The 136,116-nt window shown below is 41.6% G+C and overlaps 2 protein-coding genes across 3 annotated transcripts; both read left to right on the top strand.

Annotated features, from left to right (window-relative positions):
- Positions 1-16,754: 16,754 nt before the first annotated feature.
- edc4 (enhancer of mRNA decapping 4) lies at positions 16,755-80,943 on the top strand. 2 transcript variants are annotated; one of them, XM_033036246.1, is made up of 29 exons: positions 16,755-16,930; positions 24,013-24,169; positions 24,477-24,585; positions 25,981-26,080; positions 28,147-28,333; positions 30,649-30,793; positions 31,333-31,437; positions 33,595-33,704; positions 36,102-36,185; positions 38,645-38,740; positions 40,790-40,889; positions 42,850-43,030; positions 48,520-48,583; positions 49,851-49,942; positions 50,771-50,967; positions 52,530-52,618; positions 55,400-55,553; positions 56,139-56,596; positions 57,722-57,823; positions 58,230-58,382; positions 60,782-60,815; positions 62,377-62,563; positions 64,999-65,154; positions 67,441-67,556; positions 69,236-69,401; positions 71,041-71,227; positions 73,234-73,453; positions 77,932-78,095; positions 79,765-80,943. In XM_033036246.1, the coding sequence occupies exons 1-29, from the start codon at positions 16,837-16,839 to the stop codon at positions 79,952-79,954; spliced, it is 4,197 nt and encodes a 1,398-aa protein (XP_032892137.1). In that variant the 5' UTR covers positions 16,755-16,836; the 3' UTR covers positions 79,955-80,943. The 2 variants fall into 2 exon arrangements, with proteins under 2 accessions (XP_032892137.1, XP_032892138.1); XM_033036247.1 differs by having other exon boundaries at positions 16,774-16,930; positions 57,728-57,823.
- Positions 80,944-87,157: 6,214 nt separating this feature from the next.
- On the top strand, positions 87,158-109,763 carry nrn1l (neuritin 1 like). The gene is made up of 3 exons (XM_033036245.1): positions 87,158-87,483; positions 105,050-105,200; positions 108,214-109,763. The coding sequence occupies exons 1-3, from the start codon at positions 87,429-87,431 to the stop codon at positions 108,491-108,493; spliced, it is 486 nt and encodes a 161-aa protein (XP_032892136.1). The 5' UTR covers positions 87,158-87,428; the 3' UTR covers positions 108,494-109,763.
- The last annotated feature ends 26,353 nt before the right edge of the window (positions 109,764-136,116 follow it).

The raw sequence follows: 136,116 nt of genomic DNA, 5'->3' as shown, positions 1-136,116 counted from the left end.
GGGGCTGCGGCATCACACTCAAATTAACCACCGCCCAAACACACAGGTTTATAAAAAATAATTAGGTGACTGAAACCTTTTTGCAATCTGAATTGTAAAGTGGTGTCTATTGCTGTCAACAAAATACATTTGTGATGCACCAGGTTCCTAAAATGGCCTCTGCACACTATGTATTTAAATTTTCACTTGTGAGGGAGCAACTGAGAGGAGGAGCAGCAGCAAGGGAGATTTAAAAAAGCAGCCATTAGTGCGAGGAGGTTTAGTTTCACTTGAACGCAAGCAGCTGAAAGGAGAAGCAGTGCAGGAAATTTACAAAGCAGCTATTAGTGTTCTGGAGTCACTACTCCTAGTGGTGTATAAAAGGAAGGAAGGCACAAGCGAAGTGAGAGAGTGTGTTGTGCTCAAAGTGCTGTGTTTAAGATAATAATAATAATAAATTTTATTTATGGGCGCCTTTCAAGAGTCTCAAGGACACCTTACAAAAATTTAGCAGGTAGAGGAAAAACATGTAAGGGGAATTAAATAAATAGTAGAGACATGACTAGTACATAAAGTAAAGACAGAATACAATTCAAAACACAATATGAGGCAATTAATGCACAGATGAAAAGGGAGGGGGACGTGGGGCTAAGGATAGGCAGAGGTGAAGAGGTGGGTCTTGAGGCGGGACTGGAAGATGGTGAGGGACACGGAATTGCGGATCAGTTGGGGGAGGGAGTTCCAGAGCATGGGAGCTGCCCTGGAGAAGGCTCTGTCCCCAAAACTGCAGAGGTTGGAATTGTGGATGGAGAGGAGACCAGCTGATGTGGATCTGAGGGACCGTGAGGGTTGGTAGGGGGAGAGGAGGTCAGTGAGATATGGGGGGGCCAGATGGTGGAGGGCTTTGTAGGTGAGGATCAGGATTTTGTCGGTGATCCGGTGGGAGATGGGAAGCCAGTGAAGTTGTTTGAGGACTGCAGTGATGTGATGCCAGGATTTGGTGTGGGTGATGAGTCGGGCGGCTGCGTTCTGGACCAGTTGGAGTCGGTTGATGTAGGTGGAGCTGATGCCAAGGAGAAGTGAGTTGCAATAGTCCAGTCGGGAGGAGATGAAGGCATGGATGAGTCTTTCAGCAGCGGGAGGTGTGAGAGAGGGTTTGAGTTTGGCGATGTTGCGGAGATGAAAGAAGGAGGTTGTGCTCCAAGTGCTGAGGCTTCGGCCACGAGGTTTAGCGGAGGATGAAAGTAAGATATGGTAAGGGTTTTTTTTTAAATAACTCCTCCTCAGACATACTGAAGGACAGACATCAGTTTGGGAAATGGTATGCTCCTCCTGCAGGACTTGATGTCCCAGAGGGTTATATAAGCCTGTGAGAAGTGTGAGCAGCCATCGCTCCTGACTGACTAAGGGAACTGGAGCTTCAACTGGACAAGATCAGGATCGTCCTGGAAAATTAGTCCATCATAGATAGGAGTTATGAAGTGGTCACATCTAAGGTACAGGCAGAAAATACAGTGCATTCAGAAAGTATTCAGACCCCTTCACTTTTTTCACATTTTGTTACGTTACAGCCTTATTTTAAAATTGATTAAATTCATTTTTTTCATCATCAATCTACACACAATAGCCCATAATAAAAAAGCGGAAACAGGTGTTTAGAAATGTTTGCAAAATAATTAAAAATAAATAACTGAAATATCACATTTACATAAGTATTCAGACCCTTTACTCAGTACTTTGTTGAGGCACCTTTGGCAGTGATTGCAGCCTCAAGTCTTGGGTATGACACTACAAGTTTGGGACACCTGTAATTGAGTAATTTCTCTCATTCTTCTCGGCAGATCCTCTCAAGCTCTGTCAGGTTGGATGGGAAGCATTGATGCACAGCTATTTTCAGGTCCCTCCAGAGCTATTCGATCGGGTTCAAGTCTGGGCTCTGGCGGGGCCACTTAAGGACATTCACAGACTTGTCACAAAGCCACTCCTGCGTTGTCTTGGCTGTGAGCTTTGGGTCGTTGTGCTGTTGGAAGGTGAACCTCTGCCCCAGTCTGAGGCCCTGAACCCTCTGGAGCAGGTTTTCATCAAGAATCTTTCTGTACTTTGCTCCGTTCATCTTTCCCTCGATCCTGACTAGTCTCCCAGTTCCTGCCACTGAAAAACATTCCCACAGCATGATGCCACCACCATGCTTCACCGTAGGTATGGTATTGGCCAGGTGTTGAGCGGTGCCTGGTTTCCTCCAGATGTGACACTTGGCATTCAGGCCAAAGAGTTCAATCTTGGTTTCATCAGGCCAGGGAATCTTGTTTATGTGCCTTTTGCCAAACTCCAAGCGGGCTGTCATGTGTCCTTTACCGAGGAGTGGCTTCCGTCTGGCCACTACAATAAAGGCCTGATTGGTGGAGTGCTGCAGTTATAGTTGTCCTTCTGGAAGTTTCTCCCATCTCCACAGAGGAACTCTGGAGCTCTGTCAGAGTGACCATCGGGTTCTTGGTCACCTCCCTGACCAAGGCACTTCTCCCCTGATTGCTCAGTTTGGCCGGGCGGCCAGCTCTATGAAGAGTCCTGGTGGTTTCAACGTTCTTCTATTTAAGAATGACGGAGGCCACTGTGCTCTTCGGGACCTGCAATGCTGCAGAAATAGTTTCATACCCTTCCCCAGATCTGTGTCTCAACACAATCCTGTCTCGGAGGTCTACAGACAATTCCTTCATCTTCATGGCTTGGTTTTTGCTCTGACATGCACTGTCAACTGTGGGACCTTATATAGCCAGGCATGTGCCTTTCCAAATCATGTACAATCAATTTAATTTACCACTTGTGGACTCCAATCAAGTTGTAGAAACATCTCAAGGATAATCAATGGAAACAGGATGCACCGAAGCTCAATTTTGAGAGTCACAGTAAAGGGTCTGAATACTTACGTAAATGTGATATTTCAGTTATTTATTTTTAATTATTTTGCAAAAATTTCTAAACACCTGTTTTCGCTTTTATATTATGAGGTGTGTGTAGATTGATGATTTAAAAAATGACTCATCAATTTTAGAATAAGGCTGTAATGTAACAAAATGTGGAAAAAGTGAAGGGGTCTGAATACTTTCTGAATGCACTGTAGATGGGTGATCATCAGGTAAGGGAGTAGGCGATGAGTGCAGGAATCCCCTGTGCACATCACCTTCGAAAGGGTCCTTTTCACAATGGCAGGCAGTGACTAGTGGGGTACCGCAAGGCTCAGTGCTGGGACCCCAGCTATTTACAATATATATTAATGATCTGGATGAGGGAATTGAAGGCAATATCTCCAAGTTTGCGGATGACACTAAGCTGGGGGGCAGTGTTAGCTGTGAGGAGGATGCTAGGAGACTGCAAGGTGACTTGGATAGGCTGGGTGAGTGGGCAAATGTTTGGCAGATGCAGTATAATGTGGATAAATGTGAGGTTATCCATTTTGGTGGCAAAAACAGGAAAGCAGACTATTATCTAAATGGTGGCCGACTAGGAAAAGGGGAGATGCAGCGAGACCTGGGTGTCATGGTACACCAGTCATTGAAAGTGGGCATGCAGGTGCAGCAGGCAGTGAAGAAAGCGAATGGTATGTTAGCTTTCATAGCAAAAGGATTTGAGTATAGGAGCAGGGAGGTTCTACTGCAGTTGTACAGGGTCTTGGTGAGACCACACCTGGAGTATTGCGTACAGTTTTGGTCTCCAAATCTGAGGAAGGACATTATTGCCATAGAGGGAGTGCAGAGAAGGTTCACCAGACTGATTCCTGGGATGTCAGGACTGTCTTATGAAGAAAGACTGGATAGACTTGGTTTATACTCTCTAGAATTTAGGAGATTGAGAGGGGATCTTATAGAAACTTACAAAATTCTTAAGGGGTTGGACAGGCTAGATGCAGGAAGATTGCTCCCGATGTTGGGGAAGTCCAGGACAAGGGGTCACAGCTTAAGGATAAGGGGGAAATCCTTTAAAACCGAGATGAGAAGAACTTTTTTCACACAGAGAGTGGTGAATCTCTGGAACTCCCTGCCACAGAGGGTAGTCGAGGCCAGTTCATTGGCTATATTTAAGAGGGAGTTAGATGTGGCCCTTGTGGCTAAGGGGATCAGAGGGTATGGAGAGAAGGCAGGTACGGGATACTGAGTTGGATGATCAGCCATGATCATATTGAATGGCGGTGCAGGCTCGAAGGGCCGAATGGCCTACTCCTGCACCTAATTTCTATGTTTCTATGAAAGTACCCTTTTGGATACAGTTTGGGCAGAACGACATTTCAGAGGAGAACAGCAGCAACAGCCAGGTAGACCTGGCTCCGAGGCACAGCGGGGTAAAATGAAGTCGAACAGGGCTACAATGATAGATTTTTTAATTAGTGTGATAGATGGAGATTCTGTAGCAGCACACAGGACTCCAGGAGGGTGTGTTGCTTCCCTGGTGCCAGACTCCCAGAATGAATCGGACGACTACAGAACATTTTCCAGGGGAAAGGTGAGCAGTTAGAAGTTGTTGTGCTCATTGGTACAAATGACATGGGTAGGAAATGGGATGTGGACCTGCAGTGTGAATATTGGGAGTCAGGCAAAAAGATTTGGTCAGCAGAGTGGCATAGCTGGTACAGCTGCTGCCTCACAGCACCAGAGACCTAGGTTTCATTCTTAACTCTGGTACTGTCTGTGTGTGGTTTATATGTTCTCCCTGTAACTGGGTGATCCGGTTTCCACCCAATCCCAAAGATGCAGGTGAATTGGCCTCTGTAAATTGTCCCTAGTCTGTAGGGAGTGGATGCGAAAGTGGGGTAAGATGGAACTAGTGTGAACAGGTGATTGAAGTTAGATCTGGACTCGGTGAGCTGAACAGCCTGTTTACATATCTGTATCTTTAAATTGAAAAGCAGGACCTCGGGGGTAGAATAGTTAATGTGCGGGGATTGCTGGTCGGTGCGGACTCGGCCCTGTTTCCACGCTGTATCTCTAAACTAATCAGAATACTCCTGGTCCCACGTGATAATGAGGGTAGGAATAGGAAGATAGGACAAGTGAATGCTTGGCTGAGGAGTTGGTGCAAGGGGCAAGGATTCAGATTTTTGTACCTTGAGTATCTTCTGGGGCAGATGTGACGTACAAGGTGGGTGGGTTGGATTGGTACGCTCCTAAAAATGGAGGGGACCAATATCTTGGGGTGGGGGGGGGGGGGGGGGGGGGGGTGATTTGCTTCTCAGGATGGTTTAAGCTAGATTGGCATGGGTCAGGTAGAGAGAAAATGCTGGAGTAACTCAGCGGGTGAGGCAGCATTTCTGGAGAGAAGGAATGGGTGACGTTTTGGGTCGGGTCAGGTTCCAATGCAGTAGTGAGGCTAGAAGTCTGCACACAAAAACAATGACCATAGACAGAATAAGTAGGAGCACAAAGAGCAAGGAAAGATGGTTGATTTAAATTGCATTTGTTTCACTGCTCCAGGCCTGACAAATATGCATGTTCCTGTTAGAGTGAGGGGCAAGGCAGGTAGAAGTAAGGAACCCTGGTGAACATGGGAAATTGAGGCATGAGTCACATATAGGTAGTTGGGATGAAGGGTATCCCTGGAGGGGAATAAGAGATTTAGGAACATACCCAAGGAAATGAGGAGAGCAAAAAGGGGGCATGAGATAGCTCTGGCAGATTGCATTTTTCTTAATTTTATCTGCTAAATCTATCTCATGCCCCTGAGAGACTTTGTTTGTACATAAGGGGGGAAAAGGGTAACGAGTGAAATTTGAGTTGCCATCATCATCGATGTGTGGAGCTGCAGAAGATAGGCAAGATCCTCTGAATATTCCTAGGTAAAACAAAAATGCTGGAGAAACTCTGCGGGTGAGGCAGCATCTATGGAGCGAAGGAATAGGTGAAGTTTCGGGTCGAGACCCTTCAGACTGATGTGGGGGGGAGGGGGCAGGAAGAAGAAGAGGAGGAAGAAGAAGGCCTTCTTTCCGCCCCCCCCCCCCCCCCACCCAACCACATCAGTCTGAAGAAAGGTCTCGACCCAAAATGTCACCTATTTCTTCACTCCATAGATGCTGCCTCACCCGCTGAGTTTCCCCTGCATTTTTGTCTACCTTCGATTTTTCCAGCATCTGCTGTTCTTTCTTAAACAACTCTGAATATTCCTCCTCTGTTTGCACTGTGAAGAAAGAAACAAATATGAGGGAATGTGGGATAATTGATCTTGATGTCTTGATGATGGTCGGTATTATAGTTGAAGAGGTGCTGGACATCCTACAATATATGTAGGTAATATCCAAGATCTGTAGGAAGCAAGACAATTAATTACAGGAGTCCTGGCTGAGATATATGAATCATTGTTGGACAAGTGTGAAGTGCTGGGTTTACATTACTTACATATTGGAATGGTATGCTTCCTTGTGTAAAAGTGAAAACATGGCTCTATATTTAATTATAACAATTAAGGTGACCCCTATCTGACTTTCACAAGTAATTCAGATTTCACTCCCACCATAAGTATACTGCTCAGCAAATATGCATTAATAATTGCATAAACATGCTTGTGAAAATGCTGAAAAGTTTGGCATTAAGGATTGGCACCTTCAAGCTTGTTCAACAAATATTACATTTGGAGCTTTTTTCAGAAGTAGGGTAGATTGAATTATTATAACTGAGTTCTGGGAGATTGACTCAGCTGAATTATATGTTCAACTAATCAACTGCTAAACTATGGGTTTACATTTGTAATCTTTGTGTCAGCGGAACAATTTGTGGTATGTAGCAAGATAAAAATACTGCAGATTTATTTAGTAAATACATTCCTGGGATTTTACTCTGAACTGGAAAGTGGTTCCACCATATAAGTCATGTCTGAACTACTGTGAGCCAAATTGGAGATGCAGGGAACTGCAGATGCTGGAATCCTGCTCAAAACACAAACTGCTAGAGTAACTCAGCGGGTCAGGTAGCATCTGTGTAGAAAATGGACGGGAGACTTTTCAGACTTACTGATAGTCTGAAGAGGGATGCCAACTCGAAACGTCTCCTATCCATTCGCTCTACAGATGCTGCCTGACTCACCCAGTTACTCCAGCACTTTGTAATTTGAGTCAGTTGAATTGCTTTTTCATAATATATAGTAGAGCTTGTACTCCATAACCCTCAATTAATGAGAAAACTTGCTACATTCCTCTACTAATATAGTAATAAAAGCATATAGCATGGAAAAACTGGGCCTTTGACCTCCTGAATCTGCGTTGACCATCAACAACCCAATTACACAACTCTTACGTTAATCCATATTGCCACAAACTCCTACCTACCCTTTCCCCTTCCTCGCCACTTTTACCATTCACTCGCAGACTTGGAGCAATTTACATACCAATCTGTATGTTTGGGATGCAAGGGGAAACCCATACGATAACGGGAGAGCATGCATTTTACCTCATTCCAGTTTCCACTTGTCTTTTTTCTATTTGCAGGACAATGCCTAGTGGATGTTAACGTAATGCAATTAACACCAAAGATCATTGAGCAGAGAAGAGCAAAATGGCGGATGTTCCGCTCTGTTGCCTACCACAGTGCATGAGATTTTGCAAGAGTGGTCTATCTTGCTCTGCTCTATGATCAGCCTTCGGGTGCATGTGATGAATAACATTGACTTTGATCTTTGATTAAGACAGATTCTCTTATTGATTTGCATTTCTTGTCTAATTACTGACCTCCCCATCATCTAAGGCATCTCGAAGAAGTGCTGTCTCAAAAAGGCAGCCAACATCATCGACCCACACCACTCTGGCCATGCTCTCAATTCACTCCTGCCATCAGGAATAAGGTATCGAAGTCTGAAAACTAACATACAGGTTCAGGAACAGCTTCTTTCTTCCCAACAATCAGCAGGCTCTTGAACACTACGAACACACAACTAAACTACGACCTGCCAGGGGACCACGACCTGCACGATGGACTTTGGGCTTTGTTTTGCTTTTGCACTATATTGGGTTTTTGTATTTTTTTTGTCTGTTTATTTAGGTATTGGGTACTGTGCTGTCGCAAAGGAAGACTTTAATTGCTGTGGGTACACAAAAATGCTGGAGAAACTCAGCGGGTGCAGCAGCATCTATGGAGCGAAGGAAATAGGCGACGTTTCGGGCCGAAACCCTTCTTCAGACAAAGTATGCCTACTTTGAAGAAGTTCTCCTCCTCAACTCCACTTTAATTGCTGTGGTCTGGTACATATGACAGAACACTCCAGACTAATTATTTTCTCATAGTTATTTTAAGTGAGAAGTCGGGCCTCGTCTTTTACTGGTAGTCCTATTACATGCATTCATTTTTTAAATACATTTTTTTTTGATGGGTCAATTGACTTTATGGATCAGGAAAATTAAGGATTTTATTTCCTGAGCCCATCGTAAACTGAATGAGCAACTGAAAGTGTGGTCCACAAATCCGTGTTTGCAATTTTCACAAGCATGGAATTAGAAAAGACTGCTAAGGTTCCTCATGGTTGATGTCATCCACTTTAATAAACAAGTGGCAGCTATAGCAGTGCAGATGAGTCTTTGTGCATTGACGAGGTTGCCAACAAAGCTTATTCATGGCGAACAACTAATTAGATTAGGCATTGGCTGGTAAATGTCCATAGTCTGGACCTTGGCACGGCTCAAAGTTTATAAAGGAGGAGGGTGTAAAGGAAGTTTTGAAAAACAAAAGCTTTTTGAGAGTCGTGAATATGCTAACAAGTGACTAATAAATTGACAAGATGTTATTGACTAGCAAACCTAATATGCTCGTAAATTTCTTGATGGTCCATGGCATCACTTCTTGATGATTTTGTATTTTACCAAATACAGGAATTTCATCACTCCAATACTAGCTTAATGGTTATGCCATGTGATGTGGGTGTCCATTTAGCTCAAGGGGCATTTAGGCATTTGGAATGGAACTCTCTCAAACATTTTGTAAATGGACTCCTCCAACTGAGCTACCATCTGCCACATTCTGTCAAAGTGCCTCGCTGCCTACCTTTATGGTTTGTGCTCTCTTCAAGTTTGAGATCTTCACCAGGAGGTCACTTTTCAAAAACAGCTTGAGTATTGTTTCATTGGTTAGGGAGCGTAAAACATTATTTTTGGATACAAGAATTCCAGAGGTTCTAAGCAGATGGGTGTGACACAATTTGTTTCAATGGGTTCTCTGGGTGAACTAAATACAATTACATTATGTGATGTATCTGTTTGGGCACAGACTGTGCAAAACCTCCAGGGCAGTTCTGTAGTCCACCATAAGTTACATCTATCATCTTTCACATCCTGATTTTAAACTCTGTCCCAACTGGAAATTCAAGGTTGTTTTCTTCTGGTTCAAGTAAATAGAATTTACAACCCAGCTCTGCATCCTGCTGGTCTATATGATCGATTATGAATTGCTTCCTAAATCAGGGCGCAAGTTTGTTAACTAAACGAGATTGACCAGAAGTGGCATATTCTTTAGAATACCATGGCCATGATCCAACCTCAATTGCACAGAAGGAAGGTGAGTAAAAAGTGGAGAGGGATAAATTGGTGGTTTCTTCAATTTTGTTCTGCCTATCTTGTTCTCATTTTGTCAGATTTATTAGTGCCCAACTTCCTTACTAATCCATATTAATCTGGTTGATGGAATGGGAGATTGAATATTTCATATAGAGCATCTGGACTTTGTTTTTCCTATCTTTTCTCACTAGATGGCAGACTGAGGACGATATTTCTTATTTCCTTCCTCCTGAAATCTCTTTAAATTGTTTCTCACAATGATCATATTGCATAAAAAAGTAGACCATGATGGGATAAATTAAACCAAAACACTGGATATGTTACAAATCACAAATAGAACTGACCTAGATTAGTCAAAAGCAGGTCTTTGGTTTGTACCAGTAAGGTACAGTAAAATTAATCTAAACTTCCCAATTAATGAATGATCTGCAGTCTTAATACCTGCAGTCTTAATTTATGATACAATTGTTTGTTATTTCAACTGGGTCTTTATTCCATAGAGCGTAGGAGGATGAGGGGTGATCTTATAGAGGTATACAAAAACATGAGAGGAATAGATTGGGTAGGTCCCTTGCCTAAGTAGGGGAATCGAGGACCAGAGGACATACGTTCAGGGTGAGGGGGAAAAGATTTAATAGGAATCCGAGGGGTAACTTTTTCACACAAAGGGTGGTGGGAGTATAGGACAAGCTGCCAGAGGAGGTAGTTGAGGCTGGGACTATCCCATTGTTTAAGAAACAGTTGGACAGGTACATGGATAGTACACAAAAATGCTGGAGAAACTCAGCGGGTGCAGCAGCATCTATGGAGCGAAGGAGATAGGTAACGTTTTGGGCCGAAACCCTTCTTCAGACATGGACAGGACAGGTTTGGAGGGATATGGACCAATCGCAGGCAAGTGGGACGAGTGAAGCTGGGACATTGTTGGCCGGTGTGGGCAAGTTGGGCCGAAGGGCCTGTTTCTACACTCGTCCCACTTGTAGTCAGTTTGTATTCGGTAATTGAAATTTTAACTATATCGAAGACACTCGTTTTATGAACAATTTGAAGATGCTAAAGGGCATTGATAAATTATACCAGGTGCGGTTTTAACCATGCTAATATAAAATGATCAATTCAGTTCTTATAACAAAGAAAGGCCTGGATACTCACCACTAATATCTCACACCATTCCAGCACAAACAACTTTATTTTCAACATTTTTCTGAGATTAATTTTTGATCAAATTTCAGAGTTTGAACAAACAATTTTCTCATCAACGGGTGGCAGTGCGGATCGGTAACATCTCCTCCTTCCTGACCATCAACACTGGTGCACCTTAAGGCTGTGTGTTCGCCCTCTGCTCAACTCTCTTTAGAACCCTGACTGTGTGGCTAAGCACTGCTGCAATGGCAGCTATAAATTCACCGCTGACACCATTATGGTTGGCTGAATCACGGGTGGTGAGGATTGATGGTGCTGCAACAACGCAATCTCGCTCAACGTCAACAATAATAGAAGTAATTGTTGACTTCAGAAAAGGAAAGTTCGGTAACTGCTCCAGTTTTAATTGGTCATTTAGCGAGGGAGTGAGCAGCTTCGAATTCCTGGATGTTAACACCTCAGATGACGTGTCATGGGCCCAGAACACAGACAAAATCATGAAGCAGGCACGGCAACATCTCTACTTAGAAATGTAATAAGATTTGGCAAATCTCTGAATGCTCTTAATAAATGTCTACAGATGTAATGTGGAAAGCATCTTAAAGAGAAACTTCTAAATTTGTAAAATTCTAAAATTGTAGTCAATTTTAATAGTTGTCAATTTTAAATGACCAGGCCCTCAACTTGTATCTATGTCTTCTTGTTGAGACTGCCCCCAAGAGTGGAAATGCTGCATATTTAGCCAGTTGTTGATTTTAAATACAATCAACTCTCATGCTTCCAATTCCAAGTTTTCAAGACTAATGCACCAGTTGATAGCTTTGCTGTTTTAAAAGGACACATAGCATCTTTGGCTTTATTGTTAGAAGTGGAGAATAAAGGAAGATAGAGAACCTGTTGAATTTATGTAATGGCTATTGCAAACTTTTGCATTCTAAATCAACTCTCGGCCAAATAAATACTTTATAATTGTATTCACTGCTATAAAACCAGCAGATGATTAGTGTAGTGACTATAAATAACAATGTGAAAACAGTTAGGTTTACTTAAACTTTTCCAAACTACTGATTACGTTTTACCTAAGGTAAAAATGCTGGAGAAACTCAGCGGGTGAGGCAGCATCTATGGAGAGAAGGAACAGGTGACGTTTCGGGTCGAGACCCTTCTTCAGACTAGTGTTTGTTTTCAGTTATGGGCTTCAGCGGTGCAGAATGGTTACTGTCCCCTACATTATGATATTGACTTTAAAGTATCGTAAAGCACCTAGTATCCTGAATTTTGGAAAAGCTTGATCAAACGGAATGCAGAGGGTGAGATAGTTAAAACTCAGAACAGTTTCAGATGAAGGATAAATAAACATTTCCAGTGGCAGATACATATAACTGCAGCTGCTGAAATCTTGGAGCAAAACACAAAGTAGTATCTGTTCAGTTTAGTTTATTGTCACGTGTGCTGAGGTACAGTGAAAAGCTTTTGTTGCATGCTATCCAGTCAGCAGAAAAACAATACCTGATTACAATTGAGCCATTTACAGTGTATAGATACATAAGAGAATAATGTTTAGTTCAAGGCAAAGCTACAATGTCTGATCAAGGATAGTTTGAGGGTCACTAAAGAGGTAGATGGTAGTTCTGTTGGCCAGTTGTGGTAGAATGATTCGGTTGCCTGATAGCATCTGGGAAGAAACTGTCGCTGAATCTGGAGGTGTGTGTTTTCACACTTCTATATATTTTGCCTGATGGGAGAGGGGAGAAGAGGGAGTGGCAAATGTGCGACTCATCTTTGATTATGCTGACGGCCTTGCTGAGGCAACATGAGGTATAAATGGAGTCAATAGAAGGGAGGTTTGTTTGTGTGATGGTTTGTGCTGCGTCCACAATTTGCTGCAATTTCTTGCGGTCTTGGATGGAGCTGTTCCCAAACCATGCTGTGATGTATCCTGATAAAATGCTTTCTATGGTGCATCTGTAGAAGTTGGTGAGAGTTGTGGGGGACATTCCAAACTTCCAAAGCCTTCTAAGGAAGTAGAGGCGATAGTGTGCTGTCTTGATCGTTGCTTGAAGTTTGTAGCCTCATTTTGCTTTGGACAAAGCAATTGGACAAGATCATTGGACAAAGTCAGCATGGATTTACAAAAGTTAAATCATGTCTGACGAATCTTATAGAATTTTTCGAGGATGTAACTAGTAGCGTGGTTAGGGGAGAACCAGTGGATGTGGTGTATCTGGACTTCCAGAAGGCTTTCGACAAGGTCCCACATAAGAGATTAGTTTACAAACTTAAAGCACACGGCATTGGGGGTTCAGTATTGATGTGGATAGAGAACTGGCTGGCAAACAGGAAGCAAAGAGTAGGAGTAAACGGGTCCTTTTCACAATGGAAGGCAGTGACTAGTGGGGTACCGCAAGGCTCAGTGCTGGGACCCCAGCTATTTACAATATATATTAATGATCTGGATGAGGGAATTGAAGGCAATATCTCCAAGTTTGCGGATGACACTAAGCTGGGGGGCAGTGTTAGCTGTGAGGAGGATGCTAGGAGACTGCAAGGTGAGTTGGATAGGCTGGGTGAGTGGGCAAATGTTTGGCAGATGCAGTATAATGTGGATAAATGTGAGGTTATCCATTTTGGTGGCAAAAACAGGAAAGCAGACTATTATCTAAATGGTGGCCGACTAGGAAAAGGGGAGATGCAGCGAGACCTGGGTGTCATGGTACACCAGTCATTGAAAGTGGGCATGCAGGTGCAGCAGGCAGTGAAGAAAGCGAATGGTATGTTAGCTTTCATAGCAAAAGGATTTGAGTATAGGAGCAGGGAGGTTCTACTGCAGTTGTACAGGGTCTTGGTGAGACCACACCTGGAGTATTGCGTACAGTTTTGGTCTCCAAATCTGAGGAAGGACATTATTGCCATAGAGGGAGTGCAGAGAAGGTTCACCAGACTGATTCCTGGGATGTCAGGACTGTCTTATGAAGAAAGACTGGATAGACTTGGTTTATACTCTCTAGAATTTAGGAGATTGAGAGGGGATCTTATAGAAACTTACAAAATTCTTAAGGGGTTGGACAGGCTAGATGCAGGAAGATTGCTCCCGATGTTGGGGAAGTCCAGGACAAGGGGTCACAGCTTAAGGATAAGGGGGAAATCCTTTAAAACCGAGATGAGAAGAACTTTTTTCACACAGAGAGTGGTGAATCTCTGGAACTCCCTGCCACAGAGGGTAGTCGAGGCCAGTTCATTGGCTATATTTAAGAGGGAGTTAGATGTGGCCCTTGTGGCTAAGGGGATCAGAGGGTATGGAGAGAAGGCAGGTACGGGATACTGAGTTGGATGATCAGCCATGATCATATTGAATGGCGGTGCAGGCTCGAAGGGCCGAATGGCCTACTCCTGCACCTAATTTCTATGTTTCTATGTATTTCATTCACATGTTTAAATTGTAATGTTTTATTATTAATGTTTAATGTTTTATGTGTCATTCTTAATTGTTACTGTATGTTGTGTTGTTACTTGTGAGCGGAGCACCAAGGCAAATTCCTTGTATGTGTACATACTTGGCCAATAAACTTATTCATTCATTCAATATGGGAGGTCCAAGAGAAGTTGTTGGTGATACTGACTCTACTTCAGCACCGTCAATGCAAACTGGGGTATATGTACTGCTTCGCTTCCTGAAGTCGATCACTATCTCCTCTGTCTTGCTGACATTGAAAGGTTGTCTCGACACCAGGTCACGATGTTCTCGATCTCCTTGTTATACTCTGTCTCATTATTTGATGGTGGTGTCATCTGCAAATTTGAATATTGAATTAGATTTGTACAAGGCTGCACAGTCGTGGGTGTACAAGGAGTAAAGAAGGGAGCTGAGAACTGGAGTCAAGGCAAAGTCAAGGGTATTTCATGTTGTAGTACTGACAACGAAACAATGAAATTCTTACCGGCAGCAACATAACTGACCTGTAGCCACAGTACTCAAATAACATAATAAACAAAACAATCAATAAATAGAAAAACCCCAGTGAGGTGCTGTTCATCCAATTTGCGTTGGACCTCATTCTGACAGTGGAGGAGGCCCAAGACAGAAAGGTCAATATGGGAAGGGGAGTTAAAGTGTTTAGCAAACGGGAGATCGTTTAGGCCAGGTACACTGAGCGGATTTGTTCAGCAAAACAATCGCCGAGCCTGTGCTTGGTCTTGGTCTCACTGATATATAGGAGTTCACACCTGAAATTGATGAGATTGGAGGAGATGTAAGTGAGCCTCTGCGACATCTGAAAGGACTGCAGAGGTCTTTGGACAGAGTCGAGGGAGGAGGTATAAAGGCAGGTGTTGCATCTCCTGCGGTTGCAGTGGAATGTACCTGGGGAGGGGGTGGTTTGAGTGGGAAGGGATGAGTTACCTAGGGAGTTGTGGAGGGAACGGTCTCTACGAAAAGCGGAAATGGGGGGACGTGGGAAGATGTGGGTGGTGGTGGGATCTCGTTGGAGGATTATGTGCTGTACGCAATGGCTGATGGAGTGAAAGGTGAGGACTTTCCCTAAGAGTGGAACTCTATCCCTGTTGCGACTGGGGAGGAGGGGGAACGAGTGGAGCACCAAGGAGACTTGAGTGAGGTGATGAGGCCATCTCAGATATCCTGGTATGGAACATCTCATCTTGGGAGCAGATCAAGAGTCAAAAGAGTGTTTTATTGTCAAATGTCCCAGATAGAACAATGAAATTCTTACTTGCAGCAGCACAACAGAATATGTAACCATATGTAAACCATGTAATAACTGAGGAAAAAAAGTTGTGTGTGTATATATCAGCGCATCAGCGCCTCTGCTTCCAGAGAAGTTTACGCAGAGTCAGTATGTCGAGGACTCTCTCGAACTTCTACAGGTGCACAGTAGAGTGCATGCTGACCGATTGCATCGTGGCTTGGTTCGGCAACTTGTGCGCCCAGGAGCGGAAAAGACTGCAAAAAGTTGTAAACACTTGTAAACATCATCGGCTCTGACCTCCCTACCATCGGGGGGATCTACCAAGTCGCTGCTTCAAAAAGGCTGGCAGCATCATCAAGGACCCACACCATCCTGGCCACACACTCATCTCTCCGCTGCCTTCAGGTAGAAGGTACAGGAGTCTGAAATCTGCAACAACCAGGTTCAGGAATAGCTCTTCCCCACAGCCATCAGACTATTAAACTCAACTCAAACAAAATCTGAACTTTAATTAGCCTACTGCACTTTATATGCTTATTTATGTGTGTGTGCATATATATATATATATATTCAATGGTATATGGACACACTGATCTGTTCTGTTTTTTTTGTGCCTTCCACCAATGATGAATGCTGTGGTGGATGTTTGTGTTAAATTTTTAGTGTGTTTGTGTGTTCTTTATCATTGTACCGCTGCTGGCAAATTCATTTCACTTGCACTTTATGTGCAATGTGACGAATAAAACCGTATTGTATTGTATTACTTATGCCTGCAATATTCTGTTGTGCTGAAGCAAAGCATGAATTTCATTGTCCTATCTGGGACACATGACAATAAACTTTCTTGAATCTTGAATCTCTTATATATATATATATATATATATTTACATAAACACACATATACATATACACACATACGTGCACATATATGTGTACATGCACATGGTGGCGCAGCGGCAGAGTTGTTGCCTTACAGCACCAGAGAATCCGGATTCGATTCCGACTCCGTGTGCTGTCTGTACAGAGTTTGTATGTTCTCCCTGTGACCTGCGTGGGTTTTCTCCGAATCCTCCCACACTCCAAAGACGTGCAGGTTTGTCCGTTAATTGGCTTGTATAAATGTGAAATTGCCCCTCGTGTGTCAGGGGATCTGTGGTCAGTGCGCCGACGGGCCTGGTTCCGTGCTGTGTCTCGAAATTAAACTTAAAAACAACCAATAATAGTGCAAAAGACGCGGAGGAATTTGGGGGAGAGTGTTTGCAGGAGCAAAGACTTGTTGAGTGTTGCCTCCGCCGTGTTGCGCTGGGTTACCGGGCGGGGGAAGGAAGGGTGCGGAGTGCACCGGAAGGGACGCTTTTCCCGGTGGCGCTGCCGGCGGTTCCGCTATAGGATCTTTGGTTCCGAGGGGGCGGTTGCCGCTGCTGCGCACGCGCGCACACACGCTGTGGTTGTCGAGCCGCCGTTGCCGCCGTTGCTGCCGCCGCCGCCGCCATGGCTTCCCCGCCGCCAACCTCCGCTTCCAAGATGGACATCCAGAACGCCACGCAGCACCTTCGCGACATGCTCAAGCTGGACCGGGTGTCCGGTAAGCTTGGGCTCAGTGCCGTCGCCGTCGGCTGGGGAGGAGAAGCGGTGGTTGTGCCGGGTCCCACGGGGAGGGGAGGGGAGGGGAGGGGGCAGCGCTGACATTAACCCGGAGCCCGGGCCTCGGCTTGCGGGAGCTGCAGCTGCCCCGCCCGGGCTCGCCCTACACCCAGTCGCCGTCGCGGGCTCTAGCTGTTGTGGCGGGAACGGGGCGCCAACTGATGCTCGGCTCCGAGTGCGTCCGCCCTGACCCCTGGGCTGATAGCCGCCGCCTCATTCATTGTGGATTGAGCCTTCGATATAATTTAATGGAATATTTATCTCTTTGGGCTACTGATTGCTGTCCCACTTTGCTGATTTTGGGTAATAAGCAATTGTGCTCAAATCACCAATCCTTTCCTGGAATAGTATTACTGTGTTGTAGCAATCGACATAGTACATTTTTAATATTCAGTGTATTGATATTTGATGTTCAAAACATATTCAAATCAACACGTTGTCAATCCTGTTCATTGTAATGTTGGCAAATTTGTTGCTGACGCGTTAGTTTGGTTACGTTGTTTGGACCAGATTATCATAAATTATTTGAACGAGGGTGACATTTTTCTTTACACTCAATCTTGAATCAACCTGGCCCGTTCAAACTTTTCAAAGATGGTACTTTTGCAGGGCATGTTGGTTATAATATGGCAATGTTAATAATAATAAGTAAGTTGATTGCCCATTGTGGATTTCAGTATAGGAGTAAAGAGGTTGAGGATTTCAGTATCGGAGTAAAGAGGTTCTTCTGCAGTTGTATTATTTATGTGTGTGTGTGTGTGTGTGTGTATAGGGCTCTGGTGAGACCACATCTGGAGTATTGTGTATAGTTTTGGTCTCCTAATTTGAGGAAGGATATCCTTGTGATTGAGGCAGTGCAGCGTAGGTTCACGAGATTGATCCCTGGGATGGCGGGACTGTCATATGAGGAAAGATTGAAAAGACTAGGCTTGTATTCACTGGAGTTTAGAAGGATGATGGGGTATCTTATAGAAACACATAAAATTATAAAAGGACTGGACAAGCTAGATGCAGGAAAAATGTTCCCAATGTTGGGTGAGTCCAGAACCAGGGGCCACAGTCTTAGAATAAAGGGGAGGTTATTTAAGACTGAGGTGAGAAAAAACTTTTTCACCCAGAGAGTTGTGAATTTATGGAATTCCCTGCCGTGGAGGCCAAGTCACTGGATGCATTTAAGAGAGAGTTAGATAGAGCTCTATGGGCTAGTGGAGTCAAGGGATATGGGGAGAAGGCAGGCACGGGTTATTGATAGGGGACGATCAGCCATTATCACAATAATGGCTCGAAGGGCCAAATGGCCTCCTCCTGCACCTATTTTCTATGTTTATGTATTCTCACTGTGTACCCTCATGTTTGTCTGAAGTTGATTTTCCTAAAATTGGTTGTAACCAAGGGTTACAAATTTACAATTTTTGAATGTGTTTCATGTTTCACACTGAAGAAAAAAAACTTCTCAAGAGTAGTTGTATAAGCAATTGATTTTCATTAGATTTGCTTTACCATTCATCAAGAAAACAAATAATTTTTTAATATTTTGTTTCACTTTCCATCCTTATTACATCTTTTGATGCTCATGTTATCTGGAAATCTGTTTAAAATGAAACTGATGATTGAGTCTCCATAGCCTTCTAGGTTAGAGAATTTCCAAACTTACACCATCCTCAGAATGAAGAAACATTTTTCCTAATTTCAGTCCTGAATCGCATTACTAATTCTAAAACCGTATTCCCTGGTCCCATGCTCCTCAGCCAGGGGAAATAGCCGTCCTACAACTGGCCTGTCAGATCTTTTAACATTTTTGCTGTGTTGACTAGATGTCCAAACTCCAGAGAATGCAGTTCTCGCCTACTCAGGCCCTGATAGGGCAACCTGCCATGCTTGGAACCATTTGAGAGAATCTTTGTATACCCCATCAATCCTATTTTAGATAAGGTGACCATTATACACTATACTGCAGATGTGGACCCACCTAAGTGCTATATAATTATAATAAGATTTTCTTAGTCCTGACCCACTGAACTACTCTAACATTTTGAGCCTTTTTTGTAAACCAGCATCTGCTGTTGCTTGTATCCACATAATCATTTGCCTTTCTCTTTACCCGCTGTACCTGCTGGCCATCAGTAACTTATTACAAGCACACCCTGCTCGCTGAACTTCAACAATACCCGATTTTAAAGGTTATTTGATTTTCTGTTTTGTGCACCAAAGTAGATAATTTTGTATTTTTACTTATTGTGGTCGGTACAGTTGCCCAGACGATAGAGATGCTGTTTCATCGCACCAGCGCCTTTGATACTCTTCACAACTATGCTAATATTTGTGTCATCTGCAAACTTACAAATCAGCCACATACATTTTTATTCAAATTGTTTGTATCTATTACAAACAAAGAAATTCCACGGTGAAAGAAATTCTCAATTCCACTCTAATTTTTTCTACTTGTTACTTTAAATCAGTGCCCACTAGTTATTGAAGGTAGACAAATGTGCTGGAGAAACTCAGCGGGTGCAGCAGCATCTATGGAGCGAAGGAAATGGGCAACGTTACGGGCCGAAACCCTTCTTCAGACTACCCCGCTACCCCACTAGTTATTGACTCCTTTACAAAGGAAAATGATCCTATTTGCTCATCTTTTTGCCTTTCAATCCTGTATGCCCTGATTAGTTCTCCCCTCTTTTCCAGAGCAAACGATCCCAGCCAGTTCACTTTTCCTTCTATCGAGGAAATTGTACAGATCCAGCAATATCTGTGCAAATCTACTTAAACTCGCTCCATTAGCAACTACTCTTTTAGATGTGACCAGAACTTTATGTTTTACTCAAGCTGTCGTTTAGCTTTTGTGCTGTTCAATGTATCCCATTGATCTATAAATTAATCCGCCCACCTGTGTCATGGCTTCTTGTGCTTTTGTGTCAACCCACCATTGTCTCTTGTGTTAAACTATTTTGAGCTCTAGTTTACATTTATTGATGCCTCAAAATAAAATATTAAACCGACATCTTAAATCGAACAACTGCACACATCCAGATGTTACATTGAGACCTCACAAAATATTACATTGAAAACTGCAGATGTAAATTATGCACAGCTTGTTTGTATTAGACTAATTTCCACTTTACACATATAAGCCATGCAATCATGTAGCTGGCTCTGATTTTGCTTGGTTTGCTTGGACAATGGTTTTGCTCAGATAAACCATTTAGTAGATAATTTCAGATTTTATAACCAAACAGGAACAGATCCAGTATTCTGACATTCAAAGACTGTTTATCATGAATCAACTAACCAAGCAGAATGACAAACCTGTGCACACATTATTGTTTATTCTGAGCATTAAAATCGAGCAGTAACTTCATCAACATGGTGCTAATATATCCCTTTGGTTTGAATTTCATACTCCTGATCTTTTATCCGTTTCAACTTTGTGGTATGCTGCATTTTTGGCTACGACCCTACGAATGCTCAAAATGCAAATACATGACATGCAATACAAATATTAAAAAATATTCACAACTTCCAAATAAATTGTAGAAAGAAACAAGTGACGGTGAAATTTATGCTTGATTGTAGTTAGATGTATCTCACCTCGTGCTCCATAAACTCAGATCATGAAAAAGCACCGTCACTTTATAAATAGGGCCGGTACTCATGCTGAGTTGGATAAGCGACATTAGCATATTCTGAGGACGAGGAAGAAGAAAACAAACAGGTTGTTTTGTATCTTCTGCAAAAATAGTTTTGCACTCTGCATTTCCATTGTTAATTTAGACTGTTGGTTACCAATTTATTTGTGGATTGAAAAGTGTTGAAATATTTAGCAAGTCGGGCAGCATCTATGGATAGAGAAAGAGTTAACATTCCTTTCTCATTGCAGTCGTCCCAAGTAAAGTCCTGACCATACAGGAAAGATCCGATCGGGAGGGCCCCTCGCATTGTTTTGTCAAGCATGGTGTGAGCTTGTCATTGAGTTCTGGCTATGAGGCATTTTGTCAGATGTTTTTACAATCTGCACAGAGAATCACTCCACAAGATCCAGAGTGTTTGCAGGGCTTTCTGTGCTGATCACTATTTCTGCAAGAACTTTTCTTTGATGTATAGATACTGCAGCAATGTCCAAATGACTGGGATATTGCTTAGCAAAGTGGTCAGGCCAACCCTTTGCAACACTGGGGACAGGTTGAACCCCAGCAGCTAGTAACTCTTGGCACCTGTGTACTTTGGCTCCAAGCACAGCCCGATGCAGCCACACATGAAGGTGGCCATCAGGAGGAGAGCGATATTAGGTTAGCTTTTACTCCCCATTTTCCAGGCACATGCATCGTGAACCTTGTGCAACCAGCCCATTCTAGGCATTAATCCAGTAAATCTTCTCCAAGTGGCTTCCAACTCATTTTTAAAAATAAGGAAACCAACACCATATGCAGTACTGCAGATATGGACTAGCCATGTAACTGAAGAATGAGCTCCCAAGTTTAGTATTCAACATCCAGCAATAAATCATATTCTGATAGCTTTTCCAATTACTTGCTGTTTTTGCATAATCGCTTTTGTGAATAATACATTAGGACAACAGATCTCTCTGTACCTTAGAACTCCACATTTCAACACTATATGGATGATAAGCTTTTTAAAACAAAATCATGTCAGATAATTTCACATTTTCCAATTCTATACTCCATTTACTATGCACTGACATCTCTTTGTTGTCACCTTCTGTCCTCTTCACAGTTCACCTTGCACCTGTGTGCCATCAACAAATGTAGCAATAATATATTCAGTGCCTTTATTCAGTTCCATTATTTAAAGTGTAGGAAAAAGACCCCACCATCTATCCAACTTGTCCATTAGAAAAATATCAATTTATGTCTTCAGATTCCTGCTAGCCACCCAATCATCAGGGGGATTCACTTTTTGCAATAACTTTGAGGCCACATCTTATCAGATGCCTTCTAGAAATCCAAGTACAGTTAATCCACCGTTTCTCATTAATCCATAGTACATTACCCTCAAAGAACTCCAATAAACTGGAGTTTATTCTAATCAGGCTTCATGATTAGAAGTGCAGCCCTATGTGGGCACAAGCTTAGCTTGTTTTTTTTGTGGAATACGTGGATCTATTTTTGTTTCAGTTTTATTCCGTCATCCTCACCAATCTCCTTTTCTGATTTATCAAAGATATTATTGGTGTTTCTTCCTGCGCTCAAACAGAACTCAAACTTTCTTTATTTTTGCAGCCAATTCACACACTGCTATCACCTTTCACATTGACTCCTTCCTTCCCGGATCTCCGTTTCAGAGGACAGTCCAGTGATAAACCTTTGCTCTTCAACCTCTTCCCTTCCTACAATCTTAGAATTGTGTAGGTATTTCTAATAAATTCCTGATCCAGATTCACTGTGCCCTTTGCTGAATGGCATGTGGTAGGCTTTGATCACTGAATGGTGAATATTTGTTGTTTCATTTTTTTATTTTCTTCACTTATATAATGGTATCTCTGGTTCGAGATGATAAATGTCAAACCCTTTGATCATCACATCTTAATATCTAAAATAGTTTTAATAGCGACATGAACAACCACTTTAGTTTGAAAGCTTTGCTCTGTTCTTTGATCACATCTTAATCAAATCTGTATTTTTTCCCCAATCCCTTTTGTTAGTATTTACGGCCAAAAGACAACTGACTGCTGTAGCTTTCCTGTCTGCTTTAGATGTCTTGAGAATATTAGAAGTTCTAGTATAGCACATCCGCCATCTCTCCCAGAACAACAACCAAATCTGCTCCTTTCTCCCTTTCTGGTAAACATTCGATGAACAAATGGCAAATCTTTCCATGTTCATCTTAATTCTCTGATTAAACATTATTATAGAATCTCGGCTATCTGGCTACACACTATACCTTTTCATCAGTATATTTTTTACCTTAGTAGTTCACTTGGCTCGCCTTTTATACATTTTAGCTCCAGAGAATTAGAATATTTTTTGTCACAATGCTCACATTTGCACTTTCAAATTCAAATGCTGCCAGCTTTGGAAAATCTGATGTGGGATGCCTTATTGGTAACACGTTCTAATGTGTTTCCTACCAGAGGAAATCAATGGTGGGTTCTAGAGAATATTAATAAGGACTTGCAAGTAAGAATGTTGAAAAAGGGTGAAAAATGATTCAAATAAACTAGGAGACAGAGCAAATGCAAAATATAGCAGATACGGGAGTAATCAGAAACATCTGCCTATCTTGCTTGTTTTCCCTCTCGCTCACCCGCTTAGCTTTTGTCTTTGTCCATTCTCTCCGTTTATTTCCCTGCTCATGAACTTTTTTGGTGGTTGTTCATTGCTCATTTTTCTCCTTGTTTCCTTTTCCATAGCTACTGACATCCTCATTCTTGATTTCATAATCACCATAAATACCTTCAAATTACCTACCTTTGAGCCCTCTGTAAAAGTACACCTGTGATTAAATATGCCTTTGTTAACTTTTCTTAAGATTATCTTTAATTTGATAATATATAGATTGTCTAAGATGCAAGATTCCATATTCCAAAAAATACTGAATTCGTTTTTTTGTTACTCTTATCTTGAGTTAAATGTAATAACAATAATATTAATACACTTTAATTTCATTGTAAATACATACAACAAAATTTCAGGCACACTGCCCGAGCGTAGCTCCAACGTAACAGATAAATAATAACGACAATGGAAACCACAAATACGGAAAGAAAAATAACAAGTCAAGTCAGAATGTGCAATATTTCACAGTATAGTGTTGTGGCAGTACAATATATTGGCTATAGGGGCTGTGTGTTCAGTTCAGAGTGGTGATGACCTTGGGGTAGAAACTGTTCGTTAATCTTGTGGTGTGTGATTTGATGGACCTGTAACGCTTTCCTGAGGGCAGAAGGGCAAACAAGTGATGTGTGGGATGAGATGAGTAACCTTCTTGATTAAATCAGATTTATTTTAATTTGCTCTTTTTCATGCTTTGAGATTTCTTAATTATGTTTCTACTTCTGCTTGCCAGAGTCGACAGTTGATGGCCAAAAGAAAACAACGTCCTACAATGGAGAACTGAATGGGTTGTTGGTACCTGATCCCATTGCAGCTGGAGATGGACCTGTTCTCAGAGAGTCAAACCATGCAAATGTTCACAGGCTGAAGCTACAAGAAAATCAAGAGATGTAAGATGCTGTACTATTTATACATTTTAGGTTGATGTCACGAAAATGCAATTTCCTATTGGAAAATATGATATATTTTCATCATTACTATCCTTGCCTTCTCATCAAAAATAGAAGGGACGTTCAACACATCATCTGTTATTAACCTCTTGGTTACCATGATCTTCTTATGTGGGTTTGCGTTTTGTTGCTTTTCAATTTCCTGTTGAAGAATGAAAGAGTTTGTGGACAAAAATGAAAATCTGTTCTCTAGTCTTAAGAATACCAGGCTCCTCCTCTAATGGTGTGATTGTCTATCTTTTTCCAGATACCTGTCTGGTGATGACAGCTCAAATTGTGTTATATCTGCCAAAGAAGTGGAAATTGTAGCGAGCAATGACTCCAGTGTCAGCAATAAGGCTAGGGGTAGCAACAAGGTAATGCTGACTTTTCTGAAAGAACATTGAATGTTATCTGTTATTTTTATGCATGCAATTTACACATGGATCTTAAACACAATTAAGATTTCTAAAGAATTATTACATTATGGGCATTATTCTTTTGAGTTTGGGAACAAAAATCCTTGAATAAATAAGGTTATGCTGCTTATTGATTGGTTTTAATGCAGTAAACAATTACAGTTTGCTTCCACCCAGCATGTAGATATGATCTTCAATGAGAAATTACAATTGATTCCTATAATATATCTTGTCAATTAAAACCATATGGCTGTTTTTGCACTATACAGTCTGGCGTCTATATAATAACTAATAATTGCTGACTAGAAAGATTTATGGTAAAAAGTTAAATATTTATCTTGAAGTCAGATGTCATTCATGGAAAAAGGATGAGTCATAATATTTCAGGTGGATAACATTTCATTAGGACTGGGTAAAGTTGTCGCATTAATAGTGATTATCTGACTGAGTACAAATAAGCCATTTTCCATTACTAGATTCTCCGACATGAGATATAGCAGGTGCTGAACAGGCCAATTAAAATGCTTGGTCACAATGGAAATGCAATTAAATCAAACTATTTGCACAAGTATTACATATCTACTCTTCACTGCATTTTGGTTCTTTATTATCATCTACGTAATATCTGCTGTGTTTTCCTTTGGCTCTGATCAATTTCTCTAAATCTGGTTTGATTTTATTTTTAGGGCAACTATTTGGCCAAAGTAAAATATGTAAATTAGGATTTGTGTTAATCACTTAAAAATGTAAAGCTTCGTGTTCTTTTAATGGAATATTTTTGACATTATTGGCGTAACAATATCAAGATATGTATGAGGGGAATAGATCAGGCAAATGCACAGAGTCTTTTACCCAGGGTAGGGGAATCAAAAACAAAAGGTAGCTGTTTAAGGTAATAAGGGCAAGATATAACATGAGCCTGTGGGGGGTGGGGGGGGGGGCAACTTTTTCACTCAGGGTGGTGGATACATGAAACAAGCTGCTAGAGGAGTCAGGTACTGTAACTGCATTTAAAATACACTTGGCCAGGTACAGGGTAGGATACGTTGTATCATGTAAAGCGGGCAGATGGGACCAGCTTAGAAAGGGCATCTTGATTGGCGTGGTGGGCAAGTTTGGCTGAAGGGCCTGTATCTGCGCTGGATGACTTGTGTCTCTAAATATGTACACTTTTCATTTTTTTTATGCAGGACTGGACAGTGTTAGTTTATCTCAGTTGTAAACCTGTCAGTCTGAGTGTCAATGATAGGAAAAATAAGACTGTCAAAATAGTGAGCTGGAAAGATAAGATAGTGATATAAGAGGTTGACGTGCTTTTATTCCAGAAAATTAACCAGTGTATTATTCTCTCAGGTAAAAATACAACCTGTTGCAAAATATGAATGGGAGCAGAAATATTACTATGGCAACCTTATTGCAGTGTCTAATCGGTATTTGGCTTATACCATTCGAGGTGAGCATCCTTTATAATTACACATTAGCTTTCTTACATACAGTGCCCTCCATAATTTTTGGGATAATGACCCATCATTTATTTATTTGTCTCTGTACTCCACAATTTGAGATTTGTAATAGAAAAAAAAATCACATGTGGTTAAAGTGCACATTGTCAGATTTTAATAAAGGGCATTTTTATACATTTTGGTTTCACCATGTAGAAATTACAGCAGTGTTTATACATAATCCCCCCCCCATTTCAGGGCATCATAATGTTTGGGGCACAGCAATGTCATGTAAATGAAAGTAGTCATGTTTAGTATTTTGTTGCATATCGTTTGCATGCAATGTCTGCTTGAAAATTGCGATTCATGGACATGACCAGTTGCTGAGTCTTTGGTGATGCTCTGCCAGGCCTGTATTGCAGCCATCTTTATCTTATGCTTGTTTTGGGGGCTAGTCCCCATTCAGTTTTCTCTTCAGCATATAAAAGGCATGCTCAATTGGGTTCAGATCGGTTGATTGACTTGGCCACTCAAGAATTGAGCATTTTTTTAGCTTTGAAAAACTGCTTTGCTTTAGCCGTATGTTTGTGATCATTGTCTTGCTGTAGAATGAATTGCCGGCCAATGAGCTTTGAGTCATTTGTTTGAACTTAAGCAGATGGGATGTGCCTATATACTTCAGAATTCATTATGCTACTACCATCAGCATTTATATCATCAATGACGATAAGTGAGCCAGTACCTTCAGCAGCCATACATGCCCAGGCCATAACACCCCCACCACCGTGTTTCACAGATGAGGTGGTATGCTTTGGATCTTGGGCAGTTCCTTCTCTCCTCCATACTTTGCTCTTGCCATCACGCTGATATAAGTTAATCTTCGTCTCATCTGTCCACAAGACCTTTTTTCCAGAACTGTGGTTGTTCTTTTAAGGTTTCTTGGCAAACTAACATGGCCATCCTATTTTTGCAGTTAACCAGTGGTTTGCATCTAGCAGTGTAGTCTTTGTATTTCTGTTCATTTAGTCTTTTGCGGGCAGTGGTCATTGACAAATCCACACTTGATCACCTCTGATCTGTCGGACAGGTGTTTGGGGATTTTTCTTTATTATAGAGAGAATTCTTCAGTCGTCAGCTGTGGAGGTCTTCCTTGGTCTGCCAGTCCTTTTGCTCACCAGTGCTCTCTTTCTTCTTAATTATGTTCCAAACAGTTGATTATGGTAAGCCTAAGGTTTGGCTGATGTCTCTTAACAGTTTTATTCTTGTTTCTCAGTCTCATAATGGCTTCTTTGACTTTCATTGGCACAATTTCGGTCCTCATGAGCAGTAAAAGTTTCCAAAGGTGATGGAAAGACTGGAGGAAAGACTAGATGCTGAGAGCTGTGTCCCAAACTTTATGGTGCCCTGAAAAATGGGGGTTCTCTGTATAAACACTGCTGTATTTTTTACATGGTGAAACCAAAATGTATAAAAATGGCATTTATTAAAATCTGACAATGTGCACTTTAACCAACAAAGGCAAATAAATAAATGATGGGTCTTTGTCCCAAACATTATGGAGGGCACTGCATGAATCCTACAGAATCCTAAAGAACTGTATTCCTTCTGAAACATTTAAGAGTTTATTAACTAAAACCTGCTTCCTGCAATAACAAATACATGCCCCAAGAAATTTGTTTCAGAAATCTATTTGAAAATTGAATATCGCTGCATCATAACCCGCAAATCATTGATGTAGGTTAGAGTTCACGTCATTGGGCAACCTCTTCATTTTTTAAAGAAGTCGGTGATGGGTTAATTTAATGATCTTTGTAATTTGCAAAAATGTGCATTGACGTAAATGTTGTCAATTGAGAATTGGAATGACATTACGATTTATCCAAAAAGTTAGGTAAATTAGCTTCTAGTTTGTTGGATTTATGCACATACACGTAGTTATTTAAAATGTTTGCTTTAAATAATTTAACTCAATGCCTTTCTTAGTTTTATTACAAACTACAGCTTTTAAAATTCGTAGATATTTGATGGATATTCACTTAAATGGAACCTAATACCTTTCTTCTTTTTCTCCTTAAAGGGGTTAGTAGTGTTGGCATGGTACGGGTATTGAGTATTGGTACGGCCGAGCGAACTTTACTCAAGGGATTTACTGGTGGTGTTGCCGATTTGGGTTTTGCACACCTCAACTCCAACCAGCTAGCATGTGTTGATGAGGCAGGCAACCTATTTGTCTGGCAACTGAATGATGAAAATGGGAAAATACAGTATCCTTTTGATTTAAAGCATTCATTTTAAAAACTTTCTTAAGAACATTATTGCTGTCATTACTTGCAAGGTTTTATACCTCCAAGGAAATCCCACGTGAACAGTTCCCACTGAGACCAATGAGCTGAAGTGGAAAACTCTTATATTTTTCCCATCCCTAGCCTCTTGATGCACAAATATTTCCATGCCACTATAGCCATCTGAGTTTGGGGCAATCAACTTAATATTAGATATGCATTAACCTGTTTCTCTCTTGCTCTATGTAAACCTGTCAAGTTGTGTAGCACAGTGATACAAGAGACTGAAGATGCTGGAATTTTGTAGCAATAAAAGGAGAGCAGCAGGGGGAACTCAAGGGTCAGGCAGCTTTTTTGTGGAGGGAAATGGTCAGTCAACATTTTGGGTTGAGACAGAACAGTAATAGACTTCCTCTGTGCCTTGCCTTTCAGTGCACCAGCCTCCCACATCCAAAACATAATTCTCTGATATTTCTGGCACTTTCAGTGGGATCCCATTACTAATCATGTCTTCCCGTCCCCTTAGCTTTCCGCAGTGAACTTTATCTCTACCATTGCTTGGTTTGCTCATCCTTCCCTGCCTACCTTCTCCATTCCCAGGCACTTTCCCCAGAAACGACAAGAGATGTAACGCCTGTCCCTATACTACCTCTCTAACTTCCATCCAGGGACTTCAGCAGTCCTTCCAGGTGAGACAGAGAGAGGATTACTTGCACCTCCTCCAACCTCATCTAATTGCATTCAGTGCTGTCAATGTGTCTTCCTCGACTTTGGCGAGACCAATTGTAGTCAAGGTTCACCACATTTCACCAAACACTTCTGCTGGAGCTCCCATTTGCAAGCAATTCTAATTCCCCATTCCATTCTCACACTAACTTGTCTGTTCTTTCGCCACCTCCAATGGAATGCCACTACTGGCAACATCTTTCCATCTCCACGCCTTTCTGCTTTCCGCGGAGACCTTTCCCTCCACAACTCCCTAATCAACTCGTCCCTTCCCACCCAAACTACTCCTTTCCCAGGTGCTTTCCCCAGCAACTGCAGCAGATGCAACACCTGTTCCTTTACCTCCCCCCTCGACTCTATTGGACAAGCTAGATGCAGGAAACATGTTGCCGATGTTGAGGGAGGCCAGAACCAGGGGTCACAGTTTAAGAATAAGGGTTGGCCATTTAGGACTGAGATGAGGGGAAAACATGTCGTCCAGGGAATTATGAATCTGAAATTCTCTGCCAATTCACTGGATGTTTTCAAGAAAGAGTTTGATTTAGCTTTTCGGGCTAAAGGAATCGAGGGTTATGGGGAAAAAGCCGGAACGGGATACTGATTTTGGACGATCAGCCATGATCATATTGAATGGCGGTGCTGGCTCGATGGGCCGAATGGCTTACTCCTGTACCTCTTTTCTATGTTTCGTGGCCTCTTCCTCTGTAAGAATGAGGCCACACAAACTGGAAGAAAGCACTTCATATTCTGCTTGAGTAGCCCACAACCCAACCCATGAACATCGAATACTCTAATTTCATGTAACCACTCTGTCCACATCATCTACCTTGCTGCACCCCTCCCCGCTCCCCATGTGGCAAGAAAAGCCATTACAGGCGAATTTTGGCACAATTGACAAAAGAGAATCAACCAACTGTATTGCCCTGCTAAACAACCAATGAGTGGTTTTGTATAGCGTCAGAATTGTCAACAATATAATAGGCTAGTCAAAGAGAATGAGTGGTGATAATTGGCATATTTTAAGGTCAATCACCACAATCATGAGGGATAGCATGGCAAGATAATAGTAAAACAGAAAATGCTAGTGATGCAGAACTGATCTGGCAGTATATGTAGAATTAGAAACACTTAGTTTCACATCATTGACCTTCATTGCAGCTAGAAATAAGTGAGATAACAATTTTTGAGAGAGAGAGAGAGTGAAACAAATTGGCTGATACAAATAAAGGAACGTTAGCAAAAAGTTACGGCTTCTAATTTCTCCAAAGGGCTGTAATACTACACACTGAATACATTATTCTTCAACCTTTAACAATTCATGTTTAGCCTGGTGACATTTTCAGAAGGATAAATGTACCAAAGGATGGATGCTGGCTCATTGAGCCGATAAATCATTACACAATGGAACACAAATGTGTCATGAGTTTCCAATGACAAGGCGCACTTATAAAATTCTGGCCCACGTTTTCAACGCCTATGACATGAATTTAAGGAAATAATTTATTTAATTACTATGAACTATTCTGTTAAATAGTCCTGTGATTAAGATTATTCCTATACTAAATGTTCAGGGAAAAAATTGTAGTGCACATAAAGAGACCCAATGGAACACCTTTAAATGCAAACAGGAGAATCATCTGGTGCCCCTATATTCCAGAGGAAAATGAAGAAAATGATGAAGGAAGCCAAACACTTGCTGTTTTACATGAAGATAGGGTAAGATGGATGGGAATATTTTAAAATCTGTAACAGTTCATCAAAATACACATGCCTGTTTATGCTCACAGGTAATGTGTAGTTTGGATTGTAAATAATAATCCTGTTAAAATGTCGGATTTGCTTTCTTGATTGTCTGTTTTGTTTAAACTTTGGTATTTTAGACTTTATCTGTTTACCAAGGAAGAACGTGAGGCTTCCTGATAATATAACAAATAGGATACACTATTTCTCATTGTTCTGCCTTTCTCTTTGCTTGGCATCTTATTCATTTATTCCATGAGTCACTAGGAAATCATTTATTATTGCTGGAGAGAAGGAATGGGTGACGTTTCAGTGAAGAAGGGTCTTGACCCAAAATGTCACCCATTCCTTCTCTCCAGAGATGCTGCCTGTCCCACTGAGCATTTTGTGTCTACCTTCGATTTAAACCTGCATCTGCAGTTCTTTCCTACACAGATTATTATTGCTGCTTGATGAGTAGATGCATTCTTGTTTCTTTGAGGTTTTAAATATTTTATACTTATGACTTGATGCAGGCTGAGGTCTGGGATCTGGATATTCTAAGAAGCAGCAATAATACCTGGCCTGTTGAGGCCACAGACATGAAGGAAGGCTTTATCATTGTGAAGGGGCACACGGCGGTAAGTAGAAAATTAAATGAAAGTAACAAACAATAATTTGAACCTGTGTGCAACTATTTATTCCGCATTCAAATGTTTCAAACAATATTAACTGCAAAAGTAAAATCAGCATTAATTAAAAGCACTGAAATAAAACCATAAGTATTTTAATTAGAATCATCAATTCTATATATTTTAAAAAATCAACTCTGCCTCATATTTTCTTATTAATGCTTTTCTATTCACATGAACACGAGAAAATGGGGTGCAGAGAGTTTGTTTATTTTTAAATGTATAGAGTTGGTTATTCTAATTTAAATGTTTATTATGTTATTTTAGTGCTTTTAATTAATGATTTTACTTTTGGGGTTAATCTTTGTTTGAAAGATGATAAAACTTACCCTGCAAAGTTTCAGGAAATGTCTCTGAATGTTGTTTATAAATATCACTGGATATATGATCAACAATAGGTCTAGCTTGACAGACATTTGGAATAGATATCAAACTGCATTTATACAATTAATTTAGTAACATTCAAGCAGTTTAAAACTCCAAAGACACTTCAGACACAAAAGCTTGTAAAAATAAACTTTTAAAGAGTACTTTAAGAGAGTGGATGAAGTTTGGAACGAGAACCTAGTAATAACTCCAGTAAAATTCTGTGATCTAACATGCAATATTCCCTTGGTGGACATTTCATATTAAATTCCCGTGGTTCAGAACTTGCCTGGTTCTTTCTCGAGTGGGTTACTTGGTGGCATATCAAACATAAGTGGGGGAATTCCACTCCAAAAGAGACAATCATTTCTCATATTTTTTCCTGAGGGAATTGACTTTTTCTTACGTAGTTCCTTGTGATCGAGGATAACTTGCTTCCAACTCTGAGGAGTACAGGATTACTGCATGAATTTATTTCATGTGGCGTGGCTGTTGCACAAAAACTACCACATCAGCTTGAGCGGGACACCAGGAATGATTTTCAATTTTTTCCTGAGGACCATACCCTAGAATCATTTATGACATTTTTGCATCTCATCTTAAAAGTCATACTGCTAACACTATGGCACTCCTTCTGTCCTCCACCGGAAGAGACGCATTTTCAATGCAAGAGGTTGCTGCCTTTCAAGACATTAAACGGGATTTGTTTGCCATCTGCGTCCCTGGTGCTAAAGAACACTTGCACTGGTCACATTTATCACCTGGCTAAAAAACTGCCATTTTAACTGCATTAAAAGTTAGGGGAAAGTGTTGTGAGGAAAATCAGCTGTCAAGTTACATATATTGCAGCGACAACACTTGGAACGTGCTTTAATGGCTGAATAACACATTTTATTTGTGCCATTTCCTTAAAGTTCGGGTCAAGCGTGCACTCTCTGATAACAAATTTTTATTTTAAGTAAAAAGACCAAACAACACAGAAAGTACACAAAATTGCTGGAGGAACTCAGCGGGTGCAGCAGCATCTATGTACTGGTCACATTTGCTGCTGCACCCGCTGAGTTCCTCCAGCAATTTTGTGTACCTTCGATATTCCAGCATCTGCAGTTCCCTTTTGAACAAACAACACAGAAATTTGGGCATGCTTTTTCCAGGTCCAAATAGTTTTGAAAATGGCAATTTCTGGAATTATATACTTTTTTCTGCTTACTCTGATTAGCAACATTGTTTCTTATCCAACGATTGTACTGGTGGATTCTGATTATCTATATTGAATCTGGGCTGTCTTTGAGGACCCAATTTTCATAAATAACCTGGTACTATGGCTTATGCATGAATGATTAATTGTGCTATTTGAAGTCTTGGATTTAATATGGTAGAGGTAATGTTTGCTTTTTGTTATTGATATTTGCCCGGAAAGCAAGAATTAAAGATGATAATTGTCTAGTTTTCTTTCTTGCAGTACTTCAAAAATCTTTTCACCCTCCTTATTATCACCGTTTGTTCATGAACTCCTGAGTTTTATATGGTTGCTGTCTTTTTTTAAATTGCACATGTCTTAAGCAGAATTGATTACAGACAGAATGGTGATTTTAATAAAGATCAGGTTGATTGGCTTATCATGCAGTTTAATTGTGTGTCAATTGTTCAAAAGGATATAAAAGCTTCAGAGTATACAAAGATTTGAAGTGAATGTAATCAGGGTGTTCAACTTTTTCTACTTGGTCTATTTATTTCCAGAGGATCAGTGAAGGTGCATTATCGCCAGATGGAACAGTCCTTGCAACTGCAAGTCATGATGGATATGTAAAGTTTTGGCAGATCTACATAGAGGGGCAAGATCAGCCAAGGTACAGATATATATATATATAACCTTGTTTAAAACTGACAATCAGATTGCTTATTCAGATTGTGTGCTTGTCTTAATAAAAATCCAGGGCAAATGCAAAATTTAAAATCTAAATAAAGTTGTACTAAAGGTTGTCCAACCATAGAAAGTGACATCACAGGTGGAGGAGGAGAATTTTGGTAGGCTGGCCTACTTCAGTCAGGGTATCGCGTTTGGAAATTGGGTTGTTATATTGCAATTGTAAAAGGTGTTGGTGAAGCCATACACGGAGTGTTGTGTTCTGTTTTGGTCACCCTGCTATAGAAATGATGCTATTAAGCTGGAAAGAGTGCAGAAAGGATTTATGAAGATGTTGCCAGGACTTGAGGGATTGAGTTAAAGGGAGATGTAGCGCAGCCAAAATCTTTACTCCTTGCAGTACAAGTGACTGGTGGGTAATCATATAAACATCTATCAGCTCATCTATTTCCTCCCCTCCCTTGGGAATCAAGAAGTGGAGGGCAGAGGTTTAAGGTGAGAGAGTGAGGATTTAATAAGAACCAGCTAGTTAATGCAAATATGCCCATCCCCGCACCTCTCTTGGAATATTTTTTCAGTGTAAAGTACTTTTGTTCCCATGGCTCTTTCAATACTTTGTAATTAAGTTCTGTTTCAGAATGTGGTTTCTGAGTTTACAACATTTTATAAACATTAACTTTATTAAATGTTTTTAAAAAATAGAAAAAGGGGGGGGGGAACCTCAGCCGATTAGGCAGCATCAGCAGATTTAGGTTTCTTCCCAGCTGTTAGCAGGCAACTGAATCATCCTACCACAAACAGAGAGCAGTGCTGAACTGCTATCTACCTCTTTAATGTCCCTCGAACTATCCTTGACTGGACTTTGCACTAAATGTCATTCCCTTATCATGTGTCTATCTATACATTGTAATTGGATTGATTGTAATCATGTTTAAGAAAGAACTGCAGATGCTGGAAAAATCAAAAGTAGACAAAAATGCTGGGGAAACTCAGCGGGTGAGGCAGCATCTATGGAGAGAAGGAATAGGCGATGTTTAGGGTCAAGACGCTTCTTCATTGACTTTCTGCTGACTGGTTAGCATGCAACAACAATCTTTTCACTGTAATTCGGTACACGTGACAATAAACTAAACTGAATCTGCAAAAAGAGAATTATTGAAGGTTTTGGGTCTATAGTCAGAACCAGAAAAGGCAGACAAGCTACCTGACCCACTAAGTTACTCCAGCACTTTGTGTTTTGTTCAAGAGAAAGATTTAAATCTGTTTTCAGTGGGAAAAGAGGTCAGTGGGATGCAGTGGGAAATTTACTGATTATAGTGAATATCCGTGATGTGGGGAGTGAGGGTTGAAATGGCTTAACGGTGGCTGATACCAACAGTTCGAGTTTCTTGATCTGTGTGAAGATAAAATTCTGAGACATGCTCAGCAGATAGGACTTGTGCGAGTTGGATAAGAGACAAAAATAACCAAATTGATCCTTTGGCATACTTGAGAAATAGAGAAAAGGTTAGTCTAGGTGGCAGCAAAAGGCGGGAAGGACGATGGGTAGAACACAGAATTTCTCTGATAGGGTGAAGTCATGTGGCAGGTAGTTTCAGATTAAACTGGTACGGCAGGGTAATTTATTGCCAATGTGTTTCTTACGTTTCCACTTACTGGTGTGATGAAATTCATTTCTGGTATATATTTGAAATCGTAGATCAATAAGAATTGTCCTTTTAATTGCAGGCAATTCTGCTACAGAGCGATAGTCTGTTCCTAAGAAACCTTGCGTCATAGAAAATGATGTCAAAAACAATCGTGTCAATAGGAAAATTTGCGTTGGGGCTAGAGCGTTTCAGGCTCACTATAACAATGTTATTTTTATTGCAGGATTTTCAAATATATATCTTTTAAATCGCTATATGTTTAATTTTGTTGCTCAAACTAAAAATACCTAAAGGCTGCATGTTATGCAGTTTAATAAAGGTTCATTGCACAAGCGGTTGCTTGTCAATTACAATGGCTTCCCACCGTGAAGCTAGCAGCTGTGTTCTTAAGAGGCAATGTTATCTGATTATGACAATATGCAGGTTTTTCTTCCAACACTTTTTTCCCCCAAGACAAGTATTTTTTTCTGCTTGGCAATTTCCATAGCAACTTTTAATTTGTTCTCCAGTTCCCAATTGTAATTGTGTTATAACTAATTCAGCGTGTATAGCGTTAGTGTTCCATAATTCCCCAAGCGCATTATATCCAGTTTGTGCTATGGAGACTTGAGTTGTAGCAGAACTACTTCTGTACTTATTATCCAATTATATGATAACGAATAAAGCTTTGATATCTGATATGTGTTTGTTCTCTAATGCGCTTCCTAATTATTTTCTGTGGGGCTTTTCAGGTGTCTTCATGAATGGCAGCCCCATGATGGTAGACCATTATCATGCCTTCTCTTTTGTGACAATCACATAAAGCAGGATCCAGAGTAAGTTTGTACTTGAGTATTGTATCCATTAGTGCTTGCGTCTATTTGATGGGCACTTTTCCGTGCCTTGTACTTGCTTGAGTATATGGAAATATTCTGCATGAACCTATAATTTTATTTTGAAGATGGGTAGATGCTTAAAGATTAATCTTGCAAACCCACTGTGCTTTGAGGTGACAAATGACAAATTGCAAAGCAGTTCCTTTTGTTTTTGCTTGTACTCAGACCTGCTTTGAAATGACAGAGGGTCAAATATTCTTGACTGCCTATTTCAACTATCCTCCCATGCCCCAGCACTTTGCAGGATAGAAATGCGGCATGATTTTTGTGAATCAAAGGACGCGTTAAGTGTCTGTGGAAGATTTTGGATACAGTATTGCAAAGTTATTTTGGGATTCTTTTATTTTCTCTTCTCATTTCCCATTTCTAGGTCTTGGACCATGAAGTTCTTTGACACAGTCCGTTAAACCCTCGTCTTGGCCTAAGTGATCTCCTGGTTGCCAAACACTTTAACTCCCCTTCCTATTCCCATATTGATCTTTCTGTCTTGGGCCTCCTCCACTGTCAGAGTGAGGCCAAATGCAAATTAGAGGAAACACCTCATATTTCACTTGGGCAGATTTTTCTAACTTCAAGTAACCCTGGCATTCCCCCCTCTCGCTGTCCATCCCCCACCCTAGTCGTTGCTCTAGTTTCACTGTCGTCCTGGTGAGTTTCATTCACTGTGTAATCATCTGCCCCACAGCCAACAATGGACCATCCTCTACCTTTCCCTGATCATCGTTGCTTTTTACATATTTAATTTGTTTGTTTTATGTGCCGTCTATATCTCTCGTTTCCCTTTCTCCCGAGTCTCAGTCTGAAGAAGGGTCTCTACCCAAAATATCACCTATTCCTTTTCTCCAGAGATGCTGCCTGACCCGCTGAATTAATCCAGCTTTTTGTGTCTACCTTAGGTAGTGTTGGAAAGCAGGTGAAGTGTGTTCCTGCATTACCCCGCTTCCCTGCAACCCTCCACTGGAGAAGAGTGTGGCATTTGCACAGCTCACTCCTTTGGTAATGTGGATGAGATTGGGAGTTGCAATGAGGGGAATCCAGGGTATGGACATGGGTTCTTTCATTCAGTGTGGGAGCTCCACTGAATTATTATTGAAACAAATGTCAAATCAGTTTGTATTTCTTTACATCAAAAAAAAAAGATTAAGCAAGAACTACAGAAGAGGACAATAAATATTCTGCTTTGGAGTAGTTTCTAATTAAATATTTGCAAGATTTTTAAGAACAAACATTGCTTGCAATTTAGAATTGCAATGAAAACTGCAACAAATAAGAAATTCATTATTCCACTGTCCGCACATATTACAACTAAACACTCTTGTATAATGAAGGTTGAGCTACAAAAATTAGGAAATGTTTGTGGGAAGTGATGAAGGAAGAATGTTTTTTAAAAGTAAGCCCAGATTTGTAGTGAAAAGTGAAGGAATCATTTAGGCTTCCCTGAAATGGTCTGTATTAGATAATGTACTAATTAGACTAATATCCAGGTTCCATGATTCTTTTTTTCATGTGATATTTAGTAAGGGCTTATGAATTAAGTTGGGATAGGCTGAAATCTTCAGTATGATTCTTCAGTATGATTGTATGGAGGGTGTTATTTAAAATTTCCATACTCTATTTGCTTCTGGAAGGCCATGTTCCATTTTTTTTCCTCCGGTGCTATCTGAAATGGCAACATATAATGTGAGAAATATATACTGAGTTGGATGATCAGCCATGATCATATTGAAAGGCGCTGCAGGCTCGAAGGGCCGAATGGCCTACTCCTGCGTCTATTGACTATGAGAATAACTGGCAGGTGAGAAAGAAAGAGCAGAACTGATACAATAAACATTGATGTTCACAGGTGAAAATCTTTGGACGAAGAACTATGTTAAGTTGGTGCCTTAAGCAGTTTTGGGATTTTCTTTCTCCCTCCTCAAAGTATTACATTTATTTTGTTACATGGTTACTCCAAAGCAAACCTAAGAATGTATTTATTTAAAAAAAATAAAAACAGAACATCAAGCTATTTGAAAAATGAATAGTTGGGTGCTGATTCCTCCAAAATATTCCAAATGGAATTTAAACTGGAGGTGGACCATTTTGTTGTACCATTTCTACTTTCCTACTAAGATTAAGAAGTCTGCGGGATAGTTTGTTTTGATGTAAAACGGAATGAAAAGACTAAGAATAGATTACTACTTAACCTCTTGATTAAAACTTTTTTTTAAAAGTCACATTGCAGACAAATTGGTTTGCTCCAAATTGCTTTGTTGCTGCAAAGTGTTTTGATCTGTTTTTGGGTCGGAAAAGGCACTATATTTCCAGATCTACTTTTCACTTTATTTATGATGGTGACATCTAATTCTGGTTTGGTCTCCTGCAAATGACTTTGTTATTTCCCTTAATCTGTTCTACAGAGTCCCTTTCTGGCGTTTCTTGATCACTGGAGCAGATCAGAATAGGGAGCTGAAGATGTGGTGTACAGTGTCATGGACTTGTTTACAAACCATCAGGTACAAATTAAAATAGAACAGTTGAAAGGCTGCTAATATGTTAATCATCAGTGTCCAGTCCAAATTGTTAATGCTGACATGACCCGATTGCTAAATTAAGAAATTTGTGAATACATCGTATCTTAAATGTCATGAAGTTTTTATTTGATTTGATAAAAGTATTTCTTGGATGCAGTTTAATAAGATGCTGTAACCAAAATGGTGAACGTTTCCAGTTTAAGCTAGGATGTTATTGTCAAAGCACTGGAATGCTGTAATTGTCAGTGTCATGAAACATTGATGATCAGACTTGCTTTGTATTCAGGATTGTTTCTCATTGCACTTTTTGATCCTGCTTCAAGATTCTGGGGAGAGGGGGGGGAGGCCTGCTGCCACGTGCTGCAGTTGCTGGTTTAAACCAGAGATGCTGCCCGTCCCGCTGAGTTACTCCAGCATTTGTGTCTGTCTTTGGTTTAAACCAGCATCTGCAGTTTCTTCATACACAGTAGATAGGAATTCAGTTAACTTTTGTAGCTTTGCCAGCGCCAAAACGTGGTATTGCCTAGGTGAGATCGACTACATAATTTTACCGGGTTTTATGACAAACAAATAATTTCACTGTACATAGTAGGCACATGTGACAATAAAGTATCTTTGAATTGCTAGTTTTTAATTTTTCAGTTTAGAAATTAGGACAGATGGTCAGGCATATGGGTTGCTTTCCTCTACTAGCAAAGATGTGGAATATAAGGTTATCCTGAAGCCCTGAAATGCGAGTTTGAAATGCTGAAAAGTGGGATCAGGCTGGGTAACATATTTTCAACTTAAATGATGTGATGTGCCAAATGACCTTTTATTTATTTTTTTATAGTTCTAAGGGAAATTCTGTGGACCAGATTGTTTAATAAAAAATATGTTGCTGCATTCTACGTCAACAATAATACCTGGATGCGTTTCTTAATTTTTGTTTTGGAAAAATTTAACTCGTAACATAGAAACATAGAAAAAAGAAGGCCTTTCGAGCCAGCACCAGCTTTCAATATGATCATGGCTGATCACCCAAAATCAGTACCCCGTTCCTGCTTTCTCCCCATATCCCTTGATTCAGTTTGCTCTAAGAGCTATATCTAACTCTCTCTTGAATACATCCAGTGAATTCACCTCCACTGCCTTCCGTGGCAGAGATTTCCACAGATTCACAACCCTCTGGGTAAAAAGGTTTTTCCTCATCTCAGTCTTAAATACCCCTTATTCTTAAACTGTGACCCCCTGGTTCTGGAATTTCCCAACATCGGGAACATTTTTCCTGCCTCTAGTGTCCAATCCCGTAAGAATTTTATATGTTTCTATAAGATATCCTCTCATCCTTCTAAATTCCAGTGAATGTAAGCCCAGCCGCTATGAAGGTCAACATGCCATTTGCTTTCTTCACTGCCTGCTGTACCTGCATGCTTACTTTCAGTAACTGATGTACAAGGACACCCAGGTCTCATAGCACCTCCCTTTTGCTAATCTGACACCATTCAGATAATCCGCCTTCTTGTTCTTGCCACCAAAGTGGATAACCTCACATTTATCCACATTATACTGCATCTGCCCACTCACCCAACCTATCCAAGTCACCCTGCAGCCTCAAAGCATCCTCTCGCAGCTCACACGGCCACCCAGCCTTGTGTCATCTGCAAACTTGGAGATTTTACATTTAATAACAATATAACATATAACTATATAACAATAAATAAGCCAGGCTTTCTCCCCTTTATGAACAGTGTCCAATGTGTTATCAACAAATCTCACCTTGGCATTAATGGTCGCAGGTTATATCACACATTCCTAAATTTCCACTTGATCTTTTGACCCCCCCCCAACCCTGGTTAGTTGTTAATACAATGCACAGTTTTATCACTCTTTCTGTTTAAAATTAGTCTTGAAGTATATTTTCCTCACTCTTTTTTCCTTTAAGTTGATATCTTTATGACAATTTGGGAAAACATGCAACCAAATTATGTAATAATTGATGAAAAATTGGATCACATTGACATTTTCTTCATTTTTTCTTTTATGCTTTAGGTTTATGCCTGACTCTTTCAATACCAATGTGCAGCCAAGTCTGAAAGCCAGCTTGGATCTGTCTGCAGAATACTTAATCCTCAGTGATGTACAGAGAAAAGTGAGTTTCTACAGACCTCTTGTAATGACTGCATGAATCCCATTGCAATAAACTTTAATAACAGTTATTCACGCTCAATTTAAGATATAGGACATTCAAGCAAATATGCATTTTTCATTGTCAAACCATATTTGACCTTGTTCTCACTGATCCTCCAAAATAGAGGATGGCAGTCTTCATGGAATCAAACGTGTATTGGATAAAAGATGTAAATAAACACATCTGACTTGGCACATTAATTACATGGATAATGTACTGCCTTGGTGCCTTACACAGCTGAATAAAGGAACAAATTTACCTCAGCATTCCCGAGGCTTTTTTAAAAATAAAAATCTATTTTAAATGTTTTTGAATTGCCTCGGCTTTATTGTTTTAACATTAAATGGGTTTTTTTAATGTTTCTATTTTTAACAGGTCCCATGTGAGTGCAAGTGCTTAGAGATGCCAGGGAAACTATCAGACATTCAAAACAGTTAGCCTGGAACCTTGCAGTTCAGAGTCATGGAGTCATACAGAGTGGAAACATAACCTTAGGCCCAACTTGCTCAAGCCGACCGACATGTCCCCATCTACACCACACTAGTCCCACCTGCCTGCATTTGGCTAATTTCCCTCTAAATCCATCCTATCCATGTACCTGTCCAAATGTCTTTTAAACTTTGTGATAGTACCTGCCTGAACTACCACCTCCGGCAGTTTTTTTTTTTTTAAAGTTGCCCCACGGTTTCCTATTAAATCTTCCCCCCTATATCTAAATAATGCTCCATGGATCACGGTTGGAGGACAGTAATCCCAGACGCACTGGTATTTTTCTGCTCACCTTGATGTTTAAAAGAGGAAATGTGGTTTTCTCTCCAAACCTCCAACTAAAGCCAGCTGCTTCTGAAAGCAAATTCGGCTTTTTTGCTTGAAATTCCCCAAAAAATATGAATCTGACCAGATTTATGATTATGGTAATGACCATTTTATGGCGATGTCTGGCAAATTCATCAAGATGTCTTGCATTAGTAGGTTAACACTACCTTTTGGCACATACGAGGAATGCTGATCCCTCTCTTTCATTCCAATCTCCTGCTCATGGGTTGCCAGCCCACATCGAATCTGGTAGTACATATTCTGAATAAACCTCATGAACCCGAGTTATGCCACAAACCATACTTTTATATATCACTAAAAATCTTCCACCTACATATTGTTTTTCTCTATCTTGCCTCTATTACACTGCTGTTGAAATACAGGAATATCCAGTCTTTCCCTTGTTCATTTATTTAAAAGATGTAATCGAGGAAATTATAGGCCAGTGAACTGCTGTTCTATGATGTTTTCCTCATTGATTTCCAAAGAATTTCCTGTTTCGATTTGTCTTGATATATATTTCACCAATATGCTGTTTATTAGCAAATCCAACTCTCATTGTCCATTGTTGGTTTCTGTTAGATCAATTAGTCTCCCACAGTAACAACATCTAAATTATTTACAAACCCCCCTTGAAGCTTTGATCCCTTGTAACATCTAAAACCTTAACAACTGTGCTTGCTGGAATGAGCCCTCAGTCCTTCCAATATAATCCTCCATTTTGTCTGAATAATGTCCCGACCTGAGACATTGTCTCTTTCCTTCACAGATGCTGTTGAGCTCCTCCAGCACTTTGTGTTATGGTCACGATTCCAACAACTGCTGTTTTTATAATCACTCTGCAGCCCTCCTTTGTATTTGTTTCTTTGGCACTCTCTATAAAACTATTTGCCTTTTTAAAAACTTGCTTTTTGTTTCCAGTTAAACTATTCGTATTTGTTGTTGCTCCTCTATTTCTGAGCTCCTAGAATGTTTTTTGACGTTAAACTATTTTGGATCCAAATGGATGTTAATGAGTACAGGTTTCCTTAATATATTTTTGATATACTAAGTTCCTTATGCCATGCTGTTCAACTTGTATTCAATTGTTATTTAACTGCTGTAGGTGTTGTACGTGATGGAGCTACATCAGAACCAGGATGATGGCAAAGCCCACTTTGTCTCCATATCCGAGTTTTTGCTTACCCACCCAGTGCTCAGTTTCGGCATTCAGGACGTCAGCAGATGTCGGCCCAGGCACACAGAGGTTCTACCCGCTGAGGAAGACAGTGAAACTTTAAGTACAGGTCAGCCAACAATTAATGGCATATTGTACAATGTATTTTCTTTTTGAGTAATGTTTTGTTTAGTTTAGAGATACAGTGCGGTAACAGGCCCTTCGGCCCACCGAGTCCGCGCCGACTAGCGATCCCCGAACACTAACACTATTCTATATGCTTGGGACGATGCTTGCAACTTTACCAAGCCAATTAACCTACAAACCTGTACATGTTTGGAGTGTGGGAGGAGCTCCCAGAAAAGCCCCACGCAGGTCACCGGGAGAACGTACAAACTCTGTACAGACTGCACCCATAGTTAGGATCAAACCCGGGTCTCTGGCGCTTTAAGGCAGCAACTCTACCGCTGCACCACCATGTTGCCCCCAAATGTGTTATCAGTAATATCAAAAAAACAGCTGATGGTTGGATTGGGATGTATTTCAGCTTCAAATTTTTGATCAGTCTAAATTTTACTCTTCAATGTGTACAAATCTTTTCCTGAAAAGGCTGCCACCTTGATGTTTGAATGTGCTTAGAAAATCATACCACAGTATTAATGAATCAGTGGTTCTCACCAAAGTTGTGAAATTACTAAAATCTACTGAATGAAAAATAATTTTATTCATGTAAATGCCACTCAAAAGATATAGAGAAATTGGCGACTGACAAGTTGAAGAAGATGAAGGGTCGTGTTGAATGGCAAAGCAGGTTTCAGAGAGTCTATTTGTTTGTATTTGTTTTTGTTATGTCAAAGTGGATGCATGATCAGAAACGCTTTAGTAAAATCTTCCTTGGCCATTTTTGAATGTTTGCAAGTTCTGAGCACTGCTATCTACTGCTGCTGCCATTCACCCATCATTGTAGATTTTATAAAATTGACCTTTTCTATTAAAAAATAAAATCTGTGATATTATAGTTTGGGACTTCAGTGATTTTCTTTTACATACATAGAAACATTGAAAATAGGTGCAGGAGTAGGCCATTCGGCCCTTCGAGCCTGCACCGCCATTCAATATGATCATGGCTGATCATCCAACTCAGTATCCTGTACCTGCCTTCTCTCCATACCCCCTGATCCCTTTAGCCACAAGGGCCACATCTAACTCCCTCTTAAATATAGCCAATGAACTGGCCTCAACTACCTTCTGCGGGAGAGAATTCCACAGATTCACCACTCTCTGTGTGAAAAAAGTTTTCCACATCTCGGTCCTAAAAGATTTCCCCTTTATCCTTAAACTGTGACCCCTTGTTCTGGACTTCCCCAACATCGGGAACAATCTTCCTGCATCTAGCCTGTCCAACCCCTTAAGAATTTTGTACGTTTCTATAAGATCCCCCCTCAATCTTCTAAATTCTAGCGAGTACAAACCGAGTCTATCCAGTCTTTCTTCATATGAAAGTCCTGACATCCCAGGAATCAGTCTGGTGAACCTTCGCTGTACTCCCTCTATGGCAAGAATGTCTTTCCTCAGATTAGGAGACCAAAACTGTACGCAATACTCCAGGTGTGGTCTCACCAAGACCCTGTACAACTGCAGTAGGACCTCCCTGCTCCTATACTCAAATCCTTTTGCTATGAATGCTAACATACCATTCGCCTTCTTCACTGCCTGCTGCACCTGCATGCCTACTTTTAATGACTGGTGTACCATGACACCCAGGTCTCGTTGCATCTCCCCCTTTCCTAATCGGCCACCATTCAGATGATAATCTACTTACCTGTTTTTGCCACCAAAGTGGATAACCTCACATTTATCCACATTATACTGCATCTGCCATGCATTTGCCCACTCACCCAGCCTATCCAAGTCACCTTGCAGCCTCCTAGCATCCTCCTCACAGCTAACACTGCCCCCCAGCTTCGTGTCATCCGCAAACGTGGAGATGTTGCATTCAATTCCCTCGTCCAAATCATTAATATATATCGTAAATAGCTGGGGTCCCAGAACTGAGCCTTGTGGTACCCCACTAGTCACTGCCTGCCATTGTGAAAAGGACCCGTTTACTCCTACTCTTTGCTTCCTGTCTGCCAGCCAATTCTCTATCCACATCAATACTGAACCCCCAATACCGTATGCTTTAAGTTTGTATACTAATCTCTTATGTGGGACCTTGTCGAAAGCCTTCTGAAAGTCCAGATATAACACATCCACTGGTTCTCCCTTATCCACTCTACTAGTTACATCCTCGAAAAATTCTATAAGATTCGTCAGACATGATTTACCCTTCATAAATCCATGCTGACTTTGTCCAATGATTTCACCACTTTCCAAATGTGCTGCTATCCCATCTTTAATAACTGATTCTAGCAGCTTCCCCACTACCGACGTTAGACTAACTGGTCTAATTCCCCGTTTTCTCTCCCTCCCTTTTTAAAAAGTGGTGTTACATTAGCTACCCTCCAATCCTCAGGAACTATTCCAGAATCTAAAGAGTTTTGAAAAATTATCACTAATGCATCCACTATTTCTGGGGCTACTTCCTTAAGTACTCTAGGATGCAGCCTATCTGGCCCTGGGAATTTATCGGCCTTTAATCCATTCAATTTACCTAACACCACTTCCCGGCTAACCTGGATTTCACTCAGTTCCTCCATCTTATTTGACCCCCGGCCCCCTGCTATTTCCGGCAGATTATTTATGTCTTCCTTAGTGAAGACAGAACCAAAGTAGTTATTCAATTGGTCTGCCATGTCCTTGTTCCCCATGATCAATTCACCCGTTTCTGACTGCAAGGGACCTACATTTGTTTTAACTAATCTTTTTCTCTTCACATATCTATAAAAGCTTTTGCAGTCAGTTTTTATGTTCCCTGCCAGTTTTCTTTCATAATCTATTTTCCCCTTTCCTAATTAAGCCCTTTGTCCTCCTCTGCTGGTCTCTGAATTTCTCCCAGTCCTCTGGTAGGCTGCTTTTTCTGGCTAATTTGTACGCTTCATCTTTTGCTTTGATACTATCCCTGATTTCCCTTGTTATCCACGGATGCACTACCTTCCCTGATTTATTTTTTTGCCAAACTGGGATGAACAATTGTTGTAGTTCATCCATGCAGTCTTTAAATGCCTTCCATTGCATATCCACCGTCAACCCATTAAGAATCAATCGCCAATCTATCTTAGCCAATTCACGTCTCATACCCTCAAAGTTACCTTTCTTTAAGTTCAGGACCCTTGTTTCTGAATTAACGATGTCACTCTCCATCCTAATGAAGAACTCAACCATATTATGGTCACTCTTGCCCAAGGGGCCACGCACAACAAGACTGCTAACTAACCCTTCCTCATTACTCAATACCCAGTCTAGAATAGCCTGCTCTCTCGTTGGTTCCTCTACATGTTGGTTTAGAAAACTATCCCGCATACATTCCAAGAAATCCTCTTCCTCAGCACCCTTGCCAATTTGATTCACCCAATCTATATGTAGATTGAAGTCACCCATTATAACTGTTTTACCTTTGTTGCATGCATTTCTAATTTCCTGTTTGATGCCATCCCCAACTCCACTACTACTGTTAGGTGGCCTGTACACAACTCCCACTAGCGTTTTCTGCCCCTTAGTGTTTCGCAGCTCTACCCATATCGATTCCACATCCTCAAAGCTAATGTCCTTCCTTTCTATTGCGTTAATCTGCTCTCTAACCAGCAACGCTACCCCACCTCCTTTCCCTTTCTGTCTATCCCTCCTGAATATTGAATATCCCTGGATGTTGAGCTCCCAGCCTTGGTCACCCTGGAGCCATGTCTCCGTGATCCCAACTATATCATAGTCGTTTATAGCTATCTGCACATTCAACTCATCCACCTTATTACGAATGTTCCTTGCATTGAGACACAAAGCCTTCAGGCTTGTTTTTACAACACTCTTACCCCTTATAGTATTATGCTGAAAAGTGGCCCTCTTTGATTTTTGCCCTGGATTTGCCGGCCTGCCACTTTTACTTTTCACCTTGCTACCTATTGCTTCTACCCTCATTTTACACCCCTCTGTCTCTACGCTCACACATTTAAGAAACCCTTTCCCTTTAACTCCATCCTCCACTATCCCATTCGACACCCCACCCCCCTTATTCAGTTTAAAACCACCCGTGTAGCAGTGGCAAACCTGCCTGCCAGAATGCTGGTCCCACACCTGTTAAGATGCAATCCGTCCCTTTTGTACAGTTCCCCCTTACCCCAAAACAGATCCCAGTGATCTAAGAATCTAAATCCCTGCCCCGTGCACCAGTTCCTCAGCCACACGTTCAGGTCCCGTATCTCCCTGTTCCTGCTCTCGCCAGCACGAGGAACTGGAAGCAAACCGGAGATAACAACCCTGGAGGTCCTGCTTTTCAGCATTTTTCCGAGCTCTCTAAAGTCACGCTGCAGGATATTCATCCCCTTCTTTCCGACATCGTTTGTGCCGACATGCACTACCACTTTCCGGATGTTCACCTTCGCCCTTGAGGATTTTCTGCACTCTGTCCGTGACATCCTGGATCCTGGCACCAGGAAGGCAGCACACCATCCTCGCATCCCGTCTGTTGCCACAGAAACCCCTGTCCGTACCTTTCACAATGGAGTCTCCCACTACAATGGCGTTGCCTGCCTTGGGCCTTTTTGGTTCTGGCTCAACAGCCCTATTCGCATCGCAAGCCAGTCCGCCGCTCAGTGTAAACACGTCTTCTGTCCCGACAGCTTCTATGTGGGTGAACCTGTTCACAAGAGGTACAACACCCGGGGACGTTGGCATTCCATGCTTCCCTCCCTTTCTCACTGTCTCCCACCTTCTCTCTTCCAGTACCTTAGGTGTAACAATCGTACTGTAGGACTTGTCAAGGAACGACTCCGTTTCTCGGACGAACCGGAGGTCATCCACTTGCTTCTCCAGTTCCCCAACACGGCCCTTCAGGAGCTCTACCTGGATGCACTTCTCGCATTTGTAGCAGCCAGAGGCACCAGCGGTGTCCTTGACCTCCCACATACTGCAAGCATCGCACTGAATCAGCTTGCCTGACATCTCCTTCTTTCGTCTCTATCTCTCAAGCGTATTGCATGGTCTCCTCTCCTCAGCCTCCTCGCCGAAGACTCTCGAGCCAAAGACTCACACTTTTCTCACAGGGCACTTCCCTCGCAAGGCCGCTCACTCACTGCCGCTCGCTAAGAGCCGTCTTGCTTAAATTGACTGATAAATTGCCTGATTTACCAATTTACAAACCTCAGTTTACAAATTCCTCAGTTTTCAACTGGTTTACGTGTCTGATACATTACAGATTTTTTCTCTCTACTGACCTGGCTTTTTTAATATTAGTTTATCTGAGTTTTGCTTCACTTCTGTTTGATGTATTTATTTGCCAAAGCAATAACTATGGTATATGGGCAAATAATGCCTCGAGCATTGATTTTTTTCCAAATTTAAAATCTGGTTTTAAAGATAAAGCATTTGAACAAAGTGCATGTAGCGGGTGGTCTTAATGTGAGGAAAATGTATGAAAAGGACATGTTCTTCATGTGTTCTTTTTTTTTTTTTTTGGCTTGGCAGAAGGAAATCCTGGCCCTGTTGAAACTTCAGTCGTACAGATAAAATTGTACTGTGTACACACCAAGTAAGTGACAAAGTCAAGGTTTCTCTAAATGTATCGCTGAAATTTGGAGATAATCACAAAACTGGAAGCCTATTCCATTGTCTCATACACTTTTTTAAATGATTTGCAACCCTGTACAAAGTCTCTTTATTTTTCTGTTCTGTAGTGGTTGATCACTCATGACTAGGAAAGTACGTTTCTACTTACTGTTGTCCCTGTTCTTGTAATCCAAATTGCCCCACAATCATTTGAAAGTAGCATCAATTTTTTCAATAGTGCCAGTTTTTCTTTGTGCCATGGGATTTTTTTCCCCTAGTACGTAAGAATATAAATTAGGTGCATTATCTTTTTATAATGGCCGGGTGCCATGTTTCAGAGTAGAAGTAGATTCACTTATCTAGATCTGATTGAATCCAGAGATAATTTCCACTATCAAGGCATTTTTTTGTTGTTTTTTTTTTAAACTGTTATAATATAAACATATCACCTTTCAATTAAGAATTCCCAATTCTAAATAATTGGGAAGTGGTATTCTGACAATTTGGTGGAATGGATGTCCGATTTAAATATGATGACAATGAGATGTGTTTGATTAGTGATCGTGTTGAAAAGTATTTGGCCAAAAGGGAAATGTGAACTCTTGAAAGATCGTTACTTGATCTTTTTTTTTAATTGAGGTTCCTATTTGCCATTATCGTTTCTAGACTTGTTTTATTCACTGTGCCAGTATTAAATATCTTTTACTTCTGTAATGAATTGCATTGAATGAAATTAACCAAAAAATGAGGTGATCAAGTGGTTTTGCATGCTCAGTTCCTTTTAAAATTAATATTTTAGTTTTAGGTAGTATTTTGAATGCTTTAGAAGCTTTGTGGTAATGTTTCAAAATACTTAATATACATGGATAGGACAGGTTTGGAGGGATATGGACAAAACGTAGGCAGGTGGGACTAGTGTAGCTGGGACATGTTGGCCGGTGTGGGCAAGTTGGGCTGAAGTGCCTGTTTCCACACTAGCACTCTATGACATGTCAGGGTGGGCAGAGACAAACACGTTTGGATTGAAGACGATATCAGAATATTCCATTTGCTGGAGATGCAGTTTTGGATTTTACTTCGTCTCACATTTGTCAGTTCCATTGTTGTACAAGGTGTGAAGTATGCCGAGAGGACAACTTTAATTATTATAATTTTGTTGCAAATCTCATTAGGAGACATTAGATGCTGATGGCGGGTTTACAAATTGTTTCACTGCCTGTCACATGTTCTGACCATTTTTTTGGTTTCAGAACACTTCAAGATGTGCAAATTTATTTCCAACCACATCAGAATGCAGAAGAATCTATGATACTGCCCTCTGCTATTTCCAATGAAGATTTCAGTAAGTTATACGTTGACCTGTCACTTGTCATTCCATCAGGACATTTATAAAAATTCACTGGCAAATTATTTCTTTTGCACTTCATTTTAATATTTGAAGTCTGGAAATCTGAGGAGTGCAAGCATGTCCAACATCTGAATGAAATGACTGACATTGCACTGTTTAAAATATTTGAGTTAAAGTTATGTTGTGTATTCTGTTCTCAATGTTGAAAAATATAAGGTGCACCTTTAAGCTGCTTCTTAGTATTTTTTTGGCACCTGGTTCTAAGTTACTAGGGCTAACAATTCTTAGTATAATCTTTATTTGATAAAACAAATGTAAATATTCAATTATTTGTGCAGAACGTCAAGATTAAAAATTTACTGAATCAGATAAAATAAAAATGAAATTGGAAGCTGTTGTGCATATGGTACTTGTAATACAGCAGTATTGACACTTCATTTAAGATTATTGGGCTGGTTTCTTAATATCTGATGAAAGATATAATTTTCATTTTAGCCTTGTGCTTGAACATACTCATTCTTTATCTACATGGTTTGTTCGCTGTTGAATTCAATGTCTTGTGTGCAGTAAAAATGAATATAATATGCTGAAACTTAGCATATCATCATGTAATTTATTTGGTGAGATACAAGGCATCCCTTTCATTACCAGTGATGAAATGCTGTACTATGATTTCAATCATTAATTATTAAGGATCAAAGTTGTGGATTCAAATCCTAGCACTTAACCGTCCAATAAAGTGGTTAATATTTTCTCTCTCGGGGCAGTCCTATTGTTTTCAGTATGAAAATAATTTTTCATTATTTTTTACTTGTTTTGTAGCATTTCCAGACCATCTAACTGATGTGAGCATTGAAGGTGCATCATCTGATAAAGGCTCTGGTCGAGGTTCTCAACATGATCTGCGACGTATAGTTGATCTTCCAGCACCTGCAGATTTTCTTTCTGTTGCCAATGATGTGAAACCAAAGTTAATGACTCCAGATGCCTTCATGACTCCTAGCGCTTCGTTGCAACAAGTGAGATTAATGTTTGTTCCTACAATTTGATTATAATTTTAATGGTCAAATTTTGCTTTTTGTTAATGAAGTATATCTGTTCAGGAATTTGACACCTTGTCTTCTGCCTTGTGCTGCACTACTGTCAACCATGGATGCAACATAGAGGTCTTACACCACTATGTGAGTGGCCCTCAAGTAGTGGTTTATGTTGTATCCATGGCTGTCAGTAACAAAGCAGAGGACAAGGTGTCAAAATAATCAATGTATCTTGACCTCCAACACCAGAGGCCTATATACATGGTTGCTCTTGTATAAACTCATGAATTCCTGGACCATTCATTCCAAATAAATTTTGAACAAGACTTGTGAACTTGGAAAGTATCAGGTATAGAGTTGAGGCAAACAAACTGGAGAACTGATTTTAAATTAGATCTTTAGCAAATTCTTATTTTGGTTGGATTTACTGGGTCTCAGAGCTGGAAGAATTGTAAGCTAAGGTAGACACAAAATGTTGGAGTAATTCTGAAGAAGGGTCTCGACACGAAACATCATCCATTTCTTCTCTCCAGAGATGCTGCCTGTCCCGCTGAGTTACTCCAGCATTTTGTGTCTACCTTCAATTTAAACCAGCGTCTGCAGTTCCTTCCTACACAGAATTGTAAGCTAATCCAGTCCTCACTTTGAGAGCCGCTGGCAGATTCCAACATCTTCAGCCTCTAGTGTAGGGGTCGGCAACCTTGTTCTGCATAGGGGCCGGGTGGCATGTCTGTGAGCGGGTGGCGGGCGACATCTACCACGTGTTCACATAGATCCCGCCCCGGATGGCAGGCATCAAATCATGTGTTGACATAGATCCCGCCCCTTCGAGGACGCCACCCGGAACACAGGCCCCTAGTTATGGGCGCTCACGAACATGGCGTACCTATGGTCCATTGCCTTGGCTCTGTCCTGAAGGAGGTGGCTCAAATACTCAGTCACTCACTCATTCCCGGCCTATTGACAACCCCGATCCAGACAGTGAAGCCCAGACACAGAAGGTGCGCGGCTGTGCGGCGGCTTTGTGCAGGATGCGGTACAGCCAGAGCTCGGCCGCTCGCCGGCTCCGCAATTGCGGCCGCTAGCACAAGCCTCCTTGAGTCACCGCACCTGGGCGCCTCGGGCCCTGGAGGTACCGGAGGAGAAGGGTGTCGGCGGGCCGGATGACTACGGGGAAAAAAAACTGCAGGCCGGGTGATTTTGGATCACGTGCCGCATTCGGCATGGGGGCCGTAGGTTGCCGAACCCTGCTCTTGTGCTTCCTTTTGATGACCAAGTTACTGCGGATAAAGTTATTCCTGTGTGCTGAAATATTTTTCATTTGAAATAATTCCTCGGGCGTCAGCTGCTACCAGTCAGACTTTCTAGTGTGCTTTTAATTGATCTGTGTTGGATTTTGTTGTCATGAACTCTGTCTCTGACGTGCAAAATGTAAATATTGTTTTAATGGCAAAGGTATACCAACCAATTAATTACAAATGTTTTCATTTAGTGACTTCCCATGGCATTTCTTGCTGATATACCAAATGTTTTAATATTGACAGATTTCTGTGTCACCAGGAAGTAGCGTAAGCACTTTGACTGCAGTGACTGGTTTGAGTACAAGTTCTGCTAATGAGACAGGAGCATCAAGGTAGGTGATTTTCATTAGCAGCACAAATATATCGGTATAATTTCAAATATCATTTGAGCACTAGGATTTCAACAATTAATTATAAAAAATATTAATTTCAACAATTTTAATTATAAAATGTTAACATGATTAAAGGTTGAACTGGTCTTTTCTGGCCTCTCACCTTTCTATTTCTTGCTCACCATTAAATGTTATGTTGGACAAGTCATAAAAGTCATATTGGACAAATAGACCATGCTTGACATCATGCCAAAATGTGGGCAGAAAATACTAAAAACTATTTTGGATGTGGTGGCAATTTAGGAAGCGCTTTTTGATTATGTGAATAAGTAAATTGGGCAATGTTTCAAGTTGCATGGACCAGCACAGACTTTATCCTTAACCATTAGTAGATATCTGATAAGAATATGCAAATAAAACCGTAATTAGCCCTTATTTTAGAGTGCCTTTTGGGAAATGATTTATTATAGTCGGAAGGGCTAGTCCATAGCATATGTTGTTTAGTTTATTGTTTGGTTTATTATTGTCATGTTTAAATCTTTTTTCTTGCGTGCCATCCAGTCATAGAAGAGACTATGCATGATTGCAATCAAGCTGCCCTTTGTGTACATGCAGGATAAAGAGTAACATTTAGTGCAAGATAAAGTCCTAGTAAAGATAGTTCAAAGATCTCCAATGAGATAGATGGGGGGGTTCAGGACCACACTCTAGCTGTTGAGAGGATGGTTCAGTTATGTTTCTGGTTTGCGTTATTTCCAACGAGGCAAAACAGCTTGAAGATATTAAAGTTGTTCTAAGCAGTCATGACATTTTTGGAAAGACCATCTATGCGTGGCTAATGGCGGCAATTTTTTTTTTCTCATCCTAATTATTTGGAAATGTTCATTATAGTAGTTCTTTTCAGTGACTTTCTGAATAATTGCAGGTCTCAGGAGTCAATCATGAATTTTAAGACTGGAATTTAAAAAATCAAGAGAGACAAGGGTGTTTAATTGTTATGTGTCCTGGCAATATGGTGTCCTGACAACAGAACAATTACATCTGCAGAACAATTACATTTTTGCTTTAACAGGCTCATAATGCAATAACACTGATAAATTGCCTCAGTACCTGTGATGGACCAGACAATGTCTACCACACTCTATACATAGTCTCGCTATTTTCCTGGGAGTTTGAATTTCCGAACCAGGTTATGATGCAACTAGTTCGTATGCACTTGTACAAGTTCAATAAAGTATTCGTTGACATGCCGAATCTACTCAATCTTCCAAAGAATTAGAAGCGTTATGAGCTTTCTTTGTGATTGCATTGATGTGCTGGGCCCACGACAGATCTTCAGAGATATGTCCAGGAATTGGAATCTATTGACTCTCTCCACTGCCGTCCCATCAATGAAGCCAAGTTTGTGGATCCCTGGCTGGGAAATTCTGGAGCAAAAGATGGCAGCTTGACCAGTGGTTCCAGCATTTCCCTGAGGATGTTTGAGTAGTTTCTGATTGCTGCAGAAGAATGCAACTTTATTTCTACACTTGCCACAAATTAATTAATTGAAATGACTTTTAACTAAGATCTGAACTTGTGACTTCTGGATTTCTGCTTGATTATGATAACTACTGTACACCCATATTCCATGACTCCTGCCGTAGATGGTAAAAGTATTGTTCCCTTGACAAACCATACAGATGAGGGTCTGCTTCTGTTTTTGCCTTTTGATTGAGAAAATAAATGTACGTTAAAATTCCCACCCAGCTGCCTACTGTGCTCTTGCTTCAATAAGTACTGCCTCTGTGATACTTAACACATATGAGTACAATTTTATCAATTGAAGGAGGCACAGTAAACATTGAGTCTCAAGGGCTATCTTAACTCTGAACTGATGCTGCAAGGCTTAGGTATTTGGTCGTCCTACTCAGTTTGGTGCCAGGGCCTTTACTGTATAACGTATATTTTATTTTATTGTGCTTTCCTAATTGCCCTTTAAGTAGTTAGTCCACTGTAATTTTGAATTGCTGGAGTCCTGGTGGTGGTACTGTCATAATGTTGTTGGATAGTGCATTTAGATCCAGCAGTGTTCAAGGAATGGCGATATATTTTCAAGTCCAAATAGTCTGAATTAGATAACCTGCATTTGGGGATCCTTGTCCTCACCAGAGGTCATGGGTTTTGGAGGTGTTGTTTTGACTTAATTTGTAAATTGAAAATCTTGTTTGAAGAGAATGAAGGCGGTGGTTCATGCAGAGGACTGCAGATTAATATTTGTTCAGCTTCATGAACTTGTGTAAGCCATATACTCTAGTAATCAATACAGGCCGCTGATGCAAAAGCTTTGACATTTCAAAAATAATGTTATGGTTAATTTAAAAACAAAATAATTTTTGTATTCATGGATCATACAAGCTCATGAAGTTAATGCATATGGTGGTTTAAGAATTTAAAATCATAGGGAAATATGATTTATCTTTTGATTTTCGTATGGCTAGACTTTGCAGATGCTCAATATTTCTAGATGTTTTCATAAGCTAATGAGTGCTTATTGATAATATTTTTGCTTCTGCATGATTTATATGACTTACTTGAATAGCTTTTGTACTGATTGTTTATGAATGTGAAACCTGAGAAAATCTGAAAAATACAGCATCTATTACATATCAGTATCGTTGAAACATCATTAGTTGTGCATGATATTAATTTGAAATTTAGGGTTGCGGATTATTTTAAAGATTGATGGAATTGCTTCTCAGAATCTAATGCTTTGTTGCCTTGTGCAATTTCTTTCTTTAGACCTGCGGAAGATTTGTGCCTAAGTCCAAAGGTGACATTAGAGAATGTGTCTCTCAGTGGTAACACAGGCAACAGTGTCCAAGCTAGTCCCAGAAGCAATTCTGTACAGCTTATCCCAGGACTTTCTGACCAGCTTCCTTCAAAACCTCTTCAGGTACGTACATTAGAAAAGGAGCGATCTTTAAAACCTTGGTGTTGATTTTCCGTTATAAAGGTAACTTATACCATTTGGATAATGGGCAGAATATTTGTGAAACACAACTTGAGACAACAATGAAAGGATCTAATAATTTAAATCAACCGCATTTTCCCGTCTAATTTTCATGTCCTTACTACATTACTCCTCTTGTGCTTTCTAAGTTAAAGGCTTAATGTGCATGTTACTAATTTTATGAGCAAGACATGCTCTTTTTAAAAAAAGTTCACAAAGTGCTGGAGTAACTCAGCAGGTCAGGCAGCAGCTGACTGATGACCTGATTTACTCTAGCACTTTTGTGCCTTTTTAAATTATTTTATGGATAGATATAAATTCTATTGAACATCTACTTTATGGTGATATCAAGTTTACATTTTGTTTTTCCAGTATTGGTGGAATTGGTCTGTGTGTACTTCATACAGTATAATTAATTCAGATCAAATTTTCAGTTGATATTCAAGTGTAATATTATTATGAATTTAGATATGATGAGTTGAATTGCTCCCTCTATTATGATTCTAACTTGGTTTGCTTTTCTATTAGGTTCCTGGTGCTAACTCGTTACTACCTTTGGAGCTTCAGCCTGTGGATCCCCTTTGTGTGCCTCAAAGTTCACCAACACGGGAACGTTCCCCTGATGTGATCTCGTCTGCATCCACAGCAATGTCTCAGGACATTCCAGAAATAGCCTCAGAGACCCTTCAGCGTGCATTTGCAGGTTCTGTTTTACCCAGTGACGTTTTGGAGTCTAACCATCACATGGATAGCATGGTCTCTGCAGCTTCAGCCCTGCATCTGTTATCTCCAAGAAGTAGGCCTAACTCAGAACATAGTCATCACTCATTAGATATGCCTCAGAAGGAAGTGGAACGGCTGAGCACTCCATCATTATTGGAATCTGTCTTGTCTCAGGATAACGCAGCAGGGGACAATGTCGCCAGCCAACCTTGGCCAGCAGCACCCGACATTACTCGCGAAACTCGTAACAGTATCAACGAGAGGTACTGTCAGAAATGTTATAATATATCTCAGTAAATCCTTTCATATGTTGGCTATTTGTTTAAAAAGATAATTCCACCTACTGTGTCAGGTCATTATATTTGCTCCTTGCCTTTTGCATACTTCCTTGCACATTAATTTGTCTGTGATATACAACATTCCTTGGAAGAAAAGCTTTGAAAGCAGTAGGCACTCAGGTGGTTGTGATGGTGAACGGCCCCAACCTGGTCTTGCTATGATTTAGTTCATTAGCTGGGTGATCTCTTGTACGCCACTTGTTTTCTCCACAAACTTTTGCCTTCAATCCCCTGGCCCCTCAACTCTACAGCGGGGTGGGTTTTTTTGGGCAATATTGACCAGTATAGAAATTTTGAAAGCCGAAGATGCATTTTATTTTAATGTTAGTTGATGCGTAAAATCTTATCTACCTCAGTAAATTCTACTTTTGCTTTGCTGTTTCCTTCAAATGTAATAATCTTGGCAATATTTTATTTTATCCTGGATTGAAAGCAGGTAAACCGGCTTTGTCCTGCTTCTTCCTCTCTTCCTGCTTCCTCTCTTCCCCCCCCCCCCCCCCCCCCCCCCCCCCCCCCCCCACAATCAATCTGAAGACTGGTCCCAACCCAAAACATCACCTGTCAATGTTCTCCACAGATACTGTGATAGGATGTGGAAGTCATTAGTTTCTGGATAAAGGGGTGGCTTCTTTCACTAAATTCATTGGTATCTTCCTGCAATTATTTTAGTTTCAACATTATTTCTCAAGTGGCAAGTGAAAGTTTTCAAATCTTAATTCAAATCATTTCAGAAGAGTAATCTAACTTTGGATTTCAGATCAAATGACCGATTATCATCTACAATATAAGGAAAGATGTTTTAAATTCTTCAATGTCAAGAACAATTTCATATCCTTTGTAGTCAGTATAATAAATAAATTAGACTTTATAATCCAAATATACAGTTCTGATTAATGTTATTTAACTGAAACGACCTACATGTTATTTCCAAGATTTTAGCAGGGCTATCTTCCAGGAATTGTTTGAGTGGATTCAAACTGATGCCTCTGGATGACATTCATGCATATATCTATCTTTCCAAACGTTTTATATCAATCTTTTATTTTTAAGCTCCAGAGAGGACATGCAAGAGAAACACAAGAATTCCACCTTCCATCGGCATCCATACCAACTACACCAGCATGACAGTCAGGATGCCAGTGCTGAACAGAGGTAATGCAGAGTTCCAAGCAGCTAGATGAGTAAAAATCTCTACTTCATAATAAGAATTGGCTCGAATCCAGTTTTGCTCATTCGTCATTTCAGTTTAAATGTGTGTTAGCAAGATAAAATTGGAGCAAAGAAATGCTTGACTAGGAAAACAAACAGGTAAGTATAAAGGAGTGATAGTGAAATGGGTTTTCTAACTAAGGTTTACCATAATGGTGAAATTGTGATAGGAACTCTGGCAAATTATATCAACTGCGTACTAAGATGTCTCATGGAAACTTTCTGTCTGCTGGTTGTCATTACAGAATGAAATTGGCTATTAAATAAATAAGCTATTAAAACGAACTGCCCTCATTTTTAAGAGAATAAAATATTCTGAAAGTATATTCCTTTTGTTTTGTTCATATAGTGATCATGATGAAGAAGTTGCAAGTCTTGCTTCCACAACATGTAGCTTTGGTTCAAAGTCTGCTTCGCATCGACTTCCAGTTAAAGACTGGAAATCAAAAATATCTCCACGATCCTCTCCCAAATTGAAGAGAAAAAGCAAAAAGGAAGATGGGTATAAATCTTTTATTTACTTATTTACAATGCCAGTGTAAGGAACACATTTTGCAACTTGTTGGTGCATGTAATATGATTATATATTGGTTTGAACTGGTTTATCTTTTAATTATTTTAAAATAATTTGGATTACTATATCCAAAATCAGAATATAGTCAGTCTCGGTGCGTTGTTGAATGGTAAAGGGTGTCTGAATTAAAACACTTTCCACGTCCAAATACAAGTAATTTAGTGGACAATAAGTAGTTAAAAACTATCAAAGTATTATAAAGGCTATTACTTAGACAGGATGTCATTTTTAACTACTCATTTTGTGGACAATTGTCTGGCAATTTTTATCAATGAAGGCAAGATAGTTTGCTTTTAAGTTAAACGCTATGCTTTCTGCCTTCCACAATTTATTGTTTCTTCAAAGGAAGATGATTTTCTTTTTATGAATGTCGGATGTTCTTGTCTGATGGGGGCGAGGGCTTTTGGATGAATTCTGTGTCTTATCTTGGCAATTGTTTTGTTTAAGTTTGAACTCTGTTTTTAACATTCCGAGCATGTTTTCATCTCGTGTAGGAGAGCTCTTTATCTAGTTGTAAAACTATGATGTCAATTTAATGTTAATGCTTGATTTAAAAAAAAAAAAATCTTGCATTCAAGTTAGGGGGGGAAACATAATTTGTTTGACATTTGATTTAATAATAATAATAATGGATGGGATTTATATAGCGCCTTTCTAATACTCAAGGCGCTTTACATCGCAGAATTTAGTTTAGTTAGTGGAAGTCTACACCTATCTACAAATTATTCAAAGTTAATTACTTCAGATTTGATCAAGTTTTTTTTACATTTACATATTTTAGATATTGAATTATATAGATTAGTATGGAAGTATTATGAAGCACAGTTGCAATAGTTTTTTGGAGGAAGATTTCCCCTGAAAATGGTGTCACGGGTGGATGGGGTGGTCAAAGAGGGTTCTGGTACTTTGGACGCCTTCAGTCAGGGTATTGAGTGTAGAAGTTGGGATGTTATGTTACAATTGTACGCGGGTGCATTTGGAGTATAGTGTTCTGTTTTGGTCACCCTGCTATAGGAAGGATGCCATTAAACTGGAAAGAGGGTTGATATATTATACAAGGGTGTTGCCAGGACTTGAGGGCCTGAGTTATAGGGAGAGGTTGGGCAGGCGAGGAGTTTATTCTTTGGAGTGCAGGAGACAGAGGGGTGACCTTGTAGAGGTGTATACAATAATTAGGGGAATAGAATGCATTGAGTCTTTTATCCAGAGTAGAGGAATCAGGAACCAGAGGACATCGGTTTCAGGTGAGAGGGTAAAGATTTAATAGGAACCCCAGGGGCAACTTTTTCACACACACGATGGTGGGTAAATAGAACCAACTTCCAGAGGAGGTGGTAGAGGCAGATACTATAACAACTTTTAAAAGACATTCAGGCAGTTACATGGATAGGAAAGGTTTAGGGAAACGGGTCAAACACAGGTAGGTATCAAAGGTATTTTATTGATCACATTCACATACACCTAGGTGTAGTGAAGTGAAATGCTTCTTGCCATGGAACTCATGTAGATGGGGCATCTTGGTCGTCATGGGCAAGTTGGGCCAAAGAGCCTGGTTTCGCGCTGCATGACTCACTGACTCTAAATGCTAAATCTTCAACTGGTCGTAATTCATTGTGAAATTTTGAAGTGGTGTGAACTGTGACTAAGCCAAAAAATACAGCCTCTCAAAAAAGTATTTAAGTTCAACATTGATTCATTGTACTGCGGACTTTTAAAACATTTTTTAATTTAATTTAGCAAAATTTGGAAATGTGATACAAAGTAAATTTGATTACTCTCATGATGCAGTTGAATTACGTAAATCAAATAGCTCTTGTGTTTAGAGAACTAAATTAATCTTAAATATGGATAAGATACAGAACTGATTTCAGTGTCCTTAATGGGCCTGTCCCACATAGGCGAATTTTTAGGCGACTGCCAGTGACTAGGACAATGGAATTCACCGAAGTCAGCACCGGCACCAACCTACGTTAACCTGGCGACAACCTACGTTAACCTGGCGACAACCTACGATAGCACCTACGACAACTCAAAGTGTCGCCACCAGTCACCGGAAATTTTTCAACAAATTATCGCCTGTAGTCACCTAAAAAACCACCTAAGTCGGACAGGCCCATAAATTAGAGAAAGTCGGCCATTGTTCCCTTTTCTGATAACTATCCACTAAAACTCACTCTTGTGCAGCTGTTGATTAATATGATTATCTCTGCTGTTTACAGTTTGGTGCATATTGCCTACCTTTGTAGACTGCTATTTTTTAATGTATAGTTACAGCTTTAAATTTTAAATGTGATTTTTAAAATTTATTTTTTTCCCCTTTTGTTCAGGGAGGCCACACAATCCCCACGGTCAGAACAACAGGTTGGTACTTGCAAATTATTTTCAACCATTTTAAATGATGGGGGGGGGGCGGGAAAAAGAAAGGAAGAGGCAGAGACAGTATGCTGTGGGAGAGCTGGGAATAGGAGGGGAAGGAGGGAGAAAGCAAGGACTACCTGAAATTGGAGAAGCCAATGTTCATACCGCTGGGGTGTAAACTAGCCAAATGAAATATGAGGTGCTGTTCCTCCAATCTGCGGTGGGCCTCACTCCGGCCATGGAGGAGGCCCTGGACAGAAAGGTCGGATTCGGACTGGGAGGGGGAGTTGAAGTGCTGAGCCACCGGGAGATCAGGATGGTTATTGCGAACTAAGTGGAGGTGTTGTGTGAAGCTATCACCAAGGTGCCCGCCCACGGCGACTGAGGTTGCATTAGGTTGACAGGGCTCACCACGGGGAGGTCGACAACATGAGCCCCGGAATTCACTTAAAATAAATAAACCAATAATTAAAAATAATGTAAATGGGGAATTGTGTGATTAAAATAACTGCATTTGTACAAAGAGGTAAACAGTTTGGTCTGTATTTTGCAAAAACCTGGCAATTTTCTTTTACATCTGTTTGGTCCATACCTATTTTCACAAGGATAGCAGAGAATGTAGAAGTTAACTAAATTCCGTTTTGTGCTGCTTGACCATTCACCTGTTACTTTTTAGTCATATATAAAGGTCTGAAATGTTTAAATGCTATTCTTTTATTTCCACTCATGGCTGGGTGTTACAGAATATTCAGTTATAAGATTTCAGAGTGAGTGAATTTGTGAAGTTAAATCCATGGGGAAAATAATAAAAAAAATGTAGTTCTTTTGAAGAGATTATGCCTCAAATTGATGCTTTCATTAATATTGCCATTTTTCCACAATGCATAGTTTCTGTGTCGTACTCTCAAGAGTACCACAAGACCAAAGTGAAAATAAGCATAAACTACTAAATACGTACATAAGAATCTGACCAAACAGAAATTTGAAATCAAATTTTGATCTATATTATCAGATGCAGATTTTCCTCTCACAGAATTAGAAATTGGCCATTAGGGATTACATGGTAATGTCAAAGATCTAATGTCTATTAATGATTGTCTCAATATTGTGTTGATCTTGTGATTAATTTGCAACGTTTGTAAAAATCGGTAAAGGTCAGGGGAGAATGGCTTCTGACCTTTCTGCAAAATATAGGCATGCGTTGTGTTTCTTTCTTCTTATTGATTTACATTTACTTTTAAATACCTGGCCAATTTAATATGAATTGAATGTAATTTTGAAATGACTCTTGTAAGCGGAGACCCGCTGATTGCTCTATTGCTGGTCTTCAAAGATTAGTTTCTCATAGAGCATTGAAGGAGCAAAGCCATCATTCTTGGTCTGGTCCCTTTCTCCCCCACCATCCCCAAAAGCCCCATAAAGCCGAAAAACAGTTGTTCCCTCTGTGCAAAATAATTGCATTCATGTCAGAAGTTGAGAACCTCGGATCATTGCATGTAATTTAATCCGTGTCTAAATTCAACTTTATTAAAACATCCTTAAAAGATGAATTTTATTCCCCTAGCAACAGTTCAACACAAACCAACAGGAAGAGTTGCTGTGTCTAATACGCAGTCAACAGAGGGAGCTCTGTGAATTGAGACAGAATCAGTTGGAACTTGTGCAGAGGCTCACTGATCACATGGATGCAGTACAGGGCTCGATCATGGGTCACGTCGAGCGAATTATGGTCACACAGCAAGAACATGAGCGTATCCTTTTATTCTATTGGGTGGTAACCGTATACCATGTTCAGCTTAATGGAGATGCATATTATCTGCTTAGAAGCACGAAACTACGGAAAGGAAATATAACTGGTATTCTATGTATTGATGTGTACAATGAGGTGAGTATCTATTTTAAGATGTTCGAACTCCTCCCATCCGGCAGACATTACAAGGCCTTCTACGCCCGCACCTCCACTCAGGAACAGCTTAATCCCCAGAGCTATAGCTGCTCTGAACCGGCCCTGCTGAGTGCCCCCCACCCCCATGAACTGTCTCCCTCGGATGGTCACGTCGCACAGACACATTTGCACTTTAGACTGTTTTGACTGTTTTACTGTTCTTTTTATAAATCATGTTTCTCGGGGTATCTAAATCTAAATTTTATTAGGTTAAGTTTTGACATCGGATGGAAGCTGCATACCAAATCTCGTTGCACATAAGTGTAATGATAATAAAAGATATTATTATTATTATAAAAATACTTTCTCTGATTAAATGGTTCTGTCCATTATGTAATATATTGGTTGTAGTAGAAAACTGGAACCTCACAATATGATTGACTACATTATGAAGTTCAACTGGATTTAATCTTAACAGCACGATTCCTATAACTGTTTAAAGGTTCATAATCGCTAGACACTCTTAAACAGTAGCGCATCAGAGGAAGACTTACAAGCAGGACACAAAGTGCTGGAGTAACAGCAGGTCAGGCAGCGCCTCTGGAGAATATGGATAGGTGACGTTTCAGGTCGGGAATCTTTATCAGTTGGTTGAAATCAAAAGTGAATCGAAAAAATATGAAGGTGAGGCCTGGAGTGGATACATATTCCTTGGACATGGCAGGACAGTTTTATTCGACAAAATGATCTTCAGGTTTAATAATAAGAGGTATAGAGAACGCAAAACATGAAAGCTATAGTTAGTAAAACACTTCAGGACTTTGGATGTCGATTTTGTTCAATTTGGGCACCATATTTTCCAAATAATGGCTGGATCTTGAAGTAGTAGTTGCACAGCAAGTTCACTAAATTGTTTCCAGGAAGGATGGACTTCAGTAATGTAGAGAAACGGGGAAAACAAGGTGTTTTACTTGAAGCTGAGGAAGTTATCGGTAACTATTATTTTTAAATTCAAGAGATTTAGATGTAATGATGTTTAAGATGAATGGTTTTGATGGAATAAAGGAGGCAACGTTTTTATTCTAGACTAGGATTGGAAGAACCAGAGGCACGTCTTGATTTCAGTGCTAAGGAGAAGTGCATATACATAGCAATGTGTAGGTACATTTTGCTGGCCACATGATTTGCAGGGAACCTTTGGAGAGGTGAACAGATAAGATCTTGACAGAAGGACATGCAAGGCATATTGTTTTGAACTTTCATATGGGAGGGGAATGCGAGGTGCACGGGGAAAAAAAAAAATTCAAAACATCCTTGAAATGTAAAATCCACACCGACCACTGGGAACCTTTGCCAAATGGCCAGCTCATAATGGAGAAGGAATGTTTTAGATAGAATTGAGAGTCCCTTATCAGTGTGTCAGGAACGCAGTAGCCTGTGTAAGTGTGGTAGAAGTGCGCCACCCCACAAAACATGCATCTCCTTGAGTCCCCGCCACCCCCCATCAGTCTGAAGAAGGGTTTTGGCCCGAAACGTTGCCTATTTCCTTCGCTCCATAGATGCTGCTGCACCCGCTGAGTTTCTCCAGCATTTTTGTGTACCATCTCCTTGACCATCTGCAGGGAAGCTGTGGTTCCCATATTGGGCTCAGTAGCCATCTCAGAACCCACAAAACCAGAGTGCAAGCGGATCATCTGTAATTCAAGGGACTGCCTATGAGAAGAGGAGACATTATGTGCAAATCACATTATTGATGTGCATGAGATCAATTTTGGTAGTTCAGAAATGGTCTGGTGAATGGAACATTAGTGTTCAGGAACTAGAATAAAAATAACAGATTCCAAATCATTTTCTGGATTGTTTTAATATGTTTTTTGAGCAGCACAGCCGGATGCCTCTTTTGATATCATCCTCAGCTATAGTCTTATGAATCCTATGAGCATTACTGTGTTTGATGTCTTTGATCTTACTTAATTATTTGAGATGTTTTGAGATCTTTTGTGAATTTCCTTTTCTCATATGTCACCTTCCTCACCTTTCTCTGTCTCTTCACTTTGCATCTTTAATACCCTGATGGCATTTAGGTGCTGCTTTTTATGTATTGATTGCTGCTATTTTGTACATTGAGCGACAGATTTGTATCCCTTTTTCCAGTTTGATTAAAAATATTTGTTTGCTGAATGACATGTACCTGATAAGCTGTAAAATATATGTAGTGATAGAAAAACGCAAAATTACTGGTTTTCTTCATTCACAATCCATGTGATCTTTAAAAATTTGCCTTAACATTTAAACCATTAGAGAGGCGAACAGACAGGGTCTTGGCAGAAGGACATGAAAGAAATGGGCAGTTTCAGGAACAGTTGTCTAATCAACTATCTCAGACTTTAGCCAATTCTATCAGTAATCGTATAGAAAAGACTGTTCGGGATGAGATGAAGAAAAGCCTACCACAATGTAAGTACACACTGAAAACTGCTTTGCTGAACCTTAAAGTAGTAGAGAGTTTAGTCACATTTTTAATAAGCATTTTGTAATTCAACAAGAGCAAAATAAAGTAGATGCTGAAATCAGAAAATGGTTCACAGCAAGGACAGAGTGAGAAAGAGTCAATGGACAAAATCTGCTGGCAGATGCTGCCAATTGTGTGTTAAACTGTCAGCATGTATTCCAGTAAATATCCTGATGTCTGAATCTTCTGGTGAAATGTTAGTCTCAAACAGCTTTGTGCTGGAGTTTGCTGCCTACACACAAATATTGATCTTTGGAACCCAGCTTTAGAGCATTAATTTGCTGCGGTTTTCCACTAGGTACTTCAGAATTTTTTTATAATCACTTTTTTAATACAACTAATTGAGTTCATCCATGATTATATTGAAAGGCAAGTGAGTGTTGAAGGGGCAAGTGGCCCTCTCCTGCTCCTATTGTCTAGTATTCTCGGGAGATAAATTAATAATTTAAATTTATTTTTGTAATGTAAAGTGCATTGATTTTGGTTTTCCATTAGAATTTGTGGGTCTTCAACTAACAGGAGTTGTTAGAATCAAGGATCTTGTTTGTAATGTCACCAATTCAGGAAAAAGAGTAGAAGAAATGTTTTCATCCAGAAGTTTTGGAATTCTCTAGCCATGGAGATTCAGTGCTGAATGTATTTAAGAATTAATGTTCTTCCTTTAGATATGAATAACACCTGAGTTAATGCAGGAAAATACCTCTGAGTTAAAAGATCTAATTGAATAGCAAGGGTCAAATTGCCGACTTGCACTTTACTTCCAATAGGACATCCTATTGATTGTAGATTTATACATTTGCCACTCACTCACTGCTCTTGCAGGTACAATTGAATTTGAAAATATTTTATCAGGACACTGCCAATGGTCTTAATTCACTTAGACTTTGACTAAATTATTTTATCCAGTAACTCTGTATTTCTTCATTTTCTGTTATTTAATTACTTCAGTTACAGAATAGTTGGGGTTTTCACTTGGTGTAAGTATATCCAACCCGCTGGGTTACTACAGCATCTTGTGTCTATCTTGGTGGTGTTAACCATCATCTGCAGTTCCTTCCTACACATAAGAAATACAGTCACTGGATGAATAATTTAGTCAAAGTTTAATGGCCACTATTGCTGAGGCTTTTTCTGAATCACTTAATTTAATTAATTTTAAACTACTTGATTTTATTCTCTTAATTTTGTATATTTTCTGCTCATGATACATAGTAGATTTTTCAATCCAGATTAACAGTATGTCTTCCCTCGCAAGGGTCTGAATTCCATCCCTCACCAGCAGAGCTCCCCCCCCCCTCCTCTGCCCACCTGCCTGCCCTTTCTATAGAATGTACAACCCTGAATATTGTTCCCATGCCGATCCTCCTGCAGCCACGTCTCAGTAATCTCCACAATGTCATATCTACCAACCTCTAACTGAGCCTCAAGCTCGTCTACTTTACTTCTTATACTTCGCACATTCATATACAATATTTTTAATTCCTTACGCATCTATCCTTTCAGATCGATCCCTATTACACTTAGCCATACTCTCCTATCCCTTTGTGAGCTTTCTTTCCTGTTAATTCTGGGGTCATTAACTATCCTTTTAGTCCCTTTCCCTTTAACTCCGTCCTTGACTATCCCATTTGACACACCCCCCCCTCCCTATTTAGTTTAAAACCACCTGTGTAGCAGTGGCAAACCTGCCTGCCAGAATGCTGGTCCCCCACCTGTTAAGGTGCAATCTGTCCCTTTTGTACAGTTCCCCCTTACTCCAAAACAGATCCCAGTGGTCTAAGAATCTAAATCCCTGCCCCCTGCATTAGTTCCTCAGCCACACATTCAGGTCCTGTATCTCCCTGTTCCTGCTCTCGCCAGCACAAGGAACTGGAAGGAAACCGGAGATAACCACCCTGGAGGTCCTGCTTTTCAGCACTTTTCCGAGCTCTCTAAAGTCACGCTTCAGAATATTCATCTCCTTCTTTCCGACATCATTTGTGCCAACATGCACTACCACTTCCGGCTGTTCACCTTCGCCCTTGAGGATTTTCTACACTCTGTCCGTGACATCCTGGATCCTGGCACCAGGGAGGCAGCAAACCATCCTCGAATCCCGTCTGTTGCCGCAGAAACCCTGTTCGTACCTCTCACAATGGAGTCTCCAACTACGAACTACATTGGCCTCTTTGGTTTTGGCTCATTTCTTCATATTCATTAACTCACAATACTTCTTCTTTTTTTTTTTAAAGCTATTTCCAAATGTTTGGAGCCTGTATCTGGTCAGTTGAATAATCAGATTGCGACCAAACTTGCAGCAATTGAAGGAGTATTAAAAGAAAATGTAACAAAAATGGTAAAATCTAAGGTAAGAATTTTAAACATCTAAACGGTAAAATGTTCTCAATATCCAACAGCCTTATAAAATGACAGAGATATTAAATAATTAAGCTAGATTTTTTAATAATATAATCTATTCCTGCAATTTTATATATTTTGCATCCATGTCATTTTCCATGTTGTGTCCATTACATTTGCTTCACTTTTCATTGGGATTTCCTTTCCAATGTTGAGTTACCTCCTCTAATTAGGCTGTCTAGATCATTGACTTTTCCATGCTTGTTGTCAATGTTACCCAGTATTAGGGCTCTTCTTACAATGCACACACCAATTGTGTTGTTTCCCCTCTGGAAACTACTTGCTATGCGATGATTCATCTTCTCTGCAGCAACTGTTTCACTGGGAGCATCTGGCCTGCCTCTGAATGGTCAGAGCTCTTCAATGAAAACAGGTAGGTTCAAACCTTCAGTCAGTATAGGATTAGGATGAGAAGGGGCTAAGTGTTGGAGTAACTGTCGGTCAGACAGCATTTCTGGAGCACATGGATTGTGGACATTTTGGATTGGGACCCTTCTTCAGGTCTGAAGAAGGGCTCCTACCTGAAACATCAACTATCCATGTTCTCCAGAGATGCTGCTGCCCCACTGAGTAACTCCAGCCCTTTGTCTACTTTTGTAAGCCAATGCCTGCAGTTCCTTGTTTCTAGGATTTGAATGGTTTCCAATCAGAAGCTACATTCCTATGTTCAACTACATGAACTGTTTGTTTATCCCTACCTAGTCCATGCCACATTTGTGGGGTTGAGTCCATCTTCATTGGCAGCAGCTTTTCCGGTTTTGCAACTCCAGCTATACTAGTTACAACAATATTTTAGATGACCATTTCTGCACATGAACGGAATTATAAAACACAAACAATCTAATCCATGGAGTTCGATGCTTACATTGTATGTTGAGACATTCCTAATGGACTTAGTTAAAAATTGTATGGTCCAAACCATTTTTTGGGGCCAATGTTTCCCTTTATTATTTTAATTTTTTTAAACTGGTTTTAAAGTCTAAATTGTTTCAATTTTATGTTACTTATGTCGGCACGTTCGAAAGACATGCAGGTTTGTAGGTTAATTAGCTTCTGTAAATTTTCCCTAGTGTGTAGGATAGAACTGGTGAATGGGATGATTGTTGGTCGGCACAGACTCGGTGGGCTGATGGGCCCCTTTCCACGCTGTATCTCTAAACTAAATTAAATGTCATCCATGCAAAATTATTGATGTAAGAAGTTATGCCAGTGGTAGACCTTCACTTTAATTATCTGAATGAAGTTCACATTATATCTATCCCGGTTTTTTTAAAGTCCTTAATGTATAATATGAATGTGAGCTGGAACTTAGCCATTGGTTCTTGCGTTTGTGTTTGGGGGAAAGAGGAGAGAGGTAGTGGGACACGTATAGTTGTGCGTGATGCCTAGAGTGACTTGATTAAGTTAATATTACCTCAGAGGTGACTTCCGTCAATGGAAGAATGAATTGTAGGATTGAACACCCACATTTTCATGTGTTGAAACAATATGCTGGAGCCCATCCATACAGCTTTAGAAAGCTGCCTACACAATTTCCTTATTTCAAATTTTACTTGGATTTTTTGTTCCCCCGTTTGAAAGGGAAGACCTCTTTGGTTAACTGTTTCCTTTTCCAACTTATGCTTGCAGAACACTACAGAGAGCATTGGAAGAGCTGCAGCTGATGCCTTGCAAGGCCCAATACAAACTACTTACAGGGAAGCATTCCAGAGCATAGTTGTACCAGTGTTTGAAAAAGCATGCCAGTCAATGTTCCAGCAAATAAATGACAGCTTCAAACAGGGAACTCAAGAATGTAGGTGATACTTTATTCCTTAATAGTCTTTATATTCATAGTGTCAAAACTTAACATATTTAAGAAAAACCTCTGATACTCGGGTAACTAGATTTAAGTTTTTTTTATGTACTGAGGTGCACTGAAGTGTTATTTTGCATGCTATCCATACAGATCAGATATAGCATACAATCACTTCAAACTCAAGTACAATAGATAGAGCAAAGGAGAAGTTACAGAGTACACAATGTTGTTCTCGGTGTCGAGGCACATCTGTTCCTTAGACAAAGTTCAATGTCCTCAATGGGGTAGAGGTGAATCGAACAGCACCCTAGCTTATAGAACGACCTTTCGAAAGCTGATAACGGAGGAGAAGAAGCTGTTCCCGAGTCTGGTGGTGCAGGATTTCAACATTCTGTACCTCTGCTGGATGGGAGCAGGGAGAAGGAATAACCGGGGTGGGACAAGTCATGCTAGCTGTTTTCCGAGGCATTGTGAAGCATAGAATGAGTCGGTGGTGGGATTTGTGTGAAGGACTGAGTTGCATCCATAATTCTCTGCAAATGTCTTGCAGTCTTAGGCAGAGCTGTTCCCAAACCAAGCTTTAATGCAGCTTTCAGTCTACTTTCTATGGTGCATCTGTGGAAGTTTGTAAGAGTTACTGAAGCCATGCCGAATTGTCTCTGTCTCTGTAGGAAGTAGAGGCATTGGTGTGCCATCCTAGCTGTCACATCAATGTGGTTGGTCCAAGACAGATCATTGGTAATATTATGGCCACTGCAATTATGGTGATGAATTCCGAGCTGTAGTCAATAAATAGCCGTCTAACGTAGGAGTCCTTGTCGTGTAGAGGTATTCCAGAGAGATGGAAGGGCCAGGGAGATGGCAGCTGCTGTGAATCTGTTGCGATGGTAAGCAAACTGCAGTGGATCAGGCTGCCTGGAAGGTTGGAGTTAACGTGCGCCATCACCAATCTCTTGAAACACTTCATGAATGTGGATGTCAGAGCCAATGGACAGAAATCATTAAAGCTCGCTACCTTACTTTTCTTTGGGACTGTGACTTCAGTGGTCTTTTCGATGCAGGTGGAGAATAGTGAGAGCCTGTAGACGAATGTGAATACCTCTCCCAGCTGAACCATCCGCACAGGCCCTGAGGATGCAGCCAGGGACTGCATCTAACCAGTTGAAGGATTGTCGCAGTCTGATGAGTGGAGAAGAGGTGACAGAGGAGTTTGGATGGACAGAGAGGAAGGGGAGGGAGGCAGGGGTTCATAACAATGGGATGAATATGGTGGGGGATGAGAGATGGCTAGACATGTCAAGAAAGAGAAATGTTTTTAACAGAATGCTTAGGAATTGTCTATAATGGAAGGTCTGAAGATGCAACATGGTGGCTTATGATGGCACAAATGAGTCGGTGTAGGGTGTGTTTGGGAATGCTATTTGATTGATTCAGCATTATACTAGCTTCTCTGCCCTGGTGACAGTCACTGTCTGAATAATGATAAGATTATTTTGGAAGCCTCATTGGGAACAAGTAACCAAAGCAAATTGTGAACTTTGTGCTATTGTTAAATTATATCAACAATGTAATTTTCAGTTGACATATTAATCTAGGACATTTACACTTAAAAAAAATTTGAATTTTACCCACACAGATATTCAGCAACTTGAGATACACCTTCAATCAAAGAAGGCCCAAGAGCAAGAGAGTAGAGATCCAATGGTCACTCAGCTACAGCAAATGATTGACCATTTCCAGAATGCCACAGATCATCTTGCTGCTACCATCACAAATGGTATGCGTTCCGAAATGCAACATCAGCTTCACATCATTGTTGGCAAGTGAGTAACAAAAGGCCAGTTATGTATCTTGTTTTTTTAGAGTTTGCTAAAATGTAGATGCTAGGAATGCGCTGTTATGGTGTCACCAGGAGCAAGGCTTAAATCCAACCAAGATGTAAGTGATCCTCTATTGTAATATAATTGTGAGATGTACCATCCAAATTACTGAGGGTACAGTGTAGAAAATAATTTTGTGCTATTGTGGAGAATGTTTTGTGGTTGGTTAAATGGTATTTCAGTACAAAGCAAGAGGAATTTTCACAGTACAAATGGCTTTGGAAAGCCCAACTAAAGATTGCTTGATACAATCCAGTGGATAGATTTAAAGTGAAAGTTACAATATACCTTGATGAGAGGGCCTGTAAATTTATTTTTCAACTTGGAGAAAGTTCCACAACCATTTTTGGAAACATGTTAGATTTTCTAAAATTCTCACAGCTGAATTTACGACTCGGAAGGGGGGGAATTGGCCCAGTAAGATTTTGTTGGTCCAGTTTCGCCTACCAGCCTTTAGTTTAGACACAGCATGGAAGTTGGCTTTTAGCTGCCTGACCATTTGCACTAGTTTTGCATCCACTTCTTACACACTAGTGGCAATTTACAGAGGCCAATTGACTAACAAACCTGTTTGTATTTGGGATATGGGCGGCAACCCACGTGGTCACAGGGATAACAGGTAAACTCCACACAGACAGCACCCAAGCTCTGAATTAAACTTGCGTCTCTGGCACTGTGAGGCAGTGGCTGTACCAGCTGCGCTATCAGGCCGCTCTAGATCATAGCCAAGCAGTGGTGTAAACCTAGAGACGTGAGACTAATGCTGGAACATTGAGCAAAACACAAAGTGCTGGAGGAATGCAGCAGGTCAGGAAACATCTGGTGTTGGTTTACAGGGAGAAGGCAGGAGAATGTGGTTGAGAGGGAAAGGTAGATTATGATTAAATAGCAGACTTGATGGGCCGAATGGCCTAATTCAGCTCCTATAATTTATGAACCTGCTGAGTTCCTCCTGCAATTAGTGTAAATTGGTATGGATCTAAACAAGATAAAACATATTAAAATCATCAAAGTTAATTGAACAAGTGCAAATTCATACCATCTATCTATACATACATAACTAAAAGTCTCATCTTGTATGTATGTTCCCGAAATACAGCTAAAATGATACATGATAGCGCATCAATTTTAGGGGCGCCTTACTCACCATTCGTCTATGGCGCAGTATCAAGTTTTGTTATATTTTAAAAAGTAATTCATTTTATAAACTCTAATGAACTTTATACTGTGAATGGGACAAGTTTCAATGTGGCTGTCACGCCTGCGCAATGCGCTCCCACTTGCAGGGCCCATCTGCCACGCCTGCGCAGTTTGGGGAGGGTTGCCAGGCCCGATATCCGCGCGTGCACAGTTTGGGGAGGGTTGCCGGGCTCTGTGCCATTTTCAGATCACCATTTTGATCTAATACTTCTGTGTGTACTTGACTGGCATCATAACGGGTCCACGGGTTGTGTCGTGTATTTTAAATTTAAATAGCGTGTGTCATGCCATGTTTGACAGCATCACAATGAGATTATTGTCTTTTAATTTAGATGTACGCAGGTGGTGGCCTGCTTTTCTCTGCATGTTAGGCAGCCTATTTCTTCAATGAGTCGCCCCCTGTAGCATTTTAAGATTTTCCGGGTAAAAGCCCCCATGGGAGAAGAACTCAAGTTGAATGCGTGTATAGTGACATTTTAAAAACAATATTTGCAGTTATGTACTAATTTTTTTGGTATTATTCTGTACATAACATTAAGGCAGGTTGAAAAGCACGACATAAAAAGTAGAATGTATTAACTACAGATTATAAGTAGATTTTTTTTCTCTTTTGTCATAATTGGCGTGCACAATTCTGCATTACAAATATTGGATAAGGGCAGTTTACCAAATAAATGTATCCGCAGCTTTTTCCAAATGTACAGCTTAATAAAAAAAGGCTTCATGGCATTAATGATGATTTCTAACAGTTTGCAGGAATCCATTCTAACTCAAGTGCAGAGAATTGTGAAAGGAGAAGTTGGCCTAGCAATGAAGGAACAACAGGTTGTTGTTGCTTCCAGCATCATGCAGGCCATGCGATCAGCGGCCGGCACCCCAATTCCATCAACGCACGTGGATTTCCAGTCCCAGCAGGCACACATTTTGCAGCTGTTGCAACAGGGCCAACTTAACCAAGCCTTTCAACAGGTATGTGTGCTGGAGATTAAAGGAATTTATTGCCATGAGGTGAAAAAGATTTTTATCTTTAGGTTAGAGATACAGCGTGGAAACAAGCCCACCGCTGTGGATGACACAAAGCTGGGTGGCAGTGTGAGCTGTGAGGAGGATGCTTTAAGGCTGTAGGGCGACATGGATAGATTAGGTGAGTGGGCAGATGCATGGCAAATGCAGTAAAATGTGGATACATGTGAGGTTATCCACTGGTGGCAAGAAGAAGAAGGCAGATTATTATCTGAATGGTGTCAGATTACGAAAAGGGGACGTGCAACGAGACCTGGGTGTGCTTGTACATCAGTCACTGAAAGTAAGCATGCAGGTACAGCAGGCAGTGAAGAAAGCTAATGGCATGTTGGCCTTCATAGCAAGAGAATTTTAGTATAGGAGCATGGAGGTCATACTGCAGTTGTACAGGGCCCAGGTGACACCACGCCTGGAATGTTGTGTGCAGTTTTGGTCTCTTAATTAGAGGAAGGACATTTGTGCTATTGAGGGAGTGCAGCGTAGGTTCACCAAGTAAATTCCCGGACTGGCAGGACTGACATATGATGAACGAATGGATTGACTGGGCTTGTATTCGCTGGATATTAGAAGGATGAGAGGGAATATTATAGAAACATAAAATCCTTAAGTGATTGGACAGGCGAGATGCAGGAAAAATTTTCCCGATCTTGGGGGATTCCAGAACCAGGGGTCACAGTTTAAGAATAAGGGGAAGGCCATTTAGGATTGAGATGAGGAAAAACCTATTCACCCAGAGAGTTGTGAATCTGTGCAATTCTCTGCCACAGAAGGCAGTGGAGGCCAGTTCACTGGATGTATTCGAGAGAGAGTCAGATATAGCTCTTGGGGCAAACGGAATCAAGCGACATGGGGAGAAAGCAGGAACGGGGTACTGATTTTGGATGATCAGCCATGATCATATTGAATGGCAGTTTAGGCTTGAAGGGCCGAATGACCTATTCCTGCACCTGTTTTCTATGTTTCCATGAGTTCGCGCCGACCAGCGATTCCCGTACACTGGTAAAGGCGAATGCAATGCTAGCATTTGTTTCAAGAGGGCTAAAATACAAAAATAGGGATGTCGTGCTGAGGCTTTATAAGGCACTGGACTGACTGCATTTAGAATATTGTGAGCAGTTTTGGGCCCCATACCTGAGGGAGGATGTGCTGGCTTTGGAGAGAATCCATTGGAGGTTTATAAGAATGATCCCAGGAATGGTTGGGTTAACAGATGATAAGTGTTTGAAGGCACTGGGCCTGTACTCGCTGGAGTTTAGAAGGATGAAGAGGACCTCATTGAAACTTTCCAAATAGTAAAAGGCCTGGATAGAATGAATGTGGAGAGGATGTTTCCATAGTGGGAGAGTCTAGGACCAGAGGCCGTAGCCTCGGAATAAAAGGATGTACCGTTAGAAAGGATATGAGAAGGAATTTCTTTAGTTAGAGGGTGGTGTATCTGTGGAATTCATTGCCACAGACGGCTGTGGAGGCCAAGTCAATGGATATTTTAAGGCGGAGATTGACAGATTCTTAAGTAGTAAGGGTGTCAAAGGTTGTAGGAGATGGCAGGGGAATGGGATTGAGAGGGAAAGATAGATCAGCCATGATTGAATGGCAGAGTAGACTTGATGGGCCAAATTTTGCTCCTATGAACTTATGAAATGCAACTTGGTAAATTGTTTCCTTTGAAATATCACAACATTGCAGTGTTTTGAGGTTATTCAGTTGTGAGTTTACATGGTTATAAATTGCCCAAATGTAATATTGAGGCAATCAAAAAATCTGAACATTAAATTGTTTTCAGATGGAGCTAATGCAAAGACTATATTATTGGGTACTGCCTGCTGAAGGCAGATTAATTAAAACTGAATTACTGCGACTACAGTTTACTGATATGATTGCTTGGCAATAACTGGCTTTACTACTAAATTAGTAAACAGGATATTATTTTCTATAAATTCAGCATTCTCATCGGACCAAAAATTAAGCATCAGCATTTCTCAAACCGTTTAATGTTACCACAAATGAGGGAGAAGTTGCAAGCAAGGGTGAAAAATAGTATTTTTATTGGATGCTGTTTTTATTAGTTACAGTGCCCTCCATAATGTTTGGGACAAAGACAATCATTTATTTATTTGACTCTGTCCTCCACAATTTGAGATTTGTAATAGAAAAAATCACATGTGGTTAAAGTGCACATTGTCAGATTTTGTTAAAGGTTTTTTTTAATACATTTTGGTTTCACCATGTGGAAATCACAACTTTTTATACATAGTCCCCCCATTTCAGGGCACCATAATGTTTGGGACACATGGCCTCACAGGTGTTTGTAATTGCTCAGGTGTGTTCAAATGCCTCCTTAATGCAGGTATAAGAGAGGTCTCAGCACTGTCTTTCCTCCAGTCTTTCCATCACCTTTAGAAAATGTTAATGCTGTTTATCAACACGAGGACCAAAGTTGTGTCAATGAAAGTCAAAGAAGCCAATATGAGAGTGAGAAACAAGAATAAAACAGTTAGAGACGTCAGCCAAACCTTAGGCTTACCAAAATCAACTGTTTGGAACAACATTAAGAAGAAAGAGAGCACTGGTGAGCTTACTAATCACAAAGGGACTGGCAGGCCAAGGAAGACCTCCACAGCTGATGACAGAAGAATTCTCTCTATAATAAAGAAAAATCCCCAAACGTCTGTCCAGCAGATCAGAAACACTCTTCAGGAGTCGGGTGTGGATTTGTCAATGACTACTGTCCGCAGAAGACTTCATGAACAGAAATACAGAGGCTTCACTGCAACATGCAAACCACTGGTTAGCCGCAAAAATAGGATGACCAGGTTACAGTTTGCCAAGAAGTACTTAAAACAGCAATAACAGTTCTGGAAAAAGGTCTTGTGGACAGATGAGAAGTAGTTTAACTTCTATCAGAGTGATGGCAAGAGCAAACTATGGAGGAGAGGGAACTGCCCAAGATCCAAAGCGTACCACCTCATCTGTGAAACACGATGGTGGGGGTATTATGGCCTGGGCATGTATGGCTGCTGAAGCAACTGGCTCACTTATCTTCATTGATGATACAACTGTTGATGGTAGTAGCATAATTAATTCTGAAGTGTGTGGACACATCCTATCTGCTCAAGTTCAAACAAATGCCTCAAAACTCATTGGCCGGCGGTTCATTCTAAAGCAAGACAATGATCCCAAACATACTGCTAAAGCAACAAAGGAGTTTTTCAAAGATTAAAAAATGGCTAATTCTTGAGTGGCCAAGTCAATCACCCAATCTGAACCCAATTGAGCATGCCTTTTATATGCTGAAGAGAAAACTGAAAGGTACTAGCCCCCAAAACAAGGATAAACTAAAGATGGCTGCAATACAGGCCTGGCAGAGCAAGACCAGAGAAGACACCCAGCAACTGGTGATGTGCATGAATCGCAGACTTCAAGCAGTCATTGCATGCAAAGGATATGCAACAAAATACTAAACAAGACTACTTTCATTTACATGACACTGCTGTGTCCCAAAAATTATGGTGCCCTGAAATGGGGGGGGGGGGGGGGGGGGGGGGGGGGGCTATGTATAAATACTGCTGTAATTTTTACATGGTGAAACCAAAAGGTATAAAGATGGTGTTTATTAAAATCTGACAATGTGCACTTTAACCACATGTGATTTTTTTTCCTATTACAAATCTCAAATTGTGGAGTACAGAGGCAAATAAATAAACGATGGGTCTGCCCCAAACATTATGGAGGACACCGTATATTAGTGCAACATTGTACTCTGCCGTATAATAACATCCCAAAGATGGGAACGTGCATTGACTTGAGGACCAAAAGCAGAATACATTCTGTTGATTTGCAATTTTCCTAACTTAGCCACAGCTGCCTCTGGTTTACTCTGTGACTGGAGTCTGTTCTGATTTGGTCCAATGCCATTCCTCTTTAGTTTAGAGATACAGGGTGAAAACAGGCTCTTCGGCAAACCTGCGATCCCCTTTCGCTGACATTACCCTACATACACTAGGGACAATTTACAATTTACCAAGCCATTTAGCCTACAAACCTGTACGTCTTGGAATGTGGGAGGAAACCAGAGCACCCGATATCAGGATCAAACTCGGGTCTCTGATGCTGTAAGTCAGCAACACTACCGCTGCCCAGCTCCATAGAGTCGGTAGTTTTCCAAACCTCTGGTTTTGATGAAAGGTCTTGACCGAAATGTCATCCATTCCTTTTCTCCAGAAATGTTGCCTGACTTGCTGAGTTATTCCAGCAACTTTTTTTCTATCTTCGGTGTTGACATGTCACCCATTCATTTTCTTCAGAGATGCTGCCTGATCTGCTGAGTAAAAATGCAATATTTGTGCAGAAAACATTAGCTTATGTTTGTGCAATAACCTGAGCTATTAGCCATCTTCATTAACTCTTTTTTTTCTGTCACTCAGGCCTTGACTGCATCCGATCTCAACCTGGTACTTTATGTCTGTGAAACTGTGGATTCGCACCTGGTCTTCGGTCAGCATCCTTGTCCCCTAACTCAACCGGTTTTGCTGTCACTAATTCAACAGCTCTCCACTGATCTCAACTCTCGCACAGAATTAAAACTCAGGTAAGGTGCAAAGGACAAAAAAGAATAAGGAAAAATCACGAGTCCTGGGGAGCTGAAATAATCAAAGAATGAGTTAGAAGGAACTGCAGTTGCTGGTTTACTCCAAAGATAGCCACACAAAGCTGGAGTAACTCAGCGGGTCAGGCAGCATCTTTGAAGAAAAGGAAAGGTGACATTTCGGGTCGAGACCCTTCTTCAGACTGAGAGTCGGGGAGAGAGAAATGGAAGGTACATAGAACAAATAAATGAAAAATATTGCCTGACCCACTGAGTTACTCCGGCTTTTTGTGTCTATCTTAAGAATTAGTAACCTGTTAGTTAACGCTGGAATAAAATAAGTTTAAACAATGACTTTTCTTAGAATATTTTTTGTGCTTCGAAGAAGGCATCTTGTATAGTGATAACCAACCCCAGGATTTGTATAACCAATCTACGTTAACGTTCCAGAACAATGCCATCTTTCATATGAGGTATTAAATCAACGTGCATATAGTTCCATGTTCAGAGCGACAGTCTTTCAGGTTTAATTAATGCCAACAATCACATTTTCTACACTCTTACAGCTGGAAAGGCAGTTTATAAATTATTACGTTCATTGGTTGTTAAAAAAAGACACAAAGTGCTGGAGTAAGTCAGCGGGTCAGGCAGCATCTCTGGAGAACAAGGATAGAGGATTCTCTAGGGATGCTGCCTGAACAATAGGGTCACTCCAGTATTTTTTGTCCTTTTTTGTAAACTAGCATCAGCAGTTCCATGTGTCTTCATTGTATCTATCTTTTCCATCAATTGCTGATTTGGTTTACTGACTTTTCCATTGCAAAAAGTCATATTAATATTAGGTATTGACCATTCTGACAAGGATGGACACAGTGGATATGGAGATGTTTCGCCTGAGGGGTGAGAAGGGTTCAGAATGAGGGATCACAGTCAGGTATGGGGTAAATCATTTTGCACTGAGATTAAGAAAAATTGAGAGAAATTAGATTAAGGGACTATTCCCTGGAGTGCAAGAAGATGAGGGGTGATCTTATAGATGTGTATAAAATCATGAGAGGAATAGATTGGTTTGATGCACAGAATCTCTTGTCCAGGGTAGGGGAATCGAGAACCAAACAGCACAGGTTTAAGGTGAAGGGGGATATATTTTAGGAATCTGAGGTAGACAAAAAAATGCCGGAGAAACTCAGCGGGTGGAGAAAAGGAGACGTTTCGGATCGAGACCCTTCTTCAGACTGATGTTGGGGGGAGGTAACTTTTTCACACAACGGGAGGTGAATGTATGGAACAAGCCACCAGAGGAGGTCATTGAGGCAGGAACTATCGCAACATTTAAGAAGCAATTAGACAGGTGCATGGATAGGGCGGGTTTAGGATGGGCCAAAAGCAGGCATGTGGGATTAGTGTAGATGGGACATGGTGGTCGGTGTGAGCAAGTTGGGCCGAAGAGCCTGTTTCCATGCTGTATGACTATGATTAAATCTTTTCACTCAGTGGGTAAATCTATAGAATTCTCTGGCATGGAAGGTGATGGTTTTAATTCAGGGGACATGGGGATGAAACTGGAATATAATATTAAGATAAAGTCACTTATGATGGTATTGAATGGCAAAACAGGCTTGAGTGGCGAAAAAGCCGCCTATGCAATAATTAATCTCTACTTTCATTTCAGTTATCTGGAAGATGCAGTCATGAATCTGGATCACACAGACCCTGTTGCTCGAGATCACATGGGTTCTGTATTAAATCAAGTGAGACAGAAACTCTATCAGTTCAACCAGGCAGACCCCCATAATAATGTGAGCAAAAGAGCTCGAAGACTTATGATGATGCTTCAGGGACTGGTGACACCACTGAGTTAAATTGGACTCCGGCTAATTGTGCTTCCTCCATCTGTAAAGATTGTGTTATAACTATACCATTTACATCTGTATGTTACTAATTAATATAACTTTTTTTTAATATAATGAAGCAGATTGTAGGGTTGGGTCTCCCTAATCTGTGGTAATAAATTTGGTTTGGAGCCACAGGTCATCATTAGCTCCTCCGTGTTTCATTTTTTGACCATCCCTGAATTTGGATAGCCTGTTTTATATGTTACTCAGTTTAAGAACCAAATGTATATATACACATCCTCTTTTCCTACTCCATAGTTACATTTGTGAAACAGCAAAGGCTAAATAATCAACACCAGGCATAATCTGCATGTCAGCATAAGCGCATAGAACACAAATAATAATTAAAGATCAGGCTTCCCTTCTGCCAAATTCCTTCAGCATTAAACAGCATCTCACTTTGAAATCCTGACCTCTGGCAATGAGTTAAAATGACTGTCATAAGTTGAACGTGCATCCAAAATATATTTTCAGAATCTTTCTAATTAGTGTTGGTCTGTTACTACTTGAAATTTTACCCGAGTAGTTTGTTTCCATCATGTTAGTTTAAAAAGAAAAAAAAACAATGGACAAGTTTGTGTTTATTGATGATGTTTTTCAGCATTTGCCATTTTGTTGTTATTTTACATTGCTTCCTTTTTATCTTGAATATGGAAATTCCTTGTTTTGGATAATGTTTCAAAAATGTTCACAATAAAATGACTTTTTGGAAATTATCTGGATTGGTTTATCCTTAAATCATTAGCACTGATTTATACTTTTTAACATTTGCAAAATGTTGCATATTTGTTTTACTGAACAATTTGTCAGGGTAAACTGCTATCTTTTGTATGACTCTTTGTAACTTTTTGGTTGTGTTTTTATGATACTTCAAAAAATGTTATAACTTTGGGAAAACTTCTGTGGTTACTATTTTAGAACCGTAATATTGAAAATAAATACAAATTTCAAACAAACTGTTGGATAGATATGTTGAAAAATGTGTAAAATCTCTGGTTATTTGAAATGTCACTTAATAATCACATATTCTGATTAACTTGTAATTTTGCAGAGTTACATACAAATCTGTGCATTGTACTGAATAGTTGGTTTATTTCAGCTCTCAAAAGACTAAACTTGAAGATTTAAATTGAAAACAAATAATACACTGCTGTAGGAAATCACAACTGCATTTAGTTGCTACTAAATGAGCTCCATTAATCTGTTTCTGAAATCTCTGAAGATTTCCACAAGATCCACTGGATTAGACAATAGTCAATAGGTGCAGGGGTAGGCCATTCGGCCCCTCCGAGCCTGCACTGCCATTCACTGTGATCATGTCTGATCATCCACAAGACAGTTACCCCGTTCCTGCCTTCTCCCCATATCCCCCGATTCCGCTATCTTTAAGAGCTCTATTGATAATTGCCAATATTTGTACAGTTAGTGTGCTGGTGATAATTCCCCTGCTCCCATTTTCTGAAGATAGGAAGCCAATTGAGTTGCAATTTCAGGTTATATGCATCTTATAAATCCTTATTTTAAATTGCAATGGTGGACTTCAAATCTTGGAGAATTTCATATAATTCAAGGAATTTTAAAAAACAAAACATAATCAGTATAATTTTTTAGAGTGGTACATGTCATTTTTAAGATTTACTAGACCAAGGGGGACCCGTTGGGTCCCATCCCCTCAACGCGCGGGAGAGGGGGAGAGATAAACATACTGGAACAGTAACATTTGAAGGTGATATACTGTGGGTGGCGTAGCGGTAGAGTTGCTGCCTTTTACAGTGCCAGAGACCCAAGTTTGATTCTGACTATGGGTGCTATCTGTACAGTTTGTATGTTCTCCCTGTGACCACGTGGGGTTTTTTCTGGGTGCTCCAGTTTCCTCCCACACTCCAAAGACATACAGGTTTGTAAGTTATTTGGCTTTGGTAAAATTGTCCCTAGTGTGTAGGATAGTGTTAGTATACGGGTGATCAATGCGGTACTCGGTGGGCCAAAGGGCCTGTGTCCGCACTGTATTTCTAAAGTCTAAAGTAAATCGCACTGAATCCATCTGTACTTGTAGACACAACACACTGCACATTCTTCTGACCCGAGACATTTGCCTATCCATGTCACGTAGAGGTGCTGCCTGATCTTCCGAGATAGTCCAGTCAGTTCTTTGTGTCTCTATTTGTACTCAAGTACATTTTATGACTAAATAAACTGCAATCTGAAGGTTTTCTTAAATTAAAGAAAAATCCAGATGAGAGAAGCCACTTTGAAAGCATAGAGTAGGGAAGATGTGCTAATATAAGTGACTCAAAGCCTTGGTTTAGGAGGAAGAAAATGAACCGCTGAGAGTGACAAAGCAACAATACGATGTGATTTAGTTCTTTCTAGGAAGATAATGTCAGAATGATCAAAAGGAGGCATCAGCTGGCCTCCAGAGGATTGCTACAGTATTTCACTTCACTCGTTTACATATGTTGCCACCGTGATCAAAAGAAATGGTAGCACAGCCATTTGGGACCAGATGCCAGATGGTGTTCTGCAGTAGACTGGCCAAACCAACCAGTGCTGTTGTATAGCAGCTTGTTCCAAACGCACTTTGTCCCTTGATTAGCTTTTTCATGTCAAGTTAGAGAGCCTGCAATGCCTGTTGGGGAAAGTTAAATTTTTGGCTTGTGGGTATATTTTGTTTAGTTTGGAGATACAGCATGCCCTTCAACCCACCGAGTCTGCGACATCCCTGCACACTTAACATTATCCTACACACACGGGACAATTTACAATTATACCAAAGCCAATTAGCTTACAAACCTGTCTATCTTTGAAGTGTGGTGAGGCCACATTTAGAGTTTTGTGTTCAATTCTGGGGACTGTTATAGGAAAGATGTCAAGCTGGAAAGTGCATAGAGAAGATTTACGAGGATGTTGCCAGGACTAGAGAGTCTGAGCTATAGGCAGAGTGTTGCGTAGGCTGGGACTCTTCTTTGGAGCACAGGAGGATGAGGGGTGATCTTATAGAGGTGCATACAGTCATGAGATGAATAGATCGGGTAGATGCACAAAATCTCTTGCCCAGAGCAGGTGAATCGAGGACCAGAGGATCTAGGTTTAAGATGAAGAGGAAAAAAATTAATAGGAATCTGAGGGGTAACATTTTCACACAAAGGGTGGTGGATGTATGTAGGGAGGAACTGCAGATGCTGGTTTAAACCAAAGATAGACACAAAAAACTGGAGTAACTCAGCCGGATAGGTCGAGTCTGAGGAATGGTATTTATCTGAAATGTCACCCATTCCTTCTCTCCAGAGATGCTGCCTGCTGAGTTACTCCAGCTTTTTGTGTCTATATGCCAGAGGATGTAGTTGAGGCAGAGTCTATCCCAATATTTAAGAAACAGATGGTACATGGATAGGACAAGTTTGGAGGGATATGGACCAAATGCTGGCAGGTGGGATTAGTAGCTGGGGCATGTTGGCTGATATGGGCAAGTTGGGCCGAAGGGCTTATTTCCACACTATCACTCCGTACTATGACTCTGTGGGGGGAAAGCGGAACTCCCAGAGAAAAGTCACGGGGAGAACGTACAAAATGTACAGACAACACCCGTAGTCAGGATTGAACCCAGGTCTCTGGCACTGTAAAGGGCCTGTCCCACTGTACGAGGTAATTCAAGAGTTCTTCCTAGTTTCCCCCTGATTCGAACTTGGAGAATGTCTGTAGCGGGTCCGTAGGAGTCCGTGGATGTCTCGTAGCGGCTCGTAATGCTAATGGTAGGTACGCGGGAAATCCGGCAAACTCGTGACGTTTTTTCAACACTGAAAAATGTCCACGAGTAAAAAAAAAATAATCGTGATGAAAAAAATTGTTATTGTTTACTCGTACGAGCCGCTACGAGACATCCATGAACTCCTACGGACCCGCTACGGACATTCTCCGAGTTCGAAACGGGAAAACTCGGGAGAACTCTTGAATTACCTCGTACAGTGGGACGGGCCCTTAAGGCAGCAACTCTACCGCTGCGTCACTGTGCTGCCCCTATGTAATGGGACTCACATAAAGGACTGCAGTGGAAATAGTTTGCACTTTAAAGTATTTTTATGCTTCATGGTTGTAAGTCTGCTAGTTGGCATAGAGTCAACTCCATAATAATAATGTAATAATGGCATTGTAATAATGCCATTGGATGTATGTCATGCTGCTAAATAACTAGCCCCTTAGTTTTATTTAATTTTTTACGAGCATATTTTATTAAAAGGGCTTTTATTTCATGTTCCTCAAAGTCCTATTGATTTTTAGCTGTTGATTAATTTCAAAATTTCAATTTATTTTGATCATGTGAAATTCAATCAGAATAATGCTAACAACTGATTGTATTGTTGTTGGTTGTATCAGTATAGTTTGGCTTTGAACTTTTCTAAAGAGAAGGATTTGCCACATAAATTACAGTCGAGACCCTTCTTCAGACTGAGAGTCAGGGGAGAGCAGGGAAGATCTGATGAAACAAAAGTTCTCTCCAACAAAGTGTTGAACACAGTCATTGGTTGCTTAGTCTATATTTATTTTACTAGAATGTAAATTCACCAATTGGAACTTATCTCTGCATTGATTTCTATTGGTCTCGACTTGCTCATAAATTCATAATTGGTTGGCACCGCGATAGCAGGACAGTCTGTCTGCCCTTTTGTCTTTGTTTTGTTATTTTTAATGTGTTTAAAAAGTTTATGTTAATGTTCTCTGGTTTGTTTTATGTGGGGGTCGGGGGAAACTTTTTCAATCTCTTACCTTGCCGGAGATGCGATTGTTTTCTGGGTCATATCTCCGGTCGCTCTGCGGCCTAACATCATGGAGCTGGAGGCCGTGCTTGGGACTGACTTTGAGCCTCACCACGAGGCGTGAACTTACCATCAGAGCCGATTCCTTGCATGGGATCGATGCTCCAACGGCGCTGCCTGCTGATTTCAACATCGAGGAGCTTGCAGTCTCGGGTAGAGACCGAGTCGGGAGCTCCAAACGATGCAGAAGGTTTTGACTAGCCCCAACCCGGGGCCCGATAGCCCGGTGCGGGGAGCTTGATCGCCCTGACGCGGAGGGCCCGACCGCCGGCTGCGGGAATAAGATCGTCCAGTCAACGGAGGGCTCGAGGCCCTCGACTGCTGGAGAAGGGAAGAGATTGGACTTTTTTTTTGCCTTCCATCACAGTGAGGAATGTGAAGGAGTCACTGGTGGATGTTTATGTTAAAATGTATTTGTGTGTTCTGTTGCTTTGTATTAGTATGACTGTATAGCAAACGAAATTCCTTATATGTTGCAAAACATACTTGGATAATAAAGTATGATTATGATTATGATAAGTTCCAGGAGCAGAATAAGATCAATCGGCCCATCAAGTCTACTCTGTCATTCAATCATGCCTGATCTATCTTTCCCTCTCAACCCCATTCTCCTGCTTTCTCCCCACAACCTTTGACATCATGTTGCTGTAATTGCTGTTGATGTTGCTTATACATAGAAACATAGAACATAGGTGCAGGAGGAGGCCATTCGGCCCTTCGAGCCAGCACCGCCATTCTTTGTAATCATGGCTGATCATCCCCTATCAATAACCCGTGCCTGCCTTCTCCCCATATCCCTTGACTCCATTAGCCCCTAGAGCTCTATCTAACTCTCTCTTAAATCCATCCAGTGACTTGACCTCCACTGCCCTCTGTTGCAGGGAATTCCACAAATTCACAACTCTCTGGGTGAAAAGGTTTTTTCTCACCTCAGTCTTAAATGGCCTCCCCTTTATTCTAAGCCTGTGGCCCCTGGTTCTGGACTCACCCAATATTGGGAACATTTTTCCTGCATCTAGCTTGTCCAGTCCTTTTATGATTTTATATGTTTCTATAAGATTCCCCTCATCCTTCCAAACTCCAGTGAATACAAGCCTGGCCTTTTCAATCTTTCCGCATATGACAATCCCGCCATCCCTGGGATCAATCTCGTGAACCTACGCTGCACTGCCTCAATCACAATGATGTCCTTCCTCAAATTATGCACTTGCTTGGAGGATACCTCGGAATGAAAGCAACTTCTCCTGTCATCGAATTTACCGGCAGCAAAACAGCATGAGCCAACTGAACTTGGGGAAACGGCCGCATGATCTAATTGCAATAAAACGTGTGTGTGTGTCTGGCCACCGCAACCCAGCGGAGGATAAGTCTGAATTAATTAATTGAGTTTGAAGAAAGGTCCCAACCCGTTGTAGCTCAGGACCGCTCTCTAGTTGTTAGTAGGATAGTTCAGTGGCCTGATAACAACTGGGAAGAAACTGTAGATGCTGGTTCACAAATAAAAGAGAGAAAGTGCTGGAGTAACTGCGAGGGTCAGGCAGCATCTATGGAAAATATGGATAGGGTCGGGAGCTTTCTAAACTCTGACCCGCTGAGTTACCCCAGCATTTTGTGTCTATTTAAGACACCATCCGCCGCCTGTCGCTCTCCGCAACCCAGCGATGTTCGGGTCTGTACACGCACGAATAAAACTTCCCGGAAACGTTGATCAGGAATGTATGAATGAAGTGGATAACCAACCATGTTGCAATCCATCTGAGACATTTAAGTTTGCGATGCAACCTAAACCCCGGATAGAGAGAGGAGCGCTTGGTCCAGTAGCAGCCCCAGCGGCAGCTCCGCTCCCGGAGGAAACTACCTCTCAGTTCTGTGTAGGAAGGAACTGCAGATGCTGGTTTAAACCGAAGATAGACACAAACAGCTGGAGTAACTCAGCGGGACAGGCAGCATCTCTGGAGAAAAGGAATAGGTGACGTTTCGGGTCGAGACCCTTCTTCAGACCCCGACCCTGAGGTCAGCGTCAGCCCGCTGAGTTACTCCAGCTTTTTGTGTCTATTTTAGCTCTCTGTTCTGCTCGATCCCAGCCTTTAGATAAAGACAGGCAGCTGTAACTCCCAGGGCAGCTCAATCCCTGTCCGGGGTTAAATCCCGGAATTTGGTGCTGGGAATCAGAAGAAGTAAAACAATAAAAAAAGATGCGGGAACTATAGGTGTTAATGTTGCCTGTATCTCCGCCGCCACCGCCCGGCGCCGCCGCTGGGATCTGCTACCTGAGCCAGCGCCGCAGTCACACCGAGCTCCCTCCCTCCCTCCCTCCCACAAATCCCTACCAGAGTTCTGCATATTCAGACCTGTTCTTTACCGCGACCTGCCAAATCCTTTAGCGGGGCAGATTTCATAATCTTTTAGCCAGTCATTCGGAAATGATTTTTTTTAAATCCTCCTGCAAAACGATATTATGCGAAAGCTTCTCTTCCGCGCAGAATTAAGTCGCAGCCTGCTGTCAGGGGGGCGTGGTTTCTGCCTGATCCCCTCCATCTAATCCCAACTCCTCGCAGCCTTCTGGGTTCATGCTTTAAACGTGGCATTTGGCTGCCAACAAGTTAGCTCTGACATTGACTCCCGCCATGGGTCGCCGCTCGGGATCCCTGTACATTTGCCTATCAATGTTTTTTCAGCTGGGTAAGTAACTCAAGCCAAGCTCTCTCTAGAAGGTGGTAATTGTGATCATCTCTGGCGGGACTTCTGAAGAGCGCCGCTAGCAAAAATATTATGAATTGACATGAGCTTTTTTTTAAATTGCTGTTGTTGTTGAGCCTGCAGCCGGTGAAGGCAGGATCGACGATTACCTGGTTTGAGATTTGCATTCTCTTGTAAGTAATAGTCCGATTCACGGAAGCGAAAACGCTGTGCTTGTTTTGCGCATGAGATACACTAGCCGGGATCAAAAAGCTTTCCCCCCAGAGTGGAAATATCAAAGATTAGAGGGCATATACAGAGCTTTAAGGCGAGAGGAGAAAAGTTTAAAGGAAATGTGTGGGGAAGTTTGTTTTTGTACAAAGTGCCTGATACAACAGAGGCTTTTAGATAGGCACGTGGGCATGCAGGGAATAGAGGGATATGGATCATGTGCAGTCAGAGATTAGTTCGACATAGACCATGTGGGCCGAAGGGCCTGTTACTCTGCTGTACTGTTGTATGTTTTATGTTGACGAGATGATCACTTCTCTCGCTGGTCCCAGGGTCTTTGTTTGGACTATTCAGGCTGGGTTCCTCTGTGGATTTGTTCTGCATTTGAAACACCCGTTTCATCACATTCACTGACGTCTGTAAAGGTTCGTGGTATTTAGACTTCGTGAGAAAGAGCTCAGGCTGTGGACACGCTCGTTACGCACAATGTGATTCATTTCCCGGTCGGGACCACGGGAAAACAAAAGCTTTCACGTGTAGCGCAGTATCCAGCGGCGATGCCGGCATCTGAAACTTTAACGCGGTTTATTGTTGTTGCTCTTTCTCTTTCAACTAATTAGAATAAGTAAGATGCAGAGAGGACTAAATGGCCTGTCCCACTTGGGCGACCTAATCCGCGAGTCCAGAAGAGTGCCTTCGACCTTCAAGCTCGAGGGCACTCGCCTGGAAAGCCTCGAGCTGGATCGACCGAACCGCGAGCTGCATCTACCGACCGCACACACACACATATAGCGAAGGTGCGGGGCCAGGGACAGCGGAGTAACGCTGTCTGAGCGGTGAAGAGGAAGGTAAACGGCTGCCACAGAGTACGGTACGTCCTTTAGAGAGAGGGGGAGGGGGAAGAGAGGGGGAGAGAAGGGAGACAGAAGGGAGACAGAAGGGAGACAGAAGGGAGACAGAAGGGAGACAGAAGGGAGACAGAAGGAGAGATAAGGGGAGGAGAAGGGGGGGTGGGAGAAGGAATGGAGACACTTTTAAGACGTTTAATAAAGTTAGCGGGCATTTTAGGTCTTCCTAGGTCGTGAAACTCCAATGAGCCATTCTAAATGCCCGGTCAGCGAAGGAGATTGCCTACGGCTGCCCTCGACTGCCTGTAAGTGAATAGCGACCCCACTCCACTGCACTACGAGTGAAAAAGACCCATGCCGACCAAATTTTACTCCCGGAAAACTTTTCAATATGCTGAAAACATTTCCGCGACCTAGGTGAGGCCGCGAGTAGGGGGGAACCTCCCTCAAGCATGAAGGAGAGACCTGGCCAGGAAATAAATTACGCTGTGCGTTCCAAATGTGCCCAGAGTCCGGAGTTGGCGCATCATTGGTGCCCGCTTCCCCTGGTTCATGGGCGACCCAGAGGATGTCTCCATGATGCTGAACTCCAGTGCACTCGACCAGACCAAACAGCGTGGAGTAAAGACACCAGGAACTGCAGGTACTGGAATACCGAGCAAAATACAAACTGCTGGAGGAACTCAGCGGGTCAGGCAGCATCTGGAGAGGGAATGGAGTCGAGAGCAGAAACGTCGCCTGCCCATTCCCTACCCAGATGCTGCCTGACCCGCTGCATTCCTCCAGAACTTTGTGCTTTGTTGATGGAGTAAACTTATAGTCATAGAGTATAGAGCACGGAAACTGGCCCTTCCACCCAACCTGTCCATTCCGACCAAGATGCCCCATATACATTATTCACACCAGCCCATGTTTGGCCCATAGTCCTCTAAACCTTTCCTATCCATGTACCTGTCCAAGTGTCTTTTAAATGTTGTTATAGTACCTGCCTCAACTAGCTCCTCAGGCAGCTCGTTCCATATGCCCACCAGCCTCAATCGCTGAGCAGATTCATATACAGGGCATAGTTGGCAATGCTTTTCTGCATTTACTGTTACTCTATTCCAGTTACATTGCCCTCTGTCATGTATTGATCAGTTTGTTCAGCAGTTTGGCATTTGCAATTTAGTGGGAGTTCTCTCAGACCTTTCCACACATATAGTTACATCCAATCCTTATCAAACTCCTGCACTGCATAAAGTCATAGTCAAACAGCGTGGAAACAGGTCCTTCAGCCCAACTTGCCCATGCTGACCAACATGTCCCATCCACACTAGTCCACCTGCCTGCATTTGGCCCATATCTCTCTAAACCTTTCCCATCTATGTACCTGTCAAAATGTTTCTAAAAAGTTGTGATAATATCTGTGCTTTCCCACTTTAACTTTTGCCCAGAATACGAGAAGCAATAACATTAAAACTGTTTGAAATAGAGACGCTGCCTGACCCACTGAGTTACTCCATCACTTTGTGTTTTACTCAAGATTCCAGCATCGTTTTTTCCTTGAGTCGACATTACAGCTAATGTTTGCCAAGACCTATGACCTGTGGTAACCACTCAGCCAGTGACATGCCTGGCTGCAGGGAGTCCTTCTGTTAATGTATTATTTTTCTTACTTAAATGAAGCATGTGCAACTCTATTTAAAAAAAAATCCATGCATACGATGATGCTAGGACCACCATTTTGTGGGTATCAGAACCGTGAAATGGTATATCAAATTTCCCCATTCAGTTTTGCTATGTCAATCGTCATAGTGTGTTGAGGACTTTTGACCACTAGTTGGCAATATGGAACACAATCAGGAATTTCCTCCTGCTCCCCCCCCCCCCCCCCCCCCCCCCCCCCCCCCCATTCCACCAAAGAAACCGTGCACCACTTTGATCAAAATTGAAAGATTCAGCATGGAAACAGACCCTGTAGCCCACGGAGTCCACGCCGACCATCAATCACCCATTCCCGCTATTCCTATGTTATCCCACTTTCTCATCCATTCACTACACACTAATGGCAATGTACAGAGGACAATTAACCTACAAACTTGCACGTCTTTGGGATGTGGGAGGAAACCAGAGCCCCTGGAGGAAACCCACATGGTCACGGCGAGAATATGCAAACTCCACACAGACAGCACCAGAGATCAGGATTGAACCGGGGACTCTAGTTCTGTGAGGCAGCAGGTCCATCAGCTTAACCACTGTGCTGTTTTCTTTAGACGTTACTTTAGACTTTAGAGAAACAGGGTGGATACAGACCTTTCGGCCCACCGAGTCTGCACCGACCAGTGATCACCCCACACACTAGCACTATACTACACACAAGGAACAATTTACAATTGACAGAAGCCAATTAACCTGCAAACCTACACGTCTTTGGAATGTGGGAGGAAATTGGAGCACCGGCAGAAAACACACGCGGTCACAGGGAGAATGTCAACTTTCTGTACAGACAGCACCCGTTGTCAGGTTTGCACCCGGGTCTCTGACGTTGTAAAGCTACAACTCTACCGCTGTGCCAATGTGCTGCTCTAAGACTAACTTCTTGTCGACTAATCTCAACTATACATGGTGGATATATTCATCAGGCCCAGAATATCATTTATCTATAATAAATATTTGCCATTGCTTCACTATCTCCAATCGGTTTTATGATTACATTTGATGGGAACAGAAAAGGATGCTGTTCGTATTTCACAGAAATTTAAAAATATTGCTGGAGAAAATGAAGCAAACAGTTCAATGTTACACACAAAAAGCTGGAGTAACTCAGCAAGTCGGTGTTTTGACCCGCTGAGTTACTCCAGCTTTTTGTGTCTATTTTCGGTGTAAACCAGCATGTGTAGTTCCTTCTTACACAGTTCAAAGTTATTAACTGGTGCCTTCACAGTGATTTGTGTTGGAAAATCACAAAGGGGAAAATAAATGGCTGCTTGAGAAGGCAGAAGTTGTCATGACAGTTTTAACTGGCAAAATGGTCCAAGTACAACCTGCCCTGGGACCTTCTGCTATACTGGAGTCGGCTTAAGAAAACAAAAATCATGTTTAATTTTTGAATCATCCATGGCTTGGCGAAGTCTGATGAACTGGATGGTCTGGAATAACAAGTGCCAGTTGGCATGTTTGAAAGGTTGTTATTTAATATAAATTTGATTTCATCAGCATGGTGAACATAAAGGATCCCTGCCCTAACTGAATTCATTGAAAAACGTGTCTCATCCTCATTCCATCCTTAATGTCAAGTACAATGATAACAAAAGACTTCAACTGTGCATCATATCTGAGAATCGATAAGATGCCAGACTCCTCAGCATTGCTTTCAAGAAAAATGTGAGTGCTACATTGGCATTTAAAGAACTAGATCTATGGCTGTATGATGGACAATACGTTTTTGTTATAGGATTTCACATTCATCTTTAAACTGTCCATTGATCTTGATTTCACCTCCATTTTCGACCGCTACTCTATTACGGGCTGCAAATTTGCTGCTGTTACCCTCTCATGTTGATCGTTTAGTTTGAATCTACAGCTTTGTTCCTCATTAGAAATAAATGCAGAAGGATGTTGTAGTACACACGCAAAGTTTCACCACAATGCGAGTTCACATCTTTAACTTCAATGGGCAGCTGCATGGTTTCTTTAGTAAATGCTCCTTCTTCCACAGAATGATTAAACTTGGGATCTTAGAGATTCTTCATCACCTCAAATTAGCCCCAAGTGACAATTCCACATCGCTGTCATTTCTGTTCTCCGCTTCTGTTGTCCCGTGTGTGCTGTCTATTAGATGAACCATAAACTGGTCCAGCTAATCCCTGGGAGGACTGCTCATAGGTTTTAGAAAATTTGCACTCTCGGATTTAACCTAGTCTATCTCCCCAGCCACTTCAGGTCGATTGCAATCTCAGCGGCCTGTTTGATACGAGGTGTAAATGACAAGCACCATCCTCCACTGCCCCCTCCATCATAGAGATCGGTTTCTTACGTCCCAGAGCATTAACCACCTCAGTCCCTCACAAACGCAAAATGCTGGAGTAACTCAACAAGTCAGGCTTCTCCGGTGAAAAAGAATGGGTGACGTTTCGGGTCAAGACCCTTCTTCAGACTGAGAGCCGGGGGCAAGGGGAACGAGAGATATAGACAGTACTTAGGAAAAATGAATGAAAGATATGTAAAAATAAATGATAATCAAGGAAATGTGGGGCCCACAATAGGTCATTGTTGGCTGTGGGCTAAGTGATAATGAGTATACAGGCAGAGGAACTCAACAGGAAAACAGAAAACTAGTGCGATGACTAGGGTGGGGGAGGATGCAAGAGTTCCTTGAAGTTAGAAAAATCAATAATCATACTGCTAGAGGCAGTTACACCAACGATCTCATGTGGATCAGCACTTCCTATCGCTTTTTGTTTCTATGTTCCCCTGTTGCCTTTATTTTACCTCGCATCAAGCTCATCCTACTATAGGGGTACTATAACCCCAGTCCGTTTGGAGTCATAGTGTTATACAGCACAGAAACAGGACTTTCTGCCCAATTTGTCCTAGCCGACCAAAATGCTCCATCCACGCTCGTCCCACCTGCCTGTATTTGGCCAAAATTCCTCTAAACTTTTCCTATCCATGTACCTGTCCAAATGTCTATTAAATGTTGTTATAGTGCCTGCCACAACTACCTCCTCTGGCATCCCTTTCCATATACCCACCACTCTCTGCGCCCCTCAGCTTCCTATTAAATCTTTCCCCCCTCAACTTAAACCTATGTCCTCCTTCTTGATTCCCCTACTCTGGGTAAAAATTCCAGAGTGATGTTAATAAATCCTACCTTCAACATTGTAGATTCAAAATTCTCATCCCTGTGCTTAAATTGCTCATGGTTTCCCTCCTCTTTGTCTCTAACCCAAACCTAAAACACCCGCCCAGACCATTGGTTCACTGTTGACCTCAGTGCCCTAAAATTGGGCACCAGATTTCCAGTCTCTAAACCTCATTTCACTCTGCAAACTCCCAGCATCAATTCCTCTTCTTCTCAAACTCTCCTTAAAATATACATCTTTCATGGGGATTTTCATTACTTCATCTAAGATCTTTTAATTTGGGTCAGCATCTATTTATACTTGTATCTCCAGGAATTACCTTGGGATATGTTTTATGCATAAAGAGCACTAGGCAACTGCATTGATGTTTGTTGCTGTTACCTCTCACTGGAACTTTGTTGGTTTGCATAATGTGCAAGACATTTGCTCCCCCATCCCTTTCAAATACAGGTCCTAACTCCACAGGAGACCATCAACATCAAGGGTTCTCAGTCCTTTCCCAGTGAATGTCCTGGCCCATTAAGCAGCTTGAAAAGTCCCCAAAGTAGACCTTTATTTTTCCATTGCAACATACTTGGAGCAGCGCAGAAATCTGCCCTTCAGCCCAAATTGCCCATGTCAAACATGATGCCAAGTTAAACTAACCTCCTTTGCCTGCATGTGATCCATAATTCCTCCATTCCCTGCATATTCATGTGCCTGTCTAAAATCATCTTAAATCCCACTATTGTACCTGCTACCACCACATCTGACAATGCGTTCCAAGCACATACCACTCTCTGTGTAAAAAAAACTTGCTCCGCACATCCCCTTTAAATTTTGCCCCCCATATCTTAATGCTATGCCCTATTGTCTTTAAAATTCCCACCCCAGGGAAAAGATTCTGACTGTCTACTCTATCTATGCCTCTCATAATTGTATAACTTCTATTAAGTCTCTCCTCAGCCTCCAACGATTCATAGAACACAATACAAGTTTGTCCAAACTCTCCTTATAGCTAAGACTCTTAAATACAGGCAGTATTGTGATACATCTCTCTTGCACCTCTCCAAAGCCTCCACATCCTTCCTGCAATAGGACGACCAGAACTGCACACAATACTCCAAATGTGGCTTAATCAGTTTTATTAAACTGCAGATAGACACAAAATGCTGGAGTAACTTAACGGGACAGGCAGCATCTCTGGAGATGGGCACAATCACCTCATAGAGTGTTAAATGTTTACAGTTTGGCTGAAATATGAAAAGAAGCTTAACTCCGGAAGCAAAAGATTACAGGTCTGGGACCCATAATAGAGCCAAGTAGATCTAAGGTGAGTTTCGAAGATTTAATTCCTGATATTTTCTCACGTTAAAGATCCCATCATGCATGCTCTGTGTTCCTCCCAGTTTCCTTGCCAGCATCCATCTCTCGAAAGAAGTGAATCTAGAAATGCAAGCTGGCAGTGCCTGTTTTTTTATTTAAGTTGTATGATTGAGTTGAAACCGAAAAACTAATCCCGAAATATGATAGACCCAAGGGCGGCACAGTGGCGCAGCGGTAGAGTTGCTGCCTTACAGCACCAGAGACCCGGGTTCGATCCTGACCACGGGTGCTATCTGTACAGAGTTTGTACGTTCTCCCCCGTGACCAGTGTGAGTTTTCGCTGGGATCTCCGGTTTCTTCCCACACTCCAAAGACAATAGACAATAGGTGCAGGAGTAGGCCATTCGGCCCTTCGGCAGGGTTGTAGGTGAATTGGCTTGGTATAATTATACATTGTCCCTAGTATGTGTAGGATAGTGTTAGTGTACAGGGATTGCTGGTTGGCGCAGACTCGGTGGGCCAAAGGGCCTGGTTCCATGCTCTTTCTCTAAACTAAACTAATCTGCGCATGGGCAGATGCCTGTAGGCCCATGTTGCGAGACTGCACTACAGGTGTCTGCACGCAAGAGTCACCTGGAGGCAACTGATCTAGGAGCTGTGATGCCAGTCAACATGGGAAGCATGTTTGACCGCCGCTGGGGAAGCTGCACGGGCGCTGGCTGAAGGACTGGCTCCGACGAAAGTGCAAAGTTCTGGTCGAGAGGAGGGAAACGATTCACACTTCCCTCGGCCAGTGTTGACGAATCGGTCACTGGTGACCAACACTGAGCTGATGGGCCACATATTTCCATGATCAAGATAAGGCCACCTTGTTGCCCAATGGGACCGGACATTTGCCCGAATGTCCAAGAGTCAAGTATTATTATCATATGTCCCGCACGGGACAATGAAATTCTTACTTGCTGCAGCACAACAGAATATGTGAATATGTCCAGCTACATATTGGCAAAGTCTCCAATCTGCTGCTTCTAGTTCAGGACATTAATTGAAGGCCGTAACTTGAAGAAGTAGATGCTGCTGATTTATGACCCCTGCTACATCAGAAGTTCACACTTGTCAGCCTGAAATTAATGCACAGAGAAGCTATGGGACATGTATTGTTTAAATGCACCATATCATGTGTTTAGCACAGACTATGCCTAATTACAATCGAGCCTTCCACACTGAACAAAGACATGATAAAGAGAATAACGTTTCGTGTAAGGTAAAGTCCAGTAAAGTTCAATCAAAGGTAGTCCATGGGTCTCCAATGAGGTAGATAGTAGCTCAGGACTGCTCTCTAGTTGTTGGTAGGATGGTTCAGTTGCCTGATAACAGCTGGGAGGAAACAGTCCCTGAGTAGGTGTGTGTTTTCGCACTTCTATACCTTTTGCCCGATGTGAGAGGGGAGAAGACGGAGGGGCCGGGTGCGACTCATCCTTGATTCTGCTGGTGGCCTTGCCCAGGCAGCGTGAGGTGTAAATAGAGTCAACGGAAGAAAGGTTGGTTTGTGTGATGGTCTGGGCTACATCCACAATTCTCTGCAATTTCTTGCGGTCTTGGTTGGAATTGTTCCCAAACCAGGCTGTGACACATCCTGATAATTTTTAACCCAGGATTTAAACAACTTCTTTGAGTGACGGTTGAGAGGCATCACTGTGTGCAAATTATCTTCTTTACGTCACACAGTGACTTCAATGCTTTCTGGTTTGGGATGTAACAAAACCAAAGAATTGTGACCTCTGCTTAGCTTGCTAAAAGCAAAAGAGAATGGGAACATGACTCATGACTGAAACAGCCCTGAATACATAATCAGATTTTCTAATCCAACGTATTACAAGCAAGACGATAAGCCTGACCAGCGACTAGCTTATGCCCGAGGCATCTGGCAGTCAGCTCTGGAATGACTGTCTTTGACATTGCACTTGTCAATCCTTAGACACATTCAGTATTCCAGAGATAACCTGGAGTCTGTATGAACAATCAAAGCCAAGAATAAAAACACAAGCAAAATTTGGGAGAGGTAATCAGAGCCTGCTTCCAAGCCCAATACAGGGGCCAGAACAGATCCTGCATTAGACCTTCAGTTTCTCAGTGTAGTACTAATCAGAATTGATCACCACCTAGAGGGTAAACTCTTGTCCTCCTGCAATCTTTACAGAATCAAATTTCATGTTTGGTATAAATGCTGCAGATGAAAATATGCACAATTGCATAAAACATGAATTATAAGTACACACTATAAATACTATAAGATGCCCCAGCAACAATTAAATGGACAATGGGACTAGTAAATAAAGCAATAAATGTTTGAGATAATAAACGAAAGGTACAGTTGATCATGTTTATTATATGAGGGCTCTTGCCTTAGAGTTATGCTGACAGTATCAGTTCAAGCCACACAGCAAGGTCTTGAGCATCTAGGCTACTTGTTGGGTCGAGGGTGTCAGGGATTATGGGGAGTAGGCAGGAGAATGGGGTTAGGGGGGAGAGATAGATCAGCCATGATTGATGGCGGAGTAGACTGGATGGGCTGATGGGCCTAATTCTGCTGCGTTCACTTATGACCTTTTTCGGCAGTAATACTGACGGAGTGCTGCACTATACAAGACAGGTTTCCAATGTAAACAGAGCTCCTGCCTGACTTTAAGGTGAGAGGTGTAGGAAGGAACTGCAGATGCTGGTTTAAATTGAAGATAGACACAAAATGCTGGAGTAACTCAGCGGGACAGGCAGCATCTCTGGAGAGAAGGAATGGGTGACATTTCGCATTGAGACCCTTCAGACTGAAGGAGGATAGTGCTATTGTACGGGGTGATTGCTGGTCGGCGTGGACTCGGTGGGCCAAAGGGCCTGTTTTCCACGCTGTATCTGTAATGTCCAAAGTCTAATTGATTTATCTTGGCATCATGTTTGGCACAGACATTGTGGGCCAAAGTGCCTGCTTATGTGCTACACTTGTACTTGTTCTATATTTAGTTTAGTTTAGTTTATAGATCCAGTGCGGAAACAGACCCATCGACCCACCTGGTCTGCCCCAACCAGCGATCCCCACACACTAACACTATCCTACAAAGACTTGGGACAATTTACAATTTTACCAAGCCAATTAGCATACAAACCTGTATGTCTTTGGAGGAATTCTAAGCACCCGGAGAAAACCCACGCTTAAAAAATACCCAATGACTAGGCGTCGATAGTTGTCTGCTGTGCTGGTTGGGGCACTCAAATGTGAAGAGGGGATTTAAAATTAATTTATTCGGATATGCAAGGGATAATTGTCTCAAATGTCAAATTCTGATCCTCCTCAACTTCTGCACAGTCCTCCAGGGATGTTGGGGGAGAAGAAATGAGAGCAAAATCTGTTCACAAGTCCAACTTGTGGCATGTAATATGTGTTCAAATCTCTTTCATGATTTAAAATTCATTGGCATGTAATAGGCAGAGGAGATTGCACCAGGAGGGGAATGGATTTGGCCAAAGAGGACATTGACTGCAGGAATAAGGCACTGTGGTGCACAGAGTGCTGGAGAGACAGGTGGCTAGCTGCGGCTGTTCCCCATGTGGGCAGGGCTCTGGGTACAGGTGTCAGGGGTGTCAGGGAGAAGGCAGGCGAATGGGGTTGAGAGGGAAAGATAGATCAGTCATGATTGAATGGCAGAGTAGACGATGGGTTGAGTGGCCTAATTCTGCTCCGACAACTTATGAACTTGGACTAAATGGTTGACGATGAGAGAGCCTGGAATGTATCACTGGAATTAATTATCAAGCGCATCAAACTGGTTGGCATAACAAATACTTTCCTTTGTAAGTCCTCCAATAGTGTTGAAAATAGGGCAGCATGATAGAACTGTTGCCTCACGGTGCCAGAGACCTGGGTTCGATCCTGACCTTGGGCGTTGTCTGTGTGGAGTTTGCACATTCTGTCTGTGTGGAGTTTGCACGTTCAGTCTGTGTGGAGTTTGCACGTTCAGTCTGTGTGGAGTTTGCATGTGCTGTCTGTGTGGAGGTTGCATGTGCCGTTTGTGTGGAGTTTGCATGTTCTCCCCGTGACAGCGTTTTGAATTTCCTCTGGGTGCTCCGGTTTCCTCCCACATCCCAAAGACGTGAGGGTTTGTAGGTTAATTGGCCGCTGTAAAATTGCCCTTAATGTGTATGGAGCGGAAGAGAAAGTGGGATAACATAGAACTAGTGTGAACGGGTGATCGATGGTCAGCATAAACTCAGTGGGGCGAAGGGCTTGTTTCCATGCTCTATCTCTAAACTAAACTAAAATCAAAGCCCTTGAGGAAGCCCAGGATGAAGGGTCCCAACCTGAAACGTCATGTACGATCTTCTCTAGAGATGCTGCCTGACCCACTGAGTTATTCCAGTGTCTTTTTTGTTAAACCAGCATCTGCAGCTCCTTGTATGAACGTTATTGAGTATACAAGCTCACGTTGATTGATCGCAACCTAATTTCTAGTGGGCATCTCTCTGATTAAATTTATTGACGTGTGTGGAACTGATTATTTTGGCATGAGATCAGGAACACGATAAATTAAGTTAAATCTAAATTTAAGTAACTGATTGAGATCATGCGGCTGAGACCTGGGCTCGTTCTGTCCACATGGGGTCCCATTAATAGTTCATTGTCACGAACAGAAATTTCCATGAAGCCAATCTTAAAGAAATAATGTTGAAGAGACTGGTAGTGTTCATTGCAAATAAATTGCTTGTTACTCTCTGTAATTGCCTATCAGTGCCACAACCTCGCCACATGAAGCAAGTGTTCCCACTTCACAAATATATTATTATACAAGTATCTAGATCATATTGCCTGAAACTTAAAATATAAAACAGCTCAAGTCAAGTGTGTATGCTAAAAAATAATCAGTCATTTGTCCACTTTCACTGGGATATCTCACCTGCAGAGGTCAGAATTAATGAAATATTTCTGTCATTTACTCAAGATTATGTTGTTAATATCCTGATGGCATGCTAGTCCCCAACAATCATTGGGAACAAGGATAAAATACACTTATTTCAATAAATCTTTCCCTCACACACAAAACGGATTATTAAATGTACGATTGAGTGTGTGGTGAAGAGCACTTTTCCTAATTGCCTTTGTTCACCAGGGACTCATTTGTGTAATTAGGGAATTGAAGTAAACAGCAGTCATTGCACGCAATGTTCAGCCCTTCTGTCCCTCCTTCAATAACAATGCAACTGGAAAATCGGAACTAACCAATATGCCATTATATTATTTCTGTCCTTTGGAGTATCATAAAATAGTTAACATGGGAATTATCTGCAAAAGCAGGTTAATAGAGATTACAACAGATGGACATTTTTGAGTTTTTTTGAGGAAGTAAGCAAGAAGGTTGATGAGGGCAGGAATGTAGATGTAAGGGCTTGTCCCACTAGTGCGTCATTTGCACGTCACGCAGGTGACGCGCGAAGATTTTGTGAATCCCAAAATCCTGGAGAGCCGCGCGCGATTGCGCGGCACTGCCTACGTCACCACGCCTCACCACGCGCCATGCGCACATAATGCACGCCATGTGCGCATCACGTGTGCGTCACGACGTGCACGTTGTGCATCGTGACGCATAAATGATGTCGCGTAAATGACGCTCAAATGATGCCTAAGTGGGACAGGCCGTTCTGTCTATATGGACTTCAGAAAGGCTTTTGATAAGGCTGCACATAGTAGGCTGCTCTGGAAGGTTAGATCTCACGGGATTCAGGGTGAGCTAGCTAACGGGATACAGAATCGGCTTTGTGGTGGGAAGCAGAGTTTAGTTTAGTTTAGTTTAGATATACAAGGTGGGAACAGGCCCTTCAGCCCACCGAGTCCGCGCCGACCAGCGATCCCCACACACTTACACTATCTTACACACACTAGGGACAATTTACAATTTTACCAAAACCAATTAACCTGCAAACCTGTGTGCCTTTGGAGTGTGGGAGGAAACCAGAGCACACGGAGAAAATCCAAGCAGGTCATGGGGAGAACATACAAACTCCATACAGACAGCATCCACAGTCAGGATCAAAACCGGGTCTCTAGCGCTGTAAGGCAGCAACTCTACGCTGCCGTGCTGCCACTAGTTGTACCCTTGAGTGATAACTATATGTAATAACTGCAGAGAACTAAGAGCTTGCCAATAATTAATGAACCCAGCTCCTGCAATGGGTCTGGAATGGCTTCAAGGGAAGGGAAATGATTGTCCTGCTGGGTCAACAAGTAATCGGTCTGTGGGGGATTGTGCTCGGGGGGCACAGGTCAGGACAGTCTCAGGCGATGCTCGCGTGTGTTCATCCAGCAGATGTGCAGAGCTATGCTATAGGAAGGAACTACAGATGCTGGTCTAAACCAAAGATAGACACAAAATGCTCGAGTAACCCAGCGAGAAAGGCAGCACCTCTGGAGAGAAATAATGGGTGACATTTTGGGTTGAAACCCTTCCCTCTAGTCTGAAGAAGGGTCTAGACCTGAAACATCCACCATTCCTCCTCTCCGGAGATCCTGCCTGTCCCGCTGAGTTACTCAAGCATTTTGTGTCTGTCTGCACATTTATCTCAATGGCCGATTGGGGAACACATTTCTGCTGGGATACCTGTCAGGAACCCATGTTAGAAAACGAAGGCAAGTGGGTTTGCGGCACCAGGAACTCTGAACTCTTTGGCGGTTAATGAGTTCAGTAGAGACTGCAGATGCTGGAATCTCGAGCCAAGAACTACCACCAGAGGAACTCAGCAGGTCAGGTGGCATCTGTGGAAGGAAATGAATTGTCGAAGGTTCCCAAGCTTAAATGCTCCCTGTCCATTCCTTCTACAGATGCTGCCTGACCCGTTAAGTTACTCCAGCCCTTTGATTTTGCACTCAGTTTAATAACGTGCTGATCAGGCCGATTGTGTTCATGCACGAGAGACATGTTGTGAGTTAGAATTAAAATAGCATGCCGATATGCTTGGTGAGTCTTAGGTTATCCTGGAAACCAATAATTTGGGGTTGACAGAAAACTTTTAAACATTCAGCGGAAAGTTAAATCTACATTATTATCTCTGAGGATATTAGAAATAAGAGCTCGAGTAGGCTAAGCAGTCCCTTGAGTCAGATCTGCTGTTCAATAAGATCATGGGTCTTCTGATCAATGGCACTACTGCACATCCCTGCCCATAACTCTCGACTCCCCTACACACCAGCAATTGAGCTATCTCCAGCTCGGTGAATCAGGCTCAATGGGTCTCTGAGACAGCCGATTCTGAAGACTCACGACTTTCTAAAAGAAGAAATTCTTCCTGACCCCCGTCCCAAAAGAACAGTCTCTTATTTGGAAACAAAGCTCCTTCACTCTCGGTTACACCATGAGGGGGAAACATTGTCTCAGCAACCACCTTGCCTGGCCTCCGCTGGTGCTTATGATCTCTCCCATTCTTTCAAACACCAACGTGCACAAACTTCATCCCAACTAGTAAACCTTCTCTGCAATGTGTCCACAGCAAATGGACTTATAAGGTGCTGGAAAGACCACATTTGCAGTATTGTGAGCAGTTTTGGGCCCCATATCGGCGGCAGGATGCGTTGACATTGGAGCGGGTCCAGAAGAGGTTTATGAGAATGATCCCAGGGATGACTGGGCTAATATATGATGAGTGTTTGATGCCACTGGGTCTGTACTCGCTTGAGTTTAGAAGGATGAGGGGAGACCTCATTAAAACTTACAGAATAATGAAAGGCCTGGATAGAGTGGATGTGGAGAGGATGTTTCCGCCTGTGGGAGAGTCTAGGACAGGAGGGCATAGACTCAGAATAAAAGGAAATAGAGATGAGGAGGAATTTCTTTAGTCAGAGGGTGGTGAATCTGTGGAATTCATTGCCACAGACAGCTGTGGAGGTCAAGTCTATGGATATTTTTAAGGTGAAAATTGACAGATTCTTGATTGGTACAGGTGTCAGGCGTTATGGGGAGGAGGCAGGAGAAGGGGGTTGAGAGGGAAAGATAGATCAGCCATGATTGAATGGTGGAGTAGACCCGATCGGCTGAATGACTGCTTTTGCTCCGATGTTTTATGAACATGAAATAAATAAATAAATCAGGACTGCCCCATTCTTACTCTGCAATCACGCAGCAATAAGACCCCACACTATTTACTGTCCTAATTCCTTGCTCTACCCGTACACCAACTGGACGTTTCACACCTAGACCCTTCTTCAGACTTAAGAAGGGTCCCGACCCGAATCATCACCTATCCATTTTCTCCAGAGATGCTGCCTGACCCGCTGAGTTATGACATAAATTTGAGTTTTTGTACACAATAAACTGGTTTGGTTCGCTGTTTTGAAAGCAAATAACCCATTGACGTATGAGCAACTGAATAAATATTGATGCTCCCCTCTCAGTCAACATCACTTTGCAGCTTGTCTGATCTCACCTTGATGCTTGTTGCTTTTTGTACCCATGTGGAACTGCTCTAAAAACTCGCAGGATAGGGGAATTGTGTCTCTTGCCCAAGTGGAGGGGAACTGAGAACCAGAGGACATACAGTAGGTTTAAAGTCAGAAGGGAAAGATTTAATAGGAACCTGAGGGGTTACTTTTTCGCACAAACGGTGGTGGATGTTTGCAATGAACACCCGGAGGAGGTAGTTGAGTTAAGTACTATTGCAACCTTTAAGAAACATTTAGACAGGTACATGGATAGGGCAGGTTTAAGGGATATGGGCCAAATGCGGGCTAGTGGGACATGTGTGGATGGGGCATATTGGTCAGTGTGTGGATGGAGAATGTTGGTCGGCGTGGGTCAAAGGGCCTGTTTCCACGCTGCCTGACTCTACGACTCCTTATGATAGATCCAGGCTTAGTTATTGTCTGTATTGAGATTGCTTCCACTAGATCCAATGGACATCAACATGTTCCTCTGCATTGGGACCGGCTGGTCTATCATTATCCATAGACCTCTCCTGGCAACTCTGTGGTTACTGGGTAAGGAAATGGCCTGGGCTTCAAGGGCACAGTGGATTAACTTGCATTCTCACACTTGATGACCACTACAAAGAGTTTGCTTTTATTTTAGTTTAGAGATACAGCGTGGAAACAGGTCCTTCAACCCAACTTGCCCACACCGATTAACATGCCCCACCTACACTAGTCCCACCTACTTGCATTTGGTCCATATACTTCTAAACCTGTCCTATCCACGTACCTGTCTAAATGTTTCCATTGATCACCCATTCACATTAGTTCTATGTTATCCCACTATGTTATCCACTCCCTACACACTAGGGACAATTTTACACAGGCCAATCAACCTACTACAAACCCACACCTGTTTGGGATGTGGGAGGAAACTGGAACCTACGCAATTACATGGAGAACGCGCAAGCCCCACATAGATAGCAGCCGAGGTTGGGATCGAACCCACTGGCACTGTGAGGCTATGAGACAGCAGCTCTACCAGCTGTGCCACTTGGATGTTCAAGGTATTTGAATGTCAATGAATAATGGTTATTTGCCCAAGATCCAAAGCATAAAACCTCATCTGTGAAACACGGTGGTGGGGATGTTATGGCGTGGGCACATGTGGCTGTTGAAGGTACTGGCTCACTTATCTTCATTGATGATACAACTGCTGATGGTAGTAGCATAATGAATTCTGAAGTGTACAGACACATCCTATTTGCTCAAGTTCAAACAAATGCCTCAAAACTCATTGGCCGGCAGTTCATTCTACAGCAAGTTGAGAGTAGTGTTAAACTTGTTCATGATATATGTATTTTTATTTCTATTTATTTTTTACTGCACACTGAATGGACACTGGTTTGAGTAACGTTTTTTTGTTTCCTCTGGGTATGTGAGTACTCAGGAAAATAACAATAAAGATATACAATACAATACAATACAAGACAAATTCCAAACATACTGCTAAAGCAGCAAAGGGGTTTTTCAAAGCTAAATAAAGGTAAATTCTTGAATGCCCAAATCAATCACCCGATCTGAACCCAGTTGAGTGTGCCTTTTACCACATGTGATTTTTTTTCTATTACAAATCTCAAATTGTGGAGGACAGAGGTAAATAAATAAATGATGTGTCTTTGTCCCAAACATTACGGAGGGCACTGTAGCTAGAGTAGCTAAGCGGATTAGATGGTATCTCTGGAGAAAAGGAATAGGTGACATTTCGGTTCGAGACCCTTCTTCAAACTGAAGAAGGGTCTCAACCCAAAACGTGGTAACCTGAAATTCTCACAATACCGACGTTTGTTGTTTTTTCAGGCGTACATGCAATAAATTGTTTTTCTTATTATTTACAGTTCTTCTCTTCAATGAAGCTGGTGCCACTGGCAAGGGGTGCAGCCACATATACAAAGGATTTGCCGAATGTTTGCTGAAACTGGGAGACAGTTTGGCCAAATCGATTGAAGGAGAAAGTGAGGAGGTGAAGGAATTGGACACAGTGTGCCGGTGAGTAGATAGGTTTGTACTTTCTTCTGACATTCTATCCCTCTGCATATCACACAATGTGGCTTTAACCAGTGAGCACCATGCCATTTTCTGCTTTATGATTGTGGAACGAAACCGAAGCACCCGGAGGAAACCCACGTAGTCACAGGGGAACGTGCAAACTCCATACAGACAGCACCCGTAGTCAGGATCGAACCTGTGTGTCTGGCGCTGTGAGGCGCAAATCTATGGCTGCACCACCGTGCCACCCACCAGTTCCATCTGCTAGCGTTTGGCCCATATCCCTCTAAACATTATATAATAAAGAGGAACTGCAGATGCCGGTTAATACGAAAGATGGACACAAAATTCTGGAGTAACTCAGCAGGTCAGGCAGCATTTCTGGAGAAAATGGATAGGTGACGTTTTCTGAACCTTCATCAGATGTATCAACCTTTTCCATCCATAGCGTGACAAGTTTTACAGAGCAAATTACTGAGCTTCTTAACTCCGCATGGAAGAGGTGACAACATTCATACATTTTAATGTGTTTTGCCAAACATGAAAATTGCTACAATCTGACAGTAACAAGAAAGTTGCTCTTGGATTGATAATTTCCAAGACAGTTCATATCACCAGCGAACTGCTTGTTGCTCGATTAGCAGGGCTATGATTTCCACTCCCACATCTCCCCCTCTCACTCCAATTGATTTCTGCTTCCCGGCTATGGATTTACTCTCCATTATTCTGAGGCTTAAATTACAAGACATTTCTCACTGGGTGCGGCTGCTGACATCCAGTGAACTGTTGCCCTCTTGCTTCATAATTAATGTGCCAACCCAATTAGTTATCTGTCCAGACCACTAATTAAAGTTACTTTCAAAATACATTAATTTCCCACAAAGTATGTAGTTTGCATTCCTCTAATTCGGACTTCAGCTTTATAATTTAATTCACTATCCAAGACCTATAATTCACAAAGTCTATAAAATGGTAAAGAAGGCTTATGGTATGCGTGCCTTCATAGGTTGGGGCATTGAGTATAAAAGTCAGGAATGCAGTTCTATAAGATTTTGGTTAGGCCGTATTTGGAGTATAGAATAGATTAGAATAATAGAATAGAATAGAATAACGTTTATTGTCATTTGAACCTAAGTTCAAACAAAATTACGTTTCTGCAGTCAAACCAACAAGAAAAAAAATCCAAGACACACAATGAACACAATTTATATAAACATCCATCACAGTGAATCTGCAAACACCTCCTCACTGTGATGGAAGGCAAAGTCTTGTCTCTCCCCTGATCTTTATTCTTCTCCCGATGTTAAACCCCCCGGCAGGCGGTGGTAAGTACCGCAGTCGCTAAGGCCGCACCGGACGATGTAAGGCCCTGCTCCCGGTCTTGATGCTGGAGCCCCCGGCGGGCGAACGATGGTAAGTCCCGCGGCCGTTAAAGCCGCGCCGGGCGATGCAAGGCCCCGCTCCGGGTCATTTTCAACCCCGCAATAAGGGCGGGAGAAGTTGCCGTTGCGGGAGCTCTGAAAAGCGGTCTCCCACCAGGGACCCGAGAGCTCCCGATGTCACCATTATAAGAAGGATGTGGAAGCTACGGAGAGGTTTACCAGATTTCTCCTCAACTCCATTCTAAAAGTATGTCATCTTATTCTGAGGCTATGACCTCTGGTCCTAGACCCTCCCACTAGTGGAAAAAAAGTAGGAACGTCTAAAGGTATAAAGTAGGGAAAAAGGCACCTGATAATATTAATAGGGCCTATTGATCCCCCGGATCATTTTTAATCGCTTAAGGAGGTTGGAGGGACACTTTCTGTTGTTACCTTCGTCTGATTGAGGTACTTACATAGAAACATAGAAAATAGGTGCAGGAGTAGGCAATTCGGCCCTTCGAGCCTGCACCGCCATTCAATATGATCATGGCTGATCATCCAACTCAGTATCCCATACCGGCCTTCTCCATACCCCCTGATCCCTTTAGCCACAAGGGCCACATCCAACTCCCTCTTAAATATAGCCAATTAACTGACCTCAACTACCTTCTGGGGCAGAGAATTCCACAGATTCACCACTCTCTGTTTGAAAATTAACTAATCATCACATGGTTGCAGGTGGGATCAGTTTTGCCGAAGCAATCATACGGGACATTTGGATGGGCCTATTCCTTTTCTCCAGAGATGATGCCTGACCCACTGAGTTACTCCAACATTTTGTGTCTATCTTCAGATCAGTGGTGCCATCCAATAGTGATACATTAGTTTAGTTTACAGCTACAGCATGGAAACAGGGCCTTCGACCCACCAAGTCCACGCCGACCATCGATCAACCGTTCACACTAGTTCAATGTTATCCTGCTTTTGCATCCACTCCGTACACACTAGGGGCAATTTTACAGAGGACTAATTAATCTAACAAACCCGTACATGTCTGGGATGTGGGAGGAAACCAGATAACCTGGAGGAAACCCACGTAGTCACAGGGAGAAGGTGCAAACTTTTCTCATTGGTGTTCCACGATGGTTAATGGATTAGAAGACAGTTGGGCGGCACGGTGGCACAACAGTGGAATTGCTGCCTTACAGCGCCTGGGACCCAGGTTCGATCCTGACCATGGGTGCAGCCTGTATAAAGTTTGTACGTTCTCCCCGTGACCACGTGGGTTTTCTCCAGGAGCTCCAGTTTCCTCCCACACTTCAAAGACATGCAGTTTTGTTGGTTAATTGGCTTCGGTAAAGATTGTAAATTGTCCCTAATTTGTAGGATAGTGCTAGTGTAGTGATCGCTGGTCGGTGCGGCCTCGGTGGGCTGAAGGGACTGTCTGCGCTGTATTTCTAAAGTCTAATCGCCTAAAGCTCTTGGAGACTTGAGAAGGTGAGATTAGATTGCAAATACTTACTTTATCCTTCATTGCGCCCTGTATCTCTAAACTAAACTAAATTAAACCTCCCGATCTTATCTTGTGCTTTCACCTTCCACACTATATGAGCTGATCGAGTTAGTCTGTTCTGTGCTTCTACCTGCAGGTCCTGGGACAACTTCCATGCCTGCGCAGACTCTGTTCTGGAAGGTTGCCCAGAAGATGCAGCTTCCATCTGGGAGTCGCTGAGGAAGGAGTCCAGGAAGCTGCAGTTCCAGGGCAACTTGCACGAGCTGTGCAGTTCGAGGGTCAGACCGTCGGGAACCATGGAAAGCTCAGACGGCAGTGAATCGAACAGAGAGAGTCTGAGGGGCTCCGCTGGTGCCCTGTGGTGTGGACTTACAAGCCCTGTCCTGTCCATTGCTGTCATGGTGGCCAACTTGTAGCAAAGTCATCCAGGCAGGATCTCCAGGTCAGATCCCTTCACCTGAGAGACAAGGACCTGATGAGCCATGGACACAGATGCAAAGATTGGCCGATGTCTTTCGATGGTGCATCTTTCTGTGGGAACATTTCACATTGTGTTGGAACTACACTCATTTAGTTACATGTTTCATTCAAAGGCAATTGGCTCAAACCTTTAGTTGATTAGATACACCAACATAAGAGTAGCTATTGGGCAAATGTGCAGCCCAGAGGGTCCCAGGTTCAATCCCAGCTTTGAATGGAATTAGCTCATCTCAGACAAGGGGTGTTGGAGGATCTCGAGATTGTTGCGCTAGGTTTGGAACCATTAGCCAAGGTACCCCTCACACATTGCCATCCAGTTGCTTGGGGGGTACGTCAGATTCCTGGTGCCACCCAATCTGAGAAGCTCAACTTTGGAAAGATTCTCGATAAGCATTTAAATAACTTTAATAAGTAAGGGAGTTGTGGGGTCAAGTCACAAGAATGGGGTCGAGTGGGAATGAAAGATGAGCCATGATTAAATGGCGGAGTAGACTTGGTGGGCCGAATGGCCTATTTCTGCTCCTGAATTTCTCTTCATGAACTTATGAACTTTCAGTGCATTATGCTAAGGTGGGGTCGGGAGCAAAGATTGACATGAAACCAAGGGGACGTCAAGATTATGATTTTCTCACCTAATCAATGGAAGTAATAGCAGTAAGAAGATTGCAGTTGTATTGGGAGTTTGTATCAATTGGTCTACATGCGATCATATGGAGCGGCAAAAGAACTTGCCATTCATTCACGTTTTCTACCCTTGGTCTTTCTTGGCCATGCTCTCCACCTTCAGCCACAGTTGCAACCTTCCCTCGGGCACGAGATCATGATCTGGATTGAAATCTCAATGTGGAGGGGCAGAGAAAGCAGAGAAAATAGATGGCCTCTCCCTGATCCTATGGTTTAGATTAATGCCGAGGATCTCAAGCCACTGCTTGAGTAGGAGAAGGAAGGTCTCCTGACATGATGGCCAATAACAGCCAGTGAGACCAGGAAACAAATCAATGATTATTGCAACTTATCATCTCCTTGATGGGCTCTGATCAAGGAATCACACCTCAAGCCAAAAAACCTCAAACGCTGGGCCGGCGTGGTGGCGCTCACGGAGATCGATCTTGACAATGGATGCTGTCTGTACGGAGCTTATACATTCTCCTTGTGACCACGTGGGCTATTTCTCCGGATGCTCCATTTTCTCCCCACACTCCAAAGACGTGCATGCTTGTAGGTTAATTGGCTTTGGTGAAATTGTTAATTGTCCCGTGTGTGTGTAGGATAGTGTTAGTGTACGGGGTGATCACTGGTCGGCGCAGACTCGGTGGGCCAAAGGGCCTGATTCCGCGCTGGATCTCTAAAGTCTAAATGTCTAAAGCTCTTAGAGACTTGAGACTGTAAGATTAGATTGCAATACTTACCTGATCCTATAGGTTATGTAGTGCCCTATAGGAATGTATTGGAAGATGCCAATCTCTATGTAAAAGAAAAAGTTAGCATTTTAATAATTAGATAGTCAGTGACATTTGGTGCATCAGGTACACACTGTGGTATTCTGGACCTCATATAGACCATTGTTTGGTACCTTCCTATAACTGGTATTGTAGTTGGTGCAGGGCTGAATGGGAGTGGCAGATGATGGGAGCTCAACTCAATCTAACGATTGACCCTTAGATGTCTGTGGCTTCCAAGCAACTGGCTGAAACACAATGAGAGGCCTGGGAACAGGGTAGCAGTTTGTTGTTGATTATTCAGTAATAGAAAGAGGGGAGAATCGAATGCATAGTAAAAGTCATGACTCTAGTGGGTCTTTCTCCCATTTAACATATCCTGCTTTCCCAAACTGCAATTGAAAGAAGTTCACCCTGGGTTGTAGTATTTGAGCTGTACAAGCAAGGTATTTCTACCACGGTAATGTGAATCTGGAAATAATCAATTTTACAGCAAACAAAGCCAATGTACTCAGTGGCATTCTGTTTAAAGTGCAGAAGTAACAAACTGCGGCTATTTCTCCCCGGAATAGCAGGATCATTTCCCCAGTAAAATACAGTGAATGGATGGTGGCTACGCGTGTATGATGTGCATGAGGTCAAATTCAGCCACTTCCATTAATGTGATCACCAAGTTGATTCACAAGGGTGTTACCTAATTATCTCCTTGTTGGCAGGCAGACAATGTCGTCTCCTTTACATCTCCAGCCTTTGTCACTTACTTCTCCTATCTGCCAGTTCAACTTCATCCTCACCTGCATCCACCTATCACTTGCCAGGATAGACACAAAATGCTGGAGTAACTCAGCGGGTTAGGCAGCATCTCTGGGGGAAAAAAGTCCTTTTCTCCAGAGATACTGCCTGACCCGCTCAGTTACTCCAGCATTTTGTGCCTATCTTTGGTGTAAACCAGCTTCTGCTGTTCCTTGCTACACATTATCACTTGCTTGGCTTGTTCCAGGCTTCACCTCTCTTTTCTAGTTTTCTCTCTCCCCACCCCCCCACTTCTACAATCAGTCTGAAGAAGGTTCCCGAACCAAAAATTAACCAGTCCAATCCTTCCAGAGATGCTTCCTGACCCACAAAGTTACTCCAGCATTTTATGTTTTGTCAATAAATGTAGCCTTTCTACCCATATCTATTTTATTAAACAATATTATAATTATTATAGTAATATTGTTATTTAATTGTGTAAGTAGATTTGTTGACTTTTTTTAAACAGATAAGCTAGGAATTAATTTGCTCATGCATTGTTATTATGTGACAGTAAAATGACTATAATGGTCATATTGTTTCCCTAAGACACACCTCACATCAAGTGATGAGATGGTAACAGAGGGAGTGGAGGCATAATGAAAGGCCTAGACGTGAAAAGGATGTTTCTAGTATTGGGAGAGTCTAGAACCAGAGGGGACAGCCTCAGAATAAAAGGGCGCAATTCAGAATGGAGATGAGAAGGAATTTCTTCAACCTGAGGGTGGTGAATCTGGATTGCCAAAGACAGGTGGAGGCCAAGTCTGGATATTTTTAAAGCTGAGATTGATAGATTCCTGATTAGTAAGGGTGTCAAAGGTTACGGGGAGAAGCAGGATAATGGGTAGAGAGGGAAAAAATAGATCCGCCATGATCGAATGTCAGAGTAGACTTGATGGGCTGAATGGTCTAATTCTGCTCCGATGTCTTCCAAATTCCATGTCCACAATGTAATAGAAAATGTTTTTTCATGCATTCTCGGGATATGAAATGTTGACAGGGTATTATGAGTTGTGAAGGTAGTTGTGAACCTTCTTTATGGATTGCTGCAGTTAATGGAGTGAAAATGCTCAAGTTTTGTTAGATTAGGATATCATGACATTACTGCAAAAGGGAGAATGAGTATATATAGACCTTTCAATTAAATTTAAAAAAATAATTAGCATACAGAAATATGAAGACAAAAATGATCTATAGAATAATTAGATATACAGAAATCTAACAATAGTAACTTAAACTGATCGCATTTTTTATGGGAAAGTAAGTGTAAATTTAAAAAGTATTAGGGTGGCACAGTGGAGCTGTGATAGATTTGCTGCCTTACAGTGCCAGAGACCCGGGTTCGATCTTGACTATGGATGCTGTTTGGAGTTTGTACTTTCTCCCGGTGACCTGCATGGGTTTTCACCGGGAGCTCCGCTTTCCTCCCACACTCCAAAGACGTACAGGTTTGTAGGTTAATTGGCTTGGTAAAATTGTAAATTGTCCCTCGTGTGTGTAGGATAGTGTTAGTGTGCAGGGATCGCTGGTCGGCATGGACTCTGTGGACCGAAGGGACTTTTTCCACGCTGTATCTCTATACTAAACTAAACTAAAGTGGTAGAAAGTGTTGAAGGATTGTTTGGTCCTAAGTTTGACTCTGACCACTACCTCCTTCACAAGCTAAGGCAATGATGGGTAAACTGTTAGTGAGAACGTTTGTTTTTCTTAAGCACATTACTGGATATAAAACATGAGTATTTTGTGTGGCAGTCGAAGCAGAGATTGTATACCTTACACATGGTAATGTGTGATGTAAAAGTGTTTGTGCTTGGCACATGCATGGGTGAAGCTCTGGTGCTGCCCACAAATGGACTCTATTGACCAGAAATAGGGCATGATCAATACTTTGGGGAAACCGGATGCAAGCTGCAAACAAATAATAATGTCTGGATTAATTTGGCTGTCCCGCTGAGCTACTCCAGCACTTTGTGTGTCTTTTTTTGTGAGCCAGCAACTGCAGTTCCTTGTTTCTAGGCTGCTGGAGGAACTCAACGGGTCAGGCAGCATCTAACTGATCCAAATGGCATCTGACTATTTCCAACCACAGATGCTGCCTGACCCATTGAGTTCCTCCAGCATCTGCAGTATCTTGTGACTAGAATGATAAGTGCATTAGGTGTGCATGACCCCTATTCTAAGGCCAGTTCTATGGCCACCTCCTTGGTCGCATTGCGTAGGTAGGAGCTGACGATGCTGGCTTACCTTTGAGTCATTGACAGTTTTACTCTGGTTACAACCCTATAAAGTTTGACTGCTTCACTGAATAAATTAGTTCAGGTAAGCCCGATGCTTTTAAGGGGAAACCAGCTAAATTCATGATGGCAAAAGGAATTGTAGGTGATGCTTATAGAGTTGGATGAGAGAGGGTGTTTTGACGCTTATATGAATCATAAATGTTAGCATGTACCAGGTGGCGGAAGAGCTGCTGTAATTCCATGTAAAGTTGTTTTGAAAGTAACTAGCTATTGGAGGTTTATTTAGACAGTTCTGGACTGCAGCACCAGCTTTGCAGTGTAAGGTTTATTTTCTACAGGGATTGGGCAATTTTGCCTCATCCCACATTAAATTAAATGTCTGACCTTTCGTTTGCTATATTTTGTAGAGCAGGTTTAAAATACTCAATGTTGGCCTTTTCTTCAGTACTGATTGTCATTGTCCAGTGATTATATCCATCTGTCTTGAACCTTTCCTTTCAAGCTCTATTGATTGCATTTAGTTTGACAAATTCCTGGTGTGGTCCTCCACCAAAACAGAGGTTTAACGTTTTGTTCTGCACATCATTATATTTACCCAATGGCTAATTGCCATTTCCAAACCAAATGTAGCCCAGTTGGCTGACTAAATTTTGGGATGACTCTTGTGTAAGTCCAAGGGAGGGAGCGATGTATTGTCAAAGGTACCCTCTTCCAAGTGAGCTTGAACATAATGCAGTCTGCCTGCTTGGTTGACGTTGGTAAAAATAGAGGAGTGGACAAGTTTTATTTTAGAGATACAGCATGGAAACTGGCCCTTCGGCCCACCGAGTCCACACAGACCATTGATCAGCAACACACTAGTTTCATGTCATCCTACTTTCGCATCCTACAAACCAGGGGCAAATTACAGAAGCCAACTAACCTACAAACCTGCATGTCTTTGAGGTGTAGGAGGAATCCGGGGCACCCGGAGGAAACCCACGGGGTAACGGGAAAAATGTGCAAACTCCGCACAGGCAGCATCCGAGCCCAGGATCGAACCAGTGTTTCTGGAGCTGTGAGGCAGCAGCTCTACCGCTGCACCACTTTGCTGCCTTAAATTATCCTTGTAATCTGGCCAATAGTTTTGCCTCTGTCAACCCCACTAAATCAGATTATGAGATTATCGTCATTACATTGCTCTTTCTGGGAACTCAGTGTACAATTCTAATTTGCTGCAATGTTTCATATATTTCAAAACGTCCTCACTTCAAATGACTTCATTGGTTATGAAGTCTTAGGGGACAGTCTGAGGCAGTGATACGTGGCATAAACATGGAAGTCTTCTTTTTGTTCTGCAACTGGCTGCAGCTCTTTGAATGCTTTGCTTTGATGTGAGATAAGAGTCACGAGTCGAGTGTTTTATTGTCATATGTCCCGAAACAGAACAATGAAATTCTTGCTAGCAGCAGCAGTGCAACAGATTGAAAATACTGTACTCAATAGAAAATCCAATAAACAGGCAAATAAAAGAGGTTCAATAAATAAAGACCCCAAAATAGTGCAAAAACTAAAAGCTCAAAGTCCCCAGTACAACTCAGGCAGCTTGTAGTTCAGTTGGAGTTTCATAAGTTATAGGAGAAGAATTAGGCCATTCGGCACATCAAGTCTACTCCACCATTCGATCATGACTGATATATCTTTCCCTCTCATCCCCATTCTCCTGGCTTCTCCCCATAACACCTGATGCCTGTACTAATCAAGAGTTTGTACTGTTCAAACGCCTGATGGTTGTTGGGAAGAAGCTGTTCCTGAACCTAGACATTATGTTAGGTCCTGATACCAATGACACAATCAGACACAATGATATTGAGTCGTGCTGGGATAGTTAAAAAAATCAGCTCAGTTTCCTGCGGTCTTTAGGCATTAATTTATCATGAACCTGAATATATTTGAGACCCAGATTCATCATTAAAGACTGGGGCATGATTCTGTTTCATAACCACAGGATACACCAGGTAATCTTGTACATATTTAAATACGTGATGAAAACCATGAAGATTGCTCTAATCAAATTTATATTTTGCCGGGTTTGAAATCCCTAGAGTGCGGTGCTACGGACGTTAATATTAAAACATCGCATGCAAGTATTCTAAAGCATTTAAATCTCATTACCACAGTCAAGCCCGATATTAACCTCCACTTAAGTGTGATGAGTTATGAATAATCGGCAGCAATGTTATTCAACAAAGAAGGCTGATGTCTCATTCAGTAATTGGATCTTGGATTATCCGATCAATTTCCTTAATGAACTGCCCTGAAGATTTTATTTTGTATCTCAACTTCACCTGACATAAACATTAGAAACCCAGGCGTCACATCAGTGTCAGTGAATTCAATGGGTTCATATTCCTAACATGTGAATTTACTGTGTTTTTTTCCCCTCGTACACTGCCGTTTGGAAGCACGATCGGTAACAGGAGCTTTGAGGAATGATAAAAGGAATAGATGTGACGTGGGGATAAAGTGAAGGAATGGGCGAGGGGGTGTGGGAGGGACCGAGGAAGGAGGCTGCGTCAGAGAGACAAGGAGAGAGGGGATTAGGAAAGCTTAAAGGGTGACAGCTGGAGGTTTGCAAACCTCACGAGTTGCGGTCCGCTTCGTCCTGGGATAAAAATGTCACAAGTGAGAATGACCTTTCTCCAGCACAACACGCAGCGACTGGTAAATGTCAGCATGTACTCCTTACTGAGCGCACCCGTGGCTCAGCAAGCTTTAGATTTAGTTTTTAGAGTTACAACGTGGAAACAGGTCCTTCGGCCCACCAAGTCCGCGCCGACCAGCGATCACCGTTACACGAGCACTATCCTACACACTAGGGACAATTTACAATTTTACCGAAGCCAAATGAACCTACATCTTTCGGAGTATGGGAGGAAACCGGAGCACCCAGAGAAAACCCACGCAGTCACGGGGAGAATGTACAAACCCCGTATAGACAGCAATTCAGTAGTCAGAATTGAACCCGGGTCTCTGGCGCTGTAAGTCAGCAACTTTACTGCTGTGCCACTGTGCTGATTAAATCCAGTGTGAAGTAATGTACGTAGGATGCAAGTGTAGGAACCCCACACTGCAAAGACGTACAGATTTGTAGGTTAATTGGCTAAATTGTAAATTGCCCCTAGTGTGTATTGTGTGCTATTGTAATGGGGATTGCTGGTTGGCGCAAACTCAGAGTGCTGAAGGGTCTGTTTTCACGCAGTATCTCTAAACCTACTTTACTGCTTTATGGGCATTGATGGTATAATATGGTGGGTGGTGTGAATATGGAACAAGCTGCCAAAGGTGGTTGTTAAGATGCTACAACAGCATTTAAAAGACACTTGGACAGGTAAATGGATAGGAAAAATTTAGAGGGATATGGGCCAAAGCGGTACTAGCTTAGGCATGTTAGTTTGCAAGGACGAATTGGGTTGAAGGGCCTGTTTCTGTGCAGTTTGACTCTAGGATGCTAATTAAAGCAGTCAGCCATTTTAAGCACCAAATTTCTCAGTGCAGGGCATTCTTAGAAGGCATTCTTATGTGGTAATGTCATGAAGCCTCTTCCTACACCATATTAGTGTGGGTTTCTTTGGCAGTCAGCTTTGATGCCAGCTCCTTCCTTTGTCAGTGAGAAGTCCTACCAGGAGAAATGCACCCAAAGAACCCCCCCCCCCCCCACCCCATCACCATCTCCTAACCATGACATCCTGGTTCACCACTGCGAGCAGAAGATAAGACTGTTCAATTAACTTTTTGTAACTTTGTCGGCGCCAGAAATGTGGCGACTTTTTGTGTACCGCTTAGGTGAGGTCTGTTCTACAATTTTACCGGGTTGTATGCAAAACAAAGATTTTCACTGTACCTAGGTACATGTGACAATAAAGTATCATTGAATCATTGGCACCAACCTAATACTAGGCCCCTTTATCTTGTGAATCTTACTGACCACTCCTTTGCTGTAATCTTCCACGGCAGGTCATGTGACCACCACGATGGCTTCTCATGTCCCAATTCTTTGGTTCACTTGCTTCACCAGTATTACCACGGCTGCACTCATGAACCTTGGGGCCATGAATCTGGATAGATTCATGACCCATGAATCTGGATAGATCGGCCAGGTGGTTTATTTCCTCGGCCTTTGCTACAGTGAAATTAATGATGGTGATGTGTAGGAAAGAACTGCGGATGCTAGTTTAAATTGAAGGTAGACACAAAATGCTGGAGTAACAGCGGGAAAGCAACATCTCTGGAGATTCCTTCTCTCCAGAGATGTTGCTTGTCCCGCCGAGTTACTTCAGCATTTTGTGTCTATCTTTAATTATGGTGATGTCCTGATGTCATGCATATCCTGTTCCCTACCCAAAGTAGGGCAGCACAGTGGTGCAACGGTCGAGTTGCTGCCTTACAGTGAAAGAGACCTGTGTTCGATCCTGACTACATGTGCTGGCTGTATGGCTTTTGTGACCGCGAGGGTTTTCTCCGCGTGCTCTGGTTTCCTCCCACATTCCAAAGATGAACAGGTTTGTAGGTTAATTGGCCTCTGAAAATCACAAATTGTCCCTAGTGCGTACGATAGTGTTAGAGTATGGGGTCATCGCAAGTCGTCGTTGACTCGATGGGCTGAAGGGCCTGTTCCCACACTGTATCTCTAATGTAAAGTAAAAGAGTAATGTTGCAGTCAACAACACATGAAGTCTGGAGCTGGTCAGTCATGGAATAATACTGAGCATGGACTTCACCATGAGGTGTGGTTACTGTATCACACCATCACCTATGTTTGGTCTGATTGAACCTTGAAAGTCCCACCTGCTCTTCCCCAATCCTTGTCCATGGGCAATCTCATTTGCTACAATTGTAAATGATAGTTCAGAAAGGCAGGATAATTCAGATGTGTCCTATTCAACGGTGACATTCCCTCAGGTGTGGTGGGATGTATGGCTGTGTTTATGTTCCATGCACGAAAGGAGATTAGGTTAGCAAAGGGCAGTGCAGCGGTGCATCTGGTAGAGCTGCTGCCTCACCATTCCAGTGATCCAGGTTTAATCCTGACTTTGGATATTGTGGAGTTGTGCGTTCTCCCCATGATTGCATGGGTTTCATCAGTGAGTTCTGGTTTCCTCCCACTTCCCAAAGACAGATAGTTTTAGTGTGTAGGATGGAACTGCAGATGCTGGTTTACACCAAAGGTAGACACAAAGAGCTGGAGTAATTCTCGCAGCATCTCTGGTGAAAAGGAATAGGTGACGTTTCGGGTCGAGACCCTTCTTCAGACCTTCAGTCTTAGTGTTATGCTTAAGTTACCTCTAGATGAGTGGTAGGATCTGGGGGAAGGGAGCATTGATGAGATTGTGGAGAGAATAAAATGGGACTAGTGTAGGATTAGTGCAAATTACTGCTTGATAATTGGCGCAGATTTAGGATGCGGAAGGGTCTGTTTTTCACCTATATGACTCTACAGGGTCAGGGCTTATCTGTGAGGGCCATTGTGCTGGGGAGATTTTCACTGGCTATGTCTGTACATGAATGAAGATCACAAGAGCTAAGCTCCTAAGGAACTATTGTGAGGTACGGAGATAAGACCTTCAGAAGAGGGGCGGAGAAGGTAGGAGATTGAGCAGATCAGGGAACAAAAATGACAAAAATCACAAAGAAAGGCACATTATTCATATTTCGCAAACACATTGACCTGACCTTGAAGTGAGAAGCACTGTGTACAAATGGGATTTATATAATTGGTATCCTGCAGCCTCTCGTCATACTTACTGTTTATATCATGTGTTAGGTTGCTATCTTAAATAATAGATGTTGGTTATTTAAGTGCAAATCTAAAATATGAAATGTATCAATATACAGTAGATTTGCTGGTTATGCATAAGCAATCTTCCCACAACCTGCTCATTCTTAATTGTAAAATTACTTGCAAGTCCTATTTGTTTATTAACAGAATGAGACAGCAGTTATTTTTTTTTAGCCGCTTTTAATTTCTTGCAAAAATATGTCATGGAAATGATATGATTGTAGAAAATTAAACCGGGACACTGATCTTATGTATAACGGCAGGAGATTGTCAACCAAATTGTCGAGCTGAATCCATGATAACACTTAAAGTTTACATTAAAGTTGCGACTGGAGGAGGTAGTATTAACTCCAAGTTAACTGATGCTTCGTAATTAACCAGAGAGAGATTGGCATTGTGAAATTACACTTTGGACAATTTTATTGATACTTTCATGCAAGCTGGAGGGCAAATGTGGGAGATTTCATTTAATGGAACTCATTTTGCATGTATCTGTATTACGCAGGCACAGCAGAAACAACATCGTATCTGAGACATCAGTTTAGCTTGGTTTAGTTTATTGTCATGTGTACCGAGTTACAGTGAAATTTGTTTTTGTCGCACTCTATCCAGTCAGTGTAAAGATTGTACATGATTCTAATCGAGCCGTCCACAGTGTACAGATACAGGATAATGGGAATAATGTTTAGTGCAATATAAAGTCCAGTAAACTCCGATTAAAGGTGGTCTGAGGGTCTCCAATGAGGTAGATGGTAGCTCTGAACCACTTTCTGGCTGTTGGTAGGATGTTTCAGTTGCCTGATAACGGCTGGGAAAAAACGGTCTCTGACACTGGAGGTATTTCTGTACCTCTTGCCCGGTGGGAAAGGGCAGCAGAGGGAGTGACCGGGGTGTGACTCGTGCTGGTGGCCTTGCCGAGGCAGCATGGAGCAGATGCAGTCAATGGGAGGTTGGTTTGCGTGATGGTCTGGGCAGCATCTACAATTCTCTGCAATTTTTTGCAGTCTTGGATGGAGCTGTTCCCAATCCATACTTTGATGCATGCTGATAAAATGCTTTCTCTGGCACATCTGTGGAAGTTGGTGAGAGTTGTTGGATACCCCATGCCGAACATCTTCAGCATTCTGAGGGAGGAGAGGCATTGGTGTGCTTTCTTGGTTTGTTATGGTAGTCCAGGACAAGTTGCTGGTGATATTTACTCCTAGAAACTGGAAGCTCTCAACCATCTCTAAAGTCTCTGTCCTCAATGAGATATTAAATCAGTAGCATCAAAGTGAATGTGAAGAACAAGAAGCTGAAGTGGAACTTGATTGTTCCTCAAATATTTAGCTCTTAATTCAAGATTCCATCTGGAATCTCCTGTGGACCAGAAAAGCATTGCTTCATTTGGTTTGGGATTTGACAGCCCAGCCCACCATTGCCTTGGTTCGCAAGAGGATACAAAGTGCTGGAGTAACTTGGCAGGTCAAGCAGCACCTCTGGAGAACATGGATAGGTGACCCTTCTTTAGACCCATTGTCCACTGTCCAACAGCCACTTGAAAGGAACTGCAGATGCTGGTTTACACCGAAGATAGACACAAATGTCAGTCGGTCAGGCAGCATCTCTGGAGAAAAGGAACAAGTGACGTTTCAGTCTGAAGAATAGATTTGACCTGAAATTTAACTTATTCCTGTCTCCAGAGATGCTAATTGACCTGCTGAGTTACTGCAGCTTTTTGTGTCTAGCCACTTGTGAATATTGGGCTGCAGTTGGTTTTCAGTATGTCAGATGAACAATAATGTAAAAAATTACAATATTTATTTAGTAACAGAATGGGACCATAGCTATTTTTTGATTTTTTTAGCTGCTTTTGGTTTCTGACAGTTTACAGAGAGATGCACTGATTTTTTCAGTAAAAGAAAGATCAAGAGCTGGAGCCCCCTGATAATTGTGCAGTTTTGGTTTACCAAACAATAAAATGAGTAACAAAACAGGCAGACAAAAATGCTGGAGAAAATCAGTGGGTGAGGCAGCATCTATGGAGCGAAAGAATAGGTGTCTTTTCAGGTCGAGACCCCTCAGTCTGAAGAAGGGTCTCGACCCGAAACGTCAACTATTCCTTCGCTCCATAGATGCTGCCTCACCCGCTGAGTTTCTCCAGTATTTTTGTCTACCTTCGATTTTTCCACCATCTGCAGTTCTTTCTTAAACAAAACTGGCAGTTCTCTTTTCACTGGGAGCTGATCACTGCAGGGACATGGAACGGTGACCTTGAGAAATACATTTGCAGTGTTATGTGCTATTGCTGAGTACTGCAGTGGATTCCAGGAATCTAATGTCACTATTGTAACAACCCCCATCACCACCCCCCGCAGCTGATCCAGCTGTTCCAAAAAACAAATTGCCCCGCACATTTCCTTTAAACTTTGCTCCTCTCACCTTAGCTAGGCCCTGGGGCATTTGATATTTCCATGCTGGAGAAAAGGTTCTGATTGTCTACCCTATCTATGTTCCTATACACCTCTTGCCTCCTGAGTCAAAAGGCTAATATTTCACCTAATAATCTAAAAATAGCCACTGCATTCAATATAATCAGGCTCTACCATTGCATAACAGATATATTTGAGGGAAGATGTAGTGTTTAACTAGTTTCTGGTCCCTGATGGCTAAGTAAAGAGAAGTATGGACACTGGCCAGTGCTTAATGGCAGTGGCTTGATTCATTGCAGAGGTTCATAGTCCTATTGTCAGAGGACTGAAGCCAGTGATCACATTGAAATAATCAGCTTGAGCTGTGAAAGGTGAACGCTACTATGATTTCTGTCTCTGATAATGTCTTTCCATGTGTGTGTGTTTAAATTTTACTCAGGAAGATTCAAAGATCAATAAAACAGAAAATCTTAATGGTTTGTGCAGGAAAATACAATGATGAAGTGCAGTACAGTACTAACAAGTTAAGGATTTTCTATTGAGATTCAAGCATTTTCTGTATAAATAGGCAGATTTTACAATGTATAAAGACCATATTACGACACCCAGATCCATTTCGATAACAATAAATATTTTCTGGTTAAACATATTTGCATCGCAATATTAATAAATCACAGAACAAATTATAAAGTCAAAACCAATTTTCTGCAAGTGTGAAAATTGCTGAAAAAGGATGTTGGTGTTGTCGGGGAAACACTTTAAACAATACCACTGTATTATTGAGTAGCATGTTGTGAAATTAATTTTAGTTCATATTCTCATTTTAATTGTATTTTCAGATTTATGGTGCATTACCTTGGTAAATGTAAAAAAAAACAAGTTGCATTTTTAGAATAAATCTAGTTGTATAATTATTCTTGAGTGTTGTCTTTTGTGGTAAAGATTCTGATTGTGTAAGAGTTTACACCTTGTCTAACTTTATTTAGTTTAGTTTTAGTTTAGAGATACAGCGTGGAAACAGGCCCCTCAGCCCACCGAGTCCACGCCGACCAGTGATCCCCGCACACTAACACTATTCTACACACACTAGTGACAATTTACAATTTTACCAAACCCAATTATTCTACAAATCTGTACGGCTTTGAAATGTGGGAGGAAACCGAAGAAAACCCATGTAGGTCATGGGGAGAACGTACTAACTCTACAGACTGCACCCATAGTCTGGATCAAAGCCGGGTCCCTGGTGCTGTAAGGCAGCAACTCTACCACTGCACCACAGTGCTGCTTTAATTTAAGTTTTAAGTTAATTATGTTTTATTTAACTAATTAAGTTGTAGTATATCTTAGTGTCACATATTCTGAGGTACAGTGAAAAGCTTTTGTGTTGAGTGCTATCCAGTCATCAAAAAGACTATTGAATAAACCATTTTACATTGACTGAGCTATTATAGTTCTTTTATTCAATGGAGACACATTGGATTCTACAGAGCAATGTCAGCACTGAACCAGATGAGTTTGGGACATACACTTTGAAAAAGTATTCCTGTTTCCCCTCTTCCACTTTCCAGGCCTTGGGCTTGCTACTCCTTGGACTTTGTGTATATTCCAAACACTGAATGAATATCATGTGAATCTAGCTTCTTTACACAGTGTTACAATTCACGATGGTGACTCACAGTGTTCAGAGGTTTCAACCACGTACTCAAGTCAAGTGCTGTCGCCAGGACAACAGGCCTTTATGACCAAGTTAAGACTTTAAACACTTTAAAACGAAGGATACAAGATGACGGCAGAAACGTGACGACTTTTGTGTACTGTCTCAGTGTAATCTACTAATCTCACACTCTTGTATTTAAGTATGATTGTGCTTATGTACAGTGAGATTTTTACTGACCTAAATGCAAGAAAAGGAATTTCACTGCCCCTTGGTACCATGAAGGCAGGCACAGTGGCACAGCTGGTAGAGCTGCTGCCTCACATTGCCAGAGATCTGGGTTTGATCCTAACCTCGGGCACTGTCTGTGTGGTGCTTCCATGTTCTCCCTGTGATCGCGTGGGTTTCCTCTGGGTTCCGCCCACATCCCAAAGACCTGAGGGTTTGTAGGTTAATTGGCCTCTGTGAAATTGCCCCTATTGTGTAGGGAGTGGATGAGAAAGTGGGATAACGTAGAACTAGTGTAAATGGGTGATCAATAGTTGGCGTGGACTTGGAGAGCCGAAGATCCATGCTGTATCTAAACTACATGTGACAATAACGTACCATTGAATCATTGAGATAGTTGTCCCGTGGGAAATGCCAGTAAGAAAATGTTATTTTGAGTCGCAGTCACAGTTCCACTGTTTAAAGGGAAAAATAGTTTGTCAAACATATTTAGTTTTATGAAGTTTTAAATTCCTTGACTCCCAAGCAGTTGCTGTTAAAGTTGACAGATTTGACATCAAGAACACAAAAATGGAACATAGAACATAGAACATGGGACATAGAACAGTATAGCACTAGAACAGGCCCTTCTGCCCACAATGTCCATGCTGAACATGATGCCAAAGCCATCTCTTATCTACCAAAGCATAACCATACCATGCATCCTCTTGACTGACAATCAGCGAGATATTCAAATGGAGACCTCTGTCTTAACCAAAGCCCAACATTGATTCTTAGTGAGACAGGCAGCATCTCTGGAGAGAAGGAATGGGTGACGTTTCGGGTCGTGACCCTTCTTCAGTCACCCATTCCTTCTCTCCGAGATGCTGCCTGTCCCGCTGAGTTACTCCAGTATTTTGTGTCTATCGTCCGTTTACACCAGCATCTGCAGTTCCTTCCTACACATTAATTCAGTGCTCGCTTCACCTCATTCACCAAGATGTGCCATGTTCCAAATGGGGCCTGGATTGATGCCTTAGTCTAAGACCCCAACTCTCCCTCCTTTACTACTTTACGGCCTAAGTAAACCATGGTAATAAACTCTCCTCAGTGCTGTCAATACTTCCTGCAGTTGACTTAAAGAACATTTACAAAAATACACAGAAAATTAAGCTCACCAGAAAATGTATAATGTTTTGCATATGACACCACAATCCATGTTTCAGCACAGTGAGACTATTTTATTCATCAATAGTTGATGCGGAATTCAAAACCATTCCATGGTCATGAATATTATTTAGCAATAGTACCACGAATTTTAACTCAGGGCTCTAACTTTTGATGCAGTATCATTCTCTTTCTTACATTTTGCTTCTGTCATCTGTCAATGCCGTCAAATTTTATTTAGGTAGTTTGACGAGACTCTTGGATGCAATATTCAGTCATTTGTTCCCTGAACTGTTTGCTTCTCCATATAGCTGTGGAAATTTGAATTGATTTTTCTCTCGGATTCTTCAATTGCTTCCTGCAGCCACAACCCATTAATATTTCATATTCACCAGCTGTCTTATTTCCGTGGATGATTTTACACAGGGAACTTCAGCCAGTTCAGCTCTGAGGCCGAAACAAGAGGCGCCCAAAGACATGCATTTTCATTCTATTCTGGGTTTCTGAACATTGACTCATTTTCAAGTCATACCCTTTATGAACTCTGGCGCATGTTTGTACCAAATGATAGTGATGCTAAACTGTGCCTTATGTGTCAGGCACAGTTGATTTACTCCATAGGTTTGAATCAGATGGTGAATATGCTCCATTATAATCTAGTCACGTAATGTTGGAGTCCCTGACAGTCTACACAAATTCACTAAAAATGGTCATATCCATCACAGACACACAAAATGGGCGACTATTCCAAGATAAGATATACTTAGTATTTTCTCTATGTTATTAACAAAATCATAAAATAAATAAGAGCATAAATGGGCTTTTTGGTCTTTCAGGCCCTCTGTGCTAATAAATATGATCATGTCTGCTTCTCTTTCTCAATTCTACCTTCTCCTACTATTTCCATAATCCTCAATTCTCATAATATCCAAAAGTTTATTGACTTTTCAACAACACAGTCCCCTGGAGTAAAGAAATGCAGATTCAAAGTGCTTTGATTGACAAAAGATTTCCTTATTTCAAGAATGAATGGTGGCCTCTTGGCCATGCGTTTCAGGTCGGGACCTTTCTTTGGACCAAAGGAAGATGTTTTCACAAAAATTGAAATTTCCCCTAAGAGAGAGACAAACTAATACATGAATATGGCATACCCCAACTTTTAAGGTAAGTACACCAACACTGGGTTACACAAAGCATATTTTGTAGCAGGGGTACACAAAATTGCTGGGGAAACTCAGCGGGTGCAGCAGCATCTATGGAGCGAAGGAAAGTGTAGCAGGGGGTTTTTGTAGCAGGGTGTTTTTTTCTCATTAATATAGGATAAGTTTACAAACAGCTTAACGTCTGAGACTGCTATTGACCTATTTTTTCTTTATTCAAATTCTGTTGGAACATAAGAAACAAAAATACCATTCGAGTGGATTAATTTGGTCTAAAGTCCAACAACTATCAGTCCCTCCCTCTGTAGGTAGACTGGAGGTTAGATGTGTTGTAGTGAGGAATTTTGCTATGTGGTGTTAGGGCTGTTGATTTTATTTATTGAAGCAGGTACTATCACACGGCACGGTGGCGCAGCGGTAGAGTTGTCTGCGCAGAGTTTATACGTTCTCACCGTGACCGCATTGGTTTTCTCCCGGGTGCTCTTCCACATTACAAAGACGTAAAGGTTTATAGGTTGATTGGCTTCTGTAAATTGCCCCTAGCGTGTAGAATATGAAAGTGGGAAAAAATAGAACTAGTGTGAGAGTGATCGTTGGTCAGTGTGGACTCGGTGGGCCGATGGGCCTGTTTCCATGCTGTATCTCTAAACTAAGCTAAACTAAATCTGATAGGCTGAATGGTCTGCTTTCTTGCATTCAAAGGTCTATGCAAGGCCAAACTACCACAAAGAGGATTTCTAAATATAAAGTACAAATTCTAAGGTAGGGAAAATTGGGTAACAATGGCATCAAATTTCCACTTTGATTCATTAGTTGTTTGTTATTCATTTTTACGTTCATAATTTAAAAAAAAATCAATTTGTTAACTGCAGACTGGAATTAGGATGCAAACAGTCTCTGAGCATTGGCTACTTGCTCACATCTCACAGGCTGGTAAATATTCAATAGAATCTGGTTACTTTTAAGTGAGGCAAGTCTTCATCATTACAAACCCCCAGATACATAACCAGTTTGGCTCATTGGGATTTCCTATCATCCATATGTCTACTCCAGTTACAGAGATCACTGTTCAAAACATGAAAGGGAATTTGGTGCTGAAAGAGCAGAGAGTATTTGTGTAACATTTCAGCTTGTGAGTTGTTGGAGTCAATCTACTTAACAGTTGAAACCTTTTGTTTGACTTAATTCCAATGAAACAAACTTAATTCAATTCTTATATTGTGCCTGAGTCCAATTGAAGTCTGTTACCTGGCTTGATAATTCATAACTGATGCCATCAACTTCCGACCTGCCAGAAATTCCAGGCACACTAATGCCTCTACTTCCTTAGAAGGCTTAGAAAGTTTGGTATGTCCCCGACAACTCTTATCGACTCCCTTCCATTGACTTCATTTACACCTCACGCTGCCTCGGCAAGGCCATCAGCATAATCAAGGGCGAGTCGCACCCTCATCACTCCCCCTTCTCCCTTCTCCCATCAAGTAAGAGGTACTGAAGTGTGAAAACGCACACCTCCAGATTCAGGGACAGTTTCTTCCCATCTGTCAACAACTAGGGAGCAGTCCTGAGCCACCATCTACTTCGTTATCGACACTCAGACTATCTTTATTCGAACTTTACTGGACTTTATCTTGCACTAAATGTTATTCCCTTTATCCTGTACCTGTATACTGTGGACGGCTCAATTTTAGTCATGTATAGTCTTTTCACTAACTTTATTGCACACAACAAACAGCTTTCCACCGTGCCTCGGTACATGTGACAATAAACTAAACTAAATCAAACTGAACTAAACTAAACTACATATAGACACAAAGTGCTGGAGTAACTCAGCAGGTCAGGCAGCATCTCTGGAGAAAAGGAATAGGTGACGTTTTGGGTCAAGACCTACATGCCTGAAGACTGAAGGAAGAAGAAGCGTGAGGGACAGCTTTACTAATCAAGCACTGTTGAATCATCTAGAGAGGTTTGGTGCAGTTGAGGTGGGTAAAAGCTGAGCCTAATTGGTCGGAATTAGAGAACTATGGATATCACACTGTTGGATGCTAGAATGTGGGAAAGAAATACACTAGTAACTTTATGGGCAAATTACAGGTGGATTCAAGAACAGAGTGATAACAAAGGATTTCACTAACACAGAGAGGGAAGCACTGTTAATGAGAAAGAGAGAGAGTAATTCTTCAATTTGAACGTGAAAACTTTCTTGATGAGGAAGAAAATGCTGCTGGATCCAGTTTAGTTTTTATTTTAGAGATACGGCACAGAAACAGGGCCATTGATCGCATTAAATGGCGGTGCTGGCTCGAAGGGCCGAATGGCCTACTCCTGCACCTATTGTCTATTGTCTATTGAGTCCACATTGGCCATTGATTACCCGTTCACAGTAGTTCCATGTTAATCTAGATTTTCATCCACTCCTTTCACACTAGGGGAATTTTCCAGAGGCCAATTAACCTATAAACCCACACTTCTTCAGGATGTGGGAGGATACCAGAACATCCAGGAAACCCACGCAATCACATGAAGAATGTGCAAAGTCCACACAGACAGCACCCGAGGTCAGTGTCAAACCCAGGCACTTAGATCTACCTGCACATTGAAGAGCGGAAATGCAGCATTTCTGAGAGGAAGACAGTTTTGGGAGCAGTGATAATAAAAAGATACCAGATTCAGAATAATCATGGAACATGCAAACACAAAAAAAAAACACTGACGAAGGGTCTCGACCCAAAACGCTACCCATTCCTTCTCTCCAGAGATGCTGCCTGTCTCGCTGAGTCACTCCAGCACTTTGTGTCTATCTTTCGTTTAAACCTGCATCTGCAGTTCCTTCATACACAAAAAATATTTAACTTTTTATTTTTATATATATCAGGCTCATGTGGCGTGCGGATTGAAGTCAAGGGTTGATAGATAATATTGTCTCTGAACAAGAGGACATAGTTTTGGTGCAGTGCAGATGCATTCCGATCAGAAAGAAAAGAAGCTACTACAAAGGCAGAGGTCTCAGAAGATGCAGAGATTTAAAAAAGGAGATAAAGGAGACAAATAACCTTGTAGGTTTTATGCAAAGAAATATTTACCATAGGGGATGAGAGTATAAAAATAGATTAGTAGCTAATGTAAAACGATGAAAAATCTATCATACAATACTTGCAAAGAATAGTCTAAAGAGGGAGGAGCTGTGTGGAGTACAAAGGGACTTCCAATCAATGGATAGGAATGTTTAAACTCAAATGGAGTATCTAACGATGTACCAGTGTCGGAGAAGTGGGGAAGCAGTGGAGACCCTGATCAGATAAAAAATGGCTACAGATCATACACTTAATAGATTGTATTCAAATTAAAATGTAAGTGTGTCCAGAGGAGATGTATCATTAGTTACTGAGGTGGAAATTGTAGAAGCTTTGGCCAAAATATCCAATCTTACCTGCCCATCACATGTCAGTTTTGATGGTATATTGAGAAACAATAATCAAGAGATGTAATTAATCATTAGGTAGACAAAAGTGCTGGAGAAACTCAGTGGGTGAGGCAGCATCTATGGAGTGAAGGAAATAGGCAACGTTTCTGGCCGAAACCCTTTATTATTATTATTATTATTTGTTCTGTATAATATTGTGAATGAATAAATTATATTCTGCATTGATTTGTTGACTTGATAGAATTACAAAATTATGAGGTGTATAGAGGAGATTTTAGTTTAGTTTTAGTTTAGAGATACAACACGGAAACAGTCCCTTCGGCCCACCGAGTCCCTGCCGGCCAGTGATCCCCATACATTAGCCCTATCCTACACACTCGGGACAATTTACAATTGTTTTACCGAAGCCAATTATCCTGCAAGCCTGTACGTCTTTAGAGTGTGGGAAGAAACCGAAGCACCCGGAGAAAAGCACACGGTCACAGGAAGAACGTACAAACTCTGTACAGGCAGCACCCGCAGTCAGGATCTAACCCAGGTCTCTGGCAGCAACTGTACCGCTGCGCCACCGTGCCACCCAGATTGTCACAACCTTTTTCCCAGGGTGGAAATGTCAAAGGCTAAAGGGCCTGTCTCACTTACGCAATTTTTTTAACGAGTTGCCAGCACCTGTCAGAGTCGCAGCAGGTCGCCGAATATTTTCGACATGTGCGACTATGACGGGTGCTGGCAAGTTGCCGAAAAAAATCGCGTAAGTCGGACAGGCCCTTAATGGGCATAGCTTTAAGGTGAGAAGAACCAATTTTAAAGGAGAGTGGTGGAATACCTCGGTACTCGTGACAATAAACTAAACTAAACTAAAATTGGGTAAATCTAATTTTGAAGGTATTAGACAGGAACTTGCAGATAGTGATGTCTGGCAAGGGGGACGTTTTCAAAGGTGAGGTTTGGAGATAGACACAAAATGCTCGAATAACTCAGCAGGTGAGGCAGCATTCCTGGAGAAAAGGAATAGGTGATGTTTTGGGTTGAGTTCCTTCTGCAGACTGAGAGTTCAGGGTCAACAAGTTCCTGTTAGAGTGAAGGGCAAGCTGGCAGGTTTAGAGAACCCTGGTTGATGAGGAACATTGAGGCTCTAGACTGAGGAAAAAAAGGCATATCTGTCAAGGATAGACAACTGGGTCCAAACAAATCCCTTGAGGAGTATAAGACAATAAATGTCTCTTGTCTTGTCTCTTGTCTTGAAATGTAGGAGTACACTAAGGTGGGACATGCCAGAGACCAGGGTTCGATCCTTCCTATGGGTCCTGTCTGTATGGAGTTTGTACGTTCTCCCTGTGACCACGTGGGGTTTTTCCAGGTACTCCGGTTTCCTCCCACATTCCAAAGACATGTAGGTTTGTAGGTTAATTGATTTCTGTAAATCGCCCCTAGTGTGCAGGATGCAAAACTGGGATAACATAGAACAAATGTGCAGGTCATCATTGGTCAGCATGGGATCGGTGAGTGGAAGGGCCTATTCCATGCTGTATTTCTAAAACTAAAAACTCACTCACCTTCATCAGTGAGGGTATTGAGTACAGACATTGGAATGTCATGTTGAAGCTGTATAAGACGTTGGTGAGACTACATTTAGAGTTTTGGTCATTCTGCTATATGTCACTAAGCTGGAAAGTGTGTAGAAGGATTCACCAGGATGATACCAGAACTTGAGTTCTTGAATTATAAGGAGAGATTGGATAGGCTAGTATATTTTTCTCTAGATCGTTAGAGGTTGAGGGGTGACCTTATCGAGGGAATCAAAATAATGAAAGGCATAGCTAATGGTGAATGGCCATGGCCTTGTTTCTAAGGTAGAGGTAATAGAGTGCATTTATTTAAGGTGAGAAGGGAAAGAGCTCTGAGGGGCCATTTTTCTCATTCAGTGGGCGGTGGATATATGGAACAAGCTTCCAGAGGAAGTTGTAGAGGCTGGTACAATTACGTTATTTAAAATACATTTAGACAGGTATAATGACAGGCATGGTTTGGATGGATATGGTCTAAATGCAGGCAAATGGTACTGGCTCAGTTACAAAATTTGATCGGCATAGACAAGTTGGGCTGAAGAGCTTATTTCTGTACTGTGTGACTCCATGACTCACACCATGGAAAAAAGAAGGGAGGATACGATCTTAAATGCACTCCCTGAAGGTGAAGTTAAAGCAGATTTATCATCAATTTTCTCTTTTCAAAGAAACACGGAATAAATAAGCAGAAGGAGAACAAATTACTGGGGCATGAATAAGCCTAATTAGTCCCAGCACAGAATGAGTTCCTTCTCTGTTGTAACATTTGATGATTTCCTGAAAAATGTAATGTAAATAGAAAGCTACTGAGCCAGATTCAAATCGAAATGATAAATCACTACCACCCCTGTTCCCCATGACAAACATTGTCCAAATTACCAATTTACCTCACACAGATGTATATGATTTTTGTTGTGTAGGAAGATGGCAGATGAGCAAATGAAGTGGTGGTAGCTGGTGATACTGTAGCTATTGCATTAAGACTGGAGTAATATCTCAACATTTTACACATGAGTAAACCAATTTATTGCACACAGAATGATCCTGCCAGTTATTTCCAGCATTGCTAAGGAAATATATGTTGATTCTGGTACTGTATCATTGTCATGTTACATCATAGTTGTATGTTGATGGGTTTGCCATTAATTTATCTGTTTGAAATATATTTTGCATTTAAACATCTGGAATTGACATGCACAAATTTATACTAATACAGCAGATTCTGCCGATACATTTATAAACTCCTTTGACAGTCAACGGATAGAACTAAGCACAGATTTACCTTCTACTCTGCAACAGATTAGTTTGCCTCTGCCTGTGAGAATTTGATTTACCTCAGTTTTAAATTAGCTTTAACTGAGTGAGAGGGGTAACGTTTAACCGCAGGCTCGGAGGGAAGAAATGGAACACCGGGGGGTGTTTAAACAAGAGGGACAACACAGTTGTCGACAGTAAACCCAGTCCATCACAGGCACAGTCCTCACTACCATTAACAATGTCTACATCAGGTGCTGTCACAAGGAGGCAGCACCTATTATTAATGATCCCCACTATCCAGGCCACGTTGGACTTGCTGCCACCATTGGGCAGGAGATACAGTAGCCCGATGTTCCACACCACTGTGTCAGGAACATCTACTTTTCAACAGTTATTGAACTGACCGCTGAACTTCAATCCTACCTCTGCAAAACAACACTGCTGACCACCTCTTACGCTAACATGGATTTGTTTTCTGATTGTGTTTTGAACTAATGTCCTTTTCTTTTCACTTTCTTGTGGAATTTATGTTTTTTTGTCTTAAAAGCACCGCCTTCCAGCCCCCCTTCCCACCCCACCCCCAGCACGCTCTGCCTCCCTGGCTGCTTCCAGGCTGGACCTACTGCTGCCACCGCCAGCCTGCACAGCTTCCTCAGCCGCTTCCAGGCTACACATGCCGCTGCTACCGCCACCGCCAATCCTTACCTGCACTCTGGCCGTCCGCAGGCCGCGACCATTGACTGCGCCGATCCTTGCCTCTCCCCCGACCACTAGCAGGCTGGGGCCGTCAACTCACCTGGATTCCAGGCCCAGTTCCAGACCGAGAGTCTGAAAAAGGGCCTTAACCTGAAGCGTTACATTCCATGTTCTCCAGAGATGCTGCCTGACCTGCTGAGTTACTCCAGCACTTTGTGTCCGTTTGTGCATTAACCAGCAACTTCATTGGTTTGTATACAAAGATAATAATTTACTCGGTTATAGTGGACAATTGGCAATAACAGACACGACCACCCCCCCCCCCCTCCCCAAAACTATGGTCTGTTATAACATGAGTTTACTGTATCTGTAACTCACTCTACTTGTGCATGTGACAATAAATGACTTAATTAGACACGCTGAGTTTCTCAGCAGTTTTTTGTGCCTATTTATACTATCAGTCTATTGCAGCTCTAATTGAGTAATATATTGTGCATTACATGATATAGTGCTGTTGGCCTTGCAAACCAGTACATTTTACAACTCACCATAAATAATGTCATGGAGAATGACGCACCAGTCCTTGAAACACAATCATCAGTAAGATTATTTTTCTGCCCATGAATAAGGATAGTGATTTTTATAAAAAGTTTGGCGTTTACAATTTCTCAGTTATCTTAGTTTCATTGAAACGATAAGTAATCCTGCTGCCAACCACTCTACTCAAGTCATAGAAATTCATCCCCACAGCTTTTAAATGTTTCATTTGATGAGAAAATGTGAGTGATGTTGAATTGTCCTGCAGCGTGAAGCATTTAAAATCAAGCATTGGTTACCTAAACAAAGACATCAGCAAGGTTGTTGATGGACCGCTGAGCATTACTGTCCACAATAAAGGATTTTAGTGCTGGCTGAACACATGATTTCTCATCTCATTGAAGTTCATTGGAATCCAATAATATATCAGTGTGCTAGAACCATTGCATATCAGTTTTTCAATAACAGGTAAGATACAAACTTTATTAATGAGTTTCTTCACCATTATACAGCGTTTTAGCTTTCGTGGGGCATGGTTTAATATAGAAACATATAAAATTGGTGCAGGAGTAGGTCATTCGGCCCTTCGAGCCAGCACCGCCATTCAATGTGATCATGGCTGATCATCCAGAATCAGCACCGTGTTGCTGCTTTCTCCCTGTGTCCCTTGATTCCTTTGGCCCTAGGAGCTATATCTGACTCTCTCTTGAATATATCTAGGGAATTGGCCTCCACTGCCTTCTGTGGCAGAGAATTCCACAGATTCACAACTCTCTGGCTGCAAATGTTCTCAGTACAGCACAGGAACCGGCCCTTTAGCCACAATGTCCATGCCAAATATGATGCCAAGTTAAACTAATCGCGACTGTCTGCACATGTTAACAACATTGGCCACTTTCCAGTCCCCTGGGACCTGCCTGTGGCTAGAAAAGATACAAGTATCTTCGTCAAGGCTCCTGCAATATCTTTTCATACCTCCCTCAATAATCTGAGATAGATCCCATCAGGCCCTGGGGATTTATCCACCCAATGCTCTTATTTCCTTAGAAGCCTTAGGAAGTTCGGCATGTCCCCAACAACTCCCACCAACTTCTACAGATGCGCCGTAGAAATAATTTTATCTGTATGCATCACATTATAATCAAGTCAAGTTCAAGTACAAGAGATAGAGCAAAGGGGAAGATAAAGAGTGCAGAATATAGTTCTCAGCATTGTAGCATATCACTTCCAATGTCCATAATTGGGTGAGGTGAATAGGACATTACCCTTGCTTATGAAAGATCCATTCAGAAGCCTGATAGCAGAGGAGATGAAGCAGTCCCTCAGTCTGGTGGAGTGCACTTTTAAGCTTCTGTATCTTCTGACGGACTTTTCTTCAAAACTATTTTGTACCATTGCCGGTAAGCAAAATAGAACAAAAATCATAATATAACCATAACATGTTTTATTTTTCATCAGAATGACAACATCCACCTACACATCAACAGCTCAATATTATACCATACGTCACAAGGGCATGCACAGTATCTTGACAGTAATTGTAGTTCAAAGCTGTTTTGAAATCAAGATAATTGGAACTCATTTCAGTTAACGTTTGAATGATTCTTTGATAAAATGGACTGCTGCTTGCTTGTGATTTAAATGGTGTTGTACCATAAACAGAGATTATTCATTGGATTCTAAGGTATTAAGGTCAGGGTCTAAGAGAATCACTTATCTGTAATGTGACTATTCTCAAGATTTCATCCAGTCCGATGGAATAAATCCTTAAGGTAAAGTATAAATTAAGATATCTGCATTTCATCAATTGTTTGCTAATGAGAGAAAATCTCCCTTGGTTATCATTAGCCTTTCCCCAGTGGCCTTCAGGACAAACTGTGTTTAATGTGGAAACAAAGAACTGCAGATTCTAGTTTATACCAAAGATCGATGCAAAGTGCTGAAGTAACTCAGCATCTCTGGAGAAAATTAATAGGTGATGTTTCTGGTCAGGATTATTCACATTTCATCTGGTCTTACTCCAAATTCTATGTTGTGACTAATGCTGGCAATAATGTATTCTTGGTCGATGCTTGAAGACTATTTAAACTTGGTGATCTATCTGTCCAGGGACAGTACACTAGCTCATTTCCAAATAAAATCTCAATTACAAAGTGAATTTCTCAAGAAGACATGTGTTGAAAATTAAGTTTAAACTTTGCATGTCAATGTAAGACATAAAGGTTGCAATGACTGTGAGTAAAGTAACACAGCATGCTTGCCCTGGAATAACGAGTAGACTCTGTTAGAGGTGAGCTCTCCTGAGATCCTGCAAAGTGAAGCAACTATTTCCCTCGTTAAATATAGCCAATGTACATGCAATGGCCTCCCTGCAGGTTAGCACAGTACAGGTACTTCTGTGCACGGTGACGGTGTGGTATCACATCAATGTCAAGTTCTAATTCATTATTCTCAAGGTCAGATAACATTAAATAACAGTAAATAACATAATCTAAACTGAGACACAAGGAACTGCAGGTACTGGTTTACAAAAATCGATATAACTAAAAGTCTCATCTTGACTACTTCCTGTCTGTGCTGTATATTGATTTTAGAAAAAACGCTACAATATATCGCTATGATTTTCGGCCATCTTACTCACAGCCTCCTCTGCTGAGGCAGCCCCGAGGATTTTTCCGATCGATGAAAAGTAAAAAAGTTATGAGTGTTTAAAGAAATCTTGAGATCAGCTGATTGGTCAATCACCACGACGAAAGTAACGCTCCTTCCAGGGGAGGGGGGCAGGACTATAAAACCCCGGATGCCTGGACGTGAGTCAGTCACTCTGGAAGTTCGCGAGGGAGAGTCCACAACTGTGATTCTAAGCTGTGAATCAACTGAACTGTGAGTCTGCAATGTACTCGCAATAAATGATTTGCTAGCCCTTAATGACAATGCAATGAGCTGTTTGGCAATTTGGTGGACTGCACACTGCTTGAAATGCTATGAAATTGAGTTTGGTGGCCTGCACTCTGCCCGAAATGCTATGAAATTGAGTTTGGTGGCCTGCACTCTGCCTGAAATGCTATGAAATCGAGTTTGGTGGCCTGCACTCTGCCTGAAATGCTATGAAATCGAGTTTGGTGGCCTGCACTCTGCTTGAAATGGAATTTCAGGGAATAGCCGTGAGTGAACTGCCAGCCCACCAGCCCT

This window comes from Amblyraja radiata, chromosome 17, assembly GCF_010909765.2.
Source record: "Amblyraja radiata isolate CabotCenter1 chromosome 17, sAmbRad1.1.pri, whole genome shotgun sequence".
Taxonomy (NCBI): domain Eukaryota; kingdom Metazoa; phylum Chordata; class Chondrichthyes; order Rajiformes; family Rajidae; genus Amblyraja; species Amblyraja radiata.
The sequence above is the reverse complement of the archived record's forward strand: the minus strand, read 5'-3'. Positions and strand labels throughout refer to the sequence as shown.

Coding starts and splice junctions, on each gene's coding strand:
- edc4 (XM_033036246.1), top strand. CDS start 16,837: ATGGCTTCCCCGCCGCCAACCTCCGCTTCCAAGATGGACATCCAGAAC. Junction 33,705..36,101: donor GAGGGGCAAGATCAGCCAAG/GTACAGATATAT, acceptor GGGGCTTTTCAG/GTGTCTTCATGAATGGCAGC. Junction 65,155..67,440: donor GAAGAAAAGCCTACCACAAT/GTAAGTACACAC, acceptor TTTTTTTTAAAG/CTATTTCCAAATGTTTGGAG.
- nrn1l (XM_033036245.1), top strand. CDS start 87,429: ATGGGTCGCCGCTCGGGATCCCTGTACATTTGCCTATCAATGTTTTTT. Junction 87,484..105,049: donor ATCAATGTTTTTTCAGCTGG/GTAAGTAACTCA, acceptor TATTATTTACAG/TTCTTCTCTTCAATGAAGCT. Junction 105,201..108,213: donor GAATTGGACACAGTGTGCCG/GTGAGTAGATAG, acceptor TTCTACCTGCAG/GTCCTGGGACAACTTCCATG.